The sequence below is a fragment of the Bufo gargarizans genome, chromosome 2 (genome assembly GCF_014858855.1).
Source record: "Bufo gargarizans isolate SCDJY-AF-19 chromosome 2, ASM1485885v1, whole genome shotgun sequence".
Classification (NCBI taxonomy): Eukaryota; Metazoa; Chordata; class Amphibia; order Anura; family Bufonidae; genus Bufo; species Bufo gargarizans.
In genome coordinates this window covers 481,362,199-481,506,377 of record NC_058081.1, presented here as the reverse complement: position 1 = coordinate 481,506,377, position 144,179 = coordinate 481,362,199, and the positions used below count along the sequence as shown (strand labels likewise).

Genomic DNA, 144,179 nt, shown 5'->3' with positions numbered 1-144,179 from the left:
GGCATAATTACTGCGTAGAGGCAGTAAGAAGTCACTATAACTCTAAAAGAGCACTATGACTGTGCAGAAGCAGTAAGGGGGCACTATTAGAAGCAGAAGCAGTAAAGGGGGCGCTAAGGAGCCAGTATTACTGTGTAGGGAAATCAATGGGCACTATTACTGTGAGGACACCAAGAGGGACATTACTGTGTTGGGGCACGACTCCTGTATCCAGACACAAAGGAAGCTCTGTTATTGTGTAAAGGTTATGAGGGGAAACTATTACCACATTGGGGATCCTATTAGATACTATTACTGTGTGGGAACTGTTACTATATAGGGCACAAGGGGGCACTGTTATTGTGTAGGTCACTATTACCATCTGGAGCACTATTTGGCACTGGTTTTGGTGGGTAACTAAATAACTGCTCCTCGGGCAGCAACAGGCACAGTATAGGTGGAAGCAGCAGGATGGTACTGTTAAAGGGGTGTCAGAATGGGAAGATTTTGTATGGGTGGGAATAGGTGGCACAGGTGCTGGAGTCATGATTGGGAGAAGTTATCGTACTGGTCTGCGTCCAATGGAGAGGAAGAGGGAAAGACATTACCTGGATTTAGCTGTACTGTAATTGATTATACTCTCAGCACTTGTGTAGGAAAGATATCTACCACTATTTGGTCATCGTGTAGGGCAGAGGTGCACAACCTGCGGCCCGCAGGACGCATGCGGCCCCCAGAGTCAAGAATTGCGGCCCCCGTCCTCCTGGACAGAAACACAGTTGATTGTAAAATCAGCTCTGTTTCTGCCCGCAGCGCCACGTGTTGGATCATTACAGCTCCTGCCCATGCACTGTAGCAGGAGCAGGATGGGTCGCCAGCTGTCAGTGACAGCGGGGAACCGAGGAGAAGGCAGAAGCAGTTATCAGCGCTTCTGCCTTCTCCTCACACAGGTGAGCGCTATGTAGGGTGGATCAGAGCTGCAGTGTTACCCTAAGTTCAGACATGAGTGTTTTACAGCGCGTTCCTACGCGCTGTAAAACGCTCAACAAGGAGAAACCAATGATTCCCTATGGGAATGGTTCTCACCTGGGCGTTTTACAGCGCGTACAACGCCCGACGCTCAAACAAGTTCTTGAGCTTTTTTGGGGGCGTTTGTCGCGCGTTCCCGCACATAGATATTCGGGAACTCGCGACAATGTGTGCACGCCTGTCTCTGTATGCGCGATTGTAAACGCCCGTACAATCGTGTATACAGAGCGCTCGTTTCAGAACGCTCAGGTCTGAACCCCCTGTTAGGAGACCTGATCAGCTCTGCCTGTGTACAATGCCCCCACCGCAGGCTGGTTTCCCCTGTAACTGGGGCTCCTTTGGATGCAAAAAAAAAAAGTCTGTGTCCCCAAAGGTCTTCAGTAATAAAAAAAAAAGAAAGAAGAAAAAAAAAAAAAGAAAAAGTGCAAAATAGTAGAGTGTTCATTGTCCCCCAACAGTCTTTTTATGACCTCTTGGGGGAGATATTATGTGGCAAAAATATATTTAAACTAGAAAAGGTACAATTTCTGGGGAAATTGTGTGATGTGTTCTTGCCTCCACCAGTAGCTTACAACTGGAGTGGGCGGAGTAACTGGGTGGATTGTAGACTCCGCCCACTTTTATAAATTTTGACCTTTGTCTCACACTGACCCACCCTGCCGAGTTTGGGTGCTGTGGCTTAAATACTGTGAGAATGTCAGCTGTTTAAATGTTTCTTATTGAAGTCAATAGGGAAAATCTGATTGGTTGTTTGTGGCTCCGCCCACTTTTTAGCGTCCCCAAAATGAGATATACATTGGCACAGTCCTCCAGTGACCAACTGTGCCAAGTTTCAGAACCCTGCCATTAACAGTCTAAGAGCAGCGGCAGTTTGAATTTTTCCCATTTAAACAAATGGCTGAAATTTGATTGGCCGTTGTAGACTCCGCCCACTTTTTTTGTAAATTTTTGAATCCAGTCACCCAATGACCTACGGTGCCAAGTTTGGGTATTCTGGCTTAAATACTGTGAGAATGACAGCAATTTAAAGGTTTCTCATTGAAGTCAATAGGGAAAATCTGATTTGTTGTTGTTGGCTCCGCCCACTTTTTAAATTTTTGAATCCAAAGTAATCTATCACCTGATTTCAGAGATTTGAAGCCCCTGACATCAATCATGGCAGCATTTTTCAATTTTCAGAATTATTTTTTTTTCCATATTGAAATCAATGAAAGAAATCTGATTGGTTGTTTTTGGCCCCGCCCACTTTTCAAAATTTAAATCCTAAATTGTCCAACTGTACCAAGTTTGGGGAGCCTGCCATTAACAGTCTAAGAGAAGCGGCAGTTTGAATTTTTCCCATTTAAACAAATGGCTGAAATTTGATTGGCCGTTGTAGACCCCGCCCACTTTTTAAAAAATGTTGACCCCAGTCACCCAATGACCTATGGTGCCAAGTTTGGGTATTCTGTCTTAAATACTGTGAGAATGACAGCAATTTAAAGGTTTCTCATTGAAGTCAATAGGGAAAATCTGATTTGTTGTTGTTGGCTCCGCCCACTTTTTTAATTTTTGAATCCAAAGTAATCTATCACCTGATTTCAGAGATTTGAAGCCCCTGACATCAATCATGGCAGCATTTTTCAATTTTCTTAAAAAATTTTTTTCCATATTGAAATCTATGAAAGAAATCTGATTGGTTGTTTTTGGCCCCGCCCACTTTTCAAAATTTTAATCCTAATCCTAAATTGTCCAACTGTACCAAGTTTCAGAACCCTGCCATTAACAGTCTAAGAGCAGCGGCAGTTTGAAGTTTTCCCATTTAAACAAATGGCTGAAATTTGATTGGCCGTTGTAGACTCCGCCCACTTTTTCATAATTTTTTGAATCCAGTCACCCAATGACCTACGGTGCCAAGTTTGGGTATTCTGGCTTAAATACTGTGAGAATGACAGCAATTTAAAATTTTCTCATTGAAGACAATAGGGAAAATCTGATTGGTTGTTTGTAGCTCCGCCCACTTTTTAATGTCCCCAAAATGTGACAGAAACTTTCAGGTTGACCCCATGACTAAGTGACCCAAGTTTGGTGAGTTTCACTCCGAAGCTGTACGAGTGACAAACGTTTGCATTTTTCCAATAAAACTCTATGGGAGAAAAAAAGAGGTTTTCGGGGGCCCGCCCCAGGGGCCCGGAGGGTGGGATCGGTTAACAAAGCACAAGCAAGATCCTCGGGTATGTGCCGACCAAGGGTGCAAAGTTCGGTATTTATACTCCTAAATCTGTGGGAGGAGTAGCAATTTGAACGTCTCATTGTAGTCAATGGGGAAAATTTGATTGGTTCTGTGTGGCCCCGCCCACTTTTTCGGGTCTCCGAAATGTTCTAACAAATTGCGCGTTGACCCCATGACTAAGTGACCCAAGTTTGGAGACTTTAGTTTCAAATCTGTGCGACTGGGAGCGATTTGAAAATTTTCCCTGTCAAAGTCAATGGGAAAAACATGGATTTTGGGGGCCCTGTCCCAGGGGCCCGGAGGGTGGGATCGGGTAACAAAGCACAAGCAAGGTACTCGGGTGGGTGCCGACCAAGTCTGCAAAGTTTGGAATTTGTACTCCTAAAAATGTGGGAGGAGTAGCAATTTGAAAGTCTCATTATAGTCAATGGGGAAATTTTGATTGGTTCTGTGTGGCCCCGCCCACTTTTTGGGGTCCCCGAAATGTGCCCAAAATTTTCGGGTTGACTCCATGACTAAGTGACCCAAGTTTGGTGACTTTAGCGTCAAAGCCTGGCGAGTGGGAGCGATTTGAAAATTTACCCTGTCAAAGTCTATGGGAAAAAAGGGGGCTTCCGGGGCCCGCCACGGGGGCCCCGGGGGTGGGATCGCTCCACAAAGTAATAGCAATCCGATCGGGTACAATCTGCACGTTTTGGTAAATTTTTGTCTATGTAGTGTAAAAACTGTGGGAGGAGTTAGGGTGGCAAATTTGGCTATAATAAGAATAAGAAGAACTAGAAAAGGTACAATTTCTGGGGAAATTGTGTGATGTGTTCTTGCCTCCACCAGTAGCTTACAACTGGAGTGGGCGGAGTAACTGGGTGGAGTGTAGACTCCGCCCACTTTTATAAATTTTGACCTTTGTCTCACACTGACCCACCCTGCCGAGTTTGGGTGCTGTGAGAATGACAGCTGTTTAAAGGTTTCTTATTGAAGTCAATAGGGAAAATCTGATTGGTTGTTTGTGGCTCCGCCCACTTTTTAGCATCCCCAAAATGAGATATACATTGGCACAGTCCTCCAGTGACCAACTGTGCCAAGTTTCGGGAACCCTGCCATTAAAAGTCTAAGAGCAGCGGCAGTTTGAATTTTTCCCATTTAAACAAATGGCTGAAATTTGATTGGCCGTTGTAGACCCCGCCCACTTTTTAATTTTTTTTGACCCCAGTCACCCAATGACCTACGGTGCCTAGTTTGGGTATTCTGGCTTAAATACTGTGAGAATGACAGCAATTTAAAAGTTTCTCATTGAAGTCAATAGGGAAAATCTGATTGGTGGTTTGTAGCTCCGCCCACTTTTTAATGTCCCCCAAAATGTGACAGAAATTTTCAGGTTGACCCCATGACTAAGTGACCCAAGTTTGGTGACTTTAGTTTAAAATCTGTGCGACTGGGAGAGATTTGAAAATTGTCCCTGTCAAAGTCAATGGGAAAAACGTGGATTTTGGGGGCCCTGTCCCAGGGGCCCGGAGGGTGGGATCGGGTAACAAAGCAAAAGCAAGGTACTTGGGTGGGTGCCGACCAAGTCTGCAAAGTTTGGAATTTGTACTCCTAAAAATGTGGGAGAAGTAGCAATTTGAAGGTCTCATTAAAGTCAATGGGGAGATTTTGATTGGTTCTGTGTGGCCCCGCCCACTTTTTGGGGTCCCCGAAATGTGCCCAAAGTTTTCGGGTTGACTCCATGACTAAGTGACCCAAGTTTGGTGACTTTAGTTTAAAATCTGTGCGAGTGGGAGCGATTTGAAAATTTACCCTGTCAAAGTCTATGGGAAAAAAGGGGGCTTCCGGGGCCCGCCACGGGGGCCCCGGGGGTGGGATCGCTCCACAAAGTAATAGCAATCCGATCGGGTACAATCTGCATGTTTTGGTAAATTTTTGTCTATGTAGTGTAAAAACTGTGGGAGGAGTTAGGGTGGCAAATTTGGCTATAATAAGAATAAGAAGAATAATAATAATATACTTGTGAGATAATAGTATGTGGTCTTGCTATGCAAGAACACATAATAATAATATATATGTGAGATAACAATATGTGGTCTTGCTATGCAAGAACACATAATAATAATAAGTAATAAACCAATTATAAAAAAAAAAGAATACAATAAAATATTATTACAATATAATACAAATACAAGTAATAAATAAATGGGAAAGAGTGAAAAATTCACAAAAACTGTCAGTGTCCCCCAAAGGTCTTTTTATGACCTCTTGGGGGATATTATTTGTAGCAGAAATATATTAAAAATTAAGTTAAAAAAGATAAAAGAATAGTAAAATACATAAAAGAAAAAACACCCACCAACCAAAACCGTTGCCATTATCGCCCCATTCATGTGAAACTAACTATACATATAAATATAACAAAACGACTGACACAAAATACACAAGAACTAATTAAAATATTTTATTTTGGTGTCAGTTTGCATATTTATAGAATAAGGAGTTATAGTTTGGAAAAAAAATACATTTTAAAAATGTTTTGTGCAGTTTTCCCCAAATAAAACGAAAAAATTATAAGGCCCTACCTGTCAAGTGAAAAATTGTTGCAAAAATGATTTTGGTAGTCCCAACACATAAAAAAGTTACAACCGTTCGAACCACCAGGTGCACAAAAACACAAAAAAGGTGTCTTTTCAGACCTGGTTATCAAAGTGTTAACCAATAAGCGCTTTCCCCACTAGTAAGAGAAAATGCTTATTGGTTATTGCATGGCACCTGTAACTGTCAGGAGGCGGTAATAACCAGGGAGCACGGCCTCTGCAGTGAGGGAAATCACTGATTGATGAACAAGTTCCTGAGGTGTGGCCCCTGAACCAGGAGATGCATACTTACCTTCTCCATGCCGCCCTGCCCCTGCTGCCTCTCTGCTCCATGCCACACTGCCCCCGCTGCCTCCATTTTCCGGTTCCTGCACTTTTATACCTGTCCGTGCATGACCATGGTCACAAACACCGCTCCAGTCAATGACTGGCTGCAGTAGTGACAAACTGCTTGTGGCCACATCACCGCCGAAGCCAGTGATTGGCTGCAGAGGTACATGTGACCATGGCCATGCACTGACAGGTGTAATTAGCGCCGGTAGCAAGTAAGTATAACTCTTCGGTTTCAGGGGCCATGCTGCAAGAACTTGCTAAAAATTCATTTTTACTGGGAAATCCCTTTGAGCCAGGGTGGATTAGCCATAGATCTCACAGGGAAATTTCCTAGGGGGCCGCCTGGGCCCTCCTCACGGCCAGCCAGTTTTTGGGGATGTATTTTGTGCTTATGGGGCCAGCAGTGAGATATTCAGGTCAATTACTGGAAACACATCTTCATAGGGACACTCACTCATGATAACTGGTGGTATAATCGTGCCGCACATCTCTCTGTGTGATCAGGGATGTGCTACTGATAGTCAATGTAACTAAATGAAGGAGGAATGACTGTGATAGCGATGATTCCTCCCCAGTCACTTTACATCGGCCTGTGTACATTGCGGCCCCTTAAAATAGAGCAATGTGACAATGCGGCCCTCAGACCAAAAAAGGTTGTGCACCCCTGGTGTAGGGGCATTATTTGGTAACAGTATAATAGTATTATTCAGCCTCTATCTGGTGGTAATATGTAGTCATGGTGTGGCACTATTTTGTGGCCCTTGTATACTGGTATTACATAGTAACTGTATGACTGTATATTATTTATGTCTTTCTCTCTGAACACTAGCAGCCACATCCTCTACTCATATAGTCGACTGTACTGAACAACCTGTCCTGCCTGTCTTAGTACTGGAAGAGGACATTTGCTGGCTAGCGCTACTGGTAGCAAGTGTTCTCTTTTGACACAATTGTGCTAGGACAGACACAACAGTACAGTAGACTATGCTGAGTAGAGGATCTGGATCCAGTGTTTGGTGTGAAAGGTCCTCCATTTTTTCTCTAAGAGAGGAGACTATAGGTGGATTTAGACACCCAGATAATCGGGCAGATTATTGGGAATGAACGATTCCTGCAAACAATTGTTCCCGACAATCTGCCCATCTAAATATGCCGTAGATGACCTGATGAATGAGCAAAACGCTTGTTCTTTTGCCCAGAAACATCTTGAGCTCATTCTCATACTGTGGAGGTGATGTAAATGCAGCAGTCACCTCCACTGAATGAGCAGCTACCCTTAAGGCTGGGTTCACACCTGAGCGTTTTACAGCGTGTTCCTACGCGCTGTAAAACGCTCAACAGGCAAGAACCAATGATTCCCTATGGGAATGGTTCTCACCTGAGCGTTTTACAGCGCGTACGATCGCGCTGTAAAACGCCCGACGCCCCAAGAAGTACATGAGCTTCTTTGGGGCGTCTTGTCGCGCGTTCCCGCCCATAGACTTCAGCGGGAATGTGCGACAATGGGCGTTCGCTTGTCTCTGTATGCGCGATTGCAAACGCCCGTACAATCGCCCATACAGAGCGCTCCATCGCGAACGCTCAGGTCTGAACCCAGCGTGAAGGGGGGCGCACTCATGACTCATGGCTGTCCAACTTCACAAGCCTCAGGCTGCTAGGCCTCAAGCCTGTGAGGCATTAGAACAGAGCAAGAAGCCACAATGACTTCACTGCAACCAACTGCTCTAGGTGTCGCATAATGACATCATCACGTCAGACCCGGCACAGGAGTGATGTCATTGGGACCGCATGCATCAGGACGCAGCAAGGGGGACGGGAGGGAGGCGTTTTTATTATTTTTTTATACTAAATGTCCACACTGCTGGGGGCACCAGTGAAGAAGAAAGGTTATCATTATATATACCTGGCACTACTGGGGAGGAATGGAGAAGCATTATAAACTGTCACTATGGGGGAACATTACTGTGTATATATGTTGGCACAATGGGGGGGAGCATTATATTGGAGCTAGTGGGGGGCACCACAGGGGAAATTAGAGCCACTGGGAGCATTATGGTTATATTATTACTACTAAGGTACTATAGGGGCGTTATTATTATTTGAAGCAATATGGAAGGCATTGCTACTAATGGGGGCTATTTTGAGGAGTATTATCACTATTGGGGGCATTTTTACTAATTTGGGCAGTCTGGGTGTATAGTATATTGTTTGTGGACATGGGGGGGAGCACAACAGGCACATTATTGTGAGTAGCTTTCTCAGTGTTTTTTCATATTGATGACCTAGGATAGTTCATCAATTTTAGATCAGCGGGGGTCTGACACACGGCACTCCCGACGATCAGCTTTTTAAGGAGAAGCAGCACGTCTCCCTTCTTTCTTCCTGCTCTGCTGCTGTATGTCTATGGGACAGCAGCAGAGAACAGCACGCGCCGTCTCCCCAAACAGGACGTCAGACTGTGTTTTGAGCACATTTTGATTTTGCCCAGGGCCACATTTTTTCTAAAACCGGCCCTGCTTGAGGGACCACTGTATTGTCTCATTTGGATGAGTATGACACAGTCTGCATATAAAGTTCTCTTTAAATTTAGTTACAAAGCAGTTATTTGCCATTACTATCTGATCAGTGGGGGTCCGACACCCTCCCCCTCCTCTTCTGCAGTAACTCTGGCACTGAGACTACAAAACTCTGTCCACTGTGTGGCAACTGCAGTGTTGCTCCTATTTAAGTGAACATGAAAAGTGGTTTGTTTGCAAATATAATTGAATAAAATGTAGTAATCTACCGTAGTTTAATTATGAAAGCTGCAGTGTAGTCACGATTTCAGCTCTGGTCCTCTAGTGCAGGAATAGTGATGGCCTTGCGGTTTGCCCGGCGGTCAGTTTGCGGTGAACTTTGCGAGTTCGTGATCCGCCAAACATGCAAACATATGGCGATGTTCTCGCGCCATATTCTTTAGCATTGCACCGAACTTTGACCCATTACACATCCATCAGGTGGGAAAGTACAGCCAATTGAGATGTTTCAGCACATGGACACCCCCCCCCCCCAACTCTTTAACAGAACCCGATCTGGCAGCCATTTTACATTATGTGTTTTGACAGTGTAGGGAGAGGTTGTATTTTGGAGCGGGGACAGGCTGTTAGGAACATAGAGACAGCAAATGCTAGCTAATAGGGCCACAAAAGTCCTTTAAAGGACTGGTAACGTTGTGCTATCAATAGGTGTGATACACAGAGGGGTGTGATATACATATAATATACTTTCTAACATAGAAAGTATATTATAGTGCATTTCTATGCTTCCAGAAAATACTGAATGAGGGCTGCGATCTATCAGCTTCCACAAATTAGTGATTGAGGTTTTCAAAATTACCTGCATCCACAAAGTTACTGTTTGAGGGTGATATACCAGCTTCAACTAACAACTGATTGAGGCCTGTCATATATCAGCTTCCACAAAATAGTGATAGAGGTTTTCCATATACCTGTGTCCAAGAAATTACTGCTTGAGGGTGATATACCAGCTTCAACTAACAACTGATTGAGGCCTGCCATATATCAGATTCCACAAAATAGTGATAGAGGTTTTCCATATACCTGCATCCACAAAATACAGATTGCGGGTTTTGATATATGTGGTTCAACTAACAACTGATTGATGCCTGCCATATATCAGCTTCCACAAAATAGTGATAAATGTTTTCCATATACCTGCATCCACAAAATTACTGCTTGATGGTGATATACCAGCTTCAACTAACAACTGATTGAGGCCTTCCATATATCAGCTTCCACAAAATAGTGATAGAGGTTTTCAAAATTACCTGCGTCCACAAAATTACTGCTTGAGGGTGATATATCAGCATCAACTAACAACTGATTAAGGCCTGCCATATATCAGCTTCCACAAAATAGTGATAGAGGTTTTCCAAATACCTGCGTCCACAAAATACAGATTGCAGGTTTTGATATACCTGCTTCAACTAACAACTGATTGAGGCCTGCCATATATCAGTTTCCACAAAATATTGATTGAGGGGTGCGATATACCTGCTTCTACAAAATACTGATTAGGGGTTCTATATACCTGCTTCCACCAAATACTGATTGAGGGGTGCGATATACCAGCTTCCACCAAATACTGATTGAGGCCTGCGATATACCTGCTTCTACAAATATTGCTCTTCTCTAAGGGTCAAGCAGGTGCACCAGGCCAGAGCCTAAGTGTAAAGTTGGAGAAGGTGCGTGTGATTATGTCAAAGGACGCACCAGAGTTGGTTGAGTGGCTCACTCAGCCTTGCGCTTATGCATCCTCCTCATCCTCTGTATCTGCACCCTCCTCACTCTCTGCTGTGTGCACCCCCAAAAACACCACCATAGCCCCTCTACTCGAGTCAGAGGAATTATTTTCCCATCCATTACCAGACATTACCGATGCGCAGCCATTCTTGGCATCGGATGAGGAAGAGGAGGTAGCAACGGCCACCACCCAGCAGTATGACGACAGTACCCAGATCAGCCCAAGGAGGGTGGTCCCCGCTGTTGCTGCCTACTCCGAGATATCTAATGTCAGTGGTGGTGAAGGTGACGATGATGACGTGTCGATGGACGTCACGTGTGTGCCCACAAGAGAGGTAGAGGAGGGGAGTTCAGAGGGAGAGACGGAGCAGCAGATATGGAGGAGAAGGAGGAGAAGCAGGCAGAACTCGCAGTGCACAGGAGGCAAAAAGCAGACTGCAAATGTATCTGGAGCGAGCTATCTACAATGCACGGTCACATCTTGCTCTCCCAGGATGCCGGCACATGGCTCCACAGTGTGGGCTTTTTTTAACGTGTCAGCTGCTGACAATAGTGTTACAATCTGCAGCCTGTGCTGTCAACGCATAAGTCGCGGTAAGCCCAACACTCACCTAGGGATAACCACCTTAAGAAGGCACCTAGCCTCCCATCACCGAGCCCAGTGGGAGCAACACCATTAGAACCCACAAAGCCACAATACTGGCGCTCCACGTCCTGCCTCTTCTCCTTCTCCTCTCTCCTCCCATTTGTCCTCCACTCCACCTTCCACCATGCCGTCGTCGCGTTCATTTGGCACAAGGCAGGCTTCCGTAGCCCAAATGTTCGAGCGCAAAAAAATGATGACGCCGGATAATCCTCTTGCCCAACGGCTGACCGCTGGCTTATCGGAACTGCTAGTCCGCCAAATACTGCCATATAAATTGGTGGACTCGGAAGCCTTTAGAAAATTTGTGGCCATTGGACACCGCAATGGAAGGTCCCCGGAAGGAAATATTTCTCCCAGAAGGGCATCCCTGAACTATATGGCCACGTTTAGCGGCAAGTGAATGTATCTCTGGCACACAGTGTCATGCCAAGATACATCTGACCACAGACACGTGGTCTAGAAAACACAGGCAGGGAAGGTACATAACTTTTACTGCCCACTGGGTGAACCTTCTGACGGCTGTCAAGCATGTAACTCGTGGCACCCATGTGGATATGGTGTTACCGCCACGGATTGCACGCAGGCCTGCCTCTTCTCCTCCTCCTCCTCCTACTCCATTCTCCATCTCCTACTCGGCTGACTCCTCCTTTTCCACTGCTACCACCTCTTCCGCTGTAGCCCCGAAGCTCCCCAGAACCTATTCGACGTGCCAGGTGATACGTTGCCATGCTGTGCTGCGGCTGTTGTGCCTGGAAGCCAAGAGCCACACCGGTACCTGCACTTCTTTCAGCTCTGCGGTCACTGGTCGATCAGTGGCTAACCCCGCTCAATTTGACAGTTGGTAAAGTGGTGTTCGACAACGGTGCCATTCTGCTGAGCGCTCTGAAACAGGGCAAAATGACACACGTGCATCTGACACAAGTCAGTAGTAGTCTGAAGAGGAGTCAGAGGAGGATGGTGGCTGGGGGAAGGAGGAGGAGCAAGAAGAGCAGAAGAGCAGGCTTTACATTTTTTGGGGATCCCTAATGTTGTCCGTGGCTGGGGCGAGGAGACCGAGGACGACATTCTCCTGGACGATGAGCAGGAGCCAGGGCGCTTCACCGCTTCCAATTTAGTGCAAATGGGGACCTTCATGCTCCAGTGCTTGAAGAGGGACCCACGTATAAAAAGCATAAAGGTCAAGGACCTGTACCCCTGGTACAAACACATAATGGCAGACATGCTACCAGCATCACAGAGGGCTGTCAGAATGCAGCATTTCCAGGCCTTGCTGCGAGAGATGCTGCATTCTGCTGTTGTGGGCACTGGCAGAGGAATTTCCACCCACAAACAGGTGAGGGTACCAATCCTACCTCGCCTGCAAAAAGAGGGTGGTTTGAAGATCTGTTGGTCACTTCTGATATGAGATCATTCTTGCAGACAATCCCATTGGCAGCCGCCCTCTGGATCCAGCCTCAGGGAACACCTAGACCGACAGGTGTCCGATTACATCGGGTTAACGGCCGTTGTGGACCCTATGAGAAGCAAGGAACCCCTTGACTACTGGGTGTGCAGGCTTGACCTGTGGCCAGAGCTGGCATAATTTACCATGGAACTCTTGGCTTGCCCCTTGTCGAGTGCCCTGTCTGAGAGGACATTCAGAGCAGCAGGGGGGATCGTGACCGATAAGCGCATTCGCCTAGCTCACGACAGTGTGGACTACCTCACATTTCTAAAAATGAATAAGGCATGGATCTCGGAGGAATTCAACACCTGTGATGACCACGTGTAATTGAATTTCCTCATACCAGCCCACACACATCCGCCACCACCCAGAACAAAGAATGGTCCTTGCCTTATGTATATACAGTGGCATAAAAGACCTTTTATGTCAGGTGAATGCCTAATTTTTGGGGCCTGTACTGGCCGACAGTTACATATTTATCCTGTGACCGCCTAATGCACCTCCAGCCACAGAATCCAAAGTTCTGTGCTGTCAGGTGAATGCCTATTGGCTAATTTTTGGGGCCTGTACTAGCCGACAGTTACATATTTATCCTGTGACCACCTAATGTACCTCCAGCCACAGAATCTAAAGTTCTTTGCTGTCAGGTGAATGCCTATTGGCTAATTTTTTGGGCCTGTACTGGCCGACAGTTACATTTTTTTATCTCTAGCCACATAATTACACCCCTGTCTCACTCCTCTGCCTCTCATTATGGTGCCTCTCATTATGGTGGCGTATAAACCGCATTTACCATAAGGACCTCCTAATGTCACAGGGTCATGTGACTGTGCCCCCACCCCGTACCGAGCCCTCTTATGCCCTGCATTGTGCCCTCTTACTACACCCTGTGTAGTGCCCCTAGTCATTCCCTGTGCCCTCTTATACCCTTTTATCCAGTCACGGTATGGCAGTGTTATCCGGTCACTGTACAGAGGTGTTATATATTACCTTTATAGTATATAGATTCTAGTGTATTATACTGTGCCCTTGGGAAAAATGATCCTTGGGAAACACAGTCCTCATCCCTGACCACCAGGAATAGTTTGCGCTCTGTCAGTACATGGCGGCCTCCCCTCTCCGCCACGCTGCTCCGATTTGTACTAGTGCTTATTCTGACACTAGGGCTGGGTTCACACCCTTTTTTTGCCATCCATTTAATGCATACCAAAAATGTTTGCATTAACAGATGCCTCAGACTGTGGCGTCTGTTCACCATACAGTTCCATGGTAGAAAACAAAATTAAACGTTAACGTATGCATTTTTTTAATGGACTCTGCAGGATACAAAAATGTGGAGTGCTGCACATTTGTATACATTAAACCGATAGGAAATACAAAAAATCCTAGGCTCCAGCAGGGCACATTTTTGAGAGTTTCCCTTTAAGACGCATAAAAATGGCCCCTGATTAAAATACATATTTTTTGTGGGAATTTTTGCCAATGATCCCCCTCTGGTATGTCACTGTCCATGTTGTGGGACTATTTGTGCACTCATAGTTTGTTTTTGGTGGCTGCAAATATGACCTGAAGGTTTTTCAGGTTCGCCTGCTATTAAAGTCAATTGGCGCGATGCGAACGCGAGGTCCCGGCCAATGTTAGTCCATAACTATGCAGGAAGTCCCCACTTTAGTTCAGTCAGTGACATGTATGAAGGGGGCTGGCTGACAGGCTCAGTTTATTAGCTGGGCCAGCCCCCTTCTCTATCGATTCATCAGCCATTATGGGGAAGGGGACTGGCTGACAGGCTGCTTATTAGTTAAAGGGGTTGTGTCACAAAACATATTCTACAATTTTCAAATAGCACCTAGATCTGAATATTTTTGTAATTGCATATCATAAAAAAATTCAGTATAGTCACTGATCTAGTCAATGAAATGTATCTGTATAGCGCCCCTTGCTATTTGCTAATTTCCTTTTTTTTTTTTGTCCGTCTCACTGAGCTGGTTGAACATGCTCGGTTTAAATCTTTAACTGCCACCAGCCATATGTTCTGTTAGAAGCTGTGGCATTACAGTGAGAGAACTGGAGCAGAAGGGGCATGCCCCCTGAGCTGCCGGGCTGAAGACAATCTTGCAGAGCAATTGGAGCAGTAAATGTGGAGATCTCTGGACCCATGTGCTGTACAGGGCTGGTTCTAGCTTTGTTAGAGAGGGGTTGTCATGTATTATATGATGTTTGATTTTATTTTTTTACATCAATCATGGCATACCCGCTTTCAGCCAGCCCTCTTCTCTGCCTCTTCATCAGCCATCATGGATGGAGGGTCTGGCTGACAGACTCATTTCATTAGTCAAACACTCCTTCCCTTCTCTGCCTCTTCATCAGCCATCATGGAGAAAGGGGCTAACTGACAGGATCAGGTCATTACCTAAATCAGCCCCCTTCTCCATGATGGTTAATGAAGAGACAGATAGGGGGAAGCTCTCTGGGTCCTAGACCACAGCACCAGCACCAATCGGGACAAATGTGCAAATTCATTATTACCAGGAGAACTAAAAGGGGCCGATGTTGTAGGTGGGTTCAAACTGACAGAAGACAAGCCAAAACAAGTAGGCGGAGACAACCAAAGTAGGCAGGGCCTTCAATACTGTAGTGCACCACAGAATACTGCCCCAGCAGAACCAAACGCCACAGGACAGCACAAAATACTGCCACCCTCACCACAGTATTCAACTGTATCACCATCATGAGGACAGTAATACAGTTGAGTTCAGTAGGGCACCTGCGGCCGGTGAGCATCATATCATTATGCTCCTGGGCTGTGGCCATTAAGAGGGCTTGAGTGGCCCCCTGGGCATCAGCCTACCGGGGAAATTTCCCTGTAGGGTTTTTGGCCAATCCACCCCTGATTACTACACTTGTTTTATTTACCGTAGTTACACTTGCAAACCTACCAAACAACTTTTATTTCTCTGGGCATCACCTTCACCCAGCATTATCCTATTTCAGAAAAACAAAATCTGTAAATACTGAGAGAACACTTAAATTTATTATTTTCAAAGTTTAACAAGATTCCTTGTAGACCACATTGAAAAGTAAAAGAAAAATACATAAAAGTCTAGAGTAATATAGTAGACATAAAAGTATAGAGTAATATAGTAGAAGTACAAATAGGAGTGTAACTTGAAGCTCCTGGGCCATAATGAAAAACCTCCAACAGCCAAACCCATTGATGTTCTCTTTGAAAACCATCTGTCACTAGGACACATTCCTTTAAATATGGTCATCAATTCTTTGCCTACTATGCAGCCAACCAGGGACCTAAATTCCAGCATGCTATGTGGAAATAGCAACCTCTGGCTTTTACATATGCCTCTCAGGGAGTCTAATGTTCTAGGAGAAGTCACATGTTTTGCTGGAGGCTTAAAAGATATAAAGTACCATATTTCCTACTTGGAACACGTGAAGTCCTCAAAAATGGTCTTTCCTCAGCTGGAGTAGCTGAGAGGGTCAATAAGAATAGGTCGTCAGCCATTTGCAGCATGGTTTAAAAAAGTCTATTCTAGTGATGGATGTCCCTTTTAACACGCTCATGTGATCAATAATATGATTACATTACGGCAATAGATTATGGCAATAAATAAGTAATAAAAATTACGGGGGTCCACATGAGGAACTAAAACCTGTTGGAGTGTTCCGAAAAACCCCTAACCAGATATGAGGGAACACCACTTAAAGGGTTGCCCCACTAAAATATTCAACTTTTTTTTTTTATATATAATTGTTCGTTTTATTAATTTTCATCAATAGAAAATAATACAGGTACAATGTCATATTGCTTATCATCAATATCGAGAGTGTACATTGGGAAAGAAAACATGCATTTTGCATCAAATGCCAATGGCCACAGTGAGAGTTGATACCTGAAAGACATAGGATAATGACATATACACGACACATAAGGGAAAAAGAGAAGAGGAGGAGAAAATATTCTACATTTTTAAAAGCAGCACCTGGATCTGAATATTTTTGTAATTAAATTTAATTTAAAATGTAACATAGCCACTGAGTTATTCAAGAAAATCTATATGTATAGCACCACCTGCTGTTTGTTCTTTTCCTTATTTCTCTGTCCATCTTGCTGTAGTGGTCGCAACAGTTCCATCCTGTAACTGCCACCAGCTGTATCCACTGTTAGAAGCTCTTACAGTTAGGCTCCATTCAGGCTAGGTTCACACCTGAGCGTTTTACAGCGCGTTCCTATGCGCTGTAAAACGCTCAACAGGCAAAAACCAATGTTTCCCTATGGGCATGGTTCTTACAGCACGTACGGACGCGCTGTAAAACGCTCTACGCCCCAAGAAGTACAGGAGCTTCTTTGGGGCATATTGTCGCGTGTATTGTGGCAGTTTTTCATTGGATGCCTCTGTGGTTAATCACACAAACGCGCGTACTACGCACGTTTCCAAAATACAAAAACGCCCCACAATATGCCTCAAAAACGCCCGATAAAAACGCCTGTAAAAAGCGCTTATCGAATACGTTCAGGTGTGAACCCAGCCTCACATGTCCGCAAATGGGTCCTCATCCGTCCCGCAATTTTGCGGAACGGGTACGGACCCATTTATTCTCTATGGGGACGGAATGGATGCAGAAAGCACACTATGTGCTCTCCACATCCGCATTTCTGGAGCGCACCTCCGATCTTCCGGTCTGCAGATCCGGACAAGAATAGGCATTTCTATAGGGGTGCCAGACAGATGTATTGTGGATCCGCAATGCACTACGGACGTGTGAATGGACCCTTACAGGAAGAGAGCTGCAGCAGAAATCACACACCCTCTGAGAAAGGACATGCCTCCCGAGCCGTCAGCTTGATATAAATCTAGCAGAGCAATGGATGGTGAGATTTCTGGATCCATGTGAGGTACAGGGCTGGTTCTAGCTTTGACAGAAAGAGACTGTCATGTACTATATGATGTCTGATTTTACATTACAGAGGTTGAACAAGCAGGGGCCAGACCTGTAAGGGAAGCTTACTTACCTGCTTCCTAGCGCTGGCTCCCCGCTCCTTCTTCTACCAGCTTCTGATGCTCCGATGGGTTCTCTATCTGAAAACATCCAGTTTGACATCACCTACAGCCAATTTGCTCACTCCCCTTACGTCATGACAAATGGTCACATGACGCATAAGGATACGGGCACCATGGTGGGCTGTGATTGGCTGCAGGCGATGTCAAACCGGCTGTTTTCAGCAACAAACCCAGCGGAGCACCACAGGTCTGGATGAGAAGGTGAGGGGAGCCAGCGCCGGGAAGCATGTAAGCTACCCTTTCAGGTCTGGACCATTCTTGAACAACCCCTTTAATCATGACATAACCCCTTAATAATCTGAATGCTTTGTTAATGTGTTACTGTACAGTTAAGAAACAGGGTGCAGTTCCAGAAAAAGCAAAAAAAAAAAAAAAAAAAAAAAAAAAGATTTTTTATGGTGGAGGAAAAGATTAAAAAGCTTACAATGAACTCTAAGAAATTCTATTTTTCTTGGAAGATGTGATGAGATATGGGAATTGAAATAATATCAGAACAAGTAGTGTAAGTGGAGATGAGAGGAAACACAGGAGCGGCTGAAATGTTATGTCAGAACATATACAACCCTACTTAATATTTTATTTTATTAAAGATACAAAGTTCACTTATAATTATTTTTCTATCTGTGCCCATGACCTGAAAGAATTGTATTAAATCAAAGATATCTAAGGTTAAGTGATGGGTGGGAGCAAAGACCAAGCAGTCAATATGGTAAAACAACTGCTCGGCTAACAAATGGCAGACATGCTTGATTACCAGTCCTGTAACTTTTTCTCAAGTAAGCCAATAATTGTCTGAATTTAAAAATATGTCAAATGCCAGGCTGAGGTCTAAAACCAAAAAGTCTAAAGCAGGACGCTCCTTGTAGTGTGCTACAGCAGGACAAAAGTACCTCACTGGCTTCAGAAATAAGCACTTGGTAAGAGGGGGGGCACTAGAGCAAATACCAAAGGAAAAACTGGGGCTACAGTCAAAAGGGATGTGGAGCAAGCCCTGAAAAACACTCATCAGTGAATGAAGAGCCAGGGGGGGTATACCCGTGGTTCCAAAGCTTAAAGGGGTTGTATAAGATAAGATTTTTTTTCCCCTGAAACCATGTCAATCTTCTCCATGGGTCATATTTGGTAATGCAAACTTAGCCCTATACATTTAACTGAGCAGACCGTTTTTTCCCATCAAAGACAGCACCACATCTGTCCACATGTTGTCTGTAACATTCCAGCTCAACCTCATTCACTTCAATAGAGTTGAAGGGCAATAGCAGACACAACCTATGGACAGGTGTGGGGTTGTTTCTGGTAGAAAGAAGTCATGTTTTTGTAATCCTGGACACCCCCACTTAAGGTTGTACATCTTTATCTAATAGCATTAAAGTGGACACACCTGAGCTAAAGGACTTGTGTGGGCATCTGAGGCTACCACACATATGTTATGGAAGCTTCTGTGGCTTACTTAGGGACTTCGGGGCCTATAAAGACAGTATTGCAGAACATAGGCATGTTGGGCCATAAGAGATTGAAAACTTCTGCCACTGTCTCACATAGAGAAAGCAATATCAAGGTTGTAGATTATGAGATACATCCATCATACATGGTCACTGAGGCGTTCTCTTCTCAGACACCTATTGAGCTCTTTTTCCCATTCCTATTTCTAATAAACTAGTTATCTCCCCACAGAACATCATGGTTTCACCACATGTATGAGTAAATTAAAAAATGTTTCTGATCATTTCAACAGACACAGCCCTTCTGGGCCATATTCCACACTGCTGTCTTGGAAATACACCAATTTTGGCTGATTTAAAGGCACACTTAGCTGAAATTGCAATGCTTATGAACATATAGTTTACAAAAATGAGCTGCTAATATAATTCACATATGTATGAATCATCTCTAGAGATTCCTAGAATTTTAGATAGGGGAGTGATCATGGAGGAGGGGACATTTTTCTGGACTTCAAGTCAGTAATCACATAGAGAATACACTCAGCCTCTTCATGGCTTGAAATGGCTGCTCTTGTGAAACACTAGATTTCATTCATCATCACGCTCATTAGAAATAATACAGACATGACTTTAGTTCTAGTTCCCATTTAAAGGCCATCTGTCAGCAGGATCAACTCTATTAAATCAGCCATAATGCCTGGTAGGGCTGACCCTGCATATTAAAGGTATAGCTTTTTTTCCTCCGGATCGCAAGACGGATCTGCGTGTTTAGGAGAAATAAATGTTTTTCTTTAAATATGCCAATGTGGACATAGGTGCACCATGGGTGAGCCTTAGGGACTTGGTGCACCTTAGCTGTACACTCCCCTCCACTTGACGAAGCATCTAGGTGATGGGCGAGTGTCCAGGAAAGCATAGCAGGCTTGCTAGGACCCACCCACCTAAGCCCTAATTTACACATAAAAAAAACAACAGATCGGGGAAAGAAAGGTATGTTTTCAGTCAACCCTAGCAGGCATCATGGCTGGTTTAATGGGGTTGATCCTGCTAGCACATGCACTTTAATACTAGTGTAATACTGTAACGTGAGATCTACCATTCATACAGAAAGCCCTTAAAAGCCAGAAGTAAGGAGTAAAATATCATAAACCAAAAGCTGCCGGCGAGCTGTTCTGTACTAATACATATTTAAAGATTCATTTCAGATGCAAATTGACAACATAAGTAATGATAGTCATTTTCACGCGCACTCTTCTGCTCCTATAACCCTTCTATAAAATCTCCAGGAATTCGGAGGCACAGACGACCTCCTGCTGCACAGGATGCTTGAAGGCACGTTATATTTGTGTCACTTTGCAAAGGTCCTTGGTCTTGACATGATTGTAATTCTCCTAAAGGATTGTTAATGAACATATTTTTTTCCATGTTCATCAGAGACGAGCATACACAGAAATAAAAGTCATGGAACACAAGAGAAACTGCAAAAGTGGTAGATAAGTTAAAGATGAAGTCCAATTGTCCTAAAGCAAATTTCAAGTTAAAATTAGCCGACTACCACAATGGAGCAGAGTCTGATTAGGCTACTTTCACACTAGCATTTTTACTGAATTCGGCAGGGTTAAGCAAAAACGCTTCCGCTACTGATAATACAACCATCTGCATCCGTCATCCGGTTGTATTATCTTTAACATTGCCAAGACGGATCCGTCATGAACTCCACTGAAAGTCAATGGGAGACGGATCAGTTTTCTATTATGTCAGATTGTGTCAGAGAAAATGGATCCGTCCCTATTGACTTGCATTGGGGGTCATGCCGGATCCGTCTTGCTCCGCATCCTAGAACGGAAAGCAAACTACAACATGTTGCTCCGGTATGGGAACGCAATTAAACAGAACGGAATGCATTTTGGAGCATTCTGTTCTGTTCAGTTCAGTTTTGTCCCCATTGACAATGAATGGGGACAAAACTGAAGCATTCTTTTCCGGTATTGAGCCCCCATAATGGATCTCAATACCGGAAAACTAAAACGCTAGTGTGAAAGTAGCCTAATACACATGGACGTCGGCCTAGGAAATGTTGCAGAGTAGGATTGCTGGGTGCAGAGGAGTCAATTCAGATCAGACATTGTGGAGTAACAGGAACTGGGTTTATTGTAACATGCGTGTAATAACAGAAGGTCACCTTACATGGTGAATGTCACAGACAGGAAAAATAGTGTAGAGGAAATGCAACACGTCATAGAAATGCATAGAGAGACTACAAGTGAGCATTAGTAACAGTGGCATCTAGTGTTATAACTGTGAACTGCAGTCAGTCCAGCAATAGACTAAGCTGTAAGTTGCTGTATCTCCAACAAGAAATACTACAACTCCACCTGTATGTGACAACACAATAACTGTCATGGTAGATAATACTCCAACTCAAACTACTGGTGACCACACATATTTTGTCTATGTGTGACCTCCACTAATCACAAAGTAAGGTCATATCTTAGAGATAAGATGGGGATACATCTTTAAAGCGGCTCTGTCACCATGATAAACCCTATTAAATCAGACACATAGCCAGGTACGGTTGATCCAGCTGAGAAAAATGATACTTGTCTTTTTTTTTGTAGGTGCAGGCATTTTGGAGTAATGTACATTTTTATTTTAAAAAAATGCCAGGAGTCAGGCTTATGCCGTTTGAGCAGCATTCCAGTGACACCCCTGGTGCTCAAAACAGATGCATCTACTGTCAAAAACACGTGCCCCCTCCCCTTAGATTGAAAGCCCTAGACTTCACATCAAGTGCTGATTTCTCACCCTGCACACTGGTTCACTAGCACGGTGTGAGTGCACCATATCTTCTGCTGCTTGCCGAGCAGCAAACATGATGATTGCGCATGCGCCATTTACGTCACTGTACCCGGAAGTGGAGACGCTGTCGACTTCCTCTGCAGTCACTTCCACTTCTGGGTGTAATTACATCAACGGCGTGTACACACTAATCATCTTTGCTGCTTGGCAAGTAGCAGAAGACTTGGTGCACATGCATCGTGCTAGCGAACCAGTGCAAAGTTGCAAGAAATCATCGCTAGATGCCAATCTAGGGGGAGGGGGGCATGTTTTTACCAATGGAGGCGTATGTATTGACAATTTAAAAAGAATTGCTCATGGCGGCCTACCATATTTAAAAAAAAAAAACAATCTTTAAAGCGGTTCTGCACTTTGTTTAAATTGATGATCTATCCTCTCGATAGATCATCAGCATCTGATCGGCAGGGGTCCGACACCCGGGACCCCCGCCGATCAGCTGTTTGAGAAGGCAGCGGCACTCCAGCAGCGCCAAGGCCTTCTCACTGTTTACCGCAGGGCCAATGATGTCACGACTAGTATCACTGGCCTGGGCGCGGCTAAGCTCCGTTCCCTTGAATGGAGCTTAGCCCCGCCCAGGCCAGTGATACTAGTCGTGACATCACTCGGCCAGTGGTAAACAGTTAGAAGGCCACGGCGCTGCTGGCGCGCCGTTGCCTTCTCAAACAGCTGATCGGCGGGGGTCCCGGGTGTCGGACCCCCGCCGATCAGATGCTGATGATCTATCCAGAGGATAGATCATCAGTTTAATCAAAGTGCAGAACCCCTTTAAGTATATACATGGAATAAAAATGTTAGCGTTTGTACATTGCATTTCCCTCTCAGATACTGCTCCCTCCTGTTTCCAAATTTCCGATCCACTTTTTCCTGCTTCCTTCCTCCTCTCGGTGGCAGCATAGTGATCTCATAGTGAAGCAGTCATATCTTCATGGAAGAACATATCTCTCTCTAGAAGATAAACAAGGAAATTGGAGGAAGCCATTGCCTTTGTATTTATTAAAGAAATCGTTGTGGCTCTGTGTGAGGGACTATTTTATGCCATGGAGGAAGACAGGAGAAGGGGTTAACAAGAGCTCATTACAATGTAGTCCTAGGAGAAGCAGATGCTCCTTGGACAAGCTGCTGCCCATCCACAAATAATAGTATTCAGTAGTGAAGGTATTTAATTTTTTAATTCATGGGAAACCCCTTTAAAGAACCACTAGTAAACCCCTTTTACTTATAAAGTTACATTTTTAGATGCTTTATTTATACAGAAATTCACATCTTCATTTTCAGTTACTGCATTATATGACTTAGATAGGGCTAACAATTCTGTCCTCATACTTATGTGTTAGCCAGGAAGCCAGTTTCTGCCCTTTCTGTGCAGATGGAAACTACAAGCAGAGTGTGAAGGAAGATCGTCATCTATTGTATCTCCATCCCTCAGCAGCTCTTCCTCCACTACTATCCCCCACCTCCTCCTCCTCAGCACAGAATGTTTAGAATCACTAAGCTACCAGGACCAGATCAAGTCTGAAAAAGGATACAAAAAAAATTCTGCTGTACTGAAAGTTCTCAAGAGCACAGTGGCTGAAAAGTTTTTGGCACAACCAAGACTCTTTCTAATGCTGGTCCACCAAACTAAGTAATTGAGGTAGAAGGGCCTTGGTGAGAGAGGTGACCCTGAACCCAATGGTCTCTCTGTTTGAGCTCCAAAGATCCTGTGTGTAGATGAGAGAAGCTTCCAAAAGGTCAACTATCACTGCATCAGTCCACCAATCCGCACTTTATGGCAGAGCTGCCAGAAAGAAGCCTCTCCTCGGTAAAAGACCAAGAAAGCCAGCCTCAGACTGTGAGAAACAAGATTTTCTGGTCTGATTAACCAAGATTGATTATGTCTGGAGGAAAACAGGTGCTGCTTATCACCTGCTCAATACCACCCCCTACAAAAAAACATAGTGAGGGCAGCATCATACTGTAGGGGGGTATTTTTCAGCAGCTGGGACGGGGAGACTAGTCAGGGTTGAGGGAAAGCTGAATGGAGAAAAGTCCAGAGATATTCCTAATGAAAATCTGGTCCAGAGTGTTCCAGACCTCAGATTGGGGCGAACATTCACCTTCCAATAAGGCAATGATCCTAAGAACACAGCCAAGACAACACAGGAGTTGCTTAAGGACAACTCTAGTGGCCCAGCCAGAGCCCTGACTTGAACCCAATTGAACATTTCTGGAGAGACCTTAAAATAGCTGCTCACTGATAGTCCTCAAATCTTAACAAAGCTTAAGAGGATCTGCAGAGAAGAATTGCAGGAAATCCACTAATCCAGGTGTGTAAACCTTGTGGCATCATACCCAACAAGACTGGAGACTGTAATCACTTCAAAAGGTGCTTCAACTAAGTACTGACTAAAGGGTCTGAATATTTATGTCAATGCAATATTTTAGCTTTCCTTTTCAATAAGTTAACAAAGATCTCGAACATTCAGTGCAGAATGATGGGAGGAAACTGTAATTTTTTATTTTTATTTTAGCACAATGCCACAACATAACAAAATGTGAAAAAAGTGAAAGGGATGAAGACTTTCCGAATGCACGGTACATACCAGTGAACTATAGTCACCTGAAGTTGAAACTCTTTTGAAATGAATATGAATGATTTATGTCATTCACGCAGTTAGATAATTAGATTGTAAATCCATGTAATGTTTCTGCTCTTTCCACCATACATATTTTCTGGAGCATCTGCCAGCCCACAAAACTAGGAGCAGATCTAATCCATGGGAACAGTTCTTGTAGCAGTATGTCTAGGTTGACCACACCGCTGCTGTGACTCTTTGACTCAACAATTCTAGGAATGCACAGTGTGGCTTTTTCCACCATAAAGGATTATTTAGGAATAATCATGATGCTTCCTAACTACATGATGTGTGTCTGAGAAGCAACATCTCTATGCTCTAAATGACACAACTTTTTTTGCATACCATTTTCTATCCTATGAATGAAGAGGCCACACGTAGACACCTTTAGTCATCAATGCTGTAGGGCTCATCGGCGCTGCTTGGTGCTCAGGTTCCAGAGTTACAAAGTTTTTATAAGAGATAAATAATGATTACTAGTTCTCAGAGGGGTGCAGAGGTAACAGTCAAACCCAGGCTCTAGTACGTAAAGGTCCTTCTGTTACTTAAAATATAGAACATAACTAACAGATCCGTAGGTATGACCACTAGGATTCCAACAACAGGGAATCGAGCAGCGGAGGAGCATGCGTACTTTTGTTCCATTCAAAATATATGGCACTGTCTGTGATACCCAGGCACTGTGCCCTGCTTTCTCCAGCAGTCCCATAGACATGAGTGGGCATGCTCAACTGCTGCTCCATTCAAACAGGGGACATGGCATCCCTTTGCTGATTGAAAAGTTGTCCTCTATCCAGTGAATAGAGGATAACTTGTTGTTACTGGAATATCCCTTCAAGAAGACACCAATATTATAAAAGGCACATGGTAGGTCACAGGCTGCATTTTGCATTGGGGCCCAGGTAAGACTACCACTTGTTTAACCCAAATATACTGGCCAGGTTTGCACAGTTAAAAGTGAAAGAAAGCCTGGCAAAGTGCAGCGAGCCCCTGAGAAGCTGATGCAGAGGATGGAAATGGTAGTGGCCCTGAAGAGGTGTTGTGTCACACTGTACTCCCTCAGGCTGTTGCTCCCTGGAGTACAGTGCATTGGAAAGGTAGTTTGAAGAATCAGACCAGAAGTAAAAGTATAAAAATTACTCTTTACTTAGTGCAGAATATAACTTGTGGCACATCCAGCAGTATTAAGTACAAAGTGCAGTTTCTGGTACCAGTTGAGGAGGTATGATGGCTGATTGTGTGGCAATTAAATGGCACTTGCAGGCACTCATGGATATACGTATCCACTATGTAATACAGGCTTGAAGTGAGTATGGCCTGGTGATTATTCTAGGTGATGGGTGTCTGACCTGTATCTTGACTGGCAAATATTCCTGGAGTAAGGGTCTAACAGGAGAATTGCACCAGGCTCATGGAGTAGGAGCTCAACCATGTGCTTCTTTCCTCCCCACTCTCTACTCTGGAACTCTCCCACTTGGCAGGAAGTAGGACCAGCCTCAAGATGGGAGGAACAAGGTGGGTGGTCCTGCTAACCACTGCCACTACTCAACTGCTGGAATATACGGAAGAATACAGAAATAACATGACACAGCAATAAGAATAGTCAACAAAACTGCAGATACCCCCAGGTCTGGGGTAGAGCAGAAAGATCTAAGTCAAACAACAATTATGGTATGTTATCATTTTTTGGTCACCTTATCACCCCAGAAAATTAAACAAAAGTTGTACATACCCCAAACACAAGCCCATATATAGCTCCCATCTCAGGAATTAGGAGGATATTTCCCAGTGTCTGATAGGTGTGGCCCCTCAAAGACCCAGAGGGTGCACCGCACACGCATTCATTTCTATGAGAGCGCCGTTAATAGCCGAGCACTGGCTTGGCTATTTCCGTGAGCCCCATACAAGTGAATGGAGTGGTGCCTCCCATTAATTTCAATTTGACTTCCAAAAATAGCCAAGCATGCCGGTTGCCTATTTTGAGCGTTGCCATAGAAATGGATGGGCCACACATACGCAGCTGCCTCTCTGGGGCTCTGCGGGCTCCATTCTAAGCATATGTGCGGGTCCGAGAGGTGGGACCTGCACCTATTAGACATTGGGGGCATGTCCTAGCGATATGTCCCCAATGTCTGAGAGGGAAATAACCCTTTTAGGCTGTCAGAAAATGGCGATGCAACGAAAACGTTTATTTTTTAGTAAACCAAAATAAAACCTATACAAATTTGGTATTGTCGTAATCATGCCAACTCACAGAATAAAGACGTAATGTCATTTTTAGTGCTCAGTGAACGCCGTAATATCAAAATCCCAAAAACCTTGGCAGAATTGTGTGTTTTTTTCCAGTTTGACACCCCCGAAAAAATTTCCCCCATTTTCCAATACAAGCTATTTTACCACAGGCCATTAAAAAAATACTAGCCTAACAAAAAGTAAGTAACTTGTATGGTTACGTGAACAAAAAACAAAAAAATGATGGAAGTAAAAACAAAACTGAAAATTTAAAAAAGGATTAATCTGACTCTGATGTGACTATGCAAAATTAACACCACTTGTTATTGTCTGTATAAAATTGTTAGTGACACGAGCCTCCTGGTGTTAATACCGGCTGGGTCGGAGGTCTACGAGCTTGGTGGCAGCCCTGTTTACAAGAGCTTCAAGTTACACCTCTGCTAGGTCTCATTGTTATTAAGTGCTTTTTCCTTAGTGAATGCAGCAAAAGAAGACTTGTCTGAGCAAGCACTTAAATATATAATTGTGTGCTAGTCAGTTATTTGTACGTCTTAACCAAAGCACAATTTCTATTTGTAAGTATGTTGTTACAGTCACCGTAGGCAACAAGGTCTCCATTACTGAGGACTACGTGCCACAGATACCGGTTACAGTTACCGGTATAACTACAGTCGTCCTACGTGGTGTATACTCAAAATGGGATAAAGTCAGTACTAGAAAGGGAGAGAGTGTCAGTTTTTACTCATGACACAAAACCGTGTAGAAAACCCAGCTTGACTGTCAAATATTAAAGAGGTTCTCCGGGTTTTTAATATTGATGACCTATCCTCAGGATAGTTCATCAATATCAGATCGGCAGGGGTCCGACACCTGGCACCCCCGCCGATCAGCTGTTTGAAGAGGAGGCGCGCCGTGCCAGCGCCGCCTCCTCTTCACTATTTACCTTCTCGCCATCGCCTCTGCAGCGGTGAGCAGGTATAATTATACCCAAGCCGTCCTATTTATTTCAATGGGACGGATCGCTCCTATACCAGTGTATGGGAACGATCCGTCCTGTTGAAATGAATGAGACGGCTTGGGTGTAATTACACCTGCTCACCGCTGCAGAGGCGACGGCGAGAAGGAAAACAGTGAAGAGGAGGCAGCGCTGGCATGGCGCGCGCCTCCTCTTCAAACAGCTGATTGGCGGGGGTGCCGGGTGTCGGACCCCTGACGAACTGATATTGATGAACTATCCTAAGGATAGGTGATCAATATTAAAAGCCTGGAGAACTCCTTTAAAGTAAAATCTAGATAATCTGGCGGCATGGGCAAGAACATGGCGTATAACTTTTAATGTGGATAAATGTAAAGTAATGCACTAGGTTGCAGTAATCATATGGCTGCAAACTAGGACAACAGAACAAGAAAAGGACTTGGGTATTCTGGTTACAATTAAGCTAATCAGTAGTACTTAATGTCAGGCAGCAGCTGCAAAAGCAAGGTTTTTAGAGTGTAAAAAAGTGATCCCACTGATTTTTTCTCCCCAGCATGGACATGATCACCTGCTAACAGGCTTTTCCTCCCCAGCATGGACATGATCACCTGCTAACAGGTTTTTCCTCCCCAGCATGGACATGATCATCAGCCCCATTGCAGCCATTAACAGGCTTCAACGCTGATGTAACTTTTTCTGAGGACAAACTCATAGATTTCCTTAATTAAAATTATTAAGTGTATAACAGTGTTTTCCAGCTATTAACTGTATTGTAGATTACATATTTGCTTCCAGGAATTTAGAATAGTTATTTGTTCAGAAATTGTGTTCCAACAAATATAAATTCTATCTAAGTAGCATGATTACTAAAGTAGCATGATAGTAAAAAAAAAGTCTGATGTTACCATTTTATTACAGCAAATTTGTTCTTACTAATTATTGAAGTCAGATTGTGATAAGATGATGGAGTCGGAGTCAGGAATTTGGCTAACCGAATCCACAGCCCTGTTAAAAAGGTTTTCCCAGATTTTTTTAGGATAGGTCATCAGTATCTGATTGGTGGTGGTCCGACACCCGGAACCCCCACTGATCAGCTGTTTTGAGAAGGCAGCGGCGCTCCTCTGAGCCTTCTCGCAGCTTACCAAACACAGCGCTGTACATTGTATAGACTCTGTGCTTGGTATTGCAGCTCAGCCCCATGCACTTGAATGGGGCTGAGCTGTTCCTAGGCCACGTGATCGATGAACGTGTCGTCACTCAGCTTAGGAAAAGCAGGAGAAGGCCGCGGTGCTCACAGGACAGTCCCCCACTGATCAGATACTGAGAACCCATCCAGAGGATAAGTCATCAGTTAGAAAGTCTTCGAAAACCCCTTTAACAACATTGTTGAATTGACCTGAGAAAGGTTGAACTTGATAGACCTGTGTATTTTTTTCAACCTGTGTAACGGTGCAACTATGACCCACTTTTATAAAGCGTGATGTGAAGAAATAATTAGAGTGAATGAGGCCAAAAGGCGAATGCCATTTAATAAATTTAGAACATGTGAAACTGTCTAAAAGTCAGATAATGAAATCTAGATTTGCATTATTTTCTTGCTTTCCTTTTAAAAAAGCTACGTTAAAATTGTAGGCCATGCCCACTCAGTGATAACCACAACCACTTGCGCAAAACTGGTGAGCCTCAAGATTGTCAGCAAATATAGCATGCGCAGTGTTCTGCAACTGTCAAAGCCATTCTCAGTTAACTGGCTTTTCCTGGACTCAGACTATAAATATTCAATTTCCACATCACATTTAAAGGGGTTCTCCAAGATTTGTTAGGGCTGTTTCACACGAGCGGATGCCGTGCGTGACATCTGCTGCGTGAATGACAGCCAAGACCCGATGCAGACTGCAGAGGCACGGAGCAGTAACATGATTGATAATGCTCCGTGCCTCTCTGTGATCTCTTTACTACGAAATCACGGTGACAACTCTATCTCACTGTGATTTCGTAGTAAAGAGATCACAGAGAGGCACGGAGCATTATCAATCATGTTAATGCTCCGTGCTTCTGCTGTCCGCATCGGGTCATTCACGGAGCGGATGTCACGCACGGCATCCGCTCGTGTGAAACAGCCCTTAAAATTGGCCGGAAATATATATATAAAAAAAAACAAGACAACCTTACTCACCTTTAAAATGTCCTGTCTCTTCTGTGCCACTGCTCTGGTCTCTGCTGCTGAACTCCCCGCTGCTGTTCATTACTATGTCAGGGCACCAGAGATCAGAACAGTGGCATGGGTGAAGCAGCAAATTTTGAAGGTAAGTTTTGTTTTTGCTTTTTTTATTTTTTACATAGCCCTCATCTCCTTAAATCCTTGGACAACCCCTTTAAATAAGTTGTCTGGGATTTGAATAAAATATAGTTTGTTTTTTTTACAAAAAAATAGCACTACCCTTGACCATGGGCTGTGTCTGGTATTGCAGCTCATCTAAGAGAATGGGGATAAGCTGCAATGTCAGATACTGCCCATTGACAAGTATGGCATTATTTTTAAGGTAAAAAAAAACTGACTTTCTTTTTCTAATTCTGGATAACCTAGGTATCTAAAGTTAGAGCCTCACTTTATGAATTACTAAAGTCAGTTTGTACTTTCACCTGTGACTTTCTTTTTAATCAATAATCTGTACCAAGATCAGAATGACTTACAGCCTTATAAAGCATTTGCTGAAGTTTAAACATACAAGACAGCGTCCCCTCCATGCTGATTAGAACCATAAAGTGCTGCACCAGCTCACAGCCACAAAATACTAATGCATAATGTGTAAAACTGTCAAAGCTCCGTGGCATATTTATACCTTCAACCTCCAGCATACTAAATACAAACAAGGAGGAACAGACAGAAAGACAGGGTGATAGATAGATTAATAGATAGATTAATAGATAGATAGATAGATAGATAGATAGATAGATATTTAGATGTATAGATATTAGACAGATCGATAAAAGATAGCTAGATATATGTGCCTGCTGCATATTATATAGTATGTCATAACCACCACGAACTGTGCCTGCTGCTGCATATTATATAGTGTACCATAGCCCCCAAACTGTGTCTGCTGCTTAGTTGTATATAGTGCACCATACTCCCCATGAACTGCGCCTGTTGCTGCGTATTATATAGTCTGCCATACCTCCCCATGAACTATTCTTGCTGCTACATATTATATAGTGTGCCATACACCCATAAACTGTGCCTGCTGTGTATTGTATAGTATTCCATACCCCCATAAAATGTGACTGCTACGTATCGTATACTGTGCCAAACCCAATGAGTAGTGCCTGCTACATACATATTGTATAGTGTACCATAACCCCCTGAACTAAGCCTGCTGGTGTGTATTGTATAGTGTGCCATATACCCCCCATAAACTGTGCCTGCTGCTGTGTATTATATAGTGTGCCATACCCTCATAAACTGTGCCTGCTGCTGCGTATTGTATAGTATGTCATACCCCATAAAAAACTATGCCTGCTGCTGCATATTGTATAGTATGCTATACCCCTCATGTGTACCTGCTGCTGCGTATTGTATAGTGTGCCATACCCCTACATCAACTGTGCCTGCTGTGTGTTGTATAGTATGTCATACCTCACATGAACTGTGCGTGCTGCATATTATATAGTATGCCATACCCTCCACCCCATGAACTGTGCCTGCATATTATGTAGTGGGCCATAACCCCCCATGAACTGTGCCTGCTGCTGTATACTATATAGTGTGCCATTTCTCCTATGTACTTTGCTGCATATTATATAGTATGCCATTCCCTCCACCCTATGAACTGTGCTTGCTGCTGCCTGCTTATTATGTAGTGTGCCATAAGCCCCCCGTGAACTGTGTTTGCTTCTGAATATTATATAGTGTGCCATATCCACATGAACTTTACCTTCTGCTGAATATTGTATAGTGTGCCATACCCCCATGAACTGTGCCTACTGCTGCATACTGTATAGTGTGCCATACCACCCATGAACTATGCCTGCTGCTGCATATTGTATAGTGTGCTAAACCCCCATGAACTGTGCCTGGTGCTGCGTATTATATAGTGTGCCATTTCCCCATGTACTGTGACTGCTGTGTATTATATAGTGTGCCATACCCCCACCCCCATGAACTGTGCCAGCTGCTTCCTGCTTATTATGTAGTGTACCATAAGCCCCCCTATGAACTGTGCCTGCTGCTGCAGGTAGTGTGCCATAATCTCCCCCATCCCCGGTGAACATTCTATTTTAAAAATGTAAACAACTCCATCCTATAACAATATCTGTACAGGTTTTACTGAATTTTTTCCCTCAAAAATGTATATCAATCTACTCAGCTTCTCCTGCTCTTTAACATGGTCATTTCAGATTGCATTGCATATTGTGGTGACATTTCCTTTTTAAGTGGCAGTGGGTCATTAGCAGTGTTGACTTTACTTACTTGGACTGGCAGAGCACGGTTTGCAGATATTTACAGTGCCTGGACTCGTGAAGGTGATGCTGCCTGCAGACGGTGCTGGTATGAGGTCACTTGCTGGCAGAAGTCCTGACTCCCGCGTCATGGCTCAGCTCATTAAAGTTTCTATGCTAATCAAGCCAATCAGCAGCAGAATCTGCTAGCCCTGCTAATGCTGATTGGTCAGCCAAGTGCCCATCAGGTAAACAAGACTTCGGCAGGGAAAGCTGCCGGGTATGGTGAAAGGAGGTAGGGGTGGACTGACAACTCATGGGGCCCCCGGGCAATAGGAGATTATGGGGCTCTGTGTCCCCGCCCACCCTCAAGCCACACCCACATATTGCACCACCCATACCACCTATATCAATATGTAAATCCCAGAGAACCCTTTTACCTTATGTTATCTGTAGTGTTAAATAGGACTGCAAAAATACCCAGGAGCCAAATAAAAAATTTTGTTGCCAAATTTCAAATACATAAATTAGGCTACTTTTATAATTCTGTTTCTGATAATACAACCATCTGCATCCATTATGAACAGATCCGGTTGTATTATCTTTAAAGGAAACCTATCACCTGGAATTTGGCAATAGAGCTGAGGACATGGGCTGCTAGATCCCCGCTAGCATGTTCGCAATATTCAGTCCCCATAGCTCTCTGTGCTTTTATTGTGTCAAAAAACCTATTTGATAGATATGCAAATTAACCTGAGCCACGCATCGCCCGCAAAATCCGAATCTTCTCCTTGTTCACCGACGTCACAAAGCTAGAGCGCCGTAATCTCGCGATGCGCGAGCTAGCGTATGCGCAGTGTCGGCATAGTGTTCCTTCCCTGTGCTGGCATAAGCCTCAGGGAACTAACTGCGCATGCGCTAGCTCGCGCATCGCGAGATTACGGGCGCTCTAGCTTTGTGACGTCGGGGAGCAAGGAGGAGATTCGGAGGATGCGGCGCGGTGCTGGGCTCCTTAAAGCTGGACCTATCTCAGTGACAGGACTCATCTCAGGTTAATTTGCATATCTATCAAATCATTTTTTTTACACAATAAAACCACAGAGGGCTATGGGGACTGGATATTGTGGATGTGCTATCGGCGATCTACCATTGTGATGATGTTATCGCGCCCGCCTGCGCCGGGAGTACTATAGGTAATATCGTGATTTGCGACTGCTGCACCAGCTGCTGGGCCCCGATAGCCGGGCCCAGGTGAATAACTTTGCAGTCTGTGCACATTATGTTATGTGCACGGCTGTGTCGGACCCCCATCCCAGCTGGGCCCTCGGACAACATCCGAAGTGCCCAACCGGTCAGTCCGCCCCTGAAAGGAGGGGGCCCAGAACCAACCAGCACAGCACAGCACAGCACATAGAGAGCAGGGGGTAGAAGGCAGAGCCCAAGCCCAGGCATGAACTTGGGACAGGTCAGGACTCAGGAGTCTGTATTGTGTACTCAGAGGACAGGGCCTATCATCCATGGCCGGACCCCCTTCCCCCACAATCCCCATAGCAGAGTGATCTATTTCAAGTGTTTGTTTTTCTTTGTATTTTGGCTTACAGCTAATGAAAACCCAAAAGTCGGTATCTCAAAAAATTTGAATAAAAGTTCAAAATTGTACACTAATTGGGGGAGATATATCAAGACTGGCAGAAGCCTGTTAACAAATCAGGCGATCTCTGCCCTGCCATGCGACAGAAAGTGAAGTCTGCGCCAGCCTGTAGCTGGCGAAAGTTCTAGTATTGCAGTATAGTATAGTAAATGTGTTGTTAAGCCACGCCCCTTCCACTAAGCCATGACCCCTTTTTCTTGGTACAGATTTTTTGTGGCGTATAGGGCTTGATAAATGTCCCCCATTGTGTCTAACTCTAAATAGGTAATCAACACAAAGCCTTTACATGGTCCCTCAGTCTGGTTCAGTAGGCTACACAATCATGGGGAAGATTGCTGACTTGACAGTTGTACAGAAGACAGTCGTTGACACCCTCCACAAAGGGAGCAAGCCACAAAAGATCATTGCTAAACAAGCTGGATGTTCACAGAGCGCTGTATCCAAACATATTAATGGAAAGTTGAGTGGAAGAAAAAAGTGTCATAGAAAATGGTGCACAAGCAGCCCTGAAAAGATTGTCAAGAAAAGGCCATTTAAGAATTTGGGGGAAATTTACAAGGAGTGGACTGCAGCTGGAGTCAGTGCTTCAAGAGACACCACACACACCCGGGACATGGGCTACACCTGTCGCATTTCTTGTGTCAAGCCACTCATGACCCAGAGACAATTTCAGAAGCGTCTTACCTGGGCTAAGAAGAAAAAGAACTGGACTGTTGCTCAGTGGTCCAAAGTCCTCTTTTCAGATTAAAGTTAATTTTGCATTTTGTTTGGAAATCAAGGAACCAGGGTCTAGAGAGTGTTTGAGGTCTAGTGTTCCCACATTCAGTGATGGTTTGAGGAGCCATGTCATCTGCCGGTCTTGTTCCACTGTGATTTATCAAGTCCAAAGTCAGCACAGTCATCTACCAGGAGATTTTAGAGCACTTCATGCTTCCTTCTGCTGACAAGCTTTATGGAGATGCTGATTTCATTTTCCAGCAGGACTTGGCACCTGTACACACTGACACAAGTACCAATACCTGGTTTACTAACCATGGTATGACTTTGCTTGATTGTCCAGCAAACTCGCTCGCCTGACCTAAACCACATAGAGAATCTACAGGGTATTGTCAAGACTGAGGAAGATGAGACACCAGACCCAACAATGCGGATGAGCTGAAGGCCACTGTTCCATAACACCTCACTGATCGCTTCAGTGCCACACCGCATTGATGTAGTTATTAATGCAAAGGGATTCCCAACCAAGTATTGAGTCATATACTGTACATACTTTTCAGTAGGTCAACATCTCTGTATTAGAAATCATATTTTAAATTGGTCTTATTCAATATTCTGATTTTCGGAGATACTGACTTTTGGGTTTTCGTTAGCTGTAAGCCAGGTTCACCAACATTAAAAGAAGTAAACGCTTGGAATAAATCACTCTGTGTCTAATAAATCTATAATATATAAGTTTAACTTTTTGAACTGAATTACTGAAATAAATTAACTTTTCAATGATATTGCTTTGAAGATATTGAGATGCACCTGTAGATACATATTAGATACAGTAGATAGATAGATAGATAGATAGATAGATAGATAGATAGATACTTATGTGTATGTCGATTATTGACTCCCATTGTATACTTTTTTTTCTGTATCCCAATACTGCACCTTTCTATACGGTAAACAATAGGCATGACAAAGTATACCGACTCAACGTATGTTAAAGGGACACTTTCTTAGCATATGATGGGTGCATGGGCACATATGGATACATTTGGTGTATGGGCCGGGAGTTTTCTGGAAAACTTAGGGAAAAAAACAAGGTCTCAACAGAGCCTAAATTGGGTGCCACAGTGAGTTGCCATGCTTTAAGGGCAGAATATCTTTACTGTATGGCCCATTTTCTTTCAAATTATGACCCATTGTTTATATAGCTCCCACATATTCCAAAGCACTATACATAGACTGCCCTCACATGAATCCCTGTGCCCAGCGAAACTGAAAATATAATTCTTTATCACTTACCACTGCCAATATCATAGAATTTCTTGGCAGAAAATGTGGAAGGAAACCGAAGTATCTGCAGGAAATCCACACAAACATTGAGCAAATTTCAGACAGATATTGTCCTTGGTCAGGTTTGAACCCAGGTATTTTGGAACTGAGAAAAACATATTTTGGCTGTGTTCACATGCCACTTTTTTCGCAAAGCAGTTTTTTTTAAGTGATTCTGCGAAGGTTGCTGTAAGTAACAGCAAAAAAAAAAACATCCAAAGCTTTTCCACTAATTGTCCCCATCCGACCTACTTGTTTACCCCCTTCTACTTGCGTTGGCCCTGGCTACTTGTGTTGCATTGCCGAATCAATCTGGACCTGCCTACAACATGGGGGCCACTTTTATACTTTGTTTCTAGTCCACCCCTGGAACAAGTTATGTATAACACTCCTGAACACAGGCTTGGGGTTGTACAGTAAATGTGCTGTTGGATCAGTATAAGGTGGTGAAGTGACCCCCTCCGGACATGTTCAAGAATGGTATTGATTATCTGTTAATCTTAGCCAAGATTAGAGAAATTTTCAAGGATTTTTCTATTGATGTCCTATCCTAAGGATAGGCCATCGATATATGATTGGCAAGGGTCCAACTCCCCACACCCTTGCCAATCAGCTATTCTGCAGTAGCCCCGGTGGCAGCACCTGAACTATACATCTCCATCCACTGTGAGCAGAGCTGCAGTAACCAGCTCTATCTGCAACACCAGTGGTTCTCAAATTTTTCACGCCCAGTTCCCCCTAGTGACATAAGTACCCCCAAGGAAGCAAACAGTGATAAATGGTAACTACATAAGGCTATTCTCACACCGCTGGCATAGCCTCTGTTCTAAGCCCCTGTCAGCACTTCCTTCAGATTTAACAGAAAGAATGGTGCAGCATGCAGTACATACACTCCCTGTCCAAAAAAATAGTCGCCACCTGGATTCAACTAAGCAAATAGTTATGAGCCTCCTATTGGATAATTACTGCATAGGTGATTATCCTTCAGCTGGCAATAAGTTATTTAACCCCAACTGGTGCAATGAGTTGCTTCTCATTTCTTAAACAACCATGTCGAAAGACACATCTCGTGGTCGTGGCAAAGATGTTAGTCTGTTTGAGAAGGGTCAAATCATTGGCATGCTTCAAGCAGGGAAAACATCTAAAGAGATTGCAGAAACTACTAAAATTGGGTTAAGAACTGTCCAACGCATTATTAAAAACTGGAAGGATAGTGGGGACCCATCATATTCGAGAAAGAAATATGACGGGAAAAAAATCCTGAATGATCGTGATCGGCGATCACTTAAACGCTTGATGAAATCAAATTCGAAGAAAAACAACAGTAGAACTCAGGGCTATGTTTAATAGTGAAAGTAAGAGCATTTCCACACGCACAATGCGAAAGGAACTCAAGGGATTTGGACTGAACAGCTGTGTAGCCGTAAGAAAAGCACTAATCAGTGAGGCAAACCAGAAAAAAAGGCTTCAGTTTGCTAGGAAGCATAAAGATTGGAAGAAGGTCATGTGGTCTGATGAGTCCAGATTTACCCTGTTCCAGAGTGATGGGCGCAGAGAGGCAGATGAAGTGATGCACCCATCATGCCTAGTGCCTACTGTACAAGCCTGTGGGGGCAGTGCTATGATCTGGGGTTGCTGCAGTTGGTCAGGTCTAGGTTCAGCAACAGTATGTGCTCCAAGAATGAGGTCAGTTGACTACCTGAACATACTGAATGACCAGGTTATTCCATCAATGGATTTTTTCTTCCCTGATGGCACGGGCATATTCCAAGATGACAATGCCAGGATTCATCAGGCTCAAAATGTGAAAGAGTGGTTCATGGATTGGCCACCACAGAGTCCAGACCTTAACCCCATTGAGAATCTTTGGGATGTGCTGGAGAAGGCTTTGCACAGGAGTCACACTCTACCATCATCAATGCAAGATCTTGGTGAAAAATTAATGTGACGAAACCAACCTCGCCACTGGGTGGTGGAGAAGCCTGGCTACCAGCCTCTTCCCCGGGATTATGGGCCCTCTCATCGGCCAGGCTTCCTTTGTTCACAAAGGACTTTTACAAACTTTTGAACCCCTGGTAATTCGTGCCATTTTGGGATATGTTAAATGTCTATGTGTACTGTAAAGGGTGGGACATTGTATATTTGAGTAGTAATGTCTGTCCTATTGTCCCCACGTGTGTATTGGCGATTTCCCTTTGTCCTGATAATTGCCTTTCTCCTCAGTTGTCTCCAGGACAGAAGACACTGTGTATTCTCCTGCCTGTGATACAATTGCATCAACCCATTGTGTGGGGTAATTGTATCACAGGCAGAGGGGAGGATTTTGTGTGGGAGTGTCTGATTGTATTGCATGTGTTTATTGGTTGTTTTTACAAAACCCTGTGGGTGGTAACCTTGTTGGAAAATGTGTATAAGTCAATGCTTGTGTGTTCAATAAAGAGTTCCTGTTTTACCCTTCATCATGTTGAGGCTGGTGTTTGGGTAACTGATCGACACTGGGGATTGCTATACGCTGAAAATTTGCTACACTCCCCTGGTTATAACTACTAGCTCTTGTAAGAGCTTGTTTCAGTTACTTGTTCCTGCATCGCTTTCTGAAGGAAGAGAGGTTCACCCACTGGAGCCTGGAGCCTTGTCGCAGGTCCAGGGTGGGTATGTGACAACGAGACCTCAACCGAGCTTCGGCGGTTCGTGGGGTCTGCAGTGCTTACGGTGTCGAGTGGAGTGCTTGGAGTCCTCGGGAAGCGCTAGGAGCATCCATTGACGGAGGTACCCGGTCAGGGTGCCAGGAGATCCGTTACAATTAATGCAACACTGGATGGAAAAAAATCTTGTGACATTGCAGAAGATTATCGAAACAGGACAGGCAGTGTATCTTCCTATCAAAATGACAGATGCCACATTAGGACTCATGATGGATAACTATTACTTTTTGAATTACATTCTGTGCTATCAAATAGGAGAATACAGTATCACATACTTCTTACAGACAGTAATGTCTCCCCTGATGTCCATGTTCTCTTTCCTTATCTTCTCCATTTGGACCAGACTCCCATGATGACTTCTTTCCCCCGTGTCTCATTCCTGCAGAGTTTGCCACACAGACATCTTAGATTCCTACTTTTCCATCCTCCTCCCATCTTCTGAACACTCTATCCTGCCACCCCAAATACTGTGCTTGCTGTGGTCCCAAATACTATACTGTATAAAAAGATAGCCCCCCCCTTGAAAAGAACTAGCACCACACGGATAGTGCCTCCTTCAATAATTATTGCCACACAGTGCCCTCAAAAATAACTGCATCTAGCAAATAGCATGCAAGAAAGTAATAGAGCTTTACAAAGTCTCCCACCTAGCGTACTGTAGCATCCTCCTCTGTGACCTCCCATCTTGCACTCTCACACCCCTAAAATCTATCAACTCTGCCCTATCACTAATCCACCTTTCCCCCATTACTCTTCTGTCTCTTCTCACTACCAACCCCTTCACTGAATTCCCATTGCCCAGAGAGTCCAGTAAAAAACACTAAGTATGATAAACAAGGCTATTCACAACCTGCCCCCTCCATACATCCGTGACCTGATCTCCTGATCAGTGATGGTCAGTTCGCAGTGTTCGTGAGCGAACACATGTGGGCTGCCATCTTTAGTAAGGTAGACTCACCCGTCCGGCGATGCACAGGTAAGCCCTTACCTGTGCCGGGAGCCGGTCTGAAATCAAATGCAGTCACCGGGAGCAGGCAGTTCCGAGAACACCCCGATGAAGGCCCCCGGCAGCTGTTCTCAGAACTGCCTGCTCCCGGTGACTGCATTTGATTTCGGACCGGCTCCCGGCACAGGTGAGGGCTTACCTGTGCATCACCGGACGGGTGAGTCTACCTTACTAAAGATGGCAGCCCGCATGTGTTCGCTTGTGAACACTGCAAACTGACCATCACTGCTCCCGATACATTCCCACACGCAATCTCCACTCCTCACAAGACCTCCTTCTCTACTCTCCTGTTCCCACAATCACCTCCAAGATTTCCCCCGTGCATCCCCCATACTCTGGAACTCTCTACCCCAACATATTAGACTCTCACCTACTATGGAAACCTTCAAAAGAAACCTGAAAGCCCACCTCTTCAGACAACACCACATCCTACAGTAACCCTGCCTCCGCTATACTACCATATGACCAGCGATTTGGGAGAAATACTGCAGCACTCGATGTCTTCAAAGCAATTCCTAATTTTTTCACCAAGAATGGGACTTTTTGACTGCAATGAGTCTTGTAGCAAAAGACTCATTGTAGTTGAAACATTGCATTCTGGGTGTATAAATTAGGAATTGCATTGAAGACATTGAGTGCTGCAGTATTTCTCCCAAATCCTTAATTATCGGGGGCCTGCTGGGCTAAGGCCTAACACTGCTGGCACCGCCACATCATGGACTTTCCAATTTGGACCTAATGGTAGTGCTGCTTAATTTTGGATATTACCATATGACCAGCTATACCCTCACCTACTGTATCCTTCTCCCATCCCTGTTAGATTGTAAGCTCTCGCGGTCAGGGTTCTCTCTCCTTCTGTACCAGTTTGTAACTAGTCTTGTTCATGTTTATTGTACTTGTTTTTTTATTATGTATGTGCCACGCTTATCATAAGTACAGCGACATGGAACGAATGGCACTTTAATAAAAGTAATAATAATAATAATAATGTGTGTCAGTATAAAAAAGACCCCCCTTATGTGTTCCAGTAGAAAAAGCCCCCCTTATAATGAGTGCCGGTAGAAAAAGGCCCCCTTATAATGAGTGCCAGTAGAAAAAGGCCCCTTAAGTGCCAGTAGAGAAAATATGCCCCCTTATAATGAGTGCCAGTAGAGAATATATGCCCCCTTAAGTGCACCCAGTAGAATCAATATCCCCATAGTGCTCCCTCCAATTATAATAATGACCCCCCCACCCCCCAAATGGTACAACGACATACTGTCACAGCAAAATAACAAACTCAAATACTCACCTCCATGCCGCTGTCAACGGCGCGGTGCGGGACATAGGTCTCTTCCAGTCTGCTTCTTGAGCTGTATGCTGCCAGGTTTAGGCGGCACATTGAGGCCATCACACTGCCTGTGCTGGCCTCTGTTAGGCTATAGGCGCTAGACCTGAAGTTTATCAGAGTCGGTGGCGGGGTAGGGAGAAATCGCTCCTGTGCTGCATCATTTAATTTTTCATGGACCTCTGCCACGCAGATACTGATAGAGGGTCTATTGGCAGGTAAGTTAAGCCTTTTATTCTTCCTATTATAAGCCTGTCGCACCCCAGAAAATTTCTCCCAGTGCGCTCCAAATTTGCTGGTTTCTTTCCCATGGTAAATGATAAAACTCTTGATGCTTGCAGCCACCACTAGGGGGAGCTAAGTACATGAAATTATACAGCTAGAATGTAACTCAATGGAGGCTGTATAAATCTCTGTGTGGTCAGTGGCAGCGGCAGGAAAAACATGTGACAGTGTTGGGAGACCCTTAGCAGCGGCATGGACTGCCACCATATACACTACGCCACTGGACTGTGGTGGCTTTACTAACTACAAGTGTTCCAAGATGGTGAAGAGGCAGCGCAGCCCATGACACAGTGGATGGACCAAGGTTATATAAAAACGCAGAAGCACAGGGATGTCACCTTGGTCAAGCTGGGCAGACCAACTAATCTTTAAGATTAACCCTTTAAGAAGGTTGCCCTTTTTGTGATGGGAGAGAAGTGTTGGGTGTCGAAGTGAAAAGTGACTGAGTTCCCCAGTGGAGCTTGGCTTTTTTAGGCACTACAGTGGAGAAGAATCTGTTGGGGGGAGTTGACAGGGAGCCTACCCACATGGTCCTGACTATTGGACTGCCGCGGTCGATGAGCGCCACAGTCTCATCCTAGGCCAGTGATGTCACGTTTTTCAGGCACATGGCCTATTTGCAGTTTAGTCCCATTCAAGTAAATGAGGCTGAACTGATATTGATGACTTAGGGTCCATTCACACGTCCGCAAAATGTGTCCGCATACGTTCTGCAATTCTGCGGAACAGGTGCGGACCCATTCATTTCCAATGGGGCCGGAATGTGCTGTCCGCATCTGCGGATACGCACTTTCTGTTACGCCAAAAAAATAGAACTTGTCCTATTCTTGTCCGCAATTGTGGACAAGAAAAGGCATTTTCTATGAGAGTGCCGGCGATGTGCGGTCTGCAAAATGTGGAACGCACATTGCCGGTGTCCGTGTTTTGCAGATCCGCAAACCACATACGGACGTGTGAATGGACCCTTATCCTGAGGATAATCAATATCAGAATCTTGGAAAACCATATTAACCACATTCAGCGAGGCTAAGGGCCTGTTCACATCTCGTTTTTGCTGTACGTCAGACGGATACGTTTAGACATACAGTAAACATGCTTATGTTTCAATACGTTTTTGTGAAACCTTTCTTTTTTAAATAAACATTTGTAGTGTATCAAACAAAGGTGGAAGTACCTGGATAAAAACGGATACGTTTAACAGATGATAAACGTATTGTCTTACATTTCCATCTGTCTACCATTCACTGCAATTTTTTTTTTAAAATTTATACACTTCTATAGGTTTATTTTTTTTTTGCTGGACAGAAAAGAGTGGTATGCTACCTTATTCTGTCCTGCAAAAAAATAACAAAAAAAACGTACAGAAACGTAAACAGTGACAGAGTCAAAAGTATGCACAACGTTTGCCAAATTATAGTCGTATCCGCTTGACGTACAACAAAAACAAGATGTGAACAGCACCCAACCTGCGCGTGGCTTTTCCTTGCGGAATCACCAGAAAAATGACAAAAAGCCACACATTTTCCCCAGTGCTTGTGTGCACGGAATCTGCAACAAAATCTGCATTAAATCCAACGTGAACAAACCAGGACAAATCCGTGATGAAACCATCTTCCATTGTTTTCAATAGGAGGCTATGCCGTAGCTCATGTGGCTGAGGGTTTTTGCCGCACCGCTTTCAAGGCAGCACCAAGAATGGACAGGCTATTCTTTGCCCGGTGACCACACAGACCCCACGCAAAGCCACGGCGAGAGCCTGATCGCAATCAGGGGGTCCACATGAAAACTCACTCCAGAACCCACATTGGTTTCTGCCATGAGATACGCGGAAGGTTTTGTTACGGAAAAAATCCTCTGTGTAAACCTACCCTAAGGCTGAGTTCACAAGAATTTTTTACAATGTGGATTTTGGCGCGAATTCCGTGCCTTAAATCCACACAGAAAAAAGCATGCAATCCGCCTCCCATTGTTTTCAATGGGAAAGCCACATGGTAATTTTGAAAGCATGTTCATTCAACGTTCATTCTTGGTGCGGATTCCGTTCTGGATCCGGCGGACTGGCCATAGACCCTTCAGAAAGTTTTCACGGTGGGCTGATGCCCACAGGGCCATCTAAGCAATCCTCACTGCCTCTGGGTGGGTACATACTACTCGGGGCACTATAGAGGTGGTCCGGCAGCATGCTGAGAGCAGGGCCGGCATGGGGCTGTGGCCCACATCTCATCTCCGGAGCCCCCGCTCCATATCTTAATTACAGATAATTGGAGGAGGACAGAACGTGGCAGCTATTGATGGCCACCACAGATGGACAGCTTCTGGGGAGGATTTGGTTCTGTGGGATGGTACTCTGTGCTGCACTATGGTATTACTGACCCTACCCACTTGTATTGGCCCAATCTACTTGTGTTACCGCACCTTCTGTCAGTTTGGATCCACCTTCAACATTGGGGCCACTTTTAGTGTTTTTTCCTGGGCCACTTTAAGTTCCCGGTCCACGCCCCCCCCCCCCCCCCCCAATCCATGTCCTATTATTTTCCGCATTACAGACAAGGATAGGACTGTTCTATTAGGGGCCAGCTGTTCTATTAAGTAAAATACGGAATGCACACGGACGTCATCCGTATTTTTTGCGGATACGTTTTTTGCGGACCGCAAAATACATAGGTGGTGTGCAGTAGGCCTAGGTGTGATTCTAGGCGGCAGGTAAGTACATCTGTGGGTGGCAGGTATGGACGGTGTGAGGAGGCAGCTCTGCGGCGTGGCACGGGTTAATGCGAGGCAGCCTTTGTGAAGGGTTTGCTAACCTCCCCCTCCTCTCAGCCTCCCCTCCTCCCCCTCCCCTCCCTCTCCAGCCGTGGTGCAGGCGCTGGATTCCCCTCGCAGCCTGAGAAAGCTTCTCTCTGCACGGGGACCGGGCCCCGGAGCTTCACAGCCATGGACAGGGCAGGTAAGCTGGCAGCAGGGAGGGCAGGCTGGCAAGAGCACGTCTGTTCAGGCAGGGCACCAGTGCCCATACAGTGCGGTCAGTGCAGCAGCTCTGATCCGGTGGATATGAATGTAATGTGTCTCTGTGCCCACAGCCTGCCGTGCCCTGGAGTGGGGAGAAGCCCTCCACGTGTGGCACCACTTGTTTGTCCGTGTCCTGATGGGACTGGGCAGGTGAGGGGCACACAGGCCACATCCTGGGGATAAAGTTCTGGCTGCAGGCTGGAGCTGTGGAGGCAGATGCCTGGGAGGAGGCCTGCAGACTGGAGGGTCATTTATGGGGCAATTAAGGGAAGGCAGAGCTGTCAGCTGCTGATGACCAAGTTTGGGGTGAGGGGATCTTCTGTGTCATTTCCATGACATCAACCATAGTGGTCAGTAGAGTCCTGGTGCAAGTTCGGTGACTACCACATTGTTAGGATGTGCCCTCAGTGCCATGGGGCAGGAGGTATAAATGAATGGGACGGTTAGAACATTTCACAGAGCGGAGAGTGAGCCCCCACCTAACTCTATTGTCCATAGGGATCGATAGTATGCCTGGTATCTTCTCTGAGCCAAACCCCATATTTAAGGATGCCAGGTCTGGGCACAGAAGCTAGCCTTCATCAGAGGACCCCTTTAACTCTGCAGATCCTTCATTGTGATGCGCCACATCAGTCTTCTGTAGAATTATTCCCATATTACTTTAATAACATTTTATGGCAAATGTCTCCTAAAAATTGGCTGCGTTATCAGCATAATTATCTATTATAAGTGAAAAATCTAAAAATGACCTTTTTCTGCCAATGACCTGGAATTTTAGAATTTCTCTGTTGCCAGATTAAAGTACATTTCTTCCCTATAGGAAAAAAAATAGTACTGTAACATGCTGGTGACAACCCTTGTAGAACAGCTATAATGGTGCCCGTGGAGTTGTCACCCAGCTATTGATGCACCCTGAGTAGTATTCAGATCTCCATTACATGCAGTAACAATCCGGGTATATAGATGTCTTTTAGGTTTAATTGTGGGATGCAGGGTGGCACTGCCTGCGGGCATTGTTGTGACTGCTGGTTGTCACCCAGCATTTGCCACCTTTGTGACTACGCTAACTCAGAGATGTCTTGAGAGGTCAACCCTTACATGGACTGGAGCTATAGTGCTGATTCATCAACAAAATTCTAGAATTGCCTTGAAGACTGTCCCTTAAAGGGCACATCCACAGCTCCCCATGGTCTCCACATAGGGCTCAGAGGTGGAATCCCCAACTGGCAGACCTTTATGGCATATCCTGTGTTGGAGAAGACCATACGGATTGTTCTGCCATTCTTGTGGAAAGCTGAGTCACAGCCTCCATGGACACTGTAATGGCTGCCATGTGATGTTGTCGCCCATCATTTCTCATCCGTGTAAGAGACTGAATGTTAAAACTTAAAATTTAGACAACTCGGAGACTTATATTTGAGGGAAAATTGCTTTTTGTATGTTGTAGTATAAACTCTGATCTAGTTCTCTATGACGCCCTTTTGTAGGATTTTTGGAAAGGCATAATAAGTGTTATCCATTTGTTGCAATGTGGACATATTTGAGGGGCCAGTGCACTTAAAATGTACCACCAAGGGCACAATTTACAGAGGAACAATGTACCACCACTGGCACAATGTACTAAAGAACCGTGTACCATGGAAGAAACAAGTGGTTCCCATGGGGTCTTGAAGAGATGAGACCCATCCTGGTTGGTTCCATCCATGTTGGTATTAGATGGTGAGAGCACCTGCAGAACTTCGCCCTACAGAGGAACTACATTGTAAACCAGATAGTGGGAAATATAGGGTGAATGGGTTTTCTTGGGTGGTATGGGTCACCATATTGGCCCAGTTTGGTCTTATTATGGAGACAACTGCTCTTCTTTTTAAACCCCTCATTGGGACCCAACTTTTTGGACTGTCACTAGCGGTAAAAGTGAAAAGTAACTTTTTCTAGCCTTCTAAATAGGTAGGACCGGCTCCTGGAGAGCTCTGATCAGCTCCTAAACCCTATAGTATTCACCCACTCCTGATGCCCTCTAGGAATTATGCAATTCATTAGACTGCAAAGCAGGGATTAGAGGGTTATAGACTTGCAAATTTTATACACCCATGTGAAAAGGTTTGTAACATAAGGAAACCTTGCCCTCAGGGGTAGTCTATGAGAAGGTATACTGGTGGCATTCTGTTTGGCCCCTGCTTATACCGTATTTACTCATGTAGCTCTGGTTGTCAGAATTCCTAGTCTTGGACTTTGTAAATCTGATCAGGTTTTTATTACTTAATATTAAGCAATGTTACACTCAATCATGTTGTCAGATACGTTTATCAGTCCTCATTAATGGTCAACAGATGAAGCCTAAATTCTTCTTTCTAATTTAGTGAGTCATGGGATTTTAGTAGGTCATAACAAATTAAGGTTGTAGCTCTAGGAATGTAGACACCGGTGTTGCACCCAGGTCCTTGTGTCTGAGGGGACTTGGAGGCCCCATTGTCACATTAAACTACACCATGGCATGTGAGGAGTCCCGTTCAAGATTTTGCATTACTCCTCTATGGATAGTTTTGTTACTACAACCACTTTTCAGCCATTGACGGGGGTTGTTTCTGTGGCCACCCACTGTGTCCACTGTTGTAGGTCCAGAATGAATGATCTCTAGGGCTTCTGTCAAGTCCCAGTGAAAACTGATATCAATTTATACTGCAGAATGTTCTTGCTTCTCTTTTTCGTATCTCGTGTAGTGTTTTTAAAAGGATTTGACCAATAGCATTCAGCACTATGGGACAAGCATACTCACTCGGCTATATGTGACCTACTCTTCGTCGTTGCCTTCCTCTTAGGATGAAAATCATATGGAATGTACTGTATGTCCTAGTTGAATATCAGGGTTTTTGCTCCTGTCCTGGGTGGTCACTGAGAAACTATTAGGACCATGCGTATCTTTTTCGGGAGATCCACTCTACAAGAGGAAAGGGAAGTGTAATGTATCAGCAGGTCCTGGAGTCTACATGTGAGAACCATGAGCCTAGCCTCAGTGATGGCTTCGCTATCCTTTGGGGACCCCCTTTTGGTGACAGAGTTACATAGAACAGCTAATCTGTGGGATGCCGGGCCCCCACCGCTGATCATACCCTTTAATATAAAATATATTTATTGTACATACCTTACACACACGCAAAAAAATAAATAAACATTAACTACCTATACAATCATAATACCTAATTTCAGGTTTTGTTTTAAAACTTGAACAGTATTAAAAAAATATATATTTTTCATTATTTGTGACACAAGAAAGAGATAATTTGCACAGTAATTTGTTTGTACCCGTAAGAAAATAGTTTCTCCCACATAAAACAAGGTTCTTATAGACTAAATTAAGTACGATTTTTTTTTTTTTTTTAGGTCATTATAGGGGTTCTCCCATTACAAATACTGGACCGCCACTCCATTCAAATGGGGGGGGGGGGGGACACTGGGCCCCTGTTCTTTTTATTAGCGGGATTCCCAACAGTCGGACCTCAGCTGATCAGACACTTATCTCCTGTGGATAGGGGCTAAGCGTCATGGGGCAACTCCTTTATGGGGTTGTCTAGTCGGCCTTTAATAGGCAGCCTGTCTGTGTGAGGGTTTGTTCCCACAAAATCCGCTGTGGAGTTGTGGCAAAATCTACAAGCAACACGTGGCTTTGTTCCTAATTTTTCTGTAGATTCCACATTAAGCATTTGCACGGTGTGAAGAGTGCAGCATAAAACGACACTTTGCTGCTGTAAAATGCACAAACTATTCCGCAGCGAAAAATCTGTAGCATCTCCATCCTGTGGGAACATATTGTACAATTCACAGGTATCAACGGCAATTTTAAAGGGGCGTCTCATCTCGTATATTGGGGCATATCGCTAGGATCAATGTTAGATAGGTGCGGGTGCCACCTTTGGGACCCACTCCTATCTGCAGAAAAGGGTCCTCCAAAGTGAGTGGACGCATGTACGACCACCCCCGTTCACCGTTCTGAGCATTTTGAAAATTCCGAAAATAGCCAAGCATGCTCGCGGCTATTTTCATAATCCCATAGAGATGAATGGAGAGGACGCCGCGGATGCGCATTGTGTTCTCCTTTGCTTTGGGGGCCCTGTTCTGGATATGGGTGCAGATCCCAGCTCTGGGTTCCACTCCTATCTGACATTGATGGCATATCCTAGCGATATGTTTTGAGATGAGCTAACCCCTTTAAAGGGGTATTCCGGTTAGATTAAGTTATCCCTTATCCACAGCAGTAGGACCCCCAGCCATCACGAGAACGGGGGCCCGTACGCCCTGCAGCCCCCCTGAAATGAACGGAGCAGCTGGTTGCACATGTGCGTTGCTGCTCACTTCATTTCTATGGGAGTTTAGGAGATTACCAAGTACAGCGCTCAGCCATCTCCAGAATTCCCATAGAAATAGAGGGGTAACGCGCATGCCCAACCAGCCACTCTGTTCATTTCAGGGGGGCAGCAGGGTGTACGGGGCCCCCATTTCTCGTGATTGGTGGGGGTCCCAGCGGTAGAACACCCACCGATCTAATAGTTATCCCCTATACTGTGGGTAAAAGATAACTTAGTCTAACTGGCTTAACTTTTTTATTTTATTTTTAAATTAAACATTTTTAAAAATATAAAGAGATACAAAATAAAAAAACACCCTTTCTACCACAAATCCTATTTAAAAAAAATAATAATAATAATTTGCTCTTTTTGTTTATCCCACCTCTGCTAAAACAAAATAACCCCCTGATCAGATGTTTGTAGAGGTAGGTTGTGGCACTCGTGTGAGCACCATGCCGTCTCCCTTGTGGTGGCGGTGCAGTGTAATTACAGCAGGCATGACTTAATGGGATTATTCGTCTAAAAGATTCCCCCCTCAATGCCCAGGCCCCTCGTATACATTATACTTACCTGCTCCCCGACGCTCAGGATCCCTGCACGGATGCCACTGCATCTCGCACGGGTCAAAACCTCCAGTGTTGGGGAGGGAAGCAGCTAATAGCAGGCCGCAACAGGGACGAGCCTCCCTAGCTGCTAGCGGCCTGCTATTGGCTGCCCCCCCTGCCAGATGTTTTGATCCGCGTGACGGGAGATGCAGCAGTGCAGGGATACGGAGTGACGCAGGTAACTATAATGTACGAAGGGGCTCTTTAAGTCTACTTTCACACTGGCGTTTTGGTTTCCGTTTGTGAGATCCGTTCAGGGCTCTCACAAGCGGTCCAAAACGGATCAGTTTTGCCTAATGCATTCTGAATGGAAAAGGATCCGCTCAGAACGCATCAGTTCAGTCTCCATTCCGCTCTGGACACTGCTTGCAGCATTTTCGTGTCCGTCAATGGGGACGGATCCGTTTTCAGTGACACAATTGACTTTCACTGGTGTTCAAGACGGATCCGTCTTGGCAATGTTAGATAATACAAACAGATCCGTTCTGAAGGGATGCAGACGGTTGTGTTATCTGAACGGATCCGTAGCTGGTCATGCCTGCGTTCCTGCTAGGCCAGGCCCACACGTGAACGGGACAAACGGCTGTAGTTACACTAAATCTTGGTGAAAACTAAGCCAAACTGAGGTGCTTTTACAGTTGGATAAAAGATGCACCAGATTTATCACCCCCCGAGCCATCTTTAGTCCATCTGCATGTCGGACAGGATTAGTAAATCTACTTCAGTGTAATGTCCTCTGTTCTCAGCTATCCTGATCTTTAGACACCAGGTGGCAACCACTCCTACTGTGTCTGTCTTCACTGCAGTTCTGGAATTCTATTCAATAAAAAAAATAATAAACCCTGCTATACAGTACATTCCATACTTTTATGGCTTCCAAATATGTATACAGCACTCCTTTACGGTATATTTTTTATGATAGAAAAATATATTTAAATCTATCCATCCCCAAGCAAAGTGTCACTACTAATGAAGTGCCCCCCGCCTCTTTCCAAGGGGACGTGACCCTATTTCATTTCTAGGTCCGGGGTTGGGTATTTGAAGCCGCCAACTTTTGTCTGATTTCTACATAAACACCTTTGTTCCGCGTCTCCTGTGCATTGTTCTTCGGTGTACGATGCTGCCGAATATATTTGCTCTGTTTAAATAAAGGATGATAATTTGTGTCTCCGTCAAAAGCTAGAGCGTGCGGCGGTGACAGGCGTGCTTGGGCCAGACCTTCTGAGAATCGCACAGTCTTTAGAAACGCACTCTATGAAATCTAATGCTTCTGCATCCCAGAGGCAATTATGGCATTTAAATCCTTTTACTGCTCAGCATTACCGGTCCGGCGGTGATGTGACTAACCATTTTTCTGGCTTTGTAAGCCGTTTGCTGAGGCTATTATGAAGAATAATAGAGGCGAAGGCCCGGGTTTCTTCTGGGAGAGTGCAGTATGGAGGCATTGTCTGGGTAGATATCTCCGTCACCAGATGGAAGCACAAGGTGAGTTATTTAGGGAGAGCGAGCGGTGCGGATGCTGCAGCAGTCATTAGCTGCCTGGGGCAGATGTGCATTATACATGGAATGTGCTGGAGAGGGTTTAGTGCAGCTGCAGGCTACGGCTGGCATTTTTCTTTTCTTTTTTTTTTTTTTTCCCCTTGCTTGCGCAAATTTTGAGTTTACCCATGCAGAATGTGACTCCAGTCATATGAATATCTTGGTCATTAAAGGTAAAAGGGACCAGTCGGCCTTCTGACATGCCTGTTGTGTTTGTTTTTTTGTTTGTTTTTATTTATCTTTTTATTTTATGCACTTATATAGCGCTACTATATTCTGCAGCGATTTACGTACATTAGCATCCAACTGTCCCCAATAGGGCTCACAATCTAAGGTCTCTATCAGTATGTCTTTGGTGTGTGGGAGGCAACAGGAGTACCCGGAGGAAACCCACACAAACACAGGGGAGAACATACAAACTCCATGCAGATGTTGCCCTTGGTCGGATTCGAACCTAGGACCCCAGCGCTGCAAGGCACCAGTACTAACCACTGAGATCTTTTCTTACAACTCTGCATTGTGTCGTACCGTTGTTATTACTCTTGGAGATCAGAAAATGACCTCTTGTTTTAATTATGTTTTGAAGCTAAACTTTTTTTTTTTTTCAAGTTTTGGGTGATTTTTGTTTTACATTTTTGTTACTATTAAATAAAAACTAAACTATAAAAAAAAAAAAATCTAAACTAAAATAACTAAAATCACACAGTTTTTGCCCTGACCACTAAGCCTTATACACTTCCTGGTGTGTACAGATCACTTTTTAGCAGTCATCTCATTATCACCACAGTGTCACTGCCTGCCCTGTGAGAGATCTGAGAAGATCGGATAGACTTGCAGCACGTGAGTCTGACAGGTCTTTCTGTTTGTTGTTGTGGGCAGGATCCCACCTCTCTACAGGTTCAACTCGTTAGCTGTTTAAGAGGCTCTATTTAAGTCCACCTCTTACTGCTGACTGTGGTTGATATTTTTCTTCTGGAGTTCTATTCTGGTTGTTTGTGGATCCTCTACTTCCTGCTCGTCTCAAGCTAAGTCCTCCTGTTTTTCTCCTTTGTGCGCGTGTTGCGTCTAGGTCTCGGGGAGATGCTGGTCCCTTCACGGTGGAAGGTACTGGGAGTCTCATTCCCCGCTCCCTAAGTTGGGGTTTGCTACAGTGTCAGCAGGGCTTGGGTTCCAGCGTATGAGTTCGTTCACCATTAGGACTTGCCAATACTGTCAGCAGTCAGGGAAAGGCTCACGGATTGTTAGGAGGTTACCATTCCCTCCTCCCTAGCTTTGGGGCCTAGTCTGTTTACCTGTGGCTGTTTGTTTACTTGGTGTTCCTCTTATCCCGAACTTGCCGTGACACACAGGCGGGATTACAATTACCGATATCACCCCTGTATAGATAACCCAGGATCCACTATTTTCAATAGCTTTATAGTCTCTCTTCTGACCACTGCACATGCCTAGAAAACTCTCCCTGTGAGTCCCCTCCAGTCCATTGTGTCTATGGCCTATGTGGCTGCTCTCAATGACCTATTTAGGTCTACTGTAAAAAAGCTTCATTTTAGGATATTTTTGTAGATAGGGGCATGGAAAATTTAAAGCATTACCGTTGCTTTTTTAATAGGTGTGTCCTTCTACAATTTGACCCTGTGTAATCTGTGATGACAGTGTCAGGCGGTGTAGGAATGGTATTGCCGAGTTATAAATTTTAGCTATACATTTCTACGAGGAATAAAAAAAGGAACCACACAATGTGTAAAGTTCTAGAAAAATATCTCAAATTTTGAAATTAATAGTATCTACTTCTACAAAGACAGGTGTATAGGACCTTAAGGTTACCATACACATTAGACTACTGTCAATCAAATTTGCCATATTTCACTGGACCAGCTGACTATCTACTGGGTATGGAGGGCTCCATAGACCTCATTTGGATAGGTTTGGTCTCATTTCTTTGGTTAGTCCTTCCATATTTGAAATGATGTCCCCCTTGGTCCCAGGACCCAGTAAATGGTTAGCTTGTTTAAGTGGCTGACCTTTATACTGCACAGAAGCTGAGATTTGCAGTATACCTAGGGGGCTCCTGGAATGATTTAAATTGGCCACCCGCAACCTGTCCTAGAATGTGACCAGGACTGGTGGTCTCCACTTGCAGCGCTGCCTAACAGGGTGAGGGGGTGAGGGATTACTACCCACTATACTGTGGCATAGACTACATATTGGAGAGTTCTTCTGTCAGGCTGCATATAATAGGCAGGATCGCATCATTACCATCTATTATCATGTGCAGTGGACCTCCCCTGCAAGGCAGCCCTGCAAGAGGTGGCAACCAGTCCTCACATTCTAGGGCAGGTTGCTAATGGCTTTTTTAAAATAATTCCTGGAAGACCCATTTAGGAAAATAATAAAATCTGTATGTATCCTCCATGTAACATATGTCTGGTGCGTAAGCCAGGCCTTTCTTGGTTGGGCTAATAAAAAATAAAAAAGTTTCCACCAAATTAGGAAAATACCAGTCCAAGATCTTCAAATATATTTCACTGAGATTTCCTATTCTCTTGATCTTCCCATCTCCAGTGACATTGTAAAGGTGGAAGTTAATTGCAGCATGACTGCTGATGGTGGCCATGGTTCAGAGGTGATATTATATTGAAGATATCAGCTCTTATCATCCTGGTAGATTGCTATTAAATCATTGTACATACAGACCATAGACTATTACAGTCTTATGTCATGCGGAATTAATTCTATAGCAGTAGCATTGGTATGGAGTAGGTAGAGGACATGGAGGTTCTGGTCCTATAGTGGAATAACAAGGGCAGCAGATGCCAAGTAAATAGCCACCTATGGAGTCCGATCCGTGCCTCCGCATCGCAAAAAGATAGAAAATCAAGTGAATGGGTCCACGATCCCCGCGCGGCTGCCTCACATACAGTGCCCGTGCATTGCAACCGCAATTTTCGGTCCACAGCATGGGCACGGGCTTCACACGTTTGTGTGAACGAGCCCTAACAAATATGCAGCATTGCCAAATCATTTGGGCATGTCTGAGATTAGGAAACGCTGCCACTCCTGTCCATTGTATAGCAGCACAACCCCATTCACTGAACAGTGGATGAGTTGCAATACCAGACATGACCCAATGTCAGTAGTGGTGGGGAAGTTAGTTTGGTAGAGGTTAAGGTGGAAGGTATTGGCAGGGAGAGGTTCTATTTTAAGTATTTCCTTGGTAGATATCAAGTTCCAGATGATTGCTCCTGTAGTATACCCACAATATGCAACAATGGATCAACTGACCCAAACTAATGGCATTATAGAGACTAGCTTAAAGGGAACCTGTCATCAACTTTATGCTGCCCATACTAATGGCAGTATAAAGTAGAGACAGGTGAGTTGATTTCAGCGGTCTGTCATTTATAAGGGCTCTTTCACACCTGCGTTCTTGTCTTCCGGCATAGAGTTCTGTCGTCGGGGCTCTATGCCAGAAGAATCCTGATCAGTTTTATCCTAATGCATTCTGAATGGAGTGAAATCCGTTCAGGATGCGTTAGGATGTCTTCAGTTCCGGAACGGAACGTTTTTTGGCCAGAGAAAATACCGCAGCATGCTGCGCTTTTTGCTCCGGCCAAAAACCCTGAAGACTTGCCGCAAGGCCGGATCCGGAATTAATGCCCATTGAAAGGCATTGATCCGGATCCGGCCTTAAGCTAAACGTCGTTTCGGCGCATTGCCGGATCCGACGTTTAGCTTTTTTAGAGTGGTTACCATGGCTGCCGGGACGCTAAAGTCCTGGCAGCCATGGTAAAGTGTAGCGGGGAGTGGGGAAGCAGCATACGTACCGTCCGTGCGGCTCCCGGGGCGCTCCAGAGTGACGTCAGGGCGCCCCACGCGCATGGATGACGTGATCGCATGGCACGTCATCCATGCGCATGGGGCGCTCTGACGTCACTCTGGAGCGCCCCGGGAGCCGCACGGACTGTAAGTATACCGCTCCCCGCTCCTACTATGGCAACCAGGACTTTAATAGCGTCCTGGCTGCCATAGTAACACTGAAAGCATTTTGAAGACTGATCCGTCTTCAAATGCTTTCAGTACACTTGCGTTTTTCCGGATCCGGCGTGTAATTCCGGCAAGTGGAGTAGACGCCGGATCCGGACAACGCAAGTGTGAAAGAGGCCTTAGTTAAAAGTAAGTGGTTGCCGAGAACCAACATCACAATCGTTACAGACTAGGCCTGGAAAAGAGTCATAGCCACCTGAGAAGAGTCCTGGTTATTCATGAATTCCTGCCCATCTGCTGATGACTGACAGGCTTCTACCCAGTTTTCTCCCTTTCTCTCTAGTAAAGAACAGCCAATCATCAGCAGATTGGGGAAGGGGGGGGGGGGCAGCAGATTATGAATAACCATGACTCTTCTCAAGTAGATTTGACTCTTTTCCAGGCCTGTTCTGCAATGCTTATGATGCTGGTTCTCAGCAACCACTTACTTTTAGCTCATTAGTGACACTCTGCTGAATTCAGCATTTCTGTCACTCATTTCTGCTGCCCTCAGTGAGGTAAGCTTAAAGTTGATGACAGGTTCCCTTTAAAGGGGTTGTCCGAGTTATTTTTTTTTTGTTCTTTGTATGTTTCTAACTAATCAAATGTAAAGGCTTTACCATGCACAGACTGCATCTACAGCTGCTGCTTTCTCAAATTTCACTGAGGGTCACATGACCTGTGGTGTCGGCTTCTCTTGCTGCTCTAATGATGTTTCGTGCGCAACCCTGAGAGAGCAGATATGTACCCCCCCCCCCCATGCACTGCCGGTTGCTGTTGTCTGCTCTCTCCCTGGATTCTTCAGGAAAAACTTTAACCCTTTCCGCAGCACAGGCTCAGGGCTGAAGGCTTTACTGAGTAGCTGCAGGCAGTGAAGAGACAAATGCTGGGACTAGGAGCTGACAGACTAGAGGAGTTCTGCAGAGCATTTCACAAGAACAGGTAGGGGGAGATCCTGTGTGTACCAGCAGTGTCATTATACAGTTGGGACTTGTAGTCCTACACATACAACATGCTGCAGAGTCTCCCAGCAGGCAGACATGTCACTTAGGGCAGCACTTGTATCCACTCCCTTAGCAGAGCAGGGGGAGGGCAGAGATTGTTATTGCAGGCAAACAAAGGGCCAGAAGAGAACCAGGGAAATTAGGAGATACCATTTTTTTTGCCTCAAACTTGCTTACCTTAGTTATATATTGCTGCCCATCAGATTTACAGTGATATATTTATGTGTGTGTGTGTGTGTGTATATATATATATATATATATATATATATATATATATATATATATATAATTTTAATTTTTTTGTCAGAGTAGGCCATCAGTATCTGATCAGTGGGGGTGCAATGCCCTGAACCCTTGTAAATCAGCTGTTTAAAGAGGTCACTGTGTTCCAGTGAGCTTTGTGACCTCCTAACACAGTTGTCCCGAACCACCGGGCCACTGACCAATACCAGGCTGTGGGTCATCTAATACAAGTCCATGGGGAGCGCTGCAGTTGAATTGGGGAGGACAGGAACTATTGGCTCCTGGGTCCCACCGTTTAGCCTCATATGCTGATGCCTGCTAGGCCTGAGGCCTATGAGGCAAAGCTAAGGTACAGGATGGTCACGATTACTGGCCCCTGGTACAAAAAAGGTTGAGGACCACTATCCTAACAGCTTACCAAGCAGATGTATAATGGCTGTGCTTGGTATTGCAGCGCAGTGGATGGGACCTAGCTTCAAATAGGTCATGTGACCGTTGAACGCAAAGTCACTGGTGTAGGAAGAAGCCATGGCACTCACAGGAGCGCCATTGCTTTTTCAAACAGCTGATCAGCGGTGGTGCTGGGAGTTGGGCCTCACCGATGAAAGTTTGTTGACTTTATAAAACATGTCAGATTCTTGTCTGTTTTGTTTCATACATTGGGGCCCAAGAAAAGTGCGGGATGCCCACAGACCACATCCTTATTTTGTGGACCACAAAACAGATACTGTCGTGTGAATGTAGCCTAATTGTGCGTATAGGCCTTCAATAGTAAACTCCTGGCAAACCTTTCTAAACTGGCTTGAAGGTGAAAGGGGCTACAAAAATATTTAAATGGGTCCAACAAAAACAATTTTTTAATTTATTTATTATTGTACAGATTTTTACTTAACTCTATGATGGATCTTTTGACCAGGTTTGGTTGCTTGGTTCATGGTGGTAGGCCTCAGCATTGCTTGTTTTAGGCTATGAAATTCCAGCCTCCATTATGGGAGTAAATTTCTGTTCAAAATGTAAAATGGCTGCCCTGCTGAATCAAAATATAATGTGGCCATGTTATCGGGGTGCAGTGATATTATCTGTGTAGGTCCCCTCGTTAGATGCTTTTAATGTTGTCTTTTACATTTAATGGCAATTTTTGGGTCATCACCTGTCTGTGGCTCTCAGCAGGATATAACAAATTTCCGACTAGTGTTCAGTGTTGACAGCCTGGCTTCCAGACACCTTCCCCTGGGAAAAGTGCTGTAATCTTTCCAGGTATCCTGAGAGATCAGCAGATGCTTGTAAACACCACTTCTACAAATGAGAGGTTCCCAAGTGGTGTGCCGTACAGGAGCCACAGTATTGAAGCCTACTGAGCTGTATGTAGGCCTAGGGGTCTAACAGCCTGAGCAGTATATATATGTAGGCCTAGGGGTCTAACAGCCTGAGCAGTATATAAATGGCCAGTGTGATTTTTATTTTTTTCGGATTCTAATGAGATGCTTTTTTATAATTTGATTTTCTTTTTTTCTTTTTGGCGTTGTTTTTTGTTTCTGATATATTTTGTATCATCTTGTGTAGCAGAAACTATTTTTATCTGGCTTTTTTTTTTTTTCAAATATTTTGAGTCCAGCTGAACAGGTTAAGACCTTTCTAGTGAGAACACAAGGCAGATGCAGTTAGAGGAGCTTGTCATTACCTCGGCACCCCTGGGAAGGAGCTCTGAAAGTGGTGATTGTGGAAATTACGACAAGGGAATACCGGAATGACCGGTAGCCAGCCAGAGAGGTGCTAAATACAGTATGGGTACCTTAGAGTAGCACAAAGGCGAGGTGTTTTTTATTCTTTGCCTTCTACAAGCTTACAGATGAAGAATGCTGTGTGTGGGCTGAGATCTATCCTAATCTTCCATGTTTCAGTAAAGTTGAACAAGTATTAAATCTACTGAGATAAGACCAGAAGCTGGTTAGTTGCTAAGGAAAGCAGAGACTCCTATTCTGCTTTTTATTTTGAGTCAGTGATTTCTTTTGCCCACACGAATTACGAGGGCTTATAGTCATAAGAGCTTCAGAAATTCCTAATTTTTTATGGTAAAAAGCCATGATTATAGGTTTTTCCACTGCTGGGATCCCAATCGATCAGCTCCAATCTGAAGGGAAGAACAAAGGCTATAGCTAGGGAGACGTAGCCACTCTCTGCCCTGGCTAATAGATGAGGGTCCTAGACAAGGATCACCCGTTATTACCCAGAACACCTTATTGGGATATTTCAAAATGGGTTTACAGATAACCCCTTAATTTCTGATGGTGGGACCTGACTGATCATCACCAACACATTTGTGGTGCACAGCTTAACCATTTTAGAACTCTCTCTTGTAATTGATTGACTGGACCACCGATGTTTTAGTATTGGGTGGTTTTAAGTCACTACTTCTGCTGTCTAAGCTTATCAAAGTCACCATTTAACCTTTGTCGTTTTTGTTAGGAACATAGCTAAATACCTGTGTATAGAATGCCTGACAGTCCCTGTTCCTACCCGTGATTAAATATGGACACCTAATTTATATTGTCTCTTGCAGTTTGTGTGAGGGAACAGAGCAAGATGTCTCCTAATGTGAGATGTGGCTGATGCCCAACTGTCTTAGATGTACAGTAGACAAGCACACACTAACTCTGGATAAATCCAATTAATGGAAACTCTGGTATAGAAAAGATAGGCTTACCATTTTTAATTACTCAGTAGTCCTTAATATGTACATCTTAAGAGGAATTTTTTTAATGATTGCCTTTTACTCCATTTTGGCTCCAAATCATATTTTCATTTGGTCTTAAAGTTAAAAAATCTGTCTGTGTGCAAGCAGTCACTTATTATTATTTTTTATCCTGTCATCTGACAGCTTATGTGTAGCTCTTATCTCTGACCTTTATTACCTCATAAACAGTTAAGCCATATTCTTATCAGTTTGATAAATTGAGCTATAATCTGAGTTTATGAAGTCAGGAGATCAGAGATTGGAGCTATGCATGGGCTGTCAGGAATGCAAAGAAAAGACAAAATGACAGTTTACACACAGACTGATTTGTTAACTTTTGCATCTCAGAAATGGCTGAACATTTTTAATAAAGACCAATTGAAAATATGACATGTAGCCCAAAATTAGCAAAAATGCAATTTAAAAAAATTCCCTTGAAGGTGTACATAGTCATTAATGGGAATGTGTCACCAATATTTGCAGTTTTATGCAGACTGGTTGCTAAGGGCTGAATCTTATTAAATATGGTGTAAGTCAGTCTAATAGTAACTGATTCTGGAATATCATGTTATTAGTAACTACATATATGAAAACTGAAATTAGGGTCTAAGTGTGACAGTTATCCTTTAAGGCTTAGTGGCCACCGCAAAAACTAGAATTTTTTTTTATTTTTTATATAGCCACATTAATATGACACTTTAGGGATCAGTTTACTACCATGTGTCTGGATCCTGAGACCCTCATCAAACAGCTGAAAGTTTCTTTTGGAGAAATGTAATATTCCATCAGTTCAGTTAATTGAATGGCCATCCTTGTATTACATGGATATACCAAGTCCTCCAGACCCAGAGCCATTATTTATTAGGATCTCTCCTCATATTACATAAGTTTGACCTGTATATCTTACTAGGGTATATGGAAAGGGTTTGTTGGGATGAGAGCTTTTTGCTAGGCATCACCTCCAGTATTATAATTTAAAGGGAATCTGTCACCAGTGACCTCCCTACCCAACTGTTTGCATAGACACACTGATTAAATACTGTTTTTCTTTTCTTGAGCCGAGGCTACGTTCCGAGTTAGGGCTCTTTCACACTTGCGTTCTTTTCTTCCGGCATAGAGTTCCGTCGTCGGGGCTCTATGCCGGAAGAATCCTGATCAGTTTTATCCTAATGCATTCTGAAGGGAGTGAAATCCGTTCAGGATGCATCAGGATCTCTTCAGTTCCGGAACAGAACGTTTTTTGGCCTGAAAAAATACTGCAGCATGCTGCGCTATTTGCTCCGGCCAAAAATCGTGAAGACTTGCCGCAAGGCCGGATCCAGAATGAATGCCCATTGAAAGGCATTGATCCGGATCCGGCCTTAAGCTAAACGTCGTTTCGGCGCATTGCCGGATTCGACGTTTAGCTTTTTCTCAATGGTTACCATGGCTGCCGGGACGCTAAAGTCCTGGCAGCCATGGTAAAGTGTAGTGGGGAGCGGGGGAGCAGCATACTTACCGTCCGTGCGGCTCCAGGGGCGCTCCAGAGTGACGCCAGGGCGCCCCAAGCGCATGGATCACGTGATCGCATGGCACGTCATCCATGCGCATGGGGCGCTCTGACGTCACTCTGGAGCGCCCCAGGAGCCGCACGGACTTTAAGTATACCGCTCCCCGCTCCTACTATGGCAACCAGGACTTTAATAGCGTCCTGGGTGCCATAGTAACATTGAAAGCATTTTGAAGACTGATCCGTCTTCAAATGCTTTCAGTACACTTGCGTTTTTCCAGATCCGGCGTGTAATTCCGGCAAGTGGAGTACACGCCGGATCCGGACAACGCAAGTGTGAAAGAGGCCTTAGGGTATTTTCACACTTGCGTTAAAGTTTTCTGGTATTGAGTTCCATCCTTGGGGTTTTATCCTAATGCATTCTGAATGGAAAACATTCCGTTCAGTATGCATCAGGATGTGTTCAGTCCTTTCAAGGTATTTTGGACGGAGAAAAAAAACGCAGCATGCTGCATTTTTCTCTGTCCAAAATTCTGGAACACTTGCCAGAATGCCGGATCCGGCATTCATTTCCATTGAAATGTATTAGTGCCTTTTAAAAGTGCATTAAAATTGTCGCATTGACGGATCCGTTCTTCTGGTCTGCGCGCGCAGACCTTTAAAAATTTTAAAATAATAAATACCGGATCCGTTTTTTCCGGATGATACCGGAGAGACTGGTCCGGTATTGCAATGCATTTGTGAGACAGATCCGCATCTGGATCTGTGTACAAATAGGATCTATTTGCATACAGCTTGCCGGCGATGGGCCTGCCTGCCGGAATCCAGCAACGCAAGTGTGAATGTACCCTTGGGATACTTTTTCTTAATATGCAAATTAGGACTTTGGTGCAATGAGGGTGCCTCCATTGCTCTTTTTGCACCCAAGCTCAGCTTCTTTCTGTGACCAGCTTTGCCAGTGCTTGGTCCTGTCAATCAAAGCAGCTAGGGAGGGGCTGGCCATAGAAAGGAGCGGATCTTGGAGGCAATAATAATGCCCTCATTGCACCAAATTTGCATATTAAGAAAAGGTATCAGAACTCTGGAACGGAGCCTTGGATCAACAAAGAAAAACTGCTTTTTAATCGCACAGATCTCTGCTACAGTGTCCCTTTTAAAGCCAAGTTTATCAGTGGTTGACAACGCGAAATGTCCATACTGTTGTGGGCACCAGGATAATCTTCAGCATGTCTGCACAAGTGTTGGTGATGCCTACTCATTCACAACATGCCCTTTGGTACCAAATTATATATATATATATATATATATAGATATATATATATATATATATATATATATATATATATATATATATATTTTTTTTTTTTACTATTTTGCACTAATTACATTTTATAGCAATTTCTAGTACTGATGGGGGAGATGGCACTTCTGCACCATGGAGTGACTGTCTTCAAAGAATGAAAGGCAAGGCAGGCTATTCTTGGCGTTATGTCGCCCGGTGGCTGATTGGCAGCCAGCGCTATGCCTAAAAACATGCTAACTATTGACTTCCTAGAGTCTGAAATTGCTTTGCAGCCATTCCCAATGATGTCAGACGATATCTGCTCCATAGGTTTAGATATGTATTTTCCTGATTCCCGAGGCAGCAGTTCATGCACAGTTCACACGTCTAATGGGGCTCGCTTAATTGACAGGGAACGCAGATTCCACTGCATCCATCTTCCAAGTCTAGGAATCGCTGGGCAGCGGTAACACTCTCCAGATACTGCAGGCACCCAACCGTGTGCCTTCTTTGTGATAAGACATGCTGAGAAGAAAAAAATAAAAATCATCTTGTGGATGCCGGCTGTGTGATAACAAAAATAATCAGCTTAAGGCATTGTTACTTGAGCATCCTCCATTCGATGGCGGCCTGGAACTAATTGCTGTAGGATGCGCTGTGGTTTTTGATGAATGTGATAAATGCCTTAAATGTTGCTTGAAAATGTAAAATAATGGCGGGGGGGGGGGGGGGCTTGGTGATGGTGTATTTTAATGATTTACTTGATAATGGTTGTGGGACTTCACTCCCCTCCATTTACCAGAGAACAGACAGAAATCAAAATCTTGAGAGAATGTACAATGCTGACTATTGATGCACCCAGCAAACGTTACTTTACATGGATCTATGAAAGTGAAGACTAGGGGATAGTTTTCACAGCAATGTGCGAAGATAGAATAGAAAAATGCTTTACATGTCTGAACGATCCTCTGGAAGGATTGGGATTATTCCCCAACTGTTAGATCTCAGACCACAAGTCCAGGGTATGGGATGGTGCATCTCAAGCTGGGGCTCAACTTCTAATTTTCTGGTCTCAAGGCTAGACAGATCCCTGGAGTTAGTCAGTATGCCTGCAAATGTATAGTTATTGGCTAAATTCTGAGTAGTTTTCCTTTGACTGCTAGGAAAATAATGTATTCCCTTTGTCTTTATAGCACCACCATATTCTGCAGAGATGGTCCGCAATCGCATCAGTCCCTGTCCCCAGTGGGGCTGTAATTTCCTTGTCTCAGACACCTGTCCATATAACTCATTCAGCTGCCAGCTGTTACTCCAAGTCTTGCATACACACATGGTTGGCTGAGTGTGCATGTGTTTTCCATGGCAAGAGAAGAGCTAGGTGCTACCAGACATCTCTGGTGGTGGCTTATCTCCTGCCAAAACAAAAGGATTGACGGATTATAATTTAATGTGTATGGGGGCCTTAGGTTAATTGGTTTCCTATGAAATTGGAACTCGTACAAACTCCATGTAGATTTTGCCCTTTATCCCAGGACCCTAGTGGTTCCCACTCGAGTCATGTTGTCCCCATTTCTTCTCAACTGAAAACAAAGTCAGTTTGAGGTGGTTACTTGGTTCCTAGAATCTAACAATATATTCTCAGCACCTGCTTATCTCGCACATCCCTAGGGCCAGTTGTCTAAGGAAACTAGTTCACCTACAAAACGATTTTTGATTTATGAGGGAACATAATATGAAAACGTTGATGAAAATGTTCTTCTTGTGATTATACCTACTGGATCCTGGAAATCCATGCGCATGTGGCATAGGAAGTTGTTCTTCACAGAAATACTTTTCATAATAAGAGCATGGATTTCCAGGATCCAGAAGGAAACAACCGGTTGGTGTTAGCTAGCCATCTTAAACTGGTGAAAATTGACAAATATCTTTCAGAAAGTATACTGAATTTGCTTACTTTGAACAGCTCTCTGAGATTGATGTTAAAATAATTCCGCCATTTCAGTATGTTTTACTGAAAATCTTCGAGTCTGTGGTCAAAATCCATTGTTGTGCAATGCTCTGGACTTCATTCATTTCTGTTACTAGAAACAAGCATTTATTTTCACTGAGGGTCAATGCTAGGGCCACCATTCAAAGTGCCTTGGTCCTTTTGTTCATAGTCCCTAAAGTACTTTGGGGGATGAGTGCTTTTCTTATACCGTACTTTTGCTTGTCCCTGAACCAGAAGGAAGGGTAATTGGGGACTGTGAAATTAACCGGGTCCCATGTGTGCACATTGTTTTCTGGTACACTGAGACCAATAATACAGGTAGATATGTTACAGATCCATGCAGCCTGAGCATGGGTCCCTTTATTTGGACTCATTAGCCTGGGCCCCTGACTATAGTACCACCTGTACTGCCTAGGGTTGTCTCATTGCCAAAATTTTGATTTGATTTCAATACCATAAAAAAGTATTGCGATATTCGATACCACACGAAAAAAAAGAAAACACCCAAAATGCAGCGTGCATTCCGCATTTTATGGAACGTCCGGCCCATAATCGAACAGTCTGATCCTATTTTTGGGGGGACAAGGTGACTAGTGAATAGCGTTAGATTTTTTTCTTTTATGTTACGGCGTTCACTGCATAGGAGAGATTTTTTATACTTTAATAGTTCGTACCTTTTCGGGCGTGGCAATATGTAATATGTTTATTGTTTATATATTTTATATGTAAAATTAGGAAAGGGGGTGATTTAAACTTAATATTTTGGTGTTTTTTTATTTTTTAATTAATGGCTATTTTCTTTTCCTATTCACCCTAATGGAGAGCTATTAGGGTGAATAGGACTGGCTGCCATGGTAACCGATCGGAGCCCTAGGATTACACTGCTGGGGCTCCGATCAGAAGCTGCTACTGCATCACGATTGAAGGAAAAGGAGGGGAGGGGACCCTGTGGCCACTGCCACCAATGATTAGAATACTAGGGGGAGCGCACTGCACCGCCAATGTTTTTAGTACTGGGGGAAGGGTGGGTGCACTGCGCCACCAATGAAGATAAGTAACCTTTTAATACAAATACAGGAGGCGGGTGCCAACGGCAGAATCGCATAGCCAGCACCCAGCCTCTATGAAAGGGCGCTGCGATCCGCGGCAGTTAACCCCTCAGGTGCGGCACATGAGAGATTAACTGCCGCGGATCACAGCACCCTGTCATAGAGGTCTGATGCCGGCTATGTGATTCTGCCGCCGGCACCCGCCTCCTATATTTTATTAATGGGTGAGTTGTTATTGGCGCAGTGGCCACAGCCCCTCCCCTCCTCCACGCCTCTCTCTTCTTATTGGCAGCAGCACAGGGAGGTGAGGGAGTGACTACTTTCTCCCCTGTGCTGCTGAGGAGAACATGGAGCGCGCTGAGAGCAGCGCGCGCCATGTTCTCTGATACTAGGCTGTAGCCCAGCCTAGTATCGGTAAATGTCAAAAGTATAGATTAAGTATCGATAATTCGATACCCGCTGCAACCCTAGTACTGCCATAAGGGTCCCTTTTCTTTTTTTTAAATTAAGTAATTTTTTATTAGCAGTTTTTAATATTACTAGGGTCCCTTTTCTATGATAATTTGTATTGTAATTTCCATAGGCTATGAGACTATTGTTCTGATCATAGAGAAGACATTGCACATGAACTGTTCTCAAACACCAAACTACTAAGAAAATCTCATTACCATAAAGGATTCTATTGTTTGGGTCACTTGCACGGGCAATGCTTTTGCAAGTACATTCCTGTACTGCCAAAGATGCTTGAGACCTCTCTTGCCCAGGGCTGCTGAGCTAAATATCTTAGTAATGGCTCATTCATGTACTAAGTTTCCATTTATTAGTTTTCAAGGAGTATCGGACTGTACTGCAAGGTACGGTGAAAAGAGTTGAGACCCTCTCCTGTAAAGCTCCATGACTTATAGCACCAACGACATCTCCGTGCCAATACAGGGGAAATGAAGCCTTACATAGTTCCCATCAAAATCAAAGGGCTCCTGGACATTCTACTCTTTGAAGCCACTCTCCACTCTGGCTTATACATTTTGTTTCTTAAAGTGAAGCACCCTTTTTCTCAACGCCAGATATCCTTATCAAGTTCTTAAAAAATGAGTTCTCTAAAGCCACTCAGTGCTTAGAAAAGGTAATGCATTATCAGTATGTTTGTACACCTGGGAATGTGTTGTCCCAGGATATGAACTGCACTAGACACCTGCAAGTAGATCTATTGTCACGCCTCAAAGAGACCTGAAATCTCGGTATCTGTCACTTATTAAGTGGAAAGTTCCTGAATAAAGCCTGAACACTTAACCGTAGACTCTATTGTCCTTTATGTGTAGATATCCTGTTTTGAGGCATCTACTGATAAGTTATCTCATATGCTGTGTCTATGCTACATGAAGGACCGAGCAGTCTACACAACTATAATAGCCCATGGTATACAATGCATTTGAAAAGTCTTCAGACCCTTTAAACTTTTTTAACATTTTGTTATGCTGCGGCCTTGTGCTAAAGTAAAAGCAAATTCAAGTTTTTTTCTCCTCATTCTGCACTCAATCCCACTCAATGGCAAACTGAAACAGAATGTTAGAAATCTTTGAGAGATGTTCGATTGGGTTCAAGTCAGGGCTGTAGCTTTGCCACTCAAGGACATTCACAGAATTGTCCCTATTTAAAGAGGACCTTTCATCGGTCCAAACATTGTAAAATAACTATCAGACTGTGTAGAGCGGCGCCCCAGGATCTCACTGCACTTGCTATTATTCTGGGGCGCCGCTCTGTTCTCCCGCTATGTCCCCCGGTATTTTCGCTGACCTGGTTATACTGGGAGGAGCCTACCCTTTTTCTCCTTGGTGTCTCCTTCTCCCAGGCTGTGAGCTCTGCGCTGCGATTGAACAGCGCTACAGCCTAGGAGAAGGAGACACCCAGGAGAAAAAGGGCAGGCTCCTCCCAGTATAACCAAGTCAGCGAAAATACCGGTGGACATAGCGGGAGAACGGAGCGGCTCAGTTCGTCAGGCGGACAGCAAAATGCTGCAAGCAGCGTTTTGGTGTCCGTCTGCAGAGCGGAATGGAGATCTGAGCGCGGATCCTTTTCCATTCAGAATGCATTAGAGCAAAACTGATCCGTTTTGGACCGCTTGTGAGAGCCCATGATGGATCTCGCAAACAGAAAGCCTAAACGCGAGTGTGAAAGTAGCCTAAGAATATCTCTGTACTTTACTCCATTCACCTTTCTCTACAACCTGACCAGTCTCCCTGCCCCAGCCACTAGAAACTACCACCACAACATGATGCTGCCCTACCATGCTTCACTGTAGGGATGGTATTGGGCAGATGATGAGCACTGCCTGGTTTCCTCCAGACATGACGCTTACAACTGAAGCCAAAAAAGTCAATCTTGGTTTCATCAGACCAGAAAATCTTGTTTGTCATAGTCTCAGTCAGGTGTTTTTTTAGTTTTTTTTTATTTATATACTGTGTGTATGTAGGTGTGTATGTATGTATGTATATATATATATATATATATATATATATATATATATATATATATATATATATATATATATATATATACATATACACTCACCTAAAGAATTATTAGGAACACCATACTAGTACAGTGTTGGACCCCCTTTTGCCTTCAGAACTGCCTTAATTCTACGTGTCATTGATTTAACAAGATGCTGATAGCATTCTTTAGAAATGTTGGCCCATATTGATGGGATAGCATCTTGCAGTTGATGGAGATTTGAGGGATGCACATCCAGGGCACGAAGCTCCCGTTTCACCACATCCCAAGGATACTTGAGATCTGGTGACTGTGGGGGCCATTTTAGTACAGTGAACTCATTGTCATGTTCAAGAAACCATTTTTCCAGTCTTCAACAGTCCAATTTTGGTGAGCTTGTGCAAATTGTAGCCTCTTTTTCCTATTTGTAGTGGAGATGAGTTGGTACCCGGTGGGGTCTTCTGCTGTTTTAGCCCATCCGCCTCAAGGTTGTGCGTGTTGTGGCTTCACAAATGCTTCGCTGCATACCTCGGTTGTAACGAGTGGTTATTTCAGTCAACGTTGCTCTTCTATCAGCTGGAATCAGTCAGCCCATTCTCCTCTGACCTCTAGCATCAACAAGGCATTTTCGCCCACAGGACTGCCGCATACCGGATGTTTTTCCCTTTTCACACCATTCTTTGTAAACCCTAGAAATGGTTGTGCATGAAAATCCCAGTAACTGAGCAGATTGTGAAATACTCAGACCGGCCCGTCTGGCACCAACAACCATGCCACGCTCAAAATTGCTTAAATCACCTTTCTTTCCCATTCTGACATTCAGTTTGAGTTCAGGAGATTGTCTTGACCAGGACCACAACCCTACATGCATTGAAGCAACTGCCATGTGATTGGTTGACTAGATAATCGCATTAATGAGAAATAGAACAGGTGTTCCTAATAATTATTTAGGTGAGTGTGTGTGTGTGTGTATGTATGTATGTGTGTATATATATATATATATATATATATATATGAGTCCAACGGGAGCACCAGCTGGGATGTGGGTGCAGAGTCCAATGTGGGGAAACGGCAATCCCCAATAATATAAGCAGAAAAAGTAGGACTGCACTCCAAAATAGTGGTGAAAGCAAAAAAGTTTTATTCACCCATGTGGCAAATCTTGCGACGTTTCAGCTCACACGAGCCTTCCTCAAGCATAGAGATAGTGAAAGTGAAGACATATAAAGGCATTACAATCAGGGTGTGGTTACAATCAAATTGAATTACATCCATCTGATACAAATAAATAAAGTGCATGTGCATAAAGTGAGCAGTGCCGTACGATCTACAACTTTTAAAATCACAATTAAAAAGTGACAATATAGTGAATAGGGATCATGGAAGTTTGACCTTAGGAGCCATGGGGCCCGCATATACCATCGCGTTCCTTGCGCATGTCCAGGGTGGCGTCATCGTATGAATCACAGTGTAAAGGTCGTGCGCGTGCGTTCTGTAAGGCCAACCTAAAATCGCCATTTTACTTATGGGAAACATGCCCTTTATATATCCCGTTCTTTATATATCCCGTTCTATATCTTGTTTAGTAAACATTCTGTTTAGCCAACAGTCATGTAATAAATATGAACGGATTTACAGGGCATGTTTCCCATAAGTAAAATGGCGATTTTAGGTTGGCCTTACAGAACGCACACGCCCGACCTTTACACTGTGATTCATACGATGACGCTATTCTGGACATGTGCAATGAAAAGATGGAGACGCTCAAGGAACGCGATGGTATATGCGGGCCCCATGGCTACCTAAGGTCGAACTTCCATGATCCCTATTCACTATATTGTCACTTTTTAATTGTGATTTAAATTGTAACTAAGTTTTGTATATGTTTTGTTCTACGCAATAGGGATTATATCCTGAAGTTGTAGTTTTTTTTTGCAAACTTCAGGCGTGCGTTAATATTTCTTTTACCAAGGAAAAGCTTCTTTCTGGCCGCTCCGCCATAAAGCCCGACTGGTAGAGTGCTGTAGTGATGGATGTCCTTCTGGAAGTTTTTGCCATCTGCACAGAGGATCTTTGGAGTTTAGCCAGAGTGACCATTGGGGTTCTTGGTTACCTCTCTTACCAAAGCCCTTCTCCCCCGTTTACTTAGTATGGCGGGATGGACAGTTCTAGTTTGCTTCAAACGTCTTCAATGCTCTTGGGAACTTTCATTGCAGCAGAAATTGTTTTTGTACCCTTCTCCAGGTCTGGGCCCCCACACAATCCTGTCTCTTTGCTCTACAGGCAGTTCTTTCTCTTTATGGTCTGATTTGTGCTCTGATGTGCATTGTCAGCTGTGAGACCTTCTATAGACCGGGATTTGTCTTTCCAAATCATGTCCTATCAACTGAATTTACAACAAGTGGACTAAAATGAAGGTGTAGAAAAACCTCAAAGACAATCAAGAGAAAAGAGAGGCCACCAGAGCCAAGTTTCAAGTGTCTAAATACTTATGTCCATGTGAAATTTTTGTTTTTTTCTTTTTTAATGTTTGCATAAAATGCCGGAATTCTGTTTTTACTTTGTCATTATGGAGTATTGAGTGCAGATTTATGGGGGAAATAAAATTTATTTTTTATTTAATATCCGTAGTGCTTCCGTGGCATTCCGCTCCATGCCTTCGCACCATATGTTCTGGATTGCGGACCTTTTCAAGTGAATGGGCCGTATATTGCGGATCCTCTGTTTGCAGGCTGCAATATGGGTACGGCCGACACCTTGGTGTGCATGAGCCCTTAAGTGACGCTTATTATAAGCTTCAGTGGCCAGTGTGAAAACTGCAGGATGCCCTATAATAAGGACCATAATCTTATTCTAAACTCCAAAGAGTACTGTGTACCACGTTCCACCAGCTTCCAGCACTGCTCAGGAGACACATCATTTCTTATATTCACCCCCCAGTCATGAATTCCTTATGTGTGTGGATAGTTACAACATGTAATTCCAGAATACTAGAGGGGATTTTCCAGTCAGTAAGTAAGGCTTGTATATACTATACATTTTGGTGCTGGTTAGGACCGATAGATAGCAGGGATTAGATAGATAGATAGCATGGATTGGATAGATCTGGGATAGATGAATGTACACATAGTATCTGTATACTATACAAAGAGCCTGCTTAATGTTAGAACATTAGCTTTGGATTCAACAACTGGATTGGCATGCTGGGACTTTCTATAAAAAATGGCATCTAGTTCCCTGTAGTTCCCTGTGTGCCACCGACGCCTCTGATGTCAGCAGGATCTGACAACCTAATGTCCATGGTACCTGGCAATCTTGGGTGAAGGCCAAGGCTTTGCTCACACGATTAAAATCAATGTCAGAAAAAACACTAGCAGAATTAGTAGTGGAAAACAGGTTGTTTTTAGTGGCAGATTTGTACTTTGATGGTTTTAGAGGATTTTTTACAAGCATTTTAGAAAAGATTAAGAAGCCTTTTTGCCAGTATTTGTCTGATCCAGCCCTTGGGTGGGATAATTCAGAAGCATTTTGGCATCAGAAACACTTATAAAGCCACTTCTAAAACTGCTAGTGTGTTTTTTTGTTTTTTTTTCTGCTTTTCCATTGACCATATAACATGCCATTTCTGAAATAAAAACTTTTCTGTGTGGAAAAGTGCCAGTGGGCAATGCAAGGTCCAAATCTATCAGTGTGCACCGGGTTGATGAATATGGCGCACACTACTCTAACACTGTTATCCTGTTGGGTGTATTGCCATAGGTTTTTCTTGTATATTACAACATTGAGTCATTCACAATTTTTTGTTTTTGTTTGAATGCTACCATGATACAGTTTTCCATAGATGCAGCAACAGCACAATGCACTAAACCCACAATTTTACCACAGTTTTTTTCCCATGATGCAATGGTGTAACCTCCACTACCAGTTCATGTAGTTAACTGGCAAGTGGAAAATTAAAAGGAAGCCAGCCCAGCTCACCAGTGCATAGTAGCTTCAGGATGTCGGGCCACGTGTAAGATGGTGAACGGATACAACATACCAACAAAAAGCATAAATATACAGCAAAGTGTCTTATAGCCAACGCATTTCGGATAGTCCCTGTTATCTTTGATCATGGTGTCATAACGCAAGGGCAGCAGGTCACGTGCCCCCCATCAACAGGATGTTGATACCAGCACACCAGGGAGATGAAGAGTCGGCTGGGCAGTGACAGAGACTGAATCATGTGGTGGGGACCAGGTAAGGCCTCATGCACACGACCTTTGTTCTGGTCCGCATCCGGGCCGTAAAAGATGCGGAGACCACGTGGCCCCGCAAAAAAATATAACATGTCCTATTCTTGTCCGTTTGGGGACAAGAATAGGCATTTCTACAATGGGCCGCCTGTTCTGGGCAGCTTCTGTGTTTTGCGGATCCGCAGTTTGCAGACCGCAAAAAACGGAACGGTCATGTGCATGAGGCCTAAGTATGATCACTGCGGGTCGGCCACTCTGTGAGGTCTGTTTATAATGTTGGATAACCCCTTTAAGGCTCTTCTTTCATCACATTGTCCACATTCGAAGCACAGATTACACTGCATAGGTGGTGACTGTAGCCCAAAGGCGTTGCTATACGGGGTGCAGAAGTGTGGTTGCATCCAGCCCCAGGAGCCTGAGGGGGCCCATGAGGTCTCTCTTCCCCATATGAGAAGACCAGTACTGTAAGTGAAGCATGATATATAGGGGGCCCTGTTAATGATTTCAGCATCTGGGCCCAGAAGCTACAAGTTACAAGCCCCAACATATGCCACTGTATAGTATACTGTATCATGAGTCATCACTAGGCCACCATGCAAAAACATGATGTACTTTTTGGAGCATTGGCTCACAGTATTGGAAAATATGGCAAAAAAGCTATACGTCCTAAAAGGACACACTTTGGCTTCCATCAGGTCTGTAAAGATCCATGGGCCGTTTAGCGTATACTCCTGGTACACACCATGAATTGGTGTTGACACCTGTTTACCTAAAGCCTTGCGGTTGTTTAGTTGATTCTGTTGCATTCAGGATTTTTGGCACAAAGTTTTGTGAGATTTATATTTCCGTGTAATATGCTAATAATTGATGATCAGGACTTTTTTTTTTTTAAGTACTCCTTGAAAAGTAAAGCGCTTTATTGTGACCTGTTTCTGTCTCCTGTGTAAATTGTACTATGCTGGTATTTCACAGCTCTCTGTGCCGTGCTAGAAAATGCTGCCCCCAGAGGCCAATTACCAGTGTCACCTTCTCGTCTGCTGGAGAGGGGTACAGTGGGGCATTTTTGACAGTCTGTAATGGATGGTATAATAATTACGAGTATATGTCTCTGTTTTGGGCAAAGCTCTAAGGGTATAAAATATAATTATGAGCTGGTGTTGCCAACTTAAGCCCCCCCCCCCATTTGGAGTAGTTGCTCATTGTAGGACAGTGTTGGCAGAGCGTTGTGTGATTTTTGTCAGGGTAGATGAGCTCGGTAGGAGAGGATTAGGGTGCAGTTTGGAGCCATGTTTGCAGAATACTAATTCTGAAAAGTCGAGTAATTGAAAGCTGCGGGGCAGAATTAGGATGCTCTTGCAAATGCGCATTACTCATGTGGGTACCTGGGAAGCATATACGGTGGCCTTCTAGAAATGCTTTGGGGAGTCTTGGCCTGACCACTTGTCAGTGAGAGATTAGATCTCCAAGAAGCACCTGTCAAGGTGTTGAGACGCAGCAAGAAGTATCTAGCAGGCTTCTCCCCAGAGGGAACATGACCTAGATAGTTGTTCTCTCTCTCTGCCTGTCACTGGGCAGGTTTGATTCATGTGGAGGACCAGGAGGCGGAAAGGAGAAAAATTGTTTTGGGAGTTTAGAATGCAAATGAGCCTCAAGTAATGAGGGCTTAGGAATTCCAGCAGGGCAGCATTGTGTATGTGCTTCATGCCTAATCTAAAATTGAAAGGGTGTTCGTAAATGAGGAGAGGTGATATGATGGAACCATTGAAATCTATCAGGGATAATGTAGGCTAAAAAGGAATTATGCGGTCACGTTCTAAAGAAAAGGTTAGCCTATTTAAGCATTGCTGAGAATGTAGCGTTCATGCCGGGCCTTAAGCACTGGAGCTTACAATCTAGTTTCTCTACTGTGCTTAACAAACTGGTATGAATCAGTAGTCAATAGTACAGTGTCCTGTGTGTGGGAAATTGGAGGGAAACAATACAGGTGACTGCAGATAACCAGAGAGGAAGGAAAACCAAAGCCATGGGAGTGCTTTGGAAATTGGGGTATCTTATAGTTGTCTCTCACACTCTTTTGACTGTCTCACACAGTCTCATTGTAATTCTGCTACCTTCATAGATGCAGTGCATTCATATGGATGCATACATGACTGCTGAGGGCAGTGGTTGGCTGCAGCAGTCATGTGACTAAGAATGGGAAGTCGTTACTTCCGGTGTGGTGCGTGAGTTACAAGGAGGAGAGGGGCTGTGAAGCCGCTCAGTGCAGAGAACACTTCACAGTGAAGTTCTGCCTCCAGTCAGTGGCTTAGCATGGGTTGCCAGTAGGGATCGACCGATATTGATTTTTTAGGGCCGATACCGATACCGATAATTTGTGAACTTTCAGGCCGATAGCCGATAATTTATACCGATATTCTGGGAATTTTCATTTTTGAAAAAAAAATTAAAATTCCCACAAATCTGCTGAAAATTAATGTTTATTGTTAATGTGTATTTTAATTTTTTTTGTAAATCTTTCTTTTTCATTTATATTTAATATTTTGGTGTTTTTATTTTTATTACTTTTTTTTTTTTTTAACTAACTTTTAGCCCCCTTAGGGACTAGAACCCTTGTCCTATTCACCCTGATAGAGATCTATCAGGGTGAATAGGAGCTCACACTGTCCCTGCTGCTGTTTGCTCTGTGCACACAGCAGCATGGAGCTTATCATGGCAGCCAGGGCTTCAATAGCGTCTGGCTGCCATGGTAACCGATCGGAGCCCCAGCATTACACTGCTGGGGCTCCGATCGGAGGAGCAGGGGAGAGGGAATCCTGTGGGGGGCGCACTGCGACTGGGGTGGGGGGGGGGGGGGGGCGCACCACTGTTTAATACTGGGGAGGAGGGGGGGCGCACCACTGTTTAATACTGGGGGGGAGGGGGGGGGCGCACTGCGCCACCAATGCTTAATACTGGGGGGGCTTGGGGGGGAGGCGCACTGCGCCACCAATGCCTAATATTGGGGGGGGGGGGGGCGCACTGCGCCACCAATGTCTGATACTGGGGGGCTTGGGGGGGCGCACTGCGCCACCAATGTCTGATACTGGGGGGCTTGGGGGGGCGCACTGCACCACCAATGAAGCTTAATCTCTAATTTATTCATATACAGGAGGCGGGAGCTGGCTGCAGGATCACATAGCCGGCTCCCGACCTCTATGAGCTGTAGCTGCGATCCGCGGCACCTGAGGAGTTAACTACCGCAGATCGCAGCTACAGCTCATAGAGGCCGGGAGCCGGCTATGTGATCCTGCAGCTCCCGCCTCCTGTATATGAATTAATGTGAGATTAAGCTTCATTGGTGGCGCAGTGGCCATAGCTCCTCCCCTCCTCTTGTCCCCTGTCCTCCCATTGGCTGGAGCGGCAGCAGCAGCACAGGGGGAGGAGACACTGCTCCTTCTCCCCTGTGCTGCTGCTGAGGGAACACGGAGAGCGCTGACAGCAGCGCGATCTGTGTTCCCAGGACGTTATCGGAATATCGGCAAAATAAATGCCGATACCGATAACGTTCAAAATCCTGAATATCGGCCGATAATATCGGTAAATCCGATAATCGGTCGATCCCTAGTTGCCAGCACCCGGGGCAAGCCATATATTGCGCCCGTGTAAGACTGAACTGAAGACATCCGGATGCATACTGAACAGATTGCTCTCCATTCAGAATGCATTAGGATAAAACTGATTAGTCTTTTCCGGTATTGAGCCCCTAGGACGGACCTCAGTGCCAGAAAACTTTGACGCAAGTGTGAAAGTACCCTAAGATGTAGGCCAGCTTTAGTTGCAATGCTGCTGTATTGTGGTGACCCCACAAGTTCCTCCTCGCCTTCAGGCTACTTTTTCTTCTTTATTCAAAGAATGTCTATCTGTTATTTTTATGATTTTGATCCTACCCATTTAGTTATCTGTCATGAGTTGGGGCTTTTTACACAGGTCAGGCAAATTATGAGGAATGAATGTTCATACGAACACCCGATCCTCTGTCAATGTGCTGGCAATCCCTTGAAGGAGAATTCCCCATCTTTAACAAGCAGTTGTGGCAGGTTTTTACTGATGAGTAGGACATATTTTATATCGTCATAAGGTAGATTTGACTTTGCAGTATGAATTGCAATTGCTGTAAGGTTTGAAAGTGACAATTTCTAAGCGTAACGCATACATCCTTCAGTCAGCTGCCAAGCTTAGTCTCATTGTGCAGTCCTGTAAGCACTCCCTTATACAGTCCGTTACCTTCTATGTCCAGAATTTGATCGCCACAGCAGAAGATGGGAAAACCTGGTGACACCATTGCTTGTAAGCCACATCTTCTATGGTCTAGTCTTTATTTCAGGCCTTATCTTTTTGTCTGACCAATGATGATTCTGTCTGTTTAGTTCTCTGCATTCTTTTCTACATATCTGGCTACTTTCACACTGGCGTTTTGGCTTTCCGTTTGTGAGATCCGTTCAGGGCTCTCACAAGCGGTCCAAAACGGATCAGTTTTGCCCTAATGCATTTTGAATGGAAAAGGATCCGCTCAGAATGCCTCAGTTTGCCTCCGATCAGTCTCCATTCCGCTTTGGATGCGGACAGAAAAACGCTGCTTGCAGTGTTTTGGTGTCCGTTTTACGAAACTGAGCCAAACTGATCCCTCCTGGCACACAATGTAAGTCAATGAGGACAGATCCATTTTCTATGGCACAATAGAAAACGGATCTGTCCTCCATTGACTTTCTATGGTGTTCAAGACGGATCCGTCTTGACTATGTTAAAGATAATACAAACGGATGCAGACATTTGTATTATCTGAACGGATCAATCTGTGCAGATCCATGACGGATCCGCACCAAACGCGAGTGGGAAAGTAGCCGAAGGGTTTACTGATGATGTGAGTTGCAACAGTTTTCATGTGCATGAGAAGAGATATGAGCAGATGGGTGTCTTTCAAGATACCAGTGCTACTGACTATACTTGTTTGATCTACTGCTGAACTCTTGAGAAGTTGTTGGACCCTCCTTTGATGTTGATAACTTTGATGTTTTCTCTTACAGCCAATGAATTCCATCAATACCCTGTACCTTTGCAATCCTGATTCCACAAATGATGAATGACATCCAGTTACACCTAAGCTTTCCTCCGGCACATCATTTTTCCAACACTGCCGGAGAATCCTGCAAGAAACCAGCCTTACACACCCAATTCCTTCTAGGGTTGGACTTCCGATGGACATGCCATGGTGACATGAACAGAATGAGTTAAGGGTACTTTCTACATAACTAAGGTGTGTGGGCTTGTGTTAGTGAGTGCTTGTGCCACTCCTCCTGGGAAGGTGCAAGGACCATGAGCTTGCCCCTGAAGTTACGAAGGTTTGGGAGGCCAGTAAGCCCACAACTAGTTCTTTTACTTTTGTTTGCTTTCTGTCTTCTGAGTGTCTTCATCTCAGCCTATTATCTCTATGGATGGAAAAGAGGACTGGAGCCTTCAGGTGGTGAGACACAATCCCTGGACTGTGATGATTTCAAGATTAGCCCTTCACGTCTGCTCCCTGTAAAACCTATGAGATCAATGGACACTTCTAGAACTGACCCACTGGTGCTAGTCTTTGTGGAAAGCCTATATTCTCAACTTGGGCAGGAAATAGTGGCTATATTAGAGTCCAGCCGCTTTAAGTATCGGACCGAGATAGCTCCAGGCAAGGGTGATATGCCTACCCTTACCAATAAAGATAGGGGGCGATTTGCACTAATTGTGTATGAAAATATTCTAAAATATGTTAACCTGGATGCATGGAATCGAGAGTTACTGGACAAGTACTGTGTGGAGTATGGCGTGGGCATCATAGGCTTCTTCAAGGTAAGGTGGTCATGGATTTATATGCTTAAGTCTCTTTTTTTCCTGGATACACAGCATTGAGGAACATGTTTTAAACTGCATCCAGTGGTAGTACAATAAAAGCCTATTCTAATTCTCAATGTCTGATAGTTGTAGCATTGATGCACTGAAATTCTCCTGTCTGTGGAATCTCTTTTGTGGTCAGCTCATTTGTTCTCTTTTCTTCCCTGTCCCCAATACTCAACTTATTTAGTCCAGTTGAGTGGCCTTAATCTTCTGAAAATGCTGTAAAAGGGACATTGTTCTGGAACCAGGGTCTTGCTGGACAAACCCTTTTCAACTGATGTCGTTCCATTCATTACGTTTCCCTTCCTCTCCCTCCCAGTCTGCTATACAACACATGGCCTTTAAGCCCTATTTAGACTTTTTAGAATTTTAGACTTTTATGTTTAATCTCAGATGCAGCAGTTATCTTGGGCAGAGTAAATGAAATTAGCATTGCTACTTGCACTTACATTTCTGTATGTTGTTTGTGACTGAAGTGTTGTGGGGGTGGTAGGTTTTATGTAAATCACCTACTCACTTATAAAAAGCTGTAGTCTGTGATGCATTCTATAAGTGACCTTTTTAAACCATCCAGGCAGTTGCCCAGTCTGTAGGTGACATTTTTTATATATGATTTTACACTTTAATGTAATATTTTACATATTCTTCCCATTATGTATTGTGTACTGATCTTCAGCTATATCCTAAATTGCACTCCGTTCTCACCCAGAGCTGGGTTTGGAAGGGGTCTCGTCCCTGTTGTGGCCTGCTATTGGCTGCTGTCCTCCGTTGCCGGATGTTTTGATCCGAGCGACTGGGAGATGCAGCAGCGGCTGTGTAGGGATCTGGAGTGACGTGGGTGCCGGAGAACAGGTAAGTATATTCAATACAAGGGGCCCGTTGGGGGGGATATTTCAGATATGGGATAACCCCTTTAACACCACCCCCCAACAGCTGAGATCCCATAATTTACTACAGTCTAATACATTATGGGAGGTTTTTTGTGTGTCATGCATGTGAGCACCACAGCCATAGAATTCTATGCCAGGCAATATTTCTGAAATGCTCTTGTGTTCTAGAAGTAAGATGCTGAATGCTGTATACTATACTTCCTTCAGATACATCAGTACAGCCTAATGGATCAGTGGGTGTGTTGGTTCAAGAAGCCTTCCACTATGACTGGAGGCCTCCATAGAGTGCGGTTCAGGAAGCAATAGAGTGCAATAATATGGTATGGCCCATAGCATGTTTTATCCTGAGCTTCTGATACTTGCACAGGGAGAGAGGTTATATATGTGTGTAACTGCAAACTATTCAGTGATTGGTCTCTGAGCACAGCCGAGTGACCACCTATAGGCATTGAATCTTGCTGCTGAACACTATTGGTAGCAATCCTCGTTTGCTATCCTCCTTCAGTCCTACGCTCCATCTTTCACTAGGACTATGCATATAACTAATACTTTCCAACATTTTTTAAACAAAATATTTTCTATGGTCAGGTTGTGGTTTATTGGGGCGAATCTTCTTGCGCATGGCTTGCCATGGGTAAGGTTTGTCAAAATATATTTAAAAAAAAATCCTGAATATTCCCTGCATATTGTCCTCACTATGAAGACCTTACAATGAGGACAGTGTAGAGGGAGGGGATAGCCTCTCGTATACCATTTGTTGTTAAAGTTACAGCTTTTTTTGTAAAGACCAGGCCTTTTTACCAAGACCAGGCTCCAATAGTCAAACCTCAGATCATACCCCATAACTGAGACCCTCAGACCAGGGATGGCCAACCTTAGGCTCTCCAGCTGTTGCAAAACTACGTCTCCCAGCATACCCAGACTGCCTACAGCAAGGCATGGTGGGAGTTGTAGTTTTACAACAGCTGGAGAGCCACAGGTTGGCCATCCCTGCCCTAGACTGAACCACAAAATTCAGACCCCAAATCTGACTCTTTTAATTACTCTTCTCTCCTCGGTCCTTGACATCATTATTCTGGCAAACACAATGACTTTATGTGAGCTGCTGTTGTGGTTCTCCTTATCTCATAGAGGAACAGCGGATCAGACAAGTCAAAAGCCAATCTCTCCAAACTTTGTTTCCTCTAATGGGAGATTAATAGAGACAATTCATATGTTCAAGTACATAAACAATTGTATGTTGGATCTACCGAAAAATATTTAGTGTATGTCATCGGCTTTACTGTTAGGAGACCAAAGTAATACAAAGTTATTGGAATGCTGGAGAAAAATTAGTAGTAGGTGTGAATATCATGACGGATAGAACCAGGAATAAATAAATAAATCCTAGACTTCAGGAACAAGATACACCAGTGCAGGAGCCATTGTGACCTTACAGTGACATAAAGAACTTTCATTGCTATCGAGAGGAACCTCAACAAATGTAGTAGCAGTATATAATATGTTGACACCATGGAGTAAGGTATGTGAGATATGGAGGGCAGTTGTTTTATCTCACCGTGAAATCCATACCAAGAATTTTATCCTCACAGAGCTGATCATTATTAGAACATCTAAAATACTCTGGATTCTTCTAGAAGCTCATTCTCTCTGTACTTCAGACATTTCACACGTGTAGCTCCTTTGTATAGACCCAGTTAACATAATGCTGCTGTCTGGAGTGACATAACAGAATAGATAGGAGCCAGTAGTTTCACCACATGCTTACACTTTTATAAATTCATATTTTTCGATATGTGAGACACTCGTGTATTGGTTTTTGTTTATTTCAAAACCTGGCAGACCCCACTGACTTGTATGCAGTGCTGTTCTTCACATTTAAGGGGTTGTCCCACAAAAAATATTCAACTGTTTTCAATCCAGCATCTGGATCTCAATACTTCTGTACCTGGATGTAATTAAGCGTTTAGTATAGCAGCTGAGTTATTCAATGAAATGTATTTGTATAGCGCCACCTGCTGTTTGCTATTTTTAAAATTTCTCTGTCCACCTCACGGGGGTTGATGCCCATGCTTAGTTCCATCCTTCAACTTCCACCAGCTGCAGTAGAAAGTACCTGAACAGCCAGCCTGAAATAATTCTAGCAGAACTATTGGAGCAACAGATTGGGATATCTCTGGATCCATGCAAGATACAAAAAAAACACAATAAGGCCCCATGCACACGGCCGTGTGCGGGCCGTGGAACCGCGGCCTGGATCCCTCCTGAGAGCAGGAGCGCACGGCGTCACTCGTTGCTATGGTGCCGTGCACTCCCTGCTGCCGCCGCAATACAGTAATACACTGGTATGATCTATACCAGTGTATTACTGTTCTGTGCCGGCAGCAGGGAGCGCACGGCGTCATAGCAACCAGTGACGCCGTGCGCTCCTGCTCTCAGGAGGGATCCAGGCCGCGGTTCCACGGCCGTGGGCATGGGGCCTAAAGCTAATAATCTATGAATCTAAAAGTATCTATTCACATATGAGCAAAGTCAGCCAAAGCAGCCACTTTCCATGGGCATGGATGACTATTTTGTGCAGGGGCAAATTGGCCATAGACCCTACAGGGAAATTTCCTGGTGGGCGGATGCCTAGGAGCGCCACCCAAGCCCTCTTCATGGCCACAAGTTGGGTACATAATGATCGGATTCTCCTACCCCCCAGGCCAGTAGCTGCAGGTCCCCCCTGAATTCAACTCTATCAATAAACTCAGGACAGTGACAGTGATACAGTTGAATACTGTAATGGGGTGGCAGTATTTTGTGCTGCATTGAGGCATTTGGTTCAGCTGGGGAGGTACAGTATATTGCTCTGCCCTGTGGCATTGCTGGCCCTCTTACTTCTATTGTCCCTGCCTAATTATGTTGCCTTCTTTCAGTTTGGACCCGGATACTACATGGGGCCACTTAAGTTTTTTCCAGGGCCACTTCTAATTTCCAGTCCGCCCCTGATTTTGTGTGTGGGGGTGGGCTTTATTCTCACAGGGAGATAAGCGACTGCCCGAGACATGCATGTGTATGAGGAGTGTGAGAATTGGCCGCAGTGGGGACAGGTATAAGCATCATGTGTGAGGGTGTATGGTGCCATGCCATGTCCTTAGAGAGCAAGGTAGTGGCATACATCTAACTATCATGGTAGCGGGTATAGCAGCTGCTACAAGGTCCCGCAGCTGACTTCCACTTTTAAAGATGACCTTTAACCTCTCCTGACATGTCTGATTTATTAACTACTTGCATTCCTTGTGTAATACCATTTCTAGGTCTATTCTTATGACTACGCTGTGCCATTCCTTTATTATTCCTTCTACAAGTTATGAATGGATTACAGTATACAATGGAGGTCCAAATGGGTGTTACCAGATAGCGGGGTTTTACCTCCACAGGGACCTTCCCCCCCGGACCTTAACCCCCCACCCCCCCCCCCCCCCCCCCCCCCCCCCCAAAACTGGTATCGCCCAACTGAACCTGCTAGTAACCATTCATAACTTCTAGTAGAAATAATGTAATGGCAAACACAGTCATAGGAAAAGATGCTCCAGAATTGTTATTACATGGGGAATGCAAGTACTTACTAAAGGTACTTTCACACTTGCGTTGTTTGATTCTGGCAGGCAGTTCGGTTGCCTGAACTTCCTGCCTGATCAGGCAAACTGTATGCAAATGCATGTCATTTTTCTGATTGATCAGGCATTTTTCAGACTGATCAGGATCCTGATCAGTCAGAAAAATGCATTGCAATACCGGATCCGTTTTTCCGGTGTCATCAGGCAAAACTGATCCAGTATTTATTTTTTTCTCATTTTTAAAGGTCTGCGCATGCGCAGACCGGAAGGACGGATCCGGCATTCCGGTATTTTGAATGCCGAATCCAGCACTAATACATTCCTATGGAAAAAAATGCCATCAGGCAAGTCTTCAGTTTTTTCCGCCAGAGATAAAACCGTAGCATGCTACGGTTTTCTCTTTTGCCTGATCAGTCAAAATAACTGAACTGAAGACATCCTGATGCATCCTGAACGGATTACTCTCCATTCAGAATGCATGAGGATATACCTGTTACTTTCTGGTATAGAGCCCCTGTGACGGGTCTCTATGCCGGAAAAGAAAAACGCTAATGTGAAAGTACCCTAAAATAGACATGTCAGAATTGGTTACAGGTCCTCTTGATGGATACCTGCACACAGGTGCAGGCTGTCTTTCAGAAATTCCGCACTAATTGCCATGCGGCTTTCTGTGTATTTCCACCCCCCAAAAACGCACGTGTTGGTTGCGTTTTTTTTCTACAGATCTCACCCTTGCATTGAAAAGGGTGAAATCTGTATAAAAAAAAAAAATGCACAAAGACATGCTGCAGATTTCAAAATCCACATGGCAGGTCAATTTCCGCACAGAGCAAAAAGATTAGTGGTATCTCATACACTTTACTGGTACTCCTTGCTTTTGTGATGGTGGCATTTGTCTCCCTGTTGTTGGTCCTTGATATGCATCGGGGCCCAGAAGTATGGCACCATGTTATAGCTATGATCGCGTGTTGCTCAACATGAGGCCGCCTATGTCATCAGATTTCGGTGTAACAAGATCTGTACTTAGCAGTCCGACTATGTAGGGCCACCTGTTTACATAACTTTTCATACGTAATCCTGCGTTCTCCGCTATGTTGAATGGAACAATAAACAGATTTTATCCTTCCTTTTGAAATTCACGTATGTGACATAATATGCTGCCACGTTCTGCATGACTTGGCTTCCTCCCCTCTTTTATGTGAAGAGAGCAAAATAACTGAAAGCACAGCAGTTCCTTACTTTTTACATGTTCAACATTTAGTTTTGATCACCATATTTTCGGATATATTTGCAGAGGAAGAAATTCTTTAGAAAATGAAATTTTTTTTATATATATATATATATATATATATATATATATATATATATATATATATATATACACACACACACTTAATCTCATCGATTCCCTCACTGCTCCTGCTTCGACACTTTCCAAGCCCGTGCTGGTCCTTACTTCCTGGTCCCGTCTTCCTGGTAAGCTTGGAGCATTTTTATATTTCTTTCTACATAATTTTCCACCACCGGACAGCCTCATTAAGTCGAAAATGAACCCTTTTCTACCAGGAGGCGGTGCAGTATTATATATGTTTCGTTACTGCACTAAGACCTCCTGCACCAAATGACTCCCACCTTTTATGCGGGTAGCTTTGTAGGCAACTTTAATTATGGCACCACCTCATGTTGTGTAGAGATTTATAGTTTGGCCACAATTCGTGATTGTGTACGTTTTTCAAAAACTTTCGATTTTTCAGTGGTCTTGCTTTCATTGCCAATTATCGATCCTTTAATGAATACTTTAGTAGTTTGGGTTTAGTAACCCAGTAATTTATTAATGATTTGGTTTCAGCAACAATGAAACCAGCTGTGCTTTGCAAAGTCATTAGAGTACAAACATATACCAAAAGGTTGTATCTGTCTCCACCGTTCCAAAGCCATTTTTGGTCCATGCAATTTGCTTTATCCGAGACTTAGGACAAGGCATATAGTGAAAACAATCCATTTCAATTCAATCAAAAATGCTTAATATCTCACTAAGATTTTCCGGGATGTCAAGGTGGTCATTCAGAGTCAGAGAACGTGTTCTGCTGACTGCCAGCCCTCCTGACATCCCAAAAAATTTACCCTTTTAGATCTGCCAAGTATACAAGTTGGACAGCTACTTATTCCTTTCTCCGTCAAACCTCTGGCAGTAGGTATTTGCCTGGGTGAACATAGGCATATGCTTAAGTCTGACATGCTGAATCCTTATTTCCCCTGGTGGCTTATGTAGGAGGACTGTTGGCCTGCCACCATGCATTATGTATGGCAAGCTTTTAGGAACAGTCCTAGGTTGACACTTATTAGGTATCATACTTTGACCCCCAGCCATCTGGTGGAAGTGAGGGTTACCAAGGATACCCAGTCCACTGTAACACACTCAGTAGTTAAATAGATGTAACACAAAGTCATCTGATGGGTTCGCTGTCAGCTCTTATAAGCAGGGGATCACATTTCATAAGAATACACTGGAAATTCTGCACACAGCAGACACTGGTAGTACAGACAGTGTGAGTCAGTGGAGTTTTATACTAGATCATTGCACTTCTAATCTCTTCAGTAAGGCACTATATAAAAGAAGAAAGGAACAGGGAGGGTGGATGTGAATTGGAATGCAGGATGGATCTCATAGCTGCTGATGTAATCCTGTAGCTCACACGAAGTCAGCCATACTGGAGAGTAATCTCTGGACTGGTGGTCAGACTGGTGATCAGCTGCCCATAAAGAAACATTCTTTCAGCCTTTCAATTGAACTTCTTATTGGCACTATTAATGTTCACATTCTTTAAGCATTGTTGTTTTCCTTCCTTCTGTTTCAACAGACACTGGGGGAGATTTCTCAAACTGGTCTAAAGTAGAACTGGTTTAGTTGCCCATAGCAACCAGTCAGATTCCACCTTTTCATTTTCCAAAGGATCTGTGAAAAATGAAAGGTGGAATCTGATTGGTTGCTATGGGCAACTAAGCCAGTTCTACTTTACACCAATTTGCTAAATCTCCCCCAGTACTGAGTCTTGTCTATACCAACACTACACAGTAGACTTCCTGCGATGCAGTGTTGTTGACAGCGCATAAACACTTTCTCTTTTTATGTGTGATGTTTGTCAAGGAAAAGTGATAAGAAAATTCTGTCATTTTGCTTCTATCTGGAAGCTGTATCTGGAAGCTGTAATATTTAGCAAAACACTTTTTTTGTTGTCACTTGAGCAGGAGATGTGGTTTGTACCCTGTAGGAGCAGGTGTGAATATTTCTTGTGCTCGGTAAGCAAAGCTTTGTATTTGTCTCCAGTGTAAATAGAAACACAAACTGTTGGATTAAATGGAATATGACTGGGCTTGAGAAGAGATGGATGGGGCATGAAGGATTTTGTGCACGTATAGAATTACATTCTTGATGTATAGCATAGGCCTATACTCTAATGTGACTCTTATTCCTGCTGCTTGGTTCTTGGCATGCTGACCAGGCAGTATTTAATAATCTTCTGCCAAAAATAGTTGTGGTCATGACTACATTAGAAATGCATTTCTTTTTTTTTTTTCTTTACAGGCCAATGAAAACAGCCTACTGAGCGCTCAACTGAAAGGATTCCCCCTATACCTTCACTCCAATTTAGGCCTCAAAGACTGCAGTTTAAACCCCAAGTCTCCTCTCTTGTATATAACCAAGCCCAACCAGGTGGAAAAGGGTGATCTACCAGGAGAAGACTGGACAGTTTTCCAGTCCAATCATTCTACCTATGAACCGGTTCTTCTGGCCAAGACAAAGTCAGCTGAGACCATACCTCACCTAAGTGTGGACGCAGCCCTACACACAACTGTAGTACAGGATCTGGGGCTACATGATGGTATCCAACGGGTCCTTTTTGGTAACAACTTGAACTTTTGGCTCCATAAGCTAGTGTTTGTGGATGCTGTATCATTCCTGACGGGAAAGAGGTTGTCTCTTCCACTAAATCGCTATGTACTCGTTGACATCGATGATATATTTGTTGGCAAGGAGGGAACTCGTATGAAAGTAGAAGATGTGAAGGTAAGCGTGGTTCTGTCAATTTTAGCGGTCTATTTGTTCTACTTGTTCACTTATTAAGTGTGTGTCCAAAAGTGACTTACCCTTGTTTCATTCTAGGCTCTCTATGACACGCAAAATGAGTTGAGAGCGCACATCCCCAACTTCACTTTTAATCTTGGCTTTTCTGGAAAGTTCTTTCACACTGGTGAGTTTTCTGAGTATTGATTTGTTTCAACTCCGTTCAGATTGGAGGAGCTATGCTGATCAGCTGAATGCTTGCTGTCCAGCCTCCAGCAAACAGCTGATATTACTGGGGGAAGCTGTGGCCACTGCTAGGGATATGTAGTGTTATTGGGCGGACATTCATATGAATGGCTGCCAGTGTAATACAAGTACAGCTTAACTCCACCAGAATAGGACATGCTCATACATAGTAACTAGAGGATGGTGTCATCCTGGAAACCTATCTTTATGATATACATATACTTTAACAGGCTACCTGGGCAGGGGTTGTGTTAATCACAACCCTGTAACTCAAGTCCGCATCATTTTAGAGTAGAAAAGGTTAATAACAATAGAGAATATCTGAAAATGATAGATCTGCAGTAGACCTTTTTAAATATCAGCCAGCCTACAGACTATATATTGATACACAGTTCTGCGATGGGCAACCACAGGGAATCTGACCCTCCCAAGCCCCCCACCCCCACTACGGAGTGTTTTTCCATTACTCCTACAAATATTTATTTGGACTTGTTCTTCTAAAGCCTGGGACATATGATTAAATAACTGAACTTTTAAAGGAATGATAACAAAATAATTGGAGCAAAGCTGAAGGCTATACTGCAGCAACAGAGATATTATGAGCATGCAAGAGTCTTCATACATGGTCTATTCTACTAGGAACGGATGCAGAAGATGAAGGAGATGACCTCCTGCTTTCTTACGTGAAGCAGTTCTGGTGGTTTCCTCATATGTGGAGTCACATGCAACCTCATCTCTTCCACAATCAGTCAGTGCTGGCAGAGCAGATGGCATTGAACCGGAAGTTTGCTGTGGTGAGTGGGTCCATTAGATTTTTTGCATATCAGTCTTGGGAAGCTCTTCCGTGCTTATGCCTCTCTTGCCTAACTATTGGAGCACAAGAGGTTCTCATGGGTTAGGAGGTTTCTTTTTTTTTTTTATTGATTTCTGCTAGAGTTGAGGGAACCTGCAGGTTTGAGTTTGGGGTTTAAGTGAATTAAGTAATGGGTTCTGTTCTCACGGAATCCATCACCTAATTCAATGCCGGCATGCCGCATAATACAAGTGTATGGCCAGCTCCGAGGGTTCCGTTCTGCTGGCCATGCACTTGTTTTATGACTGCATGCAAAACGGAATGCCTCTAAAGGCGTTGGGATAGCACACAATAGTAGCTCTTGGGACAGCATTGGGACTCCGAAGTGACTTAAAATCAGATGGAGACATATGCTGACTCTGGTGTTGTCAGGATAACCTCTCACCCCTCAACCACTCAGGAGTAAAGGATTAGAAACTGTAGACTATGGGACTGCACAGTGAAGTAGCACCAGAATTTTATTTTTTGTAAAGTTAGACTTCTGTAAGTTGAGCATACTGCCATTTATATTTTAGGATCATGGAATACCTACTGATATGGGGTACGCTGTGGCCCCTCATCACTCTGGTGTGTACCCCATACATGTACAACTCTACGAAGCCTGGAAGCAAATTTGGGGAATAAAAGTTACGAGTACTGAGGAGTATCCACACCTGAAACCTGCACGCTTCCGAAGAGGGTTCATCCACAATGGCATTATGGTTAGTCCTAACTAAGAGTTCCTACAGTTTTTAGTACAACCAGTGTACCACATAGGAATCTTTGAATGTCCCTCACCTATATGGATGAAAAATAAGAAATTCATCCTTCTCCCAATTAGTACCGTGACCCATTTTATGACAAGGACTTCAGGACCTGAGGTCAGAAAACGTAGGTATACAATATGACATGTTGGTGACAGTTGACGGCTGTCTGGGGGGGTAGGACTTAGTTAAGGGGTTGTGGTTTAGTGCTTCTGATCTAGTATTGCAAATAGTGGGGGGGAGGGGTCTCCTGCAGCCAGTTTCAGGCAGACACTGGAATTGCGAGAAAGAGGAAAGAAATAGAAGTCTTTGGGGGCGCATTTAAAAAAATTGTTTATAGATTTCGGATCAATGACGTTATTAAGAAATAGGCGGTTATCCGAAATGCATGTTCACTTCTAACAATTTGCTTTCTTTGCCACAGGTGCTCCCGCGCCAGACCTGCGGCCTCTTCACACACACCATATTCTATAATGAATATCCCGGGGGTCCTGTGGAACTGGATAAGATTGTTAATGGAGGCGAACTTTTCCTCACTGTACTGCTAAACCCTGTGAGTTCCAAAGAAAGAAAAATGTCTGGGTGTGGGATCCAGCCGCGTTGTTTATTTTCCGTGTGCATTCGTCTCCCCCGTGATATCATTTGTTCTGCTCATTCCTGTCCCCGTGCAGCCATTTGTGTCCAGCGTGTGATCTAGTGCTGCAGCCTGACCCTCTTTACTGATGCTTTGTGTACAACCTCAGATATATAGCGGAACAGATGAGGCTGCAGTGTCCCAGCTGCAGATCCCAGGTGCTTGCGTTGAGGCTGTTCCAGTCGGTCCGATCAATAAACTGCCAGGCTGTTGTAAACTATAAAAAGCCATTAAATGCTCTATCAATATTTGATGAAGGAGTAATTGTTTCCCAGCTTACTTCATGGACCATATACATTGCAGTGCACTGATAACCTTCCCTCGGCTCCAGCATTCTGAGATGTATTCCTGTTAGATAACGGAAGCCTGAACTCTGCTTCCTGATAGATGCTTGTAGGACACTGGGGACAAATCCACCAGGGGTGAAGTCACCAAGCACAGATTTACTAAAAACTAGACATTCTAAAAATGCACCCAGTTTATCATGGTGGCTGATGCTGAATGACAGTTGTGATGCACCTTAACCCCTTACCTACCCTGTAGTTTGTAATTTATTTTTTTACAGCGTTCACCGTAGGGGATAATTCACATTATATTTATGTAGTGTGGGTCATTACTAATGCGGCAATACTAAACATATTGGGGAGATTTTTTTTGATATTTTTTTTGCCTTTTTATTTATTTATTTTTCCTTAAAAAGCGTATTTTTAATGGAAAGAAAAGCGTATTTTTACTGGAAAGGCTACTTAAGGCTGGTTTGGGGCCTACATCAGACCTCAGCCAGCCCTCACCACCCTGTGCATTTGTAGGATGCTGATGCGAGACAGAGGGAGGCTGCTCCCTCTGTCACTGCTTACATGCGGCGGGCGCCATTGCCCGTGCTGGCCTGGGCTGCTTAGAGCAGGAGAGCAGCTCTCTTGTGAGAGCCGGGCCCCCGCCCCCCGAAGGACTCGAATAGCTCTTAGACTGGGCCGCCGTAAAAAAGCCGTGGCCCAGCCTAAGGCCCCTTAGTGACTGCCGTAAAAAAGGTGTATGGGTGATCACTAAGGGGTTAAAGGAGTTGTCTCACTTCAGTAAGTGGTATTTATCATGTAGAGAAAGTTAATACAAGCCACTTAATATATTGTTATTATCCATATTTCTTCCTTTGCTAGCTGGATTAATTTTTTATCACATTATACACTGCTCGTTTCCATGGTTACAGACCACCCTGCAATCCATCAGTGGTGGTCGTGCTTGTACACTATAGGTAAAAGCACCAGCCTTTGTGCACTCCCATGGTCCCGGCTACCAGAGAGGCTACCACTGATGGATTGCAGGGTGGTCGTAACCATGGAAACGAGCAGTGTATAATGTGATGGAAAATTATTCCAGCCAGCAAAGGAAGCAATATGGATATAACAATACATTAGTAAGTGGCTTGTATTAACTTTCTCTATATGATAAATGCAACTTACTGAAGTGAGACAACCCCTTTATTACAAGGGTCTTATGAATGTATTGTGATTGTCCATATTGCCTCCTTTGCTGGCTGGATAAATTTTTCCTTCACATTATACACTGCCCGTATCCTGGGGTTATGACCACCCTTCAATCCAGCAGCAGTGGTCGTGCTTGTACACAAAATAGTGCCGACCTCTCTGGTGGCTGGTGCTTTTTCAGTACAACCACTGCTGCTGGATTGCAGGATGGTCATAACCCCTGGATATGACCAGTGTATAATGCCATGGAAAGATGAAGCAGGCCAGATTAGCTTCTCAGCAGCAGGAGACATTTCCTTGGATTGCGGCTCTGTGGAGATTCACAGTAATGTGCCATATGTGCTATCGCACTGCAGTAGAGTTGACTTCTATAATGTAATCTCATTTGGCACTTTCTTACTTTGAAGCATAAAATGTAAAAGAGCCTTCCAGAAGCTCAAGGCTGCAAACCCATCAGCTAGTCCCCATACTGCTGTGAGCCGGGAATTGAACATGGCCCAGTTCATTTCTGGCATCGCTTGGTAGATGAGGCCATTTAGTGAAATACAGGACAGTTCTAATACCTTCGCTGTATATATCCGCATTGGATATTTAGCTCCCTGGCATTTCCCTGAGATGCCGCAGACACGGTAGCCATAAATGAGCTGGGATCTTCTGATATACTGAATAGGACACTGCGAGGAATGGCATTATTGTGAGCTCTTCTCTATACAGTATGGCTGTATAATGGGGACATCTGTGCTTCAGGTCTCACTGTCTTGGCTGCTTTCTTCCAAAAAGAGCGCCACACCAGCCTGCAGGTTGTGTGTGGTATTGCAGCTCAGCCCCATTCACTTCATTGGAGCAGCTGTAATACCACATACAAAGAGTGTGGCACTGTTTCTAGAAGGGAGCAACAATGTTTTCCAGTTCTCTAAAACACCTTGAAAGCCATGATGTTCAGATGTGATCTCATTTGTAAGGGCGACCAGGCAGCTTTGCAGGAATGCAAGACACTATCTTGGAAGAAATCATTAAAGTCTTATTACATTATACTTTTTGTCTAAGGGTACTTTCACACTAGCGTTTTTCTTTTCCGGCATTGAGTTCCGTCCTCAGGGCTCAATACCGGGGGGAAAAAAATGATCAGTTTTATCCTAAAGGATTCTGAATGGAGAGCAATTTGTTCAGGATGCATCAGTTCAGTCCCTCTTACGTTTTTTGGCCGGAGAAAATACCGCAGCATGCTTGCAGTTTTCTCTCCGGCCAAAAATCCTAAACACTTGCCGGAACGCCGGCTTTAATTTCCATTGAAATGTATTAGTGCATTAGAATTGCCGCATTGACGGATCCGTTCTTCCAGCCCGTGCATGCGCAGACCTTTAAATCTGTGGGAAAAAAATAAAAAATACCGGATCAGTTTTTAATCGGATGACACCGGAGAGACGGATCCGGTATTTCAATGCATTTGTCAGACTGATCCGGATCCGTCTGACAAATGCCATTTGTTTTGCGTCCGGATTGCCGGAATCCTCTGCCGCAAGTGTGAATGTACCCTAAGGAATCATCAGCATAGATGATGTGGAGGGTTTTCTTAGTATACTTGATAAGGTTATGCAGTATGTTTGTTGGTTTTTTTTTGTTTTTTTTGGGGGGGGGGGGGGGGGCCCCCCTTTTGTCCTCCATACATTAGGTTAAAAGTCTGGGCTTCCTGTTTCCTCTCGTATTTAGATCAGTAGGTACAACTGTATACTAACCACCCCCCTAGTGGTGACAATTGTAATAGCAAGTAAACTTCAACAGTTTCATCAGAAATGAGGATTCATTTTGCATTCAGCATTCATGGAACCCTTTTTCTTTCTTTCTTTCTTTCTTTATTTTATTTCACATTACAGTGCCATTGAAAGTGAAATGCAAAATCTAGTTCTTCTGTAGCAGTCAGCACAGAGATAAAACTCCCGTATTCAAAGATAATCCATTGTCAAATAACTGCAGCTGTGGGAAGATGTTATCTGAAGGGTAATCCTCATGATAATAGTAGATGGCACCTCTATTGTTCTCTTGATAGGCCTAGATAAAGATGGCCACAGAAGAGCAGTGTACTTATCAGTGTAATGTGTGATGTAATTAAGTCACTTATCTCCTTCTGTCTCTGGTCATAGTGAATGCTCTGACTGAAAAGTCCACACAAAGAGGAAGTTAATTAAAGGGGTTATCTGGTGATCGGTCATCAATATCAGATTGTAGGGTGTCCGACACCCAGGACCATGCTGATCAGCTATTAGGAGAGGCTCCATGACGTCTAGGTGCAGCTCAGCCCCATTGAAGTGGGCTGTAATACCCAGAACAGCCGCTGTACTATGAGTGCGGCACCTCCCTATAACATCTGATCGGAGGGGGTGCTGGGACCTGGACCTCCACGGATCTGATAATGATGACCTGTCCTGAGGATAGGTCCTCATTATATATTACTGGAAACCCCCCTTTAAAAAAAATATAGAAAATGATTCAAATACGGCAGTTAATATGTGAGGAAAAAATGATAGAATTATCCCTTTTATATTTTTCAAAGCCGTTACTCATGAAGCGTTAGCTTAAACACCACAAGACTGCATGTGCCTTCCTTGTCTAGGTCGCTAATGACCACTCCTGATGAGTACAAAGTGCTACACCCATGTTGGTGGTATGGATACCATACATGACTGCAAGGATGCGAGTACAGCACTAAACCATGAAGCAGAGCGTGCCGAGTCTTAGCGGTCATCACCGGCTGTTAGAAAAGAAGAATCGTGACCAAGAGCTTTTCCTTTCAGTATGGACTGTAAAAAAAAAATCTGTGCACCAAAGTCTAAAGCTACTTTAACACTCGCGTTTTGGGCGCATCCGTCATGGATCTGCAAAAACGGATCCGTTACAATAATACAACCACATGCATCCGTCATGAACGGATCAGTTTGTATTATTTGTAACATAGCCAAGATGGATCCGTCATGAACTCGATTGAAAGTCAATGGGGGACGGATCCATTTTCTATTGTGCCAGAGAAAACTGATTTCTCCCCCATTGACTTACATTGTGTGCCAGGACTGATCCGTTGGCTTCTCTTCGTCAGGCGGACAGCAAAACTCTGCAAGCAACGTTTTGGTGTCCGCCTCGAGAGCGGAATGGAGACTGAACGGAGGCAAATTGATGCATTCTGAGTGGATCCTTATCCATTCAGAATGCATTAGGGCAAAACTGATCCGTTTCGGACCGCTTGTGAGAGCCCTGAACGGATCTCACAAACGGAAAGCCAAAACGCCATTGTGAAAGTAGCCTAATCTTGTATCTGAACTTTATGCTTTATTTTATATTTTTTCCTGACTTGCTCTGATTTATATTATTTTATTTTATTTCAGATCAGCATTTTTATGACCCATTTGTCTAACTACGGCAATGATCGCCTGGGACTGTACACTTTCAAGCACTTGGTGCAGTTTCTTAACACCTGGACGAACCTCAAACTGCAGACTCTGCCTCCTGTACAGCTGGCCCATAAGTATTTCCAGATATTTCCAGAGGAGAAGGACCCCTTGTGGCAGGTAAGGAAAACACAATTGTTGAAACAAAGTTACAGAAGAAAATGCTTCAGCTGACAGACCCTTTTAGGGTACATTCATACGACCGTGTGTAATCCTTTAACGGAACCAGGTGTCTGCATTTCGCAGGACAAATGACTTCCGTATGTCTTCCGTTTTTTACAGGTCCGCAAAAAAACGGAAGGAAAAAAAAGAGAGGGAGAAAAAAATTATTTTACGGCCTTCAAAAATACGTAAAAAACGGATCCGCAAAAAACGGTTGACATACGGAAACCATTCCGTATGTCATCCGCAATTTGCGGATCTATTGACTTGAATGGTGCTGTGGACAGATCTGTACGGACAATGGTAGGACATGCTTCATATTTTTGCGGAATAGAAATGCGGACAACACACTGAATGTTGTCCGCACATTTTATTCACCCATAGGAATGAATAGGTCCACTTCTATTCCTCAAAATGCGGATCGGACGCGGAAAAAATAATACGGTCGTGTGAATGTACCCTTAAGTGGGACCCAATGGGAACTTGTCACCGCACCTTCTCAGCTTGTCCGAATCGAGTGGGCTAACATGTCATTGTTTCCATTGTTTGCGGTCCACAGCACGGGCTTCACACAGTCGTGTGAACAAGCCCTTATATGTACGACAGTGAGGTTGCCGTCAGACACTTTCCTGTAATGTAGTGGGACAGTTAGAGCTTCCTATTTCAGTTGACTGTATAGTGCCTGTTATAAAGATTACAGTTCCTAGAATGCAAATCACTAGTGGGGATTTCAGCTCTGAAGCCTGTAGAAGTGTTAATGCGGTTCTGGAATACAATAAAGCCTGTGAATTCTGATCAGTACGAGATAAGTAGAAACATAGAATGTGTCGGCAGATAAGAACCATTTGGCCCATCTAGTCTGCCCAATATATAAGTAACACTATAACTTGTTACATTACTTAAAGGTGTTTTCTTGTGAAGATCCCGTTCATATGCTTTATATGCACATCAAGTAGTAGGGTCCCCACTGCAGGGGATATGCCTGGCTGGCCGCGACGTTACTCAGCTGTTTTCTGGAAGTTGACCTGTGTCAATCAGGGGGCCGCATTTTGAAAGGGGTTTTTTGCTTATTGAAATCATACCCTATGAATCTACATAAATTGTTAAAGGGTATGTTCACTCAGGAATAAAACACTTAACGCTGTATAAAAAAAAAAACCTGCGAAGTAGATTTTAAATCCTCAGCATGTCAATGGATTTTCACAGTGGATTTCACAATTTGCAACACATAGGGTGAAATCTGTGGCAAAATCCATGAGAAATCTGCATTCAATGTAATTTTGCTGCAGATCCAGCTTTTTTTTTCTGGTTTGATTTATGTCACATTCGGTCGTAGCCTAACAGTGGCCTCCATTCCTAAAATCTTTCCTCTTCCTTTTCTAAATGCTAGGGGCCCATTAATACAAGTATATGGAGATCAGGCGTTGTCACCCACAGGCCACATCCTTGGTTGCTAAGCAACATGTCCTGGCCAGTGCTCACTCATTAGTGCTTAAGAATAATTACATAAATCTTTTCTCAGTGGGGATTTTGTCTTTATGGGCTCAGGTAGGGAACATTTCACCCCCTGTCACCTTCCTCTTGTACATGGAGCCTCTAGAGACGCTCTAGCCCTGCACATTCCAGTGGAGTTTACTGGTCCATTAGGATTTCTTCCAATTATCCCACTGCATGCTAAAAACAGACTGGGACTTCAATAGCATCCAAAACTGCTAAGAAGCTCAGCCCCTGGGGAAGGTGAGAGGTTACCCTTTACACAGATCTATCATGTCTTCCCAGAACAAAGAATGTTACTGTATTTACTGCACAGTGCCCCTACACCCATATAGAAGGGTAGCTCTAAAATGGCAATAACCTATTCCAATATCTAGAATCGCCGTTTTCTCCACTTTTTACTAAAAGATTGCATTTCTTGACCGCATAAGTGGTCAATAACAGGTTAAATGGGTTGTGCCACAGCATATTCTACATTTTTCAAACCAGCACCTGGATCTGAATACTTTTGTAATATAAAATGTAGCATAGCCACTGAGTTATTCAATAAAATGTATCTGTATAGCGCCACCTGCTGTTTGCTGTCCACCTCACTGATTGGCTCCTGTGTTCATTTTTAAGGGTTTTTGTCATCAGAAAAATCGTTATGTTGCTGGCTGACCGTAGCGATGTGCTAATGTCAGCAGTACATAACTGTGCTTTATAACTCCCTGCGTGCCGCCGTTTGCGCTAAATAATGACTTTTATAATATGCAAATGAGCCTCTAGGTGCTAGGGGGGGGGCGTTGCTGCAGCACCTAGAGGCTCCGTCCTCTCGCCGTTTGGCACGCCCTTGTAAAGGTGATCGAGGATGTCAATCACCTTTACAAGGGCGTGCCAAACGGTGAGAGGACAGAGCGTCTAGGTGCTGCAGCAATGCCCCCACTAGCACCTAGAGGCTCATTTGCATATGATAAAAGTCATTATTTAGCGGAGGCGTGCGGATCCGTCCAGACTTACAATGAAAGTCAATGGGGACGGATCCGTTTGAAGATGCCACAATATGGCTCAATCTTCAAACGGATCCGTCCCCCATTGACTTTCAATGTAAAAGTCTGGACGGATCCGTTCAGGCTACTTTCACACTTAGAACATTTTATACAATATAATGCAGACGGATCCGTTCTGAACGGAGCCACCGTCTGCATTATATGAGCGGATCCGTCTACATCTGGACTAAAAAGTAAAGGAATGCCAACATATACCTGCCTGGTGGGTGCCTAAAGAACGTTCACCAGTTCTATAGATGCGTTCAGCACATGCGCTAGGAGCATCATTCAACTTATACGTAAAATGTGGTGTAAACACAACCCAACCTGTTTTACCTGCACAATAGGCCTAAAAAAAACGCTGCTTTGCCATTAAACCACATATGGCTGAAGGTTTTTTTACCCCACCATGGCCAAACATCAACTGCTACTTGTACATGTCCTGACAGCCGACACACTGTGCAAAATTCTTGTCATTACGGGGTTAACTATTGAAATGGATGAATTCACACATTTTTTTTAGCCACGCAATTTACACTGGGGAAACATAAATATAAAGGGGTTGTCTCACTTCAGCAAGTGGCATTTATCATGTAGAGAAAGTTTAATACAAGCCAGTTACTAATGTATTGTGTTTGTCCATATTGCTTCCTTTACCGACTGGATACATTTTTCCATCACATTATACACTGCTCGTTTCCATGGTTACAGACCACCCTGGAATCCATCAGTGGTGGTTGTGCTTGCACACTATAAGAAAAAGCATCAGCCTCTCTGGTGGCTGGGACCATGGGAGCGCACATAGGGGAAAAAAATGTTTATCACCATATTCTAAACCCTATAACTTTTTTATTAGTTATGCGTACGGTGCTGTGTGAGGCTCATTTTTTGCAGCGCGATCTGTACTTTTCAGTGATACCATTTTGAAGTGTGTGCTACTTTTTGATCCTTTTTTTTATAAAAAAGAAAATTCTTGGAGTTGAAGTGAAAAAAAAAAGGCAAATTGGCTGTCCCCCCCCCCCCCCCCCCCCCCTCCCGTTGCGCCATTTGCCGTATGGCATTAATATTGTTATTTTAATTGTATGGGTATTTTCGCATGTGGCAATGCCCATGATGTGTTTTTTTTTTTTTTTTTTTATTGGGTAAGTATTTTTATTTTAAAGGGGTTATCCAATTTCACAAACATTCCCCCAATGTGCCGGGCCCCTCACCGGTAATATACTTACCCCGCTCCTGGTCCCCGCACCGCTACTGCTTCTCCCTATACACGGATGAAAACATCCAGTGTCGGGGAAGCAGCCAATGGCAGACGGGGACGAGCCTCCCTAGCATCGCGGTTATAGCACCCGCTGAACATGCGAGCGGGCGCCATGTTTAAAGACAGGACTTCCACCGTACATGAAGAGGATAAAGGGGTATTCCAGTTATAGAAAGTTATCTCCTATCCTCATGTAGGACCCCCACCGATCACAAGAGCCCCACTGAGATGATCAGAGTAGCTGGTCAGAAAAACATGCCTCCGCTCCGTTCATCTCTATGGGGGCTCCGGAGACGGCCAAGCTATCTACCTCTGGTACCCCCACCAATCTGATGGTTATCCCCAGTGCTGTAGTTAGGGGATAACTAACCACAATTCCCCACTAGTTTGATGTGCATTGTCTTGGTTTTCCGATGCAGTTTTTGCCCCCACAGCTTGTCTAGCTGTAAAATTTTGAAAGCATGATACATCTGTTCAAGCCGCATGGACCATAAGGTGAAATCTGTGGCAGATCTGCAGCAACATCGACTACAAACCTGCGTGTAAAATGTGGCATCACAATGGACTTTCTTCTGTGGAAATCATCTGTGTGGTTGTTCCATAGCTGATGCTGGGGTTGGCACTCAGATTTTCTAGACCACTGAAAGGTCTATCCAAGACAGAGGTGTCAGGACACGAATAGGTAGTCTAGCAAAGTTGTGGACACCACCCCCCCCGTCCAAAATAGAAACCCTATTAGTCACTTATTTACTAATGAATTTTAATTTTAGGAGGAAATAATTGATAATCTTTCTCTCCTTGCAGGATCCTTGTGAGGACAAGAGGCATAAAGACATTTGGTCGAAGGAGAAAACCTGTGACCGCTTCCCCAAGTTACTCATAATTGGACCTCAGAAAACAGGTATGCCTCTTTAAGAGCTGCCAGATGCCGGCCTGGAGTAATGGCCTGCATATCTGCGCGCTGGGGTGATCTGCGAACCTGTAACACCTCTGAGCATTGGATGATATATTTCTCCCATGGGAGGTGGGATTATTGCAAGTGTGGAGGGGCAGGAAGGATTACAACATGATGAAGAGTCTGAAAGGGGGGAAAACTGCGATTAATACAGGATGTGGCATGTTCACAGCGGGAGCCGGGATTAGTACAGGATGTTGGAGGTGGGTGGAATTAGTGTGGGAAAAAAAGTCGTCAGGGCAAGGGGCGGCAGTGTACTGAATATGAAGCCCCTGTTCACTTTAAGGCTGGCACAGCTGCCTTGGGTAGTGTGTGCACATAGTGCCAGCGGCAATGAATGCTTGTTAAAGTGAATCTGTCACCACGTTTATGCTGCCACCTCTGAGGTAGTGACAGGCACGCTGACTCTCTTATGGGTATACATTAAGTAATTTTTTTTGTGAAGCAGCCCTAATAATCATGACCTTAAAGGTGTTTTCCCATCTCAGACAATGGGGGCATATCGCTAGGATATGCCGCCATTGTCTGATAGGTGCACCTACAATGAGAACGAAGCCGGGAAATGAACGGAGAGTGCTGGCTCGGCTATTGCTGTCTGCCCCATAGAAATGAATGGGAGCATGGGCCGCACATGCGCGATGCGCTCCCATTCACTTTTATGGGAGCAGCGCTTGGTGGTAGATGGAACCCCGGGAAATCCGGTGGGACCCGCACCTATCAGACAATGGGGGCATATCCTAGCAATATGCCCCCATTGTCTGAGATGGGAATACCCCTTTAAGAAACAGCTCCTATAGTCCTGACCACTCTCCTAAACCGTGTGATTGGGTAGGGATTCCCTCTAACAGTGAGACTGAAGGGTGGACGCCATACTCCAATAACCCACACAATGCTGTTATATAGTGCCTACACAGTAATGCAGTTCAGTTCACAAATAATACCACACTATGGAGCTAAACAATACTATGTGATTTTTAGCTGGCTCCCCTTGTTCTCATCCCTGAAGGCCTTGTCTAGTTTAGCCCCCTCTTCCATTTTGACTCTACTTATCTACGCCTTTTCAGTTTTCCACTAAACCAAAGTGTTTTTTTGGTACCACATCCAAGGCTGTTGCAAGCAAGCCAAGGCGATACCATGAAGGTCACATGAAAACCCTTCTGACTAGTCTGGGAGAATCGGCACTACACATTTCTTTTGCTTCATTCAGCCTCTAATTTGACTCCTTGTTGTGACAAACTGACAACCAGGAACAGCATTCCTGTGCCTTCCATATCCTCCATTGTTCCTGTATTGTCACTGCAGTGTTGTGCCCGCATTGCTGAGAAAAATGTAAGTTTTAATATCTGCAAATGAGCCTCTAGGAGCAAGGAGGGCGTTGCTGTTACACCTGGAGACTCAGCTCTCTCTGCAGCTGCTGCGCCCGCTCCACTTTGATCAATAGGACCAGGCAGTGTAAATGTCTTTATACCTGGCTCTGTCAATCATAGTGGGGAGGGTGCAGAGAGAGCTGATCCTCTAGACCAGTGATGGCCAACCTTTTAGGCTGAATGCACACGATCAGGATTGCGTGCGGATTTTCCGCGCGGATTTGCGTGCGGAAAATCCGCACCGGAGGTCATGTCCATTGTATGCAATGAGATTTTGAAATTCTCAATGCACACGATGCAAATTTTTTCCGCGCGGATTTTGACCTGCGGTGCGAATTTTAAAATCCGCGACATGTCAATTAATTTTTATTTTCCTGACCGGATTTTCTATATTCAATTTGTGAGATCCGCATGCGGAAAATCCGCACTGAATCCGCACCACATCCGCACGCAAATCCGCATGCAAATCCGCACCAATTAATGCGGATTGACCGCACGGATTTGCCTGCGAACACCTGCGGATTTCAGTGCGGAATCTCCGCACATGAATCCTGAACGTGTGCATGTAGCCTTAGAGACAGAGTGCCCAAACTGCAACCCAAAACCCACTTATTTATCACAGAGTGCTAACACGGGAATTTACCCTGAATGCTGAAAAATACCAGCCAAGTTCCGCTCTAGGGGCGTGGTTAAGGCAGGCCCCAGTAAAATGCCTCCGTTGGTACTCCCTAATATAAAAAATGTCCCATTTGTGGCCCCCAGTATTAATAATGCTCCAGTGGTGGCCCCCAGTATAAATAATACCTCAGTAGTAGCCACCATTATCAATAAGGCCCACTTTACTGGCCCCCAGAATTAATAATGCCCCATTAGTGGCCCCCAGAATTAAAGGGGTTGTCTGGGTTCAGAGCTGAACCTGGACATACCTCCATTTTCACCCCGGCAGCCCCCTGACATGAGCATCGGAGCAGTTCATGCTCCGATGCTCTCCTTTGCCCTGCGCTAAATCGCGCAGGGCAAAGGCATTTTTCTGAGTTCCGGTGACGTACCGGGGCTCTCTATGGGGCTGACAGGCAGCCCGGTGACGTCACCGGCACTGATGGGCGGGATTTGGCTCTGCCCTAGCCAGTAAAACGGCTAGGGCAGAGCTAAAGCCCGCCCCTCAGAGCCGGTGACGTCACCGAACACACTGCTGGGCGGAAGTTACCGCCCGGCAGTGTGTTATTGAAAACACAAGAGCCTGTGCCCTGCGCGATCTAGCGCAGGGCACGGGAGCGCATCGGAGCATGAGATGCTCCGATGCCAGGCTCAGGAGGGCTGCCGGGGTGAAAATAAGGGTATGTCCGGGTTCAGCTCTGAACCCGGACAACCCCTTTAATAATGCCCCATTAGTGGCCCCCGTAATTAATAATGCCCCATTAGTGGCCCCCAGAATTAATAATGCTCAAGTGTTGGCCCCCAGTATTAATAATGCTCCAGTGGTGGCCCCAATTACTAATAAGGCCCACATTACTGGCCCCCAGAATTAATAATGCCCCATTAGTGGCACCTAGTATTAATAACGCCCCATTAGTGTCCCCCAGTATCTATTGCAGTCTATGGTATAAGCCAGGCATGTCCAAACTGCGGCCCTCCAGCTGTTGCAAAACTACAACTCCCAGCATGCCTGGATAGCTTACAGCTATTAGGGCATGCTGGGAGTTGTAGTTTTGCAACAGCTGGAGGGCCGCAGTTTGGACATGCCTGGTATAAGCAATCAGAAGGAAAGGGAAGGGAAAAAAAAAATGGCAGTGAACAAAAATTAAATAAATAAATAAAAGCACAAAAATATTAAATGCCAAACACCCCTTCTCTAGTTTTACATACAAATTAAACAAAAAAAAGAACATAATTGGTACTGCCATGAGAAAATCCCTAAACTATTAAAATATAATAAAAAAATCATATGTGGTTAACGCTGGAGACAGAAATAAAAAAAAGTTATTGCTGTCAATATATATTGATGCAAAGAACATTTTTTTTTAACATTTTTATTTTTTAAAAGTCGTAAAACATAATAAATAAGTATATAAATTTGGTATGGCTGTAATCATACCAACCTGAAGTATAAGCTTGTAATGTCATTATTTGTGCGCAGTGAGCATAGTAAAAACAAAAGCCCAAAAACACAACAAAGATTTCCTGTTTTCTAATATAAAATATGGTAAATTAATTGGTGCCGTTAAAAAGGGAAAAGTAAGGCTACTTGCACACTTGCGGCAGAGTGATTCGGCAAGCAGTTCCATCGCCGGAACTGCCTGCTGGATCCGGCAAAACGTATGCCAACTGATGGCATGATCAGTACGAAAAATGCATAACGAGTCAAAAACGGATCCGGCATTTATTTTTACCTTTTTTTTTTTTTTTTTTTGTCTGCACATGACAAATCCGGCATTCCGGTATTTTGAATGCCGGATCCGGCACTAATACATTCCTATGGAAAAAAATGCCGGCATTCAGGCAAGTGTTCAGTTTTTTTGGTAGGAGATAATACCGCAGCATGCTACGGTTTTATCTCAGTCCTGAAAAGTCAAAAAGACTGAACTAAAGACATCCTGAAGCATCCTGAACGGATTGCTCTTCATTCAGAATGCATGGGGATATACCTGATCAGTTCTTTTCCGGCATTGAGCCCTTTTGACGGAACTCAGTGGCGGAAAAGAAAACTGCTAGTGTGAAAGTACCCTTAGAAAGTTCTGGGTCTTGGAATAAACAAAAACTGGCCTGGTCCTGTAAGGTTAAAGGGTTAGTATCATGAAGTAATTTGAACGTCGCAGGTCTGGTTTCCTCCCATCCGTCAGTCGGCTTTTATTTCTGGGGAAGCCTTAGGCGTGAAGGGTAAATGCATCATTACAAAGCAGCCATTTTGATTGCATGGCCGTCGGGTTAATGCATGGTTGCACCCAGGGCTGCACCCCGCCCCAACCCTACTGTTATACATACACTCACCTAAAGAATTATTAGGAACACCTGTTCTATTTCTCATTAATGCGATTATCTAGTCAACCAATCACATGGCAGTTGCTTCAATGCATGTAGGGTTGTGGTCCTGGTCAAGACAATCTCCCGAACTCCAAACTTATTGTCAGAATGGGAAAGAAAGGTGATTTAAGCAATTTTGAGCGTGGCATGGTTGTTGGTGCCAGACGGGTCGGTCTGAGTATTTCACAATCTGCTCAGTTACTGGGATTTTCACGCACAACCATTTCTAGGGTTTACAAAGAATGGTGTGAAAAGGGAAAAACATCCAGTATGCGGCAGTCCTGTGGGCGAAAATGCTTTGTTGATGCTAGAGGTCAGAGGAGAATGGGCTGACTGATTCAAGCTGATAGAAGAGCAACGTTGACTGAAATAACCACTCGTTACAACCGAGGTATGCAGCAAAGCATTTGTGAAGCCACAACACGCACAACCTTGAGGCGGATGGGCTACAACAGCAGAGACCCCACCGGGTACCACTCATCTCCACTACAAATAGGAAAAAGAGGCTACAATTTGCACGGGCTCACCAAAATTGGACTGTTGAAGACTGGAAAAATGTTGCCTGGTCTGATGAGTCTCGATTTCTGCTGAGACATTCAAATGGTAGAGTCCGAGTTTGGCGTAAACAGAATGAGAACATGTATCCATCACGCCTTGTTACCACTGTGCAGGCTGGTGGTGGTGGTGTAATGGTGTGGGGTATGTTTTTTGGGCACACTTTAGGCCCCTTAGTGCCAATTGGCCATCGTTTAAATGCCACAGGCTACCTGAGCATTGCTTCTGACCATGTCCATCCCTTCATGACCACCATGTACCCATCCTCTGATGGCTACTTCCAGCAGGCTAATGCACCATGTCACAAAGCTCGAATCGTTTCAAATTGGTTTCTTGAACATGACAATGAGTTCACTGTAGTAAAATGGCCCCCACAGTCACCAGATCTCAACCCAATAGAGCATCTTTGGGATGTGGTGGAACGGGAGCTTTGTGCCCTGGATGTGCATCCCTCAAATCTCCATCAACTGCAAGATGCTGTCCTACCAATATGGGCCAACATTTCTAAAGAATGCTATCAGCACCTTGTTGAATCAATGCCACGTAGAATTAAGGCAGTTCTGAAGGCAAAATGGGGTCCAGCACTGTATTAGTATGGTGTTCCTAATAATTATTTAGGTGAGTGTATGTACTATATCACTGAACATACACACCTCATACATCCAGGATGTCTCCTCTGATGTAGACATTATATATACTCTTCTCCTCCCTTTGGACCAGACCACCTCGATGCCTTCTTTCACCCACATCTCATATCTGCAGAGTTTACCACACAGACATCTTGGGTTCATCACTTTTCCATCATCCTCCCCATCCTCGTGCCCCAAAGAAGTTATCCTGCTGCTAACCCCAATACTGTGCCCGCTGTTCTCCCCAGTGCTCCCAAATACTATACTGCTAAAATAGTGCCATACAGCTTCCCCCCCTTAGTAAGTGCTCCCTAATGTCCCACCAATGGTAATAATTTTCTCCCCAAGTGCCCAAATAACAAGAATGGTCCCCAGGATTGCCCCCTTTAGTAGTAATGCCCTCAATATTGTGCCCTATAATAATGCCCCCACAGCAATCCCAGTAGTAAGAATGCCCCTGAAGTGCCCCCAGTAGTAACAAGGCCCCTCTATCAGGCACCCCTTTAGAGCCAACAGTAGTAATAAAACTCTTTAGTAGCCCCAGAATTTCTAAAGCCCCGCTTCAGTGCCTCCTGTGGTGTTCCCGCCTGTATTATAATTCCCCCCCTTCCTCATTGTAGTGCCAGTACATACAGTCCTGATCAAAAGTTTAAGACCACTTGAAAAATGGCAAAAAATCATATTTTACATTGTTGGATCTTAACAAGGTTCCAAGTAGAGCTTCAACATGCAACAAGAAGAAATGAGAGTGAGACAAAACATTTTTTGAGCATTCAATTAATTGAAAATAACGATTAAACTGAAACAGGCTGTTTTTCAGCTGATTCAAATTTTAGGACCACATGCCTTTTAAAAAGGCCAAATCTGCAAAGATGTGGATTCATTGTCATTTTCTGTCAGGTAGTCACGTTGTGATGGCAAAGGCAAAAAAACTCTCCCTTTTGTGAACGTGGTCGGGTTGTTGAACTGCATAAGCAGAGTCTCTCACAGCGCGCCATCGCTGCTGAGGTGGGACGCAGTAAGACAGTCATTTGGAATTTCTTAAATGATCCTGAGGGTAATGGAACACAAAAGTCAAGTGGAAGACCCCAAAAAATTTCATCAGCACTGAGCCGGAGGATCCAATTGGCTGTCTGTCAAGACACTGGATGATCCTCGACCCAAATTAATGCCCTTACTAGTGCTGACTGCAGCCCCATAACCGTCAGACGGCATCTGAGACTGAAGGGCTTCAAAAACAAAAAACGTCTTCAAATACCTCGTCTCCTTGAACGCCACAGAACTGCTCGTTTGGACTTTGCAAGAGAGCACCAAAATTGGGACATTCAAAGGTGGATGAAAGTTTTATTCTCTGATGAGAAAAAATTTAACCTTGATGGTCCTGGTGGTTTCCAACATTACTGGCATGACAAGCAGATCCCACCTGAGATGTTTTCTACGCGCCACAGTGGAGGGGGCGCCATAATGGTCTGGGTTGCTTTTTCCTTCAGTGGAACAATGGAGCTTCAGGAAGTGCAGGGGTGTCAAACGGCCGCTGGCTATATCCAGATGTTGCAGACAGCATTCCTCATGACTGAGGGCCCTCGTCTGTGTGGTAACGACTGGGTTTTTCAACAGGACAACGCTACAGTACACAATGCCCGCAGGACAAGGGACTTCTTCCAGGAGAATAACATCACTCTTTTGGCCCATTCTGCGTGTTCCCCTGATCTAAATCCTATTGAGAACCTTTTGGGGATGGATGGCAAGGGAAGTTTACAAAAACTGTTCCAGACAGTAGATGGCCTTCGTGCGGCCATCTTCACCACTTGGAGAAATGTTCCACTCACCTCATTGAAACGCTTGCATCAAGCATGCCGAAACAAATTTTTGAAGTGATAAACAATAACGGCGGAGTTACTCATTACCGAGTTCATGTTTGGAAGTTGGAATTCTGTTTTGGGGGGGTTTAGGAGTTTTTTGGAGGTGTGGTCCTAAACTTTTGATCAGCTGAAAAACAGCCTGTTTCAGTTTATTTGTTGTTTTCAATCAATTGAATGCTCAAAAAATGTTTTGTCTCGCTCCCATTTCTTCTTGTTGCATGTTGAAGCTCTACATGGAAACTTGTTAAGATCCAGCCATGCTAAATCTTTATCTTTTTTTTTTGCCATTTTTTTAAGTGGTCTTAAACTTTTGATCAGGACTGTATAATGTTCCACCCTGTAGTGCCCCTATCATTAAGATGCCTCCCTGTAGTGCTAGTATGTATGCTTTAATCACCCCTGTACTACAATGACCCTCATAGTGATAGTATGTATAATGCTTTCCCCCCCCCCTCCGCAGAATAATGCCTCATGTAGTATTATGCCCCTCTGCAATATAATGCACCCCTGTGGTATAATGTCCACCTGCAGTAAATGTGCCCCTGTAGTATAATGTTCCCCTGTAATATAATGTGCCTTGTAGTTCCCCTGCGGTATACTGCACCTCCTGTAATAAAATGCAGCCCTAAATATTGTACACTACTACTCATATCCAGATATTTAGGACACTGGTCCCATTTTCTATGCACAGAATAAGAAGATACACATACACACAAGTACACAACCTTATTTACTTACAGGCTGCAAGTTCTCCATTCTCCTTCTCCTCTGGTGTCCATTTGGAAGCTAAAGGACCTGGGATCATGTGACATGACATCATCAAAGGTCCTTTAGCCTACCATTACTGTATTCCAAAGCTCCTTGATATTCTGGTATGCTGATTTGCAGTTTGCAAGTTTTTGCAATGAATTGCGACAAAAACCGCGGTAAAACTGCAGTGTACAATAATCCCCAAATACACAGTCAAAGATATTTTCAGGGCTGAGCTGAAATGCAAGGCTGGAAGCTAAATTTCCGCCCCCTGCTATCCTAGCACAGCGCCGTCTGAGGCCACCGCCTCACGTTGCCTAATTAGTGATGTGCTCCTGGGTGCACCAGATTCCTCAGGGTGGGATCTCTCCATTCTGGCACATAGATGGGGGTTGAATTCAGGGAGGTTTAGTAGTGATAGAGCACTGTCAATTCTGATATAGAAATTGTAATTCTCAAAATACATGCAGCAGAAATTGTCTAAAGGTCTCTGCTTGGTGATCTGTCAGCACGTTGGTGGTTTGGACGTGGCTAGAGCAAGGATCAGTACAATGTAATGTTCAGACAGCGCTGCAGAATTTAATCTCCACTTTGGCTCCATCTTATTCTTCAGGCACCACTGCATTGTACCTCTTCTTGGGAATGCACCCGGACCTAAGCAGTAATTACCCCAGCTCAGAGACCTTTGAGGAAATCCAGTTCTTTAATGGTCAGAATTACCACAAAGGGATTGACTGGTGAGTTGTTTCCCATTGGCTGTGTATCTGTAGGTTGGTAATACTGTAACCCAAGGGTTAATATGAGAATAACAGGACCGTTGGGGAGCATGATCGTGGACAATGGATTATCTTCATCACAAATGAAGATGTGAGACTTAACATGGAGAGATGCAAGTGTAGTCCTGGCAGACTCAGTCATATGACACCAAGATGTATGTTTCATGGGTCCCATTTTATAGGGTCTGTGCATGACACTGGACAGGCATCATGCAGTTTGCTCCGCATCTGTACCACCCATCATGTAGTTGTGTCTTCCCTCGGATCCCAAGAGGTGCAATTTAAAGGGCATCTGTCAGCAGATTTGCACCTATGAAACTAGCTGACCTGCAGGAGTAACAGGGGCATCCTCTAGCTGTAACTTCTAGGCCCTCTCCACTTTGGCAGGGCCAGGTATGATGATGTTTTCACTGCCTGGTCCTGTCGATCAAAGTGGAGAGGGTGCGGCAGTTGCAGGGAGAGCTGAGCCTCTAGGTGTAATGTTAACACCCCCCTTGCTCCTAAAGGGGATTTCTGGGAAATATTGATGGTATATCCTCTGAATAGATCTCAATATCAGATCAGTGGGGGTCTGACTCTCCCACCCAGGCTGATCAGCAGTTTCAAGGGGCTGCACCACTCGGACGAGTGCAGCAGTCTCTTCATAGTATAACAAGAACAGCTCTGGACATTGTATTGCGGTTGTGTTTGGTATTTCAGCTCAACCCGTTCACTTGAACGTGAGCTGCAGGAAGACAATGTGACCGATGGACGTGGTTAGGCTGAGGTTGACTCCCACCAATCTGAAAACCCCTTTAATGTAAATTCCTGGACACTATTTTCTAAAATATTTAATCTATATTATACCCTAATAGCATATACTGTCCATACGCACATATAAAACAGTGCAGGGGTAAGCATACAGTACACACCCAGTTTGAGACCTCCTGGGCTGTTACCTGGGTGTGTTTGTGCCCACTCGGTATTTGTACCTCAGATCTCAAGGATCCTTTATACTTGGACTAGAATTGGGTTTTCTCCATACACAGATATGGCTTGGATGTAAATCATTTCTTGTCCTGCCCATTCTCTAGGTACATGGAGTATTTCCCCATTCCATCGAACACCACTTCAGACTTCTACTTTGAGAAGAGCGCTAACTACTTTGACTCAGAAGTTGTTCCCCGTCGGGTGGCGGCCCTTCTGCCGAAGGCTAAACTCATTACAATCCTCATAAATCCTGTGGACCGTGCTTACTCCTGGTACCAGGTACGTGACTCATTGATATGGCCATCTTCTAAATAGCTAGTGTGTTTCTTAAAGGGCCACAACTCTTAGGATTTTAGCAACCCATCATAAAATGTCCTTTGCCTACCACTAGGTGCCCTGATTTATTTATTTTTGTCTTGCTGTCAGCATCAAAGGGCCCATGATGACCCTGTGGCCATGAAATACACCTTCCAAGAAGTCATAACTGCTGGCGCTGATGCCTCACCCAAGCTACGAGTGCTGCAGAGCAGGTGCCTTGTCCCCGGATGGTATTCCACTCATATTGAACGATGGTTAAACCACTTTCACACTAACCAGGTCAGTGAATGCACTTGCTTCCTTACTCTTTAGGAAATGTAGAGCTATGGAGGGAAAAAGGCACGTTTTCAGCTGAGTTCACATCTGTGTCAGATGGTAATGAAAGTGCAGCATGCAACACTGTCTTTTTTTTTGTTAAAATTACACCACGATTGAACCCAATCGACCCCACTAGATCAGTGGGGTCCATCAGTACTGTTGATTTTCCAAGGTGTGACTAATCCAATACAGGGGTGGCTGCTGTTATAAATGAAGGTGTGAACATACAGTGGAGGAAATAATTATTTGACCCCTCACTGATTTTGTAAGTTTGTCCAATGACAAAGAAATGAAAAGTCTCAGAACAGTATCATTTCAATGGTAGGTTTATTGTAACAGTGGCAGATAGCACATCAAAAGGAAAATCGAAAAAATAACTTTAAATAAAAGATAGCAACTGATTTGCATTTCATTGAGTGAAATAAGTATTTGAACCCTCTAACAAAAAAAGACTTAATACTTGGTGGAAAAACCCTTGTTTGCAAGCACAGAGGTCAAACGTTTCTTGTAATTGATGACCAAGTTTGCGCACATTTTAGGAGGAATGTTGGTCCACTCCTCTTTGCAGATCATCTCTAAATCCCTAAGGTTTCGAGGATGTCTCTGTGCAACTCTGAGCTTGAGCTCCCTCCATAGGTTTTCGATTGGATTAAGGTCCGGAGACTGACTAGGCCACTCCATGACCTTAATGTGCTTCTTCTTGAGCCACTCCTTTGTTGCCTTTGCTGTATGTTTTGGGTCATTGTCGTGCTGGAACACCCATCCACGACCCATTTTCAGTTTCCTGGCAGAGGGAAGGAGGTTGTCGCTCAGGATTTCACGATACATGGCTCCGTCCATTTTCCCGTTTATGCGAATAAGTTGTCCTGTGCCCTTAGCAGAAAAACACCCCCAAAGCAAAATGTTTCCACCCCCATGCTTGACGGTGGGGACGGTGTTTTGGGGGTCATAGGCAGCATTTTTCTTCCTCCAAACACAGCGAGTTGAGTTAATGCCAAAGAGCTCTATTTTGGTCTCATCAGACCACAGCACCTTCTCCCAGTCACTCTCTGAATCATTCAGGTGTTCATTGGCAAACTTCAGACGGGCCTGCACATGTGCCTTCCTGAGCAGGGGGACCTTGCGAGCCCTGCAGGATTTTAATCCATTGCGGTGTAATGTGTTTCCAATGGTTTTCTTGGTGACTGTGGTCCCTGCTAATTTGAGGTCATTAACTAACTCCTCCCGTGTAGTTCTAGGATGCTTTTTCACCTTTCTCAGAACCATTGACACCCCACGAGGTGAGATCTTGCATGGAGCCCCAGAGCGAGGTCGATTGATGGTCATTTTGTGCTCCTTCCATTTTCGAACAATCGCACCAACAGTTGTCACCTTCTCTCCCAGCTTCTTGCTAATGGTTTTGTAGCCCATTCCAGCCTTGTGCAGGTCTACAATTTTGTCTCTGACATCCTTGGACAGCTCTTTGGTCTTTCCCATGTTGGAGAGTTTGGAGTCTGCTTGATTGATTGATTCTGTGGACAGGTGTCTTTTATACAGGTGACTAGTTAAGACAGGTGTCCTTAATGAGGGTGACTAATTGAGTAGAAGTGTCTAACCACTCTGTGGGAGCCAGAACTCTTAATGGTTGGTAGGGGTTCAAATACTTATTTCACTCAATGAAATGCAAATCAGTTGCTATCTTTTATTTAAAGTTATTTTTTCGATTTTCCTTTTGATGTGCTATCTGCCACTGTTACAATAAACCTACCATTGAAATGATACTGTTCTGAGACTTTTCATTTCTTTGTCATTGGACAAACTTACAAAATCAGTGAGGGGTCAAATAATTATTTCCTCCACTGTAGCCTTACATATGAATTTTGCTGCAGAGTTAGCCCTTTTAAGTTGCAAAGGCTAAAATCTCCATCATTCCACAAGATAATGGACATGATGTGAATTTGAAAACCATCTGTGTGCCCTGAAATCCACAGATTTTTTTTACCTTTACATGTGGATGGGGCTTAGAAGAACACAATTCACATATATTGTAATTCTATATGGTGGAACTCACTGAAAATCTACAAATAATCCACCACATACTGTATGATTGTGGCCTTAAAGGGGTTGTCCGCTTTTTTTACACTGACTACCTAGTTCATCAATATCAGATCGGCAGGGGTCCAACTCCTATCTCCCCACCGCCCCCTCCGATCAGCTGTTTGAAGAGACTGTAAAAAGTTGACAGCCCCTTTAAAGAACTCCACTTCTCTGCTAGGTCAAAGAGAAATGTTGATATACATCCACTGTAAATCCACTTTTGGAAATATCTTCCATGCTTTCTCACTTTGTGTTTTTGCTGAATACCAGGACCTTCAGTGGCAGATCTGTACTAAGTTGTGTTTTCCCCCCCTAGATATTGGTTTTAGATGGTAAGCTTCTGCGCACTGAGCCTGCCAACGTAATGGAATCTGTTCAGAAGTTCCTTGGAGTGGCAAATGCCATAGACTACCACAAAACTCTGGCGTAAGCACACGTACTTGTTAACTCATTGTGTCGAATGATTTGCTCATCCCTAGTCATTACCATAGAAATGCTCTTCTTATAGTAAATTCCTTGTATGCTTGCAGATCACTATGGTATGCCATAACTTGTTGATCATTGGAGATCTATTTGCCGCCAATCTTCAGAATGAAAGGGCCGTGGTACGTGGCTCCTTCAAAGTTTCTCACTGCAGAACGACGCTCTTAGCAGTTTACGGTGCAGGGAACTGCAGAACAGTTGTCCAGGATTAAAAAAACATGGCTACTTCCCCCTCTCCCAGAAACACAGCTGAACCAGTCCGCAGGTTGTGTGTGGTGTTACAGATCAGCCACTTCAGTGGAGCTGAGCTGCAATACTACACACAATCCATGGACAGGTGAAAGCAGCCATGTTTTTAAACCCCTTTAAATGGAGCTGGGTTGCAGATAAGAAAACACCTGGTTCCCAAAAATGGAAATTGGGTCTGCCCTTTCATTCTAAAGGTCAGCAAGGAGTGACCCCACCATAATAATTTGATGGCATATCCTAGTGAAGTGAATACCCCTTTAACTAATAACTACTAGCTCAAAAATCCTCATGAAAACATCCCCAGTCTCTGAGGGGTTAAGCCGTTAAATGTATGAAATTCATTACAGTTTTGCTCACCCTGTCATTCAAACGAACCTGCCATCTACCTACAACTTAGAAAGACATCTGGCACTGGTATAGCTGAGAATTTGACTCTCTTGACATGTCTTAATGGCACACCACGTCTGCACAGGCATTTTCCAGTTTTCATTTACACTGTTAATTGGATTACATTTTGCTCTTATTTTAACACTTTTTAAAGCTGGCAGTGCAGACCTGTAATTAGCGCCATTATCTCAGATCCGTAGCACCAGGAAAGACCAGGTCCTTCATTTCTTATTACTATTTTTCCAGGTTTGATGCCAAGAAGGGATTTTGGTGCCAACTTCTGGATGGTGGGAAAACCAAGTGTTTGGGAAAGAGCAAAGGGAGAAAATATCCAGATATGGACCCGGATGTAAGTGAAGAAAGGCTGTGTTTCAAAGTCTAGTTTAAAGCACATGCTCCCCTAGTGAGTTGTACAGTTGAAATAGTATGGCTTCAGTCCGCAAACATCAGGTCCACAAAATACTGATCCTTCCTGTGTGCACTCTGCATTATTCTCACATCCATCAACAGAAACAACTATTCTCAACCACAATAGGACACGTTCTAGAATTTGTAGAAAGGCCACATGGATCCACCAAAAATGTGGATGTGTAAATGGCCCCATAGAAATGAATTAGGTCAATGTGCAAAAAATAGTCATATGCATGAGGACTAAGGCTTTTGGATCCATTTTCTGCCCATCTGGCCATTTTTAATGGTTGTCTTGCCTTGTCTCGTTAAAAATGGGCGATTTTCATTAATTTTTTATTTTTTTTTGAAAATACCAACCAGTGCAGTATGCATAATGTCCCATATAGTGGCCCCCAGCAGTAATAATGTCCCCCATAGTGGCTCTCAGCTATAACAATTTGATATTTTTTTTAAGCTGAAAAAAAAATGGCCTCACCCGTTTGCATGCCCAGAGGCAGTCGCTCCTGAAGGACCTGTGACGTCATCACGCTTGAAGCGCAGGTCCTTCAGCATCAAGAGAGAAGCGGCTGCCTCTGCACGTGCAAGTGGATGAGGGGACTATTTTTAACTCGTGCACTCCTGTCTAACTGCTTTTAAAAACAGTCCCATTTATTTCAGTGGGGTCCATCTGGCTGTGAAAACAGCCTATAATAGGACATATCCTATTTTTTAATGGCTGCAATTCACTGACTGTTAAAAAAAAAAAACGGTCATGTGAATAGCCCCATAGACCTCAATTGGTTCTTAAAAAATGGCTGTGTGACGGCCGTTTTTCACTTTGTATGAATGTAATGTAAGGCTCCAAAAAAAGGAGAGAATATAGGGCATACATACTAGAAGTAGGCAGCTGCTTAGGGCTCCTTTGGGAGGGGAGATGCAATTTATAGATTAAACAAAGACAAAGTTAGAATGCTGTCAGATTCTACTACAAATACAGGGTACATAGAAGACCAAACTCTGCATTTTCTTAATGGTCGAGTCCACTTTTAAAGACCTTTCCAGACCAAGTATAGCGGCGTCCATAGTGTTTTGTGTGGTTATATGCATCAGTGTTATTCCTCTTGAGTAATCCCAATTTCCTTTTATTTTTGCAGTCCCAATCCTTCTTGACAGATTATTATAGGGACCATAACATCGAGCTCTCCAAGCTGCTATACAAGATGGGTCAGACGCTGCCCACCTGGCTGAGAGAGGAGCTGCAGAACACTAGGTAGCTGTTGGCTGCTGCTTTTGGGAAGAGGATATGGGCTTGACCAAGTCGATATGATATCAAGGAACTCGCTTGGCAAGTGATTTCAATGGACAGACATCGAGATGGACATCCTTCACTCCTGGAGCAACTGATAAGCATCCTGAAAGGCCTGTTTTAGAGGCCTGGTTTATATTGTGTAGGATCCTCTGCTTTATAGGGTCTTACAAGTTTGTGTGACTGTTGAACTTGGACTCAACCACTTATAAAAGTATTAATAAAAGAGCCCCACTGATTTGGAATGACCTGGGCATCATGTGAAACTTGGATAGGTCTGAAATCAAACTGTCCTACCATGTTGGCTATGGTCAAAAATCATTCTGTACTATTAATGGAAGTGCCACTAAGCTATGAAATACCATGTATTTCAAGAATATTTCTTGGTCTTCCCACAAAGAGACTGCAACTGTTTCCAAGCTGTGTCTTGGAATCCTGAGGTCACGTAGATAACTGAATGTGATGATGTTTGGTTGAGCAAAATCCTTATTATCCATGTAATTAGTGTACAGTTTGGTGCAAGCAGTGTATTGAGTTATTTGCTGATTAACATGCCTCCTACGGCAGCACTAATGCCACAGGTACGAAAGCTTTAAAGGGGTTGTCAACACCAAAATGGTCTTCACATCCCTCACTTCCCCCCCCCCCCAAAAAAAAACCATTGTATCACAGTATCCAAACGCGCAACAAGAAGCACTCTCTTCTCCTATCACAGCATGTTCTAGCTTGACCTTGGAGGGGTTGTCTGGCAGGTATTTTTTATATACATATGTAGTTCAGAATGGGTTAAAAAAGAGGAACGTTACTCACCTCACAGTTTCCTCATTGGTCTCTCTTTCTTGGTCCTTTTCAAAACACAGAAAATAATCGCTCGGCCAATCTCTGGTTGAGGTAGCTCAACGCTGTGTAATTGGGTAAGCGGTCATTTTCTGGGTTTTAAGAGCAATGTAAAGGAGGAGGATTCACGCACCCATGCCATTCGGCTGTTCAGGTGTAGCTTTGTCGCCAGATGTTGGTGCTGGAACTACAGAACTCTGTCAATCTTGATGTGGAGGTAGCTTCTTGGTACAGCTCTGTTCCATCTACACCCGAACAGCTGATCACCCCGCTGATTGGGATAGGCCATCACTTAGTATAGACTGGACAACCCCTTTAAAGGGATTCTGTCACCAGGTTTGGGGCTATAGAGCTGAGGACATGCACGGCTAGATCGCCGCTAGCATGTCCGCAATATATGTGTCCTATAGGGCTGTGTGGTTTTAATGTCTTTAAAAAAGGATTTTATAGATATGTAAATGAGTGTTGAATGTGTCCAAGGGGCTGTACTAACCTTCCTGGAGCCCAGCCGTGCCCAGCCACGCCCGCCTGTGAAGGAGCCCAGCACCGCCTATGTCCTCCGAATCTCCTCCTTTCATCAACTATAGATTGCCGTAATCTCGCGATGCGTGAGCTCGCGCATGCGCAGTGCCGTTATAGTGTTCCTTCCCTGTGCTGGCATCAGCCTCAGGGAAAGAACTGCTCATGCGCGAGCTCACGCATCGCAGGATTACGGCTATCTATCGTTGATGAAAGGGGGAGACATAGGCGGTGCTGGGCTCCTTCACAGGCGGGCATGGCTGGGCACAAGTAAGATTCGTACAGCCACTTGGACACATTCAACACTCATTTACATGTCTTTAAAAAAGGATTTTATAGATATTAAAAGCACACAGCCCTATAGGACACATATATTGCGGACATACTAGCGGGGATCTAGCCATGCATGTCCGCAGCTCTATAGCCCCAAACCTGGTGACAGAATCCCTTTAAGCATAAATCAGTGACTGTATTTCACCCAGCTAATGAGCCATATACTACATCTTACAAGCTTTGTGAACACCATGCGGTCAACATAATTCCGCTTGACGGGTTACACGGGTACGTCAGAGACTAGACAGTCTACTACATCCTATTACTACAATCCTCCTACTTTTTTTTTTTTTTTGCTGTTCACAATCCCTTTAAAGAAGAAAAATAGTCTAGGGCCTCTCCAAGGTATCTAGAAGGCATCTAGAAACATTTTGCCGATTTTAGAGAATATTATCTGAAGAGGGAAGAATAAAAGTCTTCAGACTTTGCCATCATGGGAAATCTGACTAGTATACACTGTAGCAATAATAATCAGGGATTCTGTGATGTAAAGTCACTTATGTTTCCAAGCTTTCAAGGCAGAGTGGCGACTGGTGACTAGATGGGAAGCGTCCCAGCATGTGATGCTATTATACTATAGAGTCCACATATTTGCCAGTTCCTGCTCTTTTTATTCCCTGTGTACCTTGTTGTTGGATTTTCTTTTTGCGTTTGCTGGTCCTTTAACCACTCAGACACTGAGGATTACTAATGTTTTAAAGGTGCAGTCCCACTTTCCTGTATTTGCTGCAGTTATAACTGAGATGCTCAGTAAAATATCCTGTCTTAATTACCATTAATATGATTTTTTTCGAATGGTTTCCTGTAAGACTGAGATGATTGAATTATGGATGTCACAGAATGCAGCAGATAAAGTTCTTACTGTGTAAATTATATTACTATTAATCTCCTTTTTTTGTTTTCTTTCTTTTTTTTTTACTTGTAGCATTGTTTGAAATTTTGCCCCCTGGTCTTTTATTAACCATGTGGTAATGTCATTAAATGGAATGAAATGAAGGTAAATCTGGTACAAATATTTTGGGTGACGACTACAACGTTCCTCCTGCAATGGTAATTGGGTCAGAATAAAGGGTGCTATGTATGCTAACAACTACTGATGATACTCCTCATGGGCAGTCTCCGGTCCCCCTGATATGAGCATCAGAGCATTTCATGTTTGTTTACAATGGTGCACTGCTAGGCGGAGGCTTCCGCCCAGCAGTGTTCCTAGTGATGTCACCGGCTCTGATGGGCGGGCTTTAGCGCTGCTCTAGCCTGTAAAATGGCTGGGGCAGCGCTAAAGCCCGCCTATTGGTGCCGGCGACGTCACAGGGCTCACTTCTGGGCGGAAGCCTTCGCCTTACAGTCCCTATGGAGAGCCCAATACATCACCGGATCTAAAAAAAAATGCCTTTGCCCTGCGACTCATCAGGGGGGCCGGAGGGATGAAGATGGGGATATGTCTCTGAACCCAGACAACCCCCTTAACTAGTGAGTAGGACTTTGAGGGCTCAAGTATCAAGCCTTGTGCTTTGGTTAAGAGGTATCTCCACCATTACTATTGATAGCTTATTGCTAGTATATGCCGTCGATTCCTGATGGCTAGGGGTCTGACCGCCAGGCATTGGAGTGGAGGTATGCTGCAGGAGCGCAGCTGTGCTGGGAAACCACCAAAAATACTTCAGCCCCTTTGTTCTCGGGATCAGTGACAGACTCTGTTATTCTGGAAATGTGCTATAACGTTATAATATGAATTTACTCTTTTAAAGGGAATTTGTCACCAGGAAATTCATTGCTAAACCATATATTATATATTCCTAACAAGGCATAATGCCTTGTTAGGAATATACCTTTCACCAAGCGATTCATTCCTTAATTTTGGAGAAACAGTTCTTTTTAATCCGTGTGCAAATAAGCAGTTAAGTGCACTGAGGGCAGAACCAATCCACTCTCTGCACCCATGCTCCTCTTGCTTCTTCTGCCAGCATGTCCCTCACCTTGATTGACAAGGCCAGGTTCCTGCATCGTCATCTTGCCTGGCTCTGTCTTGACTTGAAGGGACCAGTCCTGTGTGAAAAACAGAACAGAAAGACAGAAAATGTTGTGATTTTCTCTGAACTGACAGATGGGATATATGAATAAACCCAGTGGAGCAGATTTACTATTAAAAAAATACACTATTTTTGTTACATTTGTGGGTGCTGATGGATGGTTTCAATTTCTTATCTGTCACCACTCCTGACATGTGCTGGGGAGAAGAATCCGCCTCTAGTGTACCGAATGTTAATAGCTGACCTGCACAATAGCAGGAAAAACTGTTCTACCTCTGTTCAAGAGGACCTGGAGGGTCCGGCTAGGCTACTGAGCATGTGTTACCACCAGCACTGGACACATTAGATTGATGTTCCAAGCGGGAACGAAGTGACCAGCAGGGGGCGCCATAAAAATTATGTAACGGCTATATGTAAACATGGTAGTGCTCTTAGAAATGCTTCAAACTGAAAAATTGTTTTGCATAGAATGTAATAATTCATTTTGGGAAGTAATGCACGTCTCCATGATTTTTCCACTGACCGACGGTCAGTAAAAAATATACTGATGTGTGAAATGACACGGTCAAATCAATGGGTATGTGTGCTGTCCACAGAAAAAGCACACGTCAGTGAAAAACAGAAATGTGGACGAGGCCTAAGATTGTTGAGTCAACAGCTAACTACTTGAACAGTTCCAAGTCAGAAACCCATACTTCTCTGCATAGATGATATATAGACTATTAACCAGCGGGGGTTGGCAAAGAGCAGTGGAGAGAGCACCCCCAGTGGTGAAAGAATATAAAAGTCTGAAGACTCATGGCATATTTAGAATTTTTAAAAGGCTATTTCTCGCCCAGTTTCCTTGGGGGACACAGAAGACCTTGGGTATAGCTCATCTCCATAGGAGGCGTGACACTAAGTGAAAACTGTTAAGCCCCTCCTCCACAGCTATACCCTCAGCCTGGAGAGAGAGACTGCCAGTTTTTGCTTAGTGTCCAAGGAGGCAAGACACTCCCTGCTACTGCAGGGCTGTTTTCCCCTTGTTTTAAATTTTGATTTTTACTTTTTTCTTTTCTTTTTGTTCCAGATCATCAGGGACAACAGAGACGCACTAGACCTCTCTGTTTCTCCCGGGGTCGAGCTGCGCCAGTGCCGGTCATCCGCACTGCTGCCTCCCCCACAGAAGGCAAGGTGGATCAGGGCAGCCCAGCTCCCCTACATCCCGCCAGCACAAGGGTCGCCCGCACGCTAAGTCCCTCTTCCAGCGTCCTGCCACTACGGTGCCAGTAGCTGAAGGGGCGACCCTGCTGGAACGGACCGAGGGTGAAGACGGCTATGGTGAGAGATTGGCTTCTCCAGCCCTACGTCCCCCCCCTCACCCCTCACCCCACCCCGGTCTCCTGCGTGCCTGACTCCCATACTGACAGGGCCTCTGGACCCTTTTGTCCCTGCTAGCCCTAGGCTGGCCCCTGGCTGCCACAGGGCGACATTTTGCTCCCATAGGACATGGCACCCTTCTTCCTGCAAGAAGAATGCCTGGGGAGCTGCAGACCTAGCTGCCCCTGACGTAGGGGTTAGGCAGGATTCCCACCCTCACAGACCCGGTCTCAGGGTCCCCCTCCCTCTTACCGGCCACTGCTTCAGGGCCACAGGGCCCGCGCCTTGCTGCCCCTGGTCCATCACGGGCTCCGGTCCGGTCAGCACTAATATTCCGGTGCGGCCGGGCGCCGCAAAAGATTTTAGGTTCCGCGGCTCCCGCGGCGGTCCGCCATTCCAGGCCTCCTTACTTCCGGCAGGCGGGGTGGGCTCCCGCGGCCAGCGAGCCACCATTCCAGTCCTGTCTCTCCGGCCGGCCGGGTGGGCTCCCGCGCCGGCGAACCGCCATTCCGGGCCCCTATCTCTTCTGGCCGGCGGGGTGGGCTCCCGCGGCCGGCATTGGGCTATGCCCAGCAGGTGGCGGTCGGCGGGGCTCCGCTACTTGGTCCCAGGCTTCGGCCTGCTGTGCCGCAATCCCGACCGGCCCGCGGGGTGGGCTCCCGCGGCCGGTTTGAAGCGCCGTTCCGCCCCAGGTCCCGGCGGTATGACGGGCCGGGGGCCGCAATTTAGCCCCCGGCTTCGCGGCCTACTAGGCCGCAATCTTCCGGTCTCTGGTGGAGGGGGCGGGAACTTCTCCAGGCGCGAATTTTCCCGCCTGGAGGTTCCTCCGCCCCCAGGGGATCGCACGCCGCCCTCCAGGCCGAATCCCTGTTAACCCTTTGGGTGCAGGCCGGCTCCCAAAATTGGGTCTGTATAGTTGGCCCCCATTTTTTTCTCAGGGCCCCTATATGGTGGCTCCCCTTTAGCCTCAGAGGCTGAGTTGAAAGAAAAAAAAAAAAAAAAAAAAAAAATGAAATAAAAATAATAGATCATGATTTCTATTGGGCTGCGCTTGACGCTGCAGCCTCATCAGTAATGCTGCATGTCTGCATGACCTCCTTCCACAGGCGGCATGGTGTTGCGCTCCCAGCCTGCGTCGCTGCTAGGGCATTTCCCCTTTTAGGCGGTTTTCTTGCCTCTTCCAGGATACGGCGCTGGCCAAGTGCATTCGGCCCTCTGTAGGCAGCATTCATCGTCTCTCCAGTTATGGTGCCTGCCATGTGCATTCCCCCCCCCCCCTCCTAGGCGGGCTACTGCACTCTCCCTGGCTGGCCATGTGCATGACCCCCTTCTTGGGCGGAATGCTGCACCTTCACCGGATACGGTGCTGGCCTTCTGCACGACCCCCTTCCATAGGTGGAACGCTGCACTCTCTGGATTTGCTGCCGGCCATGTGCGTGACCCCCTTCCGTGGGCGGAACGCTGCACTCACTGGATTCGCTGCCGGCCATGTGCGTGACCCCCTTCCTGGGCGGAACGCAGCACTCTCACTGGATCTGATGCCGATCATGTGCATCCCCCCTTTTTTAGGCGGGATACTGCACTTTCACCGGATACGGTACTGGCTGTGTGCACGACCCCCTTCCAGGCGGCGCTGATGTGCTATGATGTACTTATGTACTATGTTATTATGCTGCACTCTCGCTGATGTGCTATGATGTACTTAAGTACTATGTTATTGTGCTGCACTCTCACTGATTGCGCTGCCGGCCTTTTCTTAGGCGGTATGCTGCACTCTCATTGGATTCCCTGCCGGCCTTAGGTATGCCTCCTTCCCTCAGACAGCATACATACATCCCTCTGTCTTTGGGTGTTTCCTCGCAGGTACGTTGCTGGCCACGTGCATGTACCCCATACATGGCAGGGTGCTTGCACTCTCGCTGGATCCGCTGTCGGCCATGGGCATGACTCCTCTTCCGTAGGCAGTGTACGCACTCTTGCTGGATTCGCTGCCAGCCAGGGGCATGCCTTCCTTCCTCAGGCGACATGCACGCGTTCTTAGTGACTGTGGTTGTCTCTCGCCAGTACGTTGCTGGCCATGTGTATGACTCCCATGCATGGCGGTGTGCTCGCACTCTCCCTGGAGGAGATGCTGGCCATGTGCTTTACCCCCTTTTTCTGGGCGGTGTGCTACACTCACCGGATACATTGCTGGCCATGAGAATGGCCCTCTATCATGGGTGGAACGCTTGCACTTCCATTGGATACGGTGCTGGCCTTGTGCGTGACCACTTCTCACTTCAAGGGCAGAATTTGGCACGCTCCTGGGATTCACGGCTGTCCTTATGTGGCTGGGCTGGACTTGTACATGTCCCCATTCATTGGCAGAGTAGTTACTCTCTCGCTGAGTTCAGTGTTGGGTGTATTATTGCACACTCATTTAATGCTAGGATACCCTGTGCATGTTCCCCTTTCACTAGATGGACCTCCTGCATTCCTGCTGGTTTATAGGGTATGTCCTGCTTCTCTGAAGTAGGTTCGGCCTTAGGCATCACTCCCTTTTGGGACCGGTCTTTGCACTCTTGCCAACTGTAGTTGGCCAGGTACAATTTCCCCCCTTTCGGGGTGGACTGATTGCGTTCCGTCGCATGCTATACTGGTTTTGTGCATAGCTCCCTTTCAGGTTGCACTTTGCGATTCCGTACATGCTGTGGCGCTCTGGGACGAGCCCCCCTTTTTTCTAGGTGGGTTGGCCTTCTCGCTGCTTGCGGGGCTGCTCGTTCGTATGCCTCACCTGCTTCCTGCGGCATACCTTTGTTTCTTGGGAGCCGATGCTTGCCGCCAGCCTTGCACTCGTCCATAGGGAGTTCCTTCTGTCCTCTTGACCGGACAGGCTCTATTTCTCTCTGCTGCACCGAGCTGGGTGGTGCTCATTCATTTAGTTGGCCTTTCATTCCAGGGAGTGTTCGTGGGTCCTAGATGCATGCCCTTTGCGTCCTTCTGCAGCATTGCTTCCCTGCGCTAGTGGTCCCATGGTCGAGAGTGCTGTTGTCTGCGGGGCCTCTCGAATTCTTCATTGGCGCTGTCAGGACTGCGGTTCCCTTGCCTGCCGCAATTTCCTCCTCTTCGGATGCAGTGTGGTATGAGTCCTTCCTCTTGGCGCCTCTACGCTTTCTGTCTGATCTGCTGCCGGGTTCGGGCTGCTCTTCTCGGGACGGTCACCCAACTTCTCTTGGGTGCTGGATTACCCAGGTCCGGAGGACCTCCGCCTTGGGTTCTTCAAGGTATTCGCCTTCTGCGAGGCGGTGGACCGGGCGTCTCACAGTGTAGCGGGTTCTGTTTTTGAGCTGTCTTATGGCTTCCCTGTTGCCCACTCCTCCTCCTTTCGGTTGGAGGGTGTTATGTCGGCCTCTGTCTCGACTGCCTCTTTTCGCCGGCTTTGTTTGGCTCCCGCTCTATACAGATCACTCCGATGTGGCTTCCCACAAGACTACGGAGGCTGTGTTTTCACTGTCCTCCCCTCTGGGGTGAGCCTGGTTGTTCCTGTGGATGGTTCCGGTGTTCCTTTTGGCCTCGTACTGTCTCCCTTGTTCGCGCTGGCTGTATTAGCTGTGTGCTTATTTACCGAGTCTACCGCGTTCTGTCCTCCCGCTGGGTGCAGATTGCGTGGCCCGTTCTAAGACGATGGTCCTGATGTAGACTTACCTTCTCGGTAACTTGGGGGGACTACCTTTTCGGTTCAGATTGTCCTTTGATCCCACACAGGGGCTGTTCAACGTGGTTACATCAGCATGGTCTTTAGCCTGCCTTCTCCTGGCGTCTGGCGGATCCTTTTGGGTCTTTGCATCTGTCCTTCTGCTCCCCATTCGGGTGGATGCGGGTCAACGTTGTTCGGGGCCGACGGGGCTAGTTTTGTCGACCCTTCTGCCCGTGTTACTGGTCTGCGCCTGTTCTCATTGGGTTTCGCCTGCTTGCCAGGCGACTCCAGCGGGTTCACTGCTGTCCACTCCTGGCTGTGTCTCGTCCAGGTTCTGTCGTAAGATTTAGGGTTTTTTGTCTGGGGTTCTGTGGAAAGCTGTGCATTCCCCACTCTGAAGTTCTTTCCCCATGGTTCTGTCTTTTGGTTGAGGTGTCAAGTGTCGGCGCTGTTCTTCCTCTTCCAGCGTTCCCGACCCTCTGGGCCTGCCAAGACCTTCTTCCTCGGAGTGGCTCTTTGGTTCCTCTGTGCTGTCCTTCGGTACCGCCCTGGGGACTATATCCAGAGCTCTCGGCGCTCCAATCTTGCCCTTGGAGCTGTTACAGGAGTTCACTCTATCCTTCTGTCCTGTACGGTTGTGTTCCGTATCAGTCGTGTCTCTGACGGGTGCCGGCATGGCCCCCTTTTTTTGTTATGAGTTTTCTGTCCTTTCCAGGACAGGGCTGTTCTGCATCTCGTTTCTTCCTTCCTTCCTTCCTTCTGAAGGTGGTGTTGCCTTCGCTTCAACACCTCACCTATTTGGACGTTGTTTGGGCCTGGCCGTTGTTTACTTGGAGATCTCCGACTCTTGCAGTCGTTCGGCCTCTTGGGTTTCCAGGAGGTCTGTGCATAGGGTTGGCAGACTCCAGGGTGGTTTTCCTCCGCTTGATCAGGTTGGCTATTGCTGAGGTTACCGCACCTAGGGCAGGATTCTGTCTTTGGTGTCACCGTTCCTTTCACCAGAGCGGTCGGTGCCTCCTGGGCCGGAGGCATTGGGCTTCGGCCGTGCATTTGGGCACGGTGGCCACAGGTCTGCCTTGCACGCCTTTCTGAGTTCTACAGGGTGCATACTCTGACTTTGGCAGATGCTGCCTTACCCCGCCTGGGTTTACAGGCGGCGGTTCATTGATGCCTTTCGGGTGCTTCGCCTTGGTGTTGTGGTCCCTCCCCCTTTTGGACTGCTTTTGAACGTCCCAAGGTCTTCTGTGTCCCCCAAGGAAACTGGGCGAGAAAACGAGATTTTTGTATAACTTACCAGTAAAATCTCTTTCTCGCTCTTTCCTTGGGGGACACAGCACCCACCCATTAATTGTTTTTTCTCTGTGCGTTTTCCGAGTTTTTGTTACCCGTTGGGTAGTTGGCTTGTTGGTTCCTTGTTGGACTTTGCCTTTTCTCACTGCTTGGACACGCAACTGGCAGTCTCTCTCTCCAGGCTGAGGGTATAGCTGTGGAGGAGGGGCTTAACAGTTTTCACTTAGTGTCACGCCTCCTATGGAGATGAGCTATACCCAAGGTCTTCTGTGTCCCCCAAGGAAAGAGCGAGAAAGAGATTTTACTGGTAAGTTATACAAAAATCTCGTTTTTACTTCTAAAATAATAAAAAAATTAAGCAACCTCGTAAATTGTTTTGATTAAAATCCTATTTTGTGTATACAGCTCCTATGCAGACCTACATTATGATATTTGTCTTTCAGGTGAAATTTATGTAAAACGTAAAAAGTTCACTCTCCAGTAATATTATATCATGGAAGTAGGGCATTTAAGTAGAAGCATGCAATGGTGATTTCCTCATCTCAAAGAATGTATTGAAACTAAAGCCTACAACAGTGGTGGGTATACCCCAATAGAAAATGTCAATGTCTCAATAACTTGTCATGTGGCCGTGAGCATCAAATTACAGCTTGACAAAGACGTCTCATGCTGTTCACAAGTTGACTTATTGTCTGCTGAGGCATGCACCCCACTCTTCTTGAAGAGCGGTCCTCGGGTCACTGGGGTACAGAGTTACAAGCCTCTACACAGCGACTCAGCTGATCCTATAGGTTTTCAATGGGATTCAGGTCTGGAGAAAGGCCACTCCATATGAGGTACCCCAGTCTCTATCCGCCGTTCCATAATGATGCAGAAAATGATGATTACACTTACCAGTAATTGGATTTTCCTGACCCCAGGACCGCACCACTGGGAGATGGCTCCGCCTCCATGGACAGGAAACCTGTAGCATAAAAAAGGTGGAGCCACTCTCCCACCTCAGTGGGTTTACAGAGTATGAGAGGGACTTCCCTTTTGGTTAATACAACATATATATATATATATATATATATAATATTTATTATTATTTTATTTTTTTGCATCTCACCACGTGAAATTTAACACCAACCACCACCTTAGGATGGGAATTAGACGGGTGCTGTCGTGGGGTCAGGAAAATCCGATTACCGGTAAGTGTAATCATAATTTTTTCCCCTCCCCCACAACAGCACCACTGAGAGAGATTACATAGAATTCAAGGGTGGGTAACAACTTCTAACACCTTTGTACCAAAAAGGAGGTCAGAGATGGAGTCAAGCTGAAGTCTATAGTGCCTATAGAAGGTAGATGGAGAAGCCCAAGTGGCAGCTCTGCAGATTTGGTCAATTGACACGCTGGACCTTTCTGCCCAGGAGGTAGACACCACCCTAATAGAGTGAACCTTCAAGGATAGCGGAGGAGAGGCCCCAGAACAAGAGTAAGCTAAAGAAATTAACTCTCAAATCCACCTAGCGATGGTACTCTTAGAGGTAGCATTACCTTTCTTAGCCCCTGCGTACAAGACCAATAAAGATGAGGATTTTCTCCAGTCCTTGGTTTTATCCAGGTACTGGATCAGGCACCTTCTTACGTCTAGAAGATGCCATCTTTCTTCATCCTCATTCTTTGGGTCTGGAAAAAAAACTGGGAGAACTATCTCCTGTATTCTGATGGTCTTGGAAGGGACTTTAGGAATAAATTTTGGGTCTGCTTTAATACTACCCTATCCTCGCGTATGGTCATAAACGGGGGATTAATAGACAGGGCCCGAATCTCGCTAATTCTTCGCGCAGAAGTGAGAGCTATCAAAATAACCAACTTTAGAGTGAGAATCTTTATAGAACTATCCTCGATAGGTTCAAATAGATGACTAGTCAAAGCCTTTAACACTAAATTTAAGTCCCAAGGGGGGAAATCTAGGTCCCTTAACCAGAGCAACCCTATCCACTGCCCTGAAAAACCTGACTATCCAGGGATCCATGGCCAGAGTTCTACCGCTTAATCCTGAGAGGGCCGAAACCTGAACCTTCAGAGTGCTTTTTGCTAAACCTAAGGATAACCCTCGTTGTAAAAACTCCAACACCTGTCTAGTAGAATTTTTTTCTGGCCAAACATTGGTGTCAAGACCTGCAAAGGATAAGAATCTTTTACATATTCTAGAATAAATAGTGTTAGGCTGAGTTCACACGAGCGTGACAGATTAGGTCCAGGTGCGTTCAGTTAAACTCGCACCATTTTGCAAGCAAGTTCAGTCAGTTTTGGCTGCAATTGCGTTTAGTTGTTCATTTTTTTCCGCGCGGGTGCAATGCGTTTTGATGCGTTTTTCACGCGCGTGATAAAAAACTGAAGGTTTACAAACAACATCTAGCAACCATCAGTGAAAAACGCATTGCATCCGCACTTGCTTGCAGATGCAATGCGTTATTAACGCAGGCCCATTCACTTCTATGGAGCCAGGGCTGCGTGAAAAACTCAGAATATAGAACATGCTGCGATTTTAAAGCATTGCAGAAGGGATGCATGAAAAAAAACGCTCATGTGCACAGCCCCATTGAAATGAATGGGTCAGGATTCAGTGCAGGTGCAATGCGTTCACCTACTGCATTGCACCCGCGCGGAAATCTCGCCCGTGTGAACGCAGCCTTAGTCACTTTTTTCCTGCTTTTAAGTATGGTAGAAACCAGAGCCTCAGAAAAACCCCTCCTTGATTAAGTGTGCCCTTTCAATCTCCATGCCGTAAGATGTAAGGACTCTACCTCTGGGTGCATTACTGGGCCCTGCCTCAGGAGATTCAGAATCTCGGGAAGAACCCACTGGTTCTACCACTGACATGGACCTGAGAAGAGAAACCATGCCCTCTTTGGCCAAAAAGCGGCGATCACTATCATGTCTGATTTCTCCTCTCTTATTTTCCTGAGAACCCTGGGAAGGAGCTGAAGCGGGGGAAAGGCATATCCTAGATGAAACCTCCATTCTAGAAGGAAAGCATCCACCCAAAAACGGGGATTTGTAAGGGCTGAGAAAGCAAAATTTCTCCACCTGCCTGTTCTCCCTGGTGGCAAAAAGGTCTATTTCCGGGTTTCCCCATAACTCCACAATCTTCGCAAATACTAAGGGATCTAGGAACCACTCTCCTTGCTTCAAGCGATGGCGACTTAAAAAGTCGGCCTGGATATTCTCCTTCCCTCTTATATGCAGAGCAGATATGTGTGTTAATTGGACCCTTATTTCCCAGAATATTAATTCTGTTTGACTCATTAAAGATCGGGATTTTATACCTCCTTGACGGTTCAGGTATGACACCACCGTTCTGTTGTCTGACATAATCCTGACATGCTGGTGATGTATCTCTGGAAGAGCTGCTCTTAAGGCTAATAACACTGCTCTTAATTCCTTCCTGTTGGAGGAGAATTGTCTCTGCAATGGGGACCAACTTCCCTTCCTTAACTGATCCTGGAAATGTGCCCCCCACCCCCATGGGCTGGCATCTGTCGTAATAACTACAGGATCTGGGTTATTCCACGGGACACCCTGGTCTAAATTCTTTACCTCCAACCACCAGTTCTCCTGCCAAGACTCCTCTCGGAGTCCAAGGTAATCCCTTTTCGTCTTGTAATCCCCAGAATCTCCTCTTGCAACTGTCTTGAATAAAACTGTGCCCATTGTACCGCTGGAATACAAGCGGTCATCAACCCTAGTAGGGACATGGCCCTCTGGACAGACATATTCGGATTTTCCTGAGCTCTCTGGGCTTCGTTCCGAACTTTCTCTGATGGAAGAAAAGTCCTCTGTTGCAAGGAGTCCAGCTGCAACCCCAAAAATGTCTGGCTTGTGCTGGGTTTTAACCTGGATTTCTTTACATTGATTATTCATCCCAGATGTTCCAGAATCTGATCGCTCTCTGAACGGAATCTTGGCACTTCTCCCTTGACTTCGCTATTATCAAGAAGTCGTCTAGATAAGGCAGGAAAAGAATATCTTCCTTGCGGATAAATGAGGCCACTTCTGCCATCACCTTGGTAAAGGTTCTTGGTGCACTCGACAGCCCGAAATGCATAGCCTGAAACTTTAGATGTCTGGTTCCTTTGTTTTCGACTACTGCCACCCTTAGGAATTTTTGGAAGGAAGGATGCATCGGGATATGCAGATACACATCTTTCAAATCTAATACTGCCATGAAACATCCCTGAAAAACTAAATGAATTGCAGACTTTATGGTCTCCATCTTGAATTTCTTTATGACTAGGGACTTGTTTAATTGTCTTAAATTTTAGTTTTTTCACTAAGAACAGAGTTGAGTAGAAGCCTTTCCCCCACTCTGCTTTTGGTACCGGTATTAACACTCTTTTGTCTATCAGCTTATCCACTTCCTTTGACAATTTTTAGGATTTTCTTGTAACCACAAACCCTTGTGGACAATGTCCTTTGAAATGCAGTTTCAAGCCCTCTGACATAATATCTCTCACCCAACTTCCTGCGATTTCCTTCCAGGCAGAAAGAAAGAATTTAGTCTCCCTCCTACCTGCAGCCTGGCGTCATTTCTTTGACAACTTGTCCTTCTGGGAGGAGGAACTCCCGAACATGAAGCCCCTACCCTCTGGGCCTGGGAAGCTGATCACTGTCCCCCCGACTGCCTCTTTCCCTGAAAATCTGGATGCATTACGAAAGGGACGTCTGTAGGGTCTAAACTGTGAGAAAGAGGACTCCTGTGGCATTCTCTTTTTTCTGTCAGCTGCCTTTTCTAGGAGGGCATCAAGTTCTGGGTCAAACAGAAACTGTCCCGGACAGGGAATACTGCACAACGTTGTTTGGAAGCAATGTCTCCTCCCCTCCAGTTCTTCAGCCACAGGGCTCTACGGGCCGAGTTTGAAATGGAAGCAGACCTGGCCGACAATCGAACCGCCTCAACCGAAGCGTCGGATAAAAAATCTGACCGCTTTTTGTAAGGTCGGCAACGAAGTCAGAATCTGATCCCTAGGGCACTTATCTCTTAACTGCCCCTCTAGCCTTTCAAGCCAAATGGCCAAAGACCTGGCTGTAACTGTTGCCGCTATGTTGGGTCTGAAGGAAGCTGTAGATGCCTCCCACGTATTTTTGAGAAAAGAGGCAATTTTTTTTTTATCTAGTGGGTCCTTTAAGAACCCCATATCCTCAAATGGTAAGGAAGCTCTTCTGGAAACTTTAGATATAGCAACGTCCAATCTAGGCGCTTTATCCCACGATGTAGTGGCCTCCTCCTCAAAGGGGTATTTTCTCTTAAAATTTTTACTTACAAAAGCCTTTCTATCTGGTTTCTTCCATTCTTTTTCTATTAGGGCAGATATACTTTTATGTAAAGGAAAACATCTTCTTTTATTTTCCCGTAACCCCTCAAAGACTGTGTCAGCCATAGATCTGTCCTCTTTGACGTCCTCTAGCTCTAGAGTAGCCCAAATAGTTTTAAGTAGTTTTTCCGTATCCATTACTGGAAACAGGAATTTTTTCTCATTCTCCTCTTCTGAAAAGGATGAATCCTCAGACCTTTCATCCTTATCCTCCTCACTAACTCCTACAGATTCCACATCTGAATCTGATTCCACACTGATTTTTTTAGGCTTTTTAGACGTTTTAAGGGATTCCTTAACTTCTGATTTAATCAATGCTCTAATATCCTTCATGAAATTAGGGGATTCCTCTGCCAGTGTCCTCTCGATACATTCCTGGCATAACTTTTTAGAATATGATGAAGACAAGAGGCATCTACATAATGCACACTCCTTATTCTTTAATTTTGCTACGACTCTTTTAGGCACCATCTAAGGAACAAATAGTAGATACGAAGAACACATATATCAGTATCCTCATAAACCACTGTCTCTTACCCCCTCAGAAGCTCTTTATACCGGCATCTGCTTTTCTGACTCCACTTCTTCCGGCCTCTTGTCCTCCTCCATGGTATACCTAGAGGCATAGAGGCTGAGATTCAATATGATAAAAGTTTGAAACCGTGCTGCCTAAGACTCTGTCATCCGAAACACAGGTGAATTAATCAGGGTGTTAGGCCTCTATCCTCCTCTCAAAGGCTCCGATCCTCCTCAGACCGCCTCCTCTGCAGGGTTAGATAATCGGCAAATAGTGTAGTACCCTCTTAGTAGTTGGTATAAAAAGGTTTTATTCTACTTACAGACGTTGGTAGACAATAGGCATATCACAATAGTAAAATCTACTTACAGACAGTTAGTAGACAATATGCCTATTGTCTACCAACGTCTGTAAGTAGAATAAAACCTTTTTATACCAACTACTAAGAGGGTACTACACTATTTGCCGATTATCTAACCCTGCAGAGGAGGCGGTCTGAGGAGGATCGGAGCCTTTGAGAGGAGGATAGAGGCTAATACCCTGATTCATTCACCTGTGTTTCGGATGACAGAGTCTTAAGCAGCGCGGTTTCAAACTTTTATCATATGATTACCTAGTGTGAATTACCCACCACACCGGAACCAGCAGTGCAATTAATTGTCCGTGTTTTGGATACAGGACTGACATTTTCTAATTTTGTTCTATGAGATTCAATATGAAGCAGGGAACAGCACCTCTCCTTAGAGAGTTCCACATGTTCCCTGGGAGCTGCTGTGCAGAAACCATCTGGGGTCTCACCCGATGTCGATCCGGTTGTTGAACAAGTGCTTCCCTGAAAGGGGGGATAAACTGATAGCCCAGAGTTAGAAAACCTATCCACAGCAGACCTCAATGGTGTCTGCGACTCTGAGAACGCTGTTCAGCCTGCTCACACTTTTATTTCCGGCCACCTGACCGGAACTTGCCTGTGGAACGCACGTCTCACCTCGTGACGTCATTCCTGCGACTTCCGGTTTCTGCTCCGGCGCACTCCACTGCTCCTGCGCCGACAGTCTGCAGCCCACACGTGCGCGCCCGGAACAACTGCCCTCTGGCATGTTCCCTATCAGCTGCTCTCCTGCTCTGCGGCTCCCACACGGTCTCACTCCTTTGAGGGACCGGTGTCCTCAGCCTCAGGATGAAATCGGCCCGGACCAACCCCCATCCTTAAAGAAAAACGACCCGGCACCCGGTCTCAGGCTAGTAAGACCCATGACTCTCTAGGCTTTCCTAGGATTTCCAAGCCATGGGCCCCTAGAAGGAAAAAGCTACAAGTCTCCTGCTCCAGGGACAGGAAACCTCACTGAGGTTGCAGAGTGGCTCCACCTTTTTTCTGCTACAGGTTTCCTGCCCATGGAGGCGGAGCCATCTCTCAGTGGTGCTGTCGTGGGGGAGGGGAAAAAAAATTGGCCTGTGTTATTCATGCAAAGGCACAATGACTGAATAATAATGTGCTACTTGGTTGCCTCTGACCTCCCTTAAATGTGCCTGGAGTTGTGTGGCATTCATCATCCGGTTCCACAGGGCATTGTTCACAATGAAGTGGTCATCAGTGTGGGATGTGGCCAAAGGACTCTTCCAGTCCTATCTCTAAGCTCAGTGACCACTTTCATCTGCAAACATCCTGCTTGAAGCCTCGCAATGGTGAGGTACTGTTGATCAATTGTTAGGTGTCGTCTTGGTCTCATGATTTTAAAATGTGAACAGCGTGATGAAGAGGACTGTTTAAACACCAATTCTAATTGAGCAAGGAAATTTATTGGGTGATTTCTGGATCAAACACCTGTTTTGAATTTTGCCGTTAAGCTCCTTGTTAGAGAACAGCAGGTTGTTCAAAAGGTACTGAAACACTGAACAGTTAAACATGTGCATTCAAAAGTTTAGAGAAGGTCACATTAAGTTCGCCTGTAAAGGTTAGAGTGGATTTTAGGTTCATCCTGAAATTTCACCCACAAGCCAATTATCCCTAATTTTTTGTGAGTAGTGTATGTTTCTCCATAGTTACAAATAAATAAATCCTGGCCTATCAAGTGTTTATGTGAAATGTATTTTTAAGACTATTTGGTGTTTTTTCAAAATTTTAATATAACTAATGGAAATCCTGAAATCTTGCAGTTTCAGTTCCTCTGTAGAGATCACTTTTCGTCGTCTCATTATCGTCACACGATTACAATATTAAAGAACGTCTATATGCAGAATAACATGAGTCACCTCCTCCTCCCTGCACAATGACCTCTGCGTAGGTCACAGTTAATATCTGCAAAACAATGATCATCTCCTGTCTCCCTATCTGTAAGGCTACATGCACACAACAGTGTGCGGCCCGCATACAGTGGGTCCGCAATACACGGGCACTGGCCATGTGCATTCCGCATCACGGACCCATTAACTTGAATGGGTCTGCAATAATGGAGATGCGGAACGGAGGCACAGATCGGAACCCCACGGAGTGCTTCCGTGGTGTTTCTGGCCGTGCCTCCGCACTGCAAAAAAGTAGCGCATGCAATGCGGATCGCGAACCCAATTCAAGTGAATGGATCCGCTTGCGGCTGCCCCACAGTCTGTGCCTGTGCATTGCGGATCCGCAGCACGGGCACAGAGCCGTAACGTTCGTGTGCATGTAGCCTAATACTTATCATGTATTACTGCAGATAATAGTCCAGAATCTGGGTGACAGATTCCCTTTAAGGCTGGATTCACACAGTTTTTTTTTTAATGGCATTCGTGTTTTTTTTATGTGTGTTTTTTTCAATTAGGGTATGTTTTTGTGCCTATGCCATTTTGTTAATGTAGCAATGGCTTCAGAAAAACATGTCACTATAAAACATGTATGACATGCAAAATAAAATGCATATTTACCAGCATTTTTTTTTTTTTTTGTAAGATGCCAAAGCAAATTCATGTGTGAAGGAAGCCTAAATAAAAACTGCCTATAAAATACAAATATTAATTGGAGCATTCTGAAAGCTACACTTAAAGGGGTTGTCCGGGTTCAGAGCTGAACCCGAACATACCCTTATTTTCACCCCGGCAGCCCTCCTGAGCCTGGCATCGGAGCATCTCATGCTCCGATGCGCTCCCGTGCCCTGCGCTAGATCGCGCAGGGCACAGGCTCTTGTGTTTTCAATAACACACTGCCGGGCGGTAACTTCCGCCCAGCAGTGTGTTCGGTGACGTCACCGGCTCTGAGGGGCGGGCTTTAGCTCTGCCCTAGCCGTTTTACTGGCTAGGGCAGAGCCAAATCCCGCCCATCAGTGCCGGTGACGTCACCGGGCTGCCTGTCAGCCCCATAGAGAGCCCGGTATGTCACCGGAACTCAGAAAAATGCCTTTGCCCTGCGCGATTTAGCGCAGGGCAAAGGAGAGCATCGGAGCATGAACTGCTCCGATGCTCATGTCAGGGGGGCTGCCGGGGTGAAAATGGAGGGATGTCCAGGTTCAGCTCTGAACCTGGACAACCCCTTTAAAGGGAGTCTGTCACCAACCTGACCGGTTTTAAACCGATCACATAGTTCAGTGGGACACAAAGACATGACACAGATGTTACCTTTTTGTTTCGTTTTTCAGATCATCCAAATCGCCCAAAAAGTCGTTTTTATGATATGCTAATGAGCCGTCGCAAGTGCCCAGGGGCGGAGAGTTTGCTGAAAGTGCCCAAGTTCCCCTGCCTCATTCGCACCAAACTCCACCCCTCAGTAAGCTCAGGCCAGCCCTGTGGCTCTGTGACATTATATTCCCCTATAGGCCGTTCGTGCATCGCAGAGGCACAGAGATATGCAGTGCGCATGCGCCGATTTCACGCCAGTAACTGGCGCATGCGCACTGCATATCTCTGTGCCTCTTCCCACTGTGGGCAGAATACTGTGCATGCCCGGGCCAGGCAGCGATGCGTGAACGGCCTATAGGGATATATGATGCCACAGGGCTAGCCGGAGTTTACTGAGGGGCGAGTTGGGCGCGAATGAGGCAGGGGAACTTGGGCACTTTCTGCAAACTCTCCGCCCCTGGGCACTTGCGACGGCTCATTAGCATATATCATAAAAACGACTTTTTGGGGGATTTGGATGATCTGAAAAATTAAACAAGGGTAACATCTGTGTCATGTCTTTGTGTCCCACTGAACTATGTGATCGGTTTTTAAACCGGTTAGGTTGGTGACAGACTCCCTTTAAAGGGGTTCTCCAGGCTACATGCTATTGATGGCCTATCCTCAGGATTGAACATAAAGAGAATCTGCGCTTCATAGTGTAAAACTGCAGCGCCAGAAGTATAAGGCCCCTTTCACAGGGGTGAGAATTCCGCGCGGGTGCAATGCGTGAGGTGAAAAAATATTATAAGAAGATCTTCAGGCATCTTCTGGAACAATGCCTTTGGAATGCATATATCCTGCAAAGAGTGACAAGCCTCTTGTTCATTCTGAGTTTATATGGAAGGTGGTTGAGTGGATTTTTGTCAACCACCAGACGCCATCAGTAGCTGTGAACAGACCTGGACGTCGTGCTGTTGACGTCGTCAACCCAGAACGCCTAACTGGTCGTCACTTTATGGACTACATCCCGCCAACCGCAAAAAAGGCAGCACCTACCAGGATGTGCGTGGTTTGCTGCTCAAAGAGCGATGGCAATGGAAAGAAAGTCCAAAAAGAAACCAGGTTCTATTGTCCTGATTGTGACGTCGGACTTTGTGCAGTCCCATGTTTCAAAATTTATTACACTCAGGATGTTTTTTTGAATTTTCTTTGCTTGACAAATTTCATTATTTTTTATTACATTATTGAATAAAATTATATTATTTATTAGATTATAATTCATGATTTTGTGTTTCAAACTTTATCACATCTGGGATGTCTACTAAAGTCTTGTTTGGTCAGGTTTAAGTAAGTAATTACTAAGAATTGCAGGCCTACAATACATAACACCAAATTTCCATGCAAAAAATTGTACCACTTTTGGTACAAAATTCCTGACATAATCATACCGCCAGGGAGGTTAAAGAAAAAGAAAGAAGACAAGCCGGGGTGCGCGATCAAGTGGATGAGGTGAGTTTCATTTTTTATTTTTAACCCTCCATCCCTAATTTACTTAGCATTCTGTATTAAGAATGCTATTATTTTCCCTTATACCCGTGTTATAATGGAAAATAATAAAATCTACACAACACCTAACCCAAACCTGAACTTCTGTGAAGAAGTCTGGGTTCGGTTCTGGGTACCAAACATGGCGATTTTTCTTTCGCGCGTGCAAAACACATTAAAAGTTTTAACGCTTTGCACTCATGCGGAAAAATCACGCATTTTCCCACAACGCACCCGCATCTTCTCCGACCCTTGCGCGCGACGCCCGTGTGAAAGAGACCTAAGGCTGCTTACAAAATTCAGTTTTGCAAGCAGACGCAACTCTGGTTATGGCTTCAGGTAGCTGATGCCACTTATGTGCACCTGAGCTGCTCCCTCCTGGGTCGGGGAAGCTGGAATTTTGCTTGCTGAACAGTGGAAGACCAGATCAGACAGACACTTAAGTCGGCAACATTTATCAAAAGACAGTAAAAACACATTAAAATGGAAATTAAAATACAGAGTCTGATGTGTGGTTCAGTGATGGCCTGCTGCCTTCATCAGGCATGAGAAGACTGGCTTGGCGGGAGCATTACCCAGAAATTTGTATGGCTGCCTACAAACTCGAGTGATAGTCAATAAAACTATAGCAGTGTTCATGAAAATAGAAAAATAAAAATGAAGGAACGATAGAAAATAAATATGAACATATAAGTAAATACATGCTAAAAAAAAGGGAAAAAATATATACATCATGCTAGTAGACTGGTTGTATAAAAATAGGATTAGCAACATTTGTATAAAAGAAGGAGAAAAAGGACGTGTATAATCTCAAATTATTGTTAATTCGTGAGCAGAAGATTAACCAGTGGTCAGAAAATGAAAGGAAATGGATATATATTAATATAGCAAAAGGATATATTAATAGATGTTGCTAGGAGACCTACTATTTAATTATGAAAAAGACACATTGCTAATTAGTGTAACCAGGTAACTGTCTTTTCAATAGAAGAGGTCATCAATGAACTGTAGGGGGAGTGATCAGCTCCTGAGGAGAGCTGCTGATACTGGTAGGCCCACTGCCGAAACACGTGTTGCACTTTAATTTCTATTTAACTGTTTGTGTTTTTACTGTCTTCAAATAAATGTAGCTGGCCCAAGGACCCGACCTCACCCGGTCTTCTGTTGTTCTGCTATCCTCAGGATAGGTCATCAGTATCAGATTGGTGAGGATCCGACACCTGGTACCCCAACTGATCAGCTGTTTCAGGCAGCCATGGCACCAGAAACTATACTGTGTATCGAGTGGAAGCAGAAGGTTCCATATACTGGTGCCGCCCCAGAATAGGAGCTGACGGCACTACACAGTGTACAGTCGTGGCCAAAAGTTTGGAGAATTACATAAATATTGGAAAAGTTGCTGCTTAAGTTTTTATAATAGCAATTTGCATATACTCCAGAATGTTATGAAGAGTGATCAGATGAATTGCATAGTCCTTCTTTGCCATGAAAATTAACTTAATCCCCCAAAAAACCTTTCCACTGCATTTTCATTGCTGTCATTAAAGAACCTGCTGAGATCATTTCAGTAATCGTCTTGTTAACTCGGGTGAGAATGTTGATGAGCACAAGGCTGGAGATCATTATGTCAGGCTGATTGGGTTAAAATGGCAGACTTGACCTGTTAAAAGGAGGGTGATGCTTGAAATCATTGTTAATTCTTCCATTGTTAACCATGGTGACCTGCAAAGAAACGCGTGCAGCCATCATTGCGTTGCATAAAAATGGCTTCACAGGCAAGGATATTGTGGCTACTAAGATTGCACCTCAATCAACAATTTATAGGATCATCAAGAACTTCAAGGAAAGAGGTTCAATTCTTGTTAAGAAGGCTTCAGGGCGTCCAAGAAAGTCCAGCAAGTGCCAGGATTGTCTCCTGAAGAGGATTAAGCTGCGGGATCGGAGTGCCACCAGTGCAGAGCTTGCTCAGGAATGGCAGCAGGCAGGTGTGAGCGCATCTGCACGCACAGTGAGGCGAAGACTTTTGGAAGATGGCCTGGTGTCAAGAAGGGCAGCAAAGAAGCCACTTCTCTCCAAAAAAAAGGGACATCAGGGACAGATTGATCTTCTGCAGAAAATATGGTGAATGGACTGCTGAGGACTGGGGCATATTCTCCAATGAAGCCTCTTTCCGATTCTTTGGGGCATCAGGAAAAAGGCTTGTCCGGAGAAGGAAAAGGTGAGCGCTACCATCAGTCCTGTGTCATGCCAACAGTAAAGCATCCTGAGACCATTCATGTGTGGGGTTGCTTCTCATCCAAGGGACTGGGCTCACTCACAATTTTGCCCAAAAACACAGCCATGAATAAAGAATGGTACCAAAACACCCTCCAACAGCAACTTCTTTCAACAATCCAATAACAGTTTGGTGAAGAACAATGCATTTTCCAGCACGATGGAGCACTGTGCCATAAGGCAAAAGTGATAACTAAGTGGCTCGGGGACCAAAATGTTGACATTTTGGGTCCATGGCCTGGAAACTCCCCAGATCTTAATCCCATTGAGAACTTGTGGTCAATCCTCAAGAGGTGGGTGGACAAACAAAAACCCACTAATTCTGACAAACTCCAAGAAGTGATTATGAAAGAATGGGTTGCTATCAGTCAGGAATTGGCCCAGAAGTTGATTGAGAGCATGCCCAGTCGAATTGCAGAGGTCCTGAAAAAGAAGGGCCAACACTGCAAATCCGGACTCTTTGCATAAATGTCATGTAATTGTCGATAAAAGCCTTTGAAACTGATGAAGTGCATGTAATTATATTTCACTACATCACAGAAACAACTGAAACAAAGATCTAAAAGCAGTTTAGCAGCAAACTTTGTGAAAACTAATATTTGTGTCATTCTCAAAACTTTTAGCCACGACTGTACACAGTACAGTCTCCATCTCTGCAACTGCCTGGTCGGTGGAGGAGTCAGATTATCACCATTCTTTTACTGAGATTACCAATCCTGATGATAGGTTCTCTATACTACACCACACAGGAGAGCTTAGGGATCCTCTATACTACACTACATAGGACAGCTGACAGATCCAGCACCTTGCACCCTCGAGGTGCCTTATAGCGTGAGCATCGGAAGTCAGTGCCGGAACTGCATAGGTCCATTCATAGCATTAATAGATGGACCTGGTTACTGTAGCGCTCCGTCCACTACACAATAGCAGAGCATTATAGTCCTACTATAGAACCAAACAAATAAGCCTCAATATAAAGCCGTAATTTAGGGCAGGGAAGAGACAAACATATAAACCTATAATGCTGTTGAACAAACAAAAAAAAAATGCCCCATGTATTAAAAAAATATATACTTTATTTAATTATAATAAACATATCATGATTACTAAAATATTAGAGATAACAAGAAAAGAGTATGAAGAATAAGCAGAAAAATCGGATGCCGCAATCCACTGGCCGTTGTCACTGCTACCCGCCAAAAGATGGAACACATGTCAAGTATACGAATAATATGCAGCAGGGTGATTCACAATAGAATAGCCCATAAAATATGACTAATCTAATGTTAGTTAATGTGATCGTCGCCCTGGTGCATAACCACCAGATGAATTTCAGCCACTAGAGTCTAGCAATGAAAGGGGGAAAAAAAAAAATATATATATATATATATATACACGTAGAGCCCTCACATAAGTGAGACCGCACACACCAAGCCTTATTATAAAGGATATGAGGGAGCTCGTCTGTGGATAACAGATAGAAAGTTAAGGCATACCATAAGACATGATGGAGGGTAAAGGCAGCAGGCACGGGACAGGCTAGGAACCTCAACGCGTGTTTTGCCTCAGCTTCGACTAAGCCAGTTGGCCAATTCCTAATTGCGCCCTCTGCCCTGCATTCCTGGGATGGCTACCACACGTCCCGACTGCAACTGTATCTGCTTTCTCAGGCGGTAGAAACTGTTGAATACAATGTTATTTTGAGCATCAGTTGTGCTGCACGCAGAGCTTTTTCTCCCGTCAGAACGTTTTTAGTTTTTTTTTCAAAAACAGATCAGAAGAACAGAAAGCTAAATGGCAAACTCGCCCTCACTTGTCTCCAGTCACGCCATACCTGTTCCCAGCAGACCAGGAAGTGGCTTGGTCCTGTGATGACTGTCAAGTAAAGCGAGGGGTTAAGTCCATTCAGAGGTGCAGGCAGTGATAGGCCCTAGACTACGGGCCCCTTGTAGACACTGTAAGAAGAAGTACTGCAGCACTCTGTGTCTTCCTTCACTGGTAATTCGATTTATTCACCAAGTCATATGCAATGTTTTAACTACAAAGTCTTTTTCAAGTTTGATAAAGACTGTTTGTCATCGAAACATCAGACATGACTTGGTGAATAAATCTAATTACCACTGAAGGAAGACACAAAGTGCTGCAGTACTTCTTAGTACTCTGCCCTGAGTATAGGTCATCAGTTAAAAAAGTCAGAAAACCCCTTTAAAGAGGCATTACCATCACAGACAATGGGGGCATATCGCTAGGATATGCCCCCATTCTCTGATAGGTGCGGGTCCCACCTCTGGGACGCACCTCTAAGCTGAGAATGGAGCGGGGAGAGTGGTGGCTGGCCACCGCCAAGCACTCTCCCCATACAAGTGAATGGGAGTGCACCGTGCTTGTGCAACCACCGCTCCCATTCATTTCTATAAGGGCCGACAGAAATAGCTGAGCCAGCGCTCGGCTATTTTCGGCGGCCCCATAGAAATAAATTGAGGGCAGCTGCGCATGCGTAGTGTGCCCTCCACCACCTTTTCCCGCTCCATTCTTGGTGTAGGTGTAGATCCCAGAGGTGGGACACGTACCTATCAGATAATGGAGGCATATCCTAGTGATATGCCCCCATTATCTGACATGGGAATACCCTTTAAGGAGACATCGTACTATGTCAGGGGGCACTTAAGGGGACATCACACTGTGTGTGGGGAACATTCTACTGTATGGGGACACTTAGGGGCATCACTCTGTGTGGTGCACTTAACCCCTTAACAAACAGTGCCATATATGTACAGCAGAAGTTGACACTTTAAATTTGGCACCCACTCGCTACCACACCACAGCATAGCTGCCAGGTTTCTGTCTTTCAAACAGCAGAGGCGCAGGGCTAATGTCTGCAATCGGCCATAACAACGATCGCATACATTTTACCCCTCGTATGCTGTGATCAAATGTGACCACAGCATCTGAGTGGTGAAAATGCATGAGCCGCACGCCATCACTCCAGTAACAGCTTTCCCCAGCTGAGATCGGAGAAGCTGTTACCTTGTAGTGATAGGTCGGAGTCTGCTTGAGGCTCTGATGCCGATTACTGGTATATTCCAATATATGCCTGCAGGTGACAAAACTACATTGGAATAAACTGAATTCTGTATTCTGTTATGGATAAAATACCATTACAGAATACAATTTGCAATCTAATGATTGTTTGTTATAGTCACCTAGGGTGACTTAAAAAAGGTTAAAAAGTTATTAATACATCCCGGATATGAATAATATTATGGCTCCAGGAAGGCAGTGAGTGAAAAACAAAATCACAAACATGCAAAATTCGCTGGTCAGGAAAGGGTTAAAACCAATTTAAAGGGACACTGTATATATTTATTTTTGTTCAGTGCTGAAAGTGTTAAATTTCTGTTCACCTTGGGTTCAGAATTCCAGAGGGTGGTTTTATACCTGTTCCCAGCTGCCCCCAGTCACAGCAGGACCAGGAAGTGGCTTGGTCCTGTGATGGCTACAGCCAATTACATGCCTCAGCGGTCACATCTGCTTGAATGATATATTACAATAGTGACTACTGTTTAGGCAGATATGTCCACTGAGGCCTGTGATTGGTTGCAGAAGTCACAGGAGCCACTTCTAGTCCTGCAGGAACCAAAGTGTCCAGGAACAGGGCAACAGTGCATTATGGTAATGCTGAGGAGTGTTTTTTTTTTTTTTTTTTGTCATATAAAAAAAAAAGAAACACAGATACCAGCCTTGTGCGTTCCGCATGTTATGGAACTTCCAGCCCTCTATAGAACTGTCCTATCCTTGTCCATAAAACTGACAAGAATAGGTATTGTTTTGCAGGGGAGCTGCCACTGTTATCATGCTGCCTGCAGTTGGTGTAGTACAGTATGATTGCGCCAATAGGTTCCCTTCAAATCCAAGATGGTGCACTACGAAGGTCTCAGAGTCCCAGTTCTCTTATATGTGTGGTTCTTTATCTAGCCCTGTAATGACAATATTGATTTCAGTAGCGTATAAAGGAATATGGGAAAATTAGGCCTGGAGCAATTGACTTGGCTAAGATGAGGTCTGCTATGTGCAATATATAGAGTCTCCATGATGTATAGTAGTGAAAGGAAAGATCACTGATTCCTATGATGAAAGCAACCCCCCTCCACCCATGTATACCACATGGTGGAACATAGGGCTAAGTTATTAGCAGCTCTCCATACAGATCAATGCGCCCTGTGAATATCCACTTCCATTTACCTGCCCAGTGCAAAAAACATGGGCACTACTACTCACAATATGATCAGCCTAGTCACTTAGTGACATCTTAAAAATACTGCATAGGAGCACACCCCGTGTACATTTAGGGAGGGTTGAGGAATCCCTATACATAAAGTCAAGGTTCTCCCTATTAAAGGGGTTCTCCAGATTAAGAAAATGAAAATACTTAAATATTACTTTATTATAAATATGTTCCCAAATACCTTTCGTTAGTTATAATGGTTCAATTTTTCTGGGGCGCAATCATTAGGAGAAACAAAATGGCCGCCGTCCTATTAGTACAGATAGAACTTGTCCTAATCACACAGCAGGACAAGTTACTTCAAAACACTGAGCTAAAGAGCTGCCTCATCCTCCTCTCTGCTCTGCTTGTCAGGTATTATGATCCTGAATACAGTTTAATATGATCTTCAGCTGAATCTCTGTAGGAATGGAGTTCATGAGAAGACATAAATTACAGAGAGGAAGGTGGGGATGTGGCTAATGAGCAGCTGCACTTGTATGCAGTCTCCATTACCACAGCCCCACATTACCTGTCCTGTCCATCCTCTCTGTACTTCATGTCTCCTCATGAACTCCATTTCTACAAAGATTCAGCGGAAATTCTTATCGTCTGTAATCAGGATCATAATCCCTGACAAGCAGGAGAGGAGGATGAGGCAGCTCTTTACGTCAGTTTTCTGAAGTTACTTGTGTAAGTCTCCCTGTGTGATTAGGACAGGTTTTGTCTACTTATAGTACGGCGGCCATTTTGTTTCTTCTAATGATTGTTTCCCAGACAAAATGAGCCATTATAACTAATGAAAGGTATTTGGGAATATATTTATAAGAAAGTAATATTTCAGTATTTTCATTTTCTTAATTCCCAGAGAACCTCTTTAACTGTGGTTTGGATTTTCAATAATAAAAATGTATGCAGATTTATTTTTTTATCAAATATCTTTTTATTGATTTTCCAAAAATAGCATATAACAAAACATGAAAAGTTCAAAATAAGAACATAGTAATATTATAGTATGAGGTAATTGTGGAGTCGACTGTTCACTGCGCGAGGTGGATGGCGATGGCAATACCCCGTCCCTATATGATCTCATCCTTTAGCATCGTGCAGTGGGCCAGACAGAGCTCCACAAAATATAAGTTGTGAAGTGAGGGGAAGACATTGATCCAGGTAAGTAGGCACTATTAGGTATACATTAACATATAATCAAGAAACAATATTGGGAGTTATAGGTTACAGGTCGCTCACGGGTTTGTTCTACTGGTATGTAAAGCCAATCATGTGGCATATTTTCTACTATGTAATATCACATTGCTTCACACCATGGCAGTTTAAGTGTTCAGGATAAATGTCTAATTTTGAGTCGTCTGCATGTAATAATTATGGAGTCTTGAGCAATGGACAGTATGTATTGTGTCAAAGGCGTTAAAGATGAAGAGTGATCCCATACTGTGGAGATAGGGTAAAGATCGGACTTGTCATATATTAGTGTTTCTGTATTCCCTCCATAGTGTCCAGAGGCGCCAAAACTTAAAGTGGGATCTATTAGCCCAGCTTGCTAATTCTTCCATAAGGTAGATTTGGTCTACTTTTGTCTGCCATTGTTCCAGAGGGTCTGGATTAAGCCAATGTAGGGGTTATTAGTAATCTGGCAGTCTGCACCAACCATGTAGGGAGGTCAAATACTTTCGGAGTCCAGCTCGGTGTGGGTAGTCATAATAATACTGAGGTGGGAGAGAGTTTAATGGAGGAACCACATATTGGTGATTTATTTTGTTTCTATCTGGTCACAAAATCTTTTGATTATAGGGCATGACCCCCCAATGCCCCACATTCCCGCTAATAGTCTATCAGAGAGGCTTGCCAGTTCTATATCTGACCCTAGTATCCGGAATCGGCTGATGCTTATCTGAAGCCATCTCTTTAGTTGTATTGCCCAGTAATAAGTTTTTGTGTCTGGAAGGCCGAATCCTCCATTAGAGCGTTCTTTAGTTAGTCTATCATATGCTATTCTTGGCTTTCTACCTTTCTATAGGAAAGTCATGAATATGGAGCGTACTGACGTAAAGAAGATTTGAGGAAGGTATATGGGTACCATTTGTAGCAGGTATATGAATTTTGGCATTATATAGTCTGTAGCAAGTTTTTTCCACCTAGCCATAAGATATATGGTAGTGATAGAGACTTTAGCTGATCTTTCACTTGTTTTAGAAGGGTGGAGTAGTTAGGGATAAATCCCTACATATTTGATTTTGTCTTGGTGCCATTTGAAGAGAAAGGAGTCATGTAGTTTTTGAATTTGTGGGTGTGGGAGACTAATGTTAAGTGCTTCAGATTTAGCATAAGTTATTTTAAAATTCCTCATAGAACCACATTCCTCAAATATCTTCATTAGCAATGGGAATGCCTGAGTAGGGTCCGTAAGCATTAACAGGAGGTCACCTGCAAAGGCTGGGCATTTATGTTCAGTCTCTTTAAGCCTCAATCCTCTAATAGATGGATTGTCTCTGTTTGTAACAGGGTCTCCGTAGAAAAAATGAATAGAGTTGGTGATAGTGGGCATCCCTGACGGTTCCATTACTAATGTCAAAGGTTTTCGAAAGAGTGCCATTAACCCTTACTCTGGCACTAGGGCAGCTGTATAATGTCATTATAGCTTTAATAAAGGGGTCAGGTATTCCAAATCTGTGCAGAGCGCGTTGCATATAAATCCAGTTGACTCGGTCAAACGCTTTTTCAGCGTCGGTACCGAGTAAAATAAAGGGACATTTTTTGTTAGTTGCTAGTTTAATTGCATTGAGTATTCTGCAGGAGTGGAAGTTCCCTTCCCTGCCTGTCACAAAGCCCGCTTGATCTGGGTGTATTATTTTAGGGATAATTTTATTTAGTCTATTTGCTAGGATTTTTGCCCAAATCTTCACATCTAGGTTAAGAAGGGAAATTGGACTATAGTTGATACAGACCGTATCATCCTTTCCCTCTTTAGTTAATGGTCACCTCATGAGTTTGTTTCAGAGGGGTTGTTCCTTCCATTAGCGATTAAAACCATGCGGTAATGTGAGGGAGTAGAATAGGTAGAAGTTTCTTATAGTACCCTGTAGATAGGCCGTCGGGGCCTGGCGCTTTTCCGTGTGGTGGCAAAGTGATAATACTAGTGATTTCCTCTG

At 44.5% G+C, this 144,179-nt stretch overlaps 1 protein-coding gene across 2 annotated transcripts; it reads left to right on the top strand.

Annotated features, from left to right (window-relative positions):
• Positions 1 to 44,021: 44,021 nt before the first annotated feature.
• On the top strand, positions 44,022 to 114,648 carry NDST1 (N-deacetylase and N-sulfotransferase 1). Of its 2 annotated transcripts, XM_044277872.1 has the most exons (15): positions 44,022 to 44,129; positions 76,284 to 77,085; positions 85,209 to 85,691; positions 85,788 to 85,875; positions 86,574 to 86,728; positions 87,303 to 87,488; positions 87,955 to 88,083; positions 93,023 to 93,205; positions 97,832 to 97,928; positions 106,780 to 106,903; positions 108,016 to 108,190; positions 108,338 to 108,508; positions 110,940 to 111,049; positions 111,989 to 112,091; positions 113,287 to 114,648. In XM_044277872.1, the coding sequence occupies exons 2-15, from the start codon at positions 76,573 to 76,575 to the stop codon at positions 113,404 to 113,406; spliced, it is 2,637 nt and encodes an 878-aa protein (XP_044133807.1). In that variant the 5' UTR covers positions 44,022 to 44,129; positions 76,284 to 76,572; the 3' UTR covers positions 113,407 to 114,648. The 2 variants fall into 2 exon arrangements, with proteins under 2 accessions (XP_044133807.1, XP_044133808.1); XM_044277873.1 differs by lacking the exons at positions 44,022 to 44,129; positions 76,284 to 77,085 and adding an exon at positions 78,222 to 78,340.
• The last annotated feature ends 29,531 nt before the right edge of the window (positions 114,649 to 144,179 follow it).

Bases quoted from the DNA above. Each gene is read 5' to 3' on its own strand.
- NDST1 (XM_044277872.1), top strand. From the start codon at position 76,573: ATGAGCTTGCCCCTGAAGTTACGAAGGTTTGGGAGGCCAGTAAGCCCA. The intron at 106,904-108,015 runs GTGAGTTGTTTC...CCCATTCTCTAG, and splicing joins TACCACAAAGGGATTGACTG to GTACATGGAGTATTTCCCCA. The intron at 111,050-111,988 runs GTAAGCACACGT...CTATTTTTCCAG, and splicing joins GACTACCACAAAACTCTGGC to GTTTGATGCCAAGAAGGGAT.